Source organism: Hordeum vulgare, chromosome 6H (genome assembly GCF_904849725.1).
Source record: "Hordeum vulgare subsp. vulgare chromosome 6H, MorexV3_pseudomolecules_assembly, whole genome shotgun sequence".
Taxonomy (NCBI): Eukaryota; Viridiplantae; Streptophyta; class Magnoliopsida; order Poales; family Poaceae; genus Hordeum; species Hordeum vulgare.
The window spans coordinates 264656866-264801044 of record NC_058523.1 but is presented as its reverse complement, the minus strand read 5'-3'; the positions used below and the strand labels follow the sequence as shown (position 1 = coordinate 264801044).

The following is a 144179-nucleotide window of genomic DNA, read 5'->3' as shown; positions in this document are numbered from 1 at the left end:
ATGGACTGGTGCAAGCATCTCGGAGTTGGAATAAACGCTTTGATGAGGTGATCAAAGCATTTGGGTTTATACAAGTGGTTGGAGAATCTTGTATTTACAAGAAAGTGAGTGGGAGCTGTGTGGCGTTTCTAATATTATATGTGGACGACATATTGCTGATTGGAAACAACATTGAGTTTTTGGAGAGCATAAAGGATTACTTGAATAAAAGTTTCTCTTTGAAGGACCTAGGAGAAGTTGCTTACATTCTAGGCATTAAGATCTATAGGGATAGATCGAAACGCCTAATAGGACTTTCACAAAGTACATACCTTGATAAAGTTTTGAAAAGGTTCAAAATGGAACAGTCTAAGAAGGGGTTCTTGCCAGTTTTACAAGGTACGAGATTGAGTAAGACTCAGTGTCTAGCAACTGATAAAGATAGAGAGCATATGAGCACCGTCCCCTATGCTTCAGCCATAGGTTTTATCATGTATGCAATGTTGTGCACTATACCGGGCGTTAGCCTGGCCATATGTATGGCAGGTAGGTTCCAGAGTAATCCAGGAGTGGATCGCTGGACTGCGGTCAAGAATATCCTGAAGTACCTGAAAAGGACTAAGGAGATGTTTCTCGTGTATGGAGGTGACGAAGAGCTCGTCGTAAAAGGTTACGTCGATGCAAGCTTTGACATAGACCCGGACGACTCTAAGTCGCGGGCCGGATACATATTTATTCTTAATGGGGGTGCGGTAAGCTGGTGCAGTTCCAAGCAAAGCGTCCTAGCTGATTCTACATGTGAAGCGGAGTACATGGTTGCCTCGGAGGCGGCTCAGGAGGGTGTCTGGATGAAGCAGTTCATGACGGATCTTGGAGTGGTGCCAAGCGCACTGAATACAATAACCTTGTTCTGTGACAACACGGGTGCCATTGCCTTAGCAAAGGAACCACGGTTTCATAAGAAGACCAGACACATCAAACGACGCTTCAACCTCATCCGCGACTACGTCAAAGGGGAGGACGTAAATATATGCAAAGTGCACACGGATCTGAATATAGCAGACCCGCTGACTAAACCTCTTCCACGGGCAAAGCATGATCAACACCAGAACTGTATGAGTGTTAGATTTATTACAATGTAATTCGCATGGTGATGTGAGGGCTAGATTATTGACTCTAGTGCAAGTGGGAGACTGTTGGAATTATGCCCTAGAGACAATGATAAATAAGTTATTATTATAATTCCTGTGTCAAGATAATCGTTTATTGTCCATGCTATAATTGTGTTGAATGAAGACTTAGATACATGTGTGGATACATAGACAAAACACTGTCCCTAGCAAGCCTCTAGTTGGCTAGCCAGTTGATCAAGGATAATCAGGGTCTTCTGACTATGTACAAGGTGTTGTTGCTTGATAACTAGATCACATCATTGGGAGAATCATGTGATGGACTAGACCCAAACTAATAGATGTAGCATGTTGATCGTGTCATTTTGTTGCTACTGTTTTCTGCATGTCAAGTATTTATTCCTATGACCATGAGATCATATAACTCACTGACACCGGAGGAATACTTTGTGTGTATCAAACATCACAACGTAACTGGGTGGCTATAAAGATGCTCTATAGGTATCTCCAAAGGTGTCCGTTGAGTTAGTATGGATCAAGACTGGGATTTGTCACTCCGTGTGACGGAGAGGTATCTCGGGGCCACTCGGTAATACAACATCACACACAAGCCTTGCAAGCAATGTGACTTAGTGTAAGTTGCGGGATCTTGTATTACGGAACGAGAAAAGAGACTTGCCAGTAAACGAGATTGAAATAGGTATGCAGATACTCACGATCGAATCTCGGGCAAGGAACATACCGAAGGACAAAGGGAATGACATGCGGGATTATATGAATCCTTGGCACTGAGGTTCAAGCGATAATATCTTCGTAGAATATGTAGGATCCAATATGGGCATCCAGGTCTCGCTATTGGATATTGACCGAGCAGTCCCTTGGGTCATGTCTACATAGTTCTCGAACCTGCAGGGTCTGCACACTTAAGGTTCGACGTTGTTTTATGTGTATTTGAGTTATATGGTTGGTTACCGAATGTTGTTCGGAGTCCCAGATGAGATCATGGATGTCACGAGGGTTTCCAGAATGGTCCGGAGACGAAGATTGATATATAGGATGACCACATTTGATTACCGGAAGGTTTTCGGAATTACCGGGAATGTACCAGGAATGACGAATGGGTTATGGGTGTTCACCGGGGGGGGCAGCCCACCCCGGGGAAGCCCATAGGCCTTAGGGGTGCCGCACCAGCCCTTAGTGGGCTAGTGGGCAAGCCCAGAGAGGCCCCTGCGCAGGGAGATAGAAAATCAAAGGAGAAAAAGAAGGGGAAGTGGGAAGGAAGGGAAGGACTCCACCTTCCAATCCTAGTTGGACTAGGATTGGAGGAGGACTCCTCCTCCCCCCCATCGTCCGAACCCCTTGGGGCTCCTTGAGCTCCAAGGCAAGGCCCCTCCCCTCCCCCTATATAAACGGAGGTTTTAGGGCTGATTTGAGACAACTTTTCCACGGCAGCCCGACCACATACCTCCATGGTTTTTCCTCTAGGTTGCGTTTTTGCGGAGCTCGGGCGGAGCCCTGCTGAGATTAGATCACCACAAACCTCCGGAGCGCCGTCACGCTGCCGGAGAACTCATCTACCTCTCCGTCTATCTTGCTGGATCAAGAAGGCCGAGATCATCATTGAGCTGTACGTGTGCTGAACGCGGAGGTGTCGTCCGTTCGGCACTAGATCGGAGCGGATCGTGGAACGGATCACGGGACGGTTCGTGGGACGGTTCGCGGGGCGGATCGAGGGACGTGAGGACGTTCCACTACATCAACCGCGTTTATTAACGCTTCTAGTGTGCCATCTACAAGGGTACGTAGATCTGAAATCCCCCTCGTAGATGAACATCACCATGATAGGTTTTCGTGCACGTAGGAAATTTTTTGTTTCCCATGCGACGTTCCCCAACAAACTGTGTCCCTAGTGAGTCTCTAGTTGACTAGCCTGTTGATCAAGGATGGTTAAGGTTTCCTAGCCATAGACAAGTGTCGTCACTTGATGACGGGATCACATCATTAGGAGAATGATGTGATAGACAAGACCCAAACTATGAACGTCGCACATGATCGTGTCATTTTGTTGCTATTGTTTTCTTCATGTCAAGTATTCATTCCTATGACCATGAGATCATGTAACTAACTGACACCGAAGGAATTCCTTGTGTGTTTCAAACGTCGCAACGTTAGTGGGTGACTATAAAGGTACTGTACAGGCATCTCCGAATGTGGCCGTTGAGTTAGCATGGATCAAGACTGGGATTTGTCACTCCGTGTGACGGAGAGATATCTCGGGGCCCACTCGGTAATACAACATCACATACAAGCCTTGCAAGCAATGTGACTAAAGAGTTAGTCACGGGATCTTGTATTACGGAACGAGTAAAGAGACTTGTCGGTAACGAGATTGAAATAGGTATGGAGACACTGACGATCGAATCTCGGGCAAGTAACATACCGAAGGACAAAGGGAATGGTATACGGGATTATATGAATCCTTGGCATAGAGGTTCAACCGATAAGATCTTTGTTGAATATGTAGGATCCAACATGGACATCCAGGTCCCGCTATTGGATATTGACCAGAGAGTGTCTCAGGTCATGTCTGCATAGTTCTCGAACCCGCAGGGTGTGCACACTTAAGGTGCGGTGACGTTTCGGTATAGTTGAATTATAGGTGTTAGTGACCAAAGTTTTTTCGGGGCCGGATGAGATCCCGAGCATCACGAGGAGTTCCGGAATGGTCCGAAAACAAAGATTCATATATAGGAAGTTGGTATTTGGATTCCGGAAGGATTTCGGGCATTACCAGCAGTGTACCGGGAGTGACGAATGGGTACCGGGGTCCCACTGGGTGGGCCCACCACTCCCCAAGAGGGCCACATGGACTTGATGGTGACTCAATAGCTCTTAGTGGGCTGACTAGTCAACCAAACAAATCCCATGAGGTAAAAGTGGAAAAGACCAAAAGAGGTGGACAACTTGGGGAGGAGTCCTCCTCGAAGTAGGATTGGAGGAGGACTCCTCCAATCCTAGTTCGGGCGAGCCCAAGGGGGTTTCCCTTGGTGCTCAAGGCTAGCCCCTCCCTCCTCCTATATATACTAGAGGTTTTAGGGTTTTTGAGACACAATTTCAGCCACGTGCAACCCTCTCCTCTAGTTTGTAGTTCCTCCTCTAGATCGGATTTCTGCGGTGCTTAGGCAAAGCCGTGCAGGAATAGATCACCACCATCACCGGCACGCCGTCACGCTTCCGGAGAACTCATCTACTTCTCCGTCTCTCTTGCTGGATCAAGAAGGCAGAGATTGTCATCGAGTTGTACGTGTGCTGAACGCAGACGTGTTGTCCATTCGGTGCTATATCGGTACGGATCGTGGGACGACGACGATTTGGATTGCGAAGACATTCCACTACATCAACCGCGTTTCTTAATGCTTACCCCATAGCGATCTACAAGGGTATGTAGATCTAATCTCTCTCTCGTAGATGATCATCACCATGATAGGTCTTTGTGTGCATAGGAAATTTTTTGTTTCCCATGCAACGCTCCCCAACAGTGGCATCATGAGCTAGGTACATGCCTAGATGAAATCTCGGGTAGAACACAAATTTTTTTGTGGGCTTTGATGCTCGATTTGCTGCCCTCCTTAGTCTTTTCTCTATTTGGCAGCATTGTTGGATTGAAGTGTCCCGGACCAACCTTACTCATACGCTTACGAGAGACAGGTTTCATCGACTAACATGCAACTTGTTGCATATAGATGACTGGCAAGTGTCTGTTTCTTCAACTTTAGTTGAATCGGATTTGACCGAGGCGGTCCGTGGAAAAGGTTAAATAGCAATTTGGATATCACTGTTGTGGCTTTGCATAAGTAAGATGCGATCGTACTAGATACCCATAGCAGCCACGTAAAACATGCAACAACAAATTAGAGAACGTCTAACTTGTTTTTGCAGGGTATGCATGTGATGTGATATGGCGAAAGACATGATGTGATATATTGGATGTATGAGATGATCATGTTGTAATAGTTAAATATCGACTTGCACGTCGATGCTACAGCAACCGACAGGAGCCATAGGGTTGTCTTTAAACTAACATTTGTGCTTGCAGATGCGTTTACTATATTGCTAGGTAGTAGCTTTAGTAGTAATAGCTTAGATAGCACGACAACCTCGATGGCGGCACCATGATGGAGATCATGGTGTGGCGCCGGTGACGATGAAGATAAAGCCAGTGCTTTGGTGATGGAGATCAAGAAGCACAAGATCATGGCCATATCATGTCACTTATGAATTGCATGTGATGTTAATCCTTTTATGCACCTTATTTTGCTTAGAATGGCGGTAGCATTATAAGGTGATCCGTGATACGTCTCCAACGTATCTATAATTTTTGATGGTTCCATGCTATTATCTTGTCAAACTTTGGATGTTTTGCATGTCTTTTATATATTTTTTGGGACTAACTTATTAACTCAGTGCGAAGTGCCAGTTCCTGTTTTTTCCATGTTTTTGACCCCTTTCAGAGGAGGATTTTGAATGGAGTCCAAACGGAATAGAATCACGGCAGGGGGCCACCAGGGACCCCAAAAGCCCTCACGACAAGGCTAGGGGGGCCCGTGGCCCCTGGCTTGTGGGATCCCTGAGGCTCCTTTGCCCTAGGTTTTGCGCCTATATATTCCCTAAAATTCCATAAAAAATCAGGAGATCATCGAAAGTACTTTTCCGCCGCCGCAAGCTTCTGTCTCCGCAAGATCCCATCTGGGGCACGTTCTGGTGCCCTACCGGAGGGGGGATCCGGATACGGAGGGCTTCTTCATCAACAGCATGACCTCTCCGATGATGCATGAGTAGTTCACCATAGACCTACGGGTCCATAGCTAGTAACTAGATGGCTTCTTCTCTCTCTTGGATCTTCAATACAAAGTTCTCCATGATCTTCATGGAGATCTATCCGATGTAATCTTCTTTTGCGGTGTGTTTGTCGAGATCCGATGAATTGTGGATTTATGATCAGATTATCTATAAATCTTATTTGAGTTTCTACTGATCTCTCTTATGCATGATTTCATATCCTTGTAATTCTCTTCGAGTTGTGGGTTTTGTTTGGCCAACTAGATCTATGATTCTTGCAATGGGAGAAGTGCTTGGTTTTGGGTTCATACCGTGCGGTGACCTAACCCAGTGACAGAAGGGGTAGCAAGGCACGCATCATGTTGTTGCCAACAAGGGTAAAAAGATGGAGTTTTCATCATTGGTTTGAGATTATCCCTCTACATCATGTCATCTTGCTTAAGTCGTTACTCTGTTCGTCATGAACTCAATACACCAGATGCATGCTGGATAGCGGTCGATGTGTGGAGTAATAGTAGTAGATGCATAAAGTATCGGTCTACTTCTCTCGGACGTGATCCCTATATGTATGATCATTGCCTTAGATATCGTCATGACTTTGCGTGGTTCTATCAATTGCTCGACAGTAATTTGTTCACCCACTGTGATATTTGCTATTTTGAGAGAAGCCTCTAGTGAACACTATGGCCCCGGGGTCTACTCCACACCATATTTTCAGCCTTACTCTTTTTACTTCGTTGCACTTTCCGCCTTCAGATCTCACTTTGCAATCAATCTTGAAGGGATTGACAACCCCTTTATAGCGTTGGGTGCAAGCTCTTTTGGTTCTATCAATTGCTTGACAGTAATTTGTTCACCCACCGTGATATTTGTTATTTTGAGAGAAGCCTCTAGTGAACACTAGGGCCCCCGGGTCTACTCCACATCATATTTTCAGCCTTACTCTTTTTACTTTGTTGCACTTTCCGCCTTCAGATCTCACTTTGCAATCAATCTTGAAGGGATTGACAACCCCTTTATAGCATTGGGTGCAAGCTCTTTTGTGTTTGCGCAGGTACTCTGGACTTGACGAGATTCTCCTACTCGATTGATACCTTGGTTCTCAAACTGAGGGAAATACTTACTGCTCCTATGATGCATCACCCTTTCCTCTTCAAGGGAAAAACCGATGCAAACAAGAGAAGTAGCAAGAAGAATTCCTGGCGTTGCCGGGGAAGGACTTTTGTTGTTGTAGCAATCCCTCACTAAAATTTCAGGATAAAATTGTGTTCTCCCCGACTGTGCACCATTGCGACAGTTCATCGTTTCGAGACACCACATGATGATCGGGTGTGATAGACTCAACGTTCACATACAACGGGTGCAAAACAGTTGCACACGCGGAACACTCGGGTTAAACTTGACGAGCCTAGCATGTACAGACATGGCCTCGGAACACAAGAGACTGAAAGGTCGAGCATGAATCATATAGTAGATATGATCAACTTGGAGATGTTCACCACTGAAACTATACTCAACTCACGTGATGATCGGACTTGAGTTAGTGAATTTGAATCATGCGACACTCGAATAACTAGAGGGATGTCTATTTGAGTGGGAGTGTATAAGTAATATGATTAGCTAAACTCAATTATCTTGAACATAGTCTAAGTAATCTTTGCAAAATTTTATGTTGTAGATCAATGTCTCGCGCAGTAGCAACCCTGAATTTCAATACGTTCCTAGAGAAAGCTAAGATGAAAGATGATGGTAGCAACTTTGTAGACTTGGCTCGAAATCTGAGGCTTATCCTTCAAGCTGGGCAAAACAATTATGTCCTTGATGCAGCGCTAGGAGATGAACCACCCGCTACGGCTGACCAAGATGTTTTGAACGCTTGGCAAGCTCTTAAGGATGACTACTCACTAGTTCAATGTGCAGTTTTGTATGACTTAGAACTAGGACTTCAACGACGTTTTGAACGTCATGGAGCATATGAGATGTTCCAGGAGATGAAGTTTATCTTTGAGAAGAATGACCGGATCAATAGGTATGAGACCTCCGATAAATTCTATGCTTGCAAAATGGAGGAGAATTCGTCTGTCAGTGAACATGTGCTCAAAATGTCTGGGTACTCAAACTGTCTAGCTGAGCTGGGGATCACTCTCCCGCAAGAAGCTATCACTGACAGAATTCTTCAATCACTGCCACCTAGCTACAAGAGCTTTGTGTTGAACTATAACATGCAAGGGATGAATAAGTCACCTCGCGAGTTATTTGCGATGCTAAAAGTCGCTGAGTCAGAAATCCAGAAAGAACATCAAGTGTTGATGGTCAATAAGACCACTAGTTTCAAGAACAATGGCAAAGGCAAGAAGGGTAACTCCAAGAAGAGTGGCAAAACTGTTGCCCCTCCGACAAAGAAACCCAAGGTTGGGCCTAAGCCGGAAACTGAGTACTATTATTGCAAGGGGATTGGTCACTGGAAGAGCAACTGCCCCAAGCATCTGGCCGATAAGAAGGCGGCCAACGCCAAACAAGGTATATATGATATACATGTTATTGATGCGTACCTCACCAACTCTCGTAGTAGTGCCTGGGTTTTTTGATACCGGTTCTATTGCTCACATTTGCAACTCAAAACAAGAACTGCGGAATAAAAGAAGGTTGACGAAGGATGAAGTGATGATGCGTGTGGGAAATAATTCCAAGGTTGATGCGATCGCCGTCGGCACGATCTCACTTCAGTTACCATCGGGATTAGTTATGAACTTAAATAATTGTTATTTAGTGCCTCTGTTGAGCATGAACATTATATCTGGATCTTGCTTGTTGTGACACGGTTACTCATTTAAGTCTGAGAATAATGGTTGTTCTATTTATATGAGTAATGTCTTTTATGGTCATCCACCAAATGTGAGGGGGTTATTCATATTAAATCTCGATTGTGATGACACTCACATCCATAACATTGAGACCAAAATATGTAGAGTTAACAATGATAATGCCACTTTCTTGTGGCACTGCCGCTTAGGTCATATTGGTGTTCAGCGCATGAAGAAACTCCATGTTGATGGACTTTTGGAGCCACTTGATTCTGAATCACTTGACACATGCGTACCATGCCTCATGGGCAAGATGACTAAGACTCCGTTCTCTGGAACAATGGAGCGTGCAAGTGACTTGTTGGAGATTATACATACTGATGTGTGTGGACCAATGAGCATAGAGGCGCGTGGCGGATATCGTTATTTTCTCACCTTCACTGACGATTTGAGTAGGTATGGCTATATCTACTTGATGAAGCACAAGTCTGAAACGTTTGAAAAGTTTAAGCAATTTCAGAGTGAAGTTGAAAATCATCGTAGCAAGAAGATCAAGTTCCTACGATCCGATCGAGGAGGAGAGTATCTGAGTTACGAGTTTGGTGCTCACTTAAGATGATGTGGAATTGTTTCACAGTTGACACCGCCTGGAACACCACAACGTAATGGTGTGTCCGAACGTCGTAATCGTACTTTGTTATATATGGTGTGATCTATGATATCTCTTACCGATTTGCCATTATCATTTTGGGGCTATGCATTAGAGACAGCCGCATTCACTTTTAGTAGGGTACCATCAAAATCCGTTGAGACGACACCATATGAGCTATGGTATGGCAAGAAGCCAAAGTTGTTGTTTCTTAAAGTTTGGGGATGCGATGCTTATGTCAAAAAGCTTCAACCTGAAAAGCTGGAACCCAAAGCGGAAAAGTGTGTCTTCATAGGTTACCCAAAAGAGATAGTTGGGTATACCTTCTATCTCAGATCCGAGGGCAAAGTGTTTGTCACTAAGAACGGAGCTTTTCTTGAGAAAGAGTTCCTCTCGAAAGAATTGAGTGGGAGGAATATAGAACTTGATGAGGTTACAGAACCTGTGCTTCAACAAGATGGCGGCACAGGGCAGAAATAAGTTTCTGTCGAGGCAACACTAGTAGAATAGGAAGCTAATCATGATGATCATGAAGCATCGGATCAAGTTACTGTCGGACCTCGCGGGTCGACAAGAACACGTACTGCTCCCGAGTGGTACAGGAATCATGTCTTTTCTATCATGTTGTTAGACAACAATGAGCCTGCGAGTTATGGAGAAGCAATGGTGGGCCCATATTCCAACAAATGTTTAGAAGCCATGAAATCCGAGATAGGATCTATTTATGAAAACAAAGTGTGGACTTTGGAAGTATTACCTGAAGGTCGCAAGGCTATTCAGAACAAATGGATCTTTAAGAAGAAGACGGACGCGGATGGTAATGTGACCGTTTATAACGCTCGACTTGTGGCAAAGGGTTTATCACAAGTTCAAGGACTTGACTACGATGAGACATTCTCACCCGTAGCGATGCTTATGTCCGTTCGAATCATGTTAGCAATAGCTGCATTTTTCGATTATGAAATCTGGCAGATGGATGTCAAAACGGCGTTCCTTAACGGGTTTCTTAAGGAAGAGTTGTATATGATACAACCCAAAGGTTTTGTCGATCCAGAAAATGCTCACAAGGTGTGCAAGCTCCAGCGATCCATTTATGGACTCGTCAAGCATATCGAAGTTGGAATCAACTCTTTGATGAGGTGATCAAGGCGTTTGGGTTTATACAAGTTTTTAGAGAAGCTTGTATTTACAAGAAAGTGAGTGGGAGCTCCTTAGCGTTTCTAATATTATATGTGGATGACATATTGCTTATTGGAAACAATGTGGAGTTTTTGGAAAGCGTAAAAGGTTACTTGAATAAAAGTTTTTCAATGAAAGAACTAGGAGAAGTTGCTTACATATTGGGCATAAAGATCTATAGAGATAGGTCGAGGCGCCTGATAGCTCTTTCACAAAGCACATACCTTGACAAAGTTTTGATGAAGTTCAAAATGGAACAATCCAAGAAGGGGTTCTTGCCTGTGTTACAAGGTATAAAGTTGAGTAAGACTCAATGTCCACTAACTGCAGAAGATAGAGAAAAGATGAGTGTCGTCCCATATGCTTCAACCATAGGGTCTATCATGTATGCAATGGAATATATCAAGTATGGCAGGCGGGTTTCAAAGTGATCCAGGAGTGGAACACTAGGCGGTGGTCAAGAATATTCTAAAGTACCTGAAAAGGACTAAGGAAATGTTTCTCGTTTTTGAGGGTGACGAAGAGATCGTCGTAAAGGGTTACGTCGACGCAAACTTTGACACCGATCCGGATGACTCTAAGTCGTAAACCGGATACGTATTGGTTCTTAACGGGGGTGCGGTAAGCTCGTGCAGTTCCAAGCAAAGCGTAATAGTTGATTCTACATGTGAAGCAGAGTACATAGCTGCCTCAGAGGCGGACAAGGATAGTGTCTGGATGAAGCAGTTCATGTCAGATCTTGGAGTAGTGCCAAGTGCACTGGATCCAATCAATCTGTTTTGTGACAACACTGGTACCATTGCTCTAGCCAAGGAACCAAGGTTTCACAAGAGGACCAGACACATAAAGCGACGCTTCAACGCCATCCGCGATTACATCAAGGAAGAAGACATAAATATTTGCAAAGTGCACACGGATCTGAATGTTGCAGATCCGCTGACTAAACCTCTACCACGAGCGAATCATAACAACACCAGAACTGTATGGTTGTTAGATTCATTACATTGTAAATCACATGAATATGTGAGACAAGATTATTGACACTAGTGCAAGTGGGAGACTATTGGAAATATGCCCTAGTGGCAATAATAAAATAGTTATTATTATATTTCCTGATTCAGGATAGTCGTTTATTATCCATGCTATAACTGTATTGAATGGAAACATTTGTGTCCCTAGTGAGTTTCTAGTTGACTAGCATGTTGATCAAGGATGGATAAGGTTTCCTAGCCATAGACAACTGTTGTCACTTGATGACGGGATCACATAATTAGGAGAATTATGTGATGGACAACACCCAAACTATGAACATAGCATATGATCGTGTCATTTTGTTGCTATTGTTTTTTGCATGTCAAGTATTCATTCCTATGACCATGGGGATCATGTACCTCACTGACACTGGAGGAATGCCTTATGTGTATCAAACGTTGCAACGTTACTGGGTGACTATAAAGGTACTCTACAGGCATCTCCGAAGGTGTCCGTTGAGTTAGCATGGATCAAGACTGGGATTTGTCACTCCGTGTCACGGAGAGATATCTCGGGGCCAACTCGGTAATAGAACATCACATACAAGCCTAGCAAGCTATGTGACTAAAGATTTAGTCACGGGATCTTGTATTACGGAATGACTAAAGAGACTTGTCAGTAACGAGGTTGTAATAGGTATGGAGATATCGATGATCGAATCTCGGGGAAGTAACATACCGAAGGACAAAGGGAATGGTATACGGGATTATATGAATCCTTGGCATAGAGGTTCAACCAATAAGATCTTCGTAGAATATGTAGGATCCAATATGGACATCCATGTCCCGCTATTGGATATTGACCGGAGAGTGTCTCAGGTCATGTCCGCATGGTTCTCGAACCCGTAGGGTCTGCACACTTAAGGTTCGGTGATGTTTCGGTATAGTTGAGTTATAGGTGTTGGTGACCTAAGTTTTGTCCCGGATGAGATCCCAGACGTCACGAGGAGTTCCGGATTAGTCCGAAAATGAAGATTGATATATAGAAAGTTGGTATTTGGATTCCGGAAGGATTTCGGGCATTACTCGCACTGTACCGGCACTGACGAATGGGTACCAGGGGCCCACACGGTGGGCCCACCACTCTCCAAGAGGGCCACATGGACTTGTATGGTGGCACAATAGCTCTTAGTGGGCTGACTAGTCAACCAAACAAATCTCATGAGGTAAAAGTGGAAAAAACCAAAAGAGGTGGACAACTTGGGGAGGAGTCCTACTCCAAGTAGGATTGGAGGAGGACTCCTCCAATCCTACTTCGGTCGAGCCAAAGGGGGTTTCCCTTGGTGCTCAAGGCTAGCCCCTCCCTTCTCCTATATATACTAGAGGTTTTAGTATTTTTGAGACCCAACTTCAGCCACGAGCAACCCTCTACTCTAGTTTGTAGTTCCTCCTCTAGATCTGATTTCTGCGGTGCTTAGGCGAAGCCATGCAGGAATAGATCGCCACCATCACTGGCGCACCGTCACGCTGCCGGAGAACTCATCTACTTCCCCGTCTCTCTTTCTGGATCAAGAAGGCGGAGATCGTCATCGAGCTGTACGTGTGCTGAACGCAGAGGTGCCATCCATTCGGTGCTAGATCGGGACGGATCGTGGGACGGCGGCGATTTGGATCACAAAGACGTTCCACTACATCAACTGTGTTTATTAATGCTTCCCGCTTAGCGATCTACAAGGGTATGTAGATCCGATCTCCCTCTCGTAGATGATCATCACCATGATAGGTCTTCGTGTGCGTAGGAATTTTTTTGTTTCCCATGCAACGTTCCCCAACACATCACTTGGAGTGTTTTTAAATTTAAGCGAAGACGGGTTCACAGCTAAGCCCCCGAGTGAGAAGAATGTTCGTCACTCGAAGTATTTTTAAACTTAGGCGAAGACTGGTTTGTAGCAAAGCCCCCGAGTGAGAAGAATGTTCATCACTCAGAGTATTTTTAAACTTAGGCGAAGACTGATTCATAGCTAAGCCCCCGAGTGAGAAGAATGTTCGTCACTCGCAGTATTTTAAACTTAGGCGAAGACTGGTTTGCACCTTAGCCTCCCGAGTGAGAAGAATGTTCATCACTCGGGGTATTTTAAAATTAGGCGAAGACTCGTTCGCAGCTAAGCCCCCGAGTGAGAAGAATCTTCGTCACTCGGAGTATTTTAAACTTAGGCGAAGACTGGTTCGCAGCTAAGCCCGCAAGTGAGAAGAATGCTCATCACTCGGGTATTTTAAACTTAGGCGAAGACTGGTCCACAACTAAGCCCCCGAGTGAGAAGAATGTTCGTCACTTGGAATATTTTTTAATGTGAGATTGTGCAATCGGAATCGACAAAAGACCACGGGAGTCATAGCTTTGATAAACAACATTGTCTAGAGTACTCTTATTACATCAAATAACTCAGTCTTCACGTATAAAAGCGTCGAAGTAAATCTGCGATCCACGCACGCGGTTCGTCGATATTCTTCTTGGGGTTGAAGAGGTGGTAGGCTCCATTGTTTAGCACTTTGGTGACGATGAAAGGACCTTCCCATGCGGGGCGAGCTTGTGAGGCCGTTGCTGATCCACTCGGAGCGCAAGATCACCTTCGTGAAGTGACCGACATCTGACATGCTTTGCATGGAAGCGATGCAGATCTTGTTGTTACACAGTCAACCTCACCAAAGCCATTTCATTATTCTAGGAGATCCACACCATCTTGTCATGCTTGTTCGTCTTCAGCTTCTGAGTAAAGGTCTATGCGGGGATAATTGTGAAGGATATCACTCGGCAGAAGAGCCTCGGCTCCATACACCATGAAGAAAGGAGTTCGCCCAGTCAACCGGTTAGGAGTCGTCCTCAAACCCCATAGAACAGACGACAATTCAGTAACCCACGCTCCAGCTGCGTGATCAAGATATTGCATGAGTTGAGGCTTCAACCCTTGAAGGTAAGACCATTTTCTCACTCAACTTAACCATTAGTCTGGGGTGCGCAATGGATGTGTAATACACTCAAGTGCCTTGGGCGGAGCAAAAGTATCTCAACTCTTCCGAGTCAAAGTTTGAACCATTATCTGTGATGATACTAAGGGGTACCGCATACCGAAACGTTATCTCTTTTAGGAATTTAATAGCAGTACGCGAATTTGGCTTCTTTATGGGTTTAGCCTCAATCCACTTGGTGAACTTGTCGATTGCTACAAGCAAATGTGTGAATCCACTCTGCCCCGTTCGAAAAGGACCGAACATATCTAAGCCCCAAAGAGCAAACGGCCACACGAGTGGAATAGCCTTCAGGGCAGACGTAGGCTTATGTGACAAGTTTGCATAAAACTGACATCCTTCGCAACGTTCAACAATTTCCTTAGCAATTTCATTAGCGCACGGCCAGAAGAAACTAGCTCGGTATGATTTGGCAACAATTGTCCGAGAGGACGCATGATGACCACGGGTTCCCGAATGGATTTCCCCGAGAATCAATCGACCTTCCTCAGGAGAGATGCACCGCTGAGTTACGCCAATTACACTTTCTCTGTAAAGTTGACCATCCATCACAGTAAAGGCCTTGGACCTGTGGACGATCTGCTGAGGTTCAACCTCATCTTCTCGGAGTTCTTGTCTTAGTATGAACGCAATATAGGGCACCGTCCAATCGGCGTAATCACTAGAATCTCCATGACTAGATCTATGACTGCTGGGACGTCAACCTCAGTCGGATTGGAGGCGCCTATTGCTTGTAGGGGCTCTTCTATGAAGGGATCTTCCTGCATCGAAGGATAATGTAGGTGTTCCAGAAACAAACTACTAGGTACAGGCCTCCGGGTGGATCCGATCTTTGCTAGATCATTGGTTGCTTGATTCTTCACTCGGGGAATACGAAAGAGTTCTAAACCTTCAAATTTCTTCTCAAGTTTCCGTACTGCATGGCAATATCCAGTCATGGCAGGGTTCCTGACGTTCCATTCCTTCATCACCTGATTAACCACCAAATCTGAATCACCGTATACCATCAGGCGTGTGGTGCCGAGTGAGATGGCCATACGTAACCCGTAAAGGAGTGCCTCATATTCGGCTTTGTTATTGGAGGAATCAAAGTGAATCTGGAGAACATAACTGAGTTTGTCACCCTTTGGAGATACCAATACAACGCTAGCACCAGACCCATTCAATATCTTAGAACCATCAAAGAACATGGTCCAGTGTGCTGACTAGACTTCAATTTGTTGTTGTTGTTCGATCCACTCGGCCATGAAGTCAGCAAGCGCTTGAGATTTGATGGCCTTCTTTGCGTCAAACTTAATATAAAAGTACAAAAGTTCAATAGCCCATTTGGCCACTCCACCAGTCGCGTTTCGGTTGTTGAGGATCTCAGACAATGGAGAATCGCTAACGACTGAAACTGAGTGATCTTGGAAGTAATGCACCACCTTCTTTGCCGTCGGATATATACCATAGAGAAGCTTCTGATAACGAGGGTACCTTTTCTTGGAAGGAGTCAATACTTCGGAGATATAGTAAACTAGACGCTGCACTTTATAAGCATTGCCCTCTCCTTCCCGCTCGATAGTGAGAACTGTAATAACGACTTGGTTAGTGGCTGCAATATGTAGGATCAAGGGTTATTTGCTGTGTGGAGCACCAAGCACCGGTTGGGCGAAAAGCAGGGCATTGAGTTCAACAAACACTGCTTCTGCCGACTCGAACGTATCGGACTTCTTCATCAGTTGGTATAAAGGCAAAGCCTTCTCTCCAAGACGAGAAATAAACCTACTTAAGGCCGCCAAGCAGCATGTGAGCTTCTGTACATCATGCACACGCTCAGGTCGTTGCATTCGGACAATGGCGCCGATCTTCTCGGGACTGACGTCAATCCCTCGTTCGGAAATGAGGAAACCGAGTAACTTGCCACTAGGAACTCCAAAAGTGCACTTGGTTGGGTTTAATTTGATATCATATTTCCTCAAGTTGGTGAATGTTTCTGCCAAGTCAGTCAAAAGGTCGGAACCTTTGCAAGACTTGACAACAATATCATCCATATAAGCCTCGACATTCCGACTGATTTGGTCGAGCAGGCATTTCTAAATTATACGCATGAAAGTAACGACAGCATTTTCTGACCAAAAGTCATGGTGATATAACAGAAACACCCGAAAGGGGTGATGAAGGCAATCTTTATTTCATCTGGACCAAACAGACGGATGTGATGGTAACCAGAGTATGCATCAAGAAAAGATAAACACTCGCATCCCGCAGTCGAATCGACAATCTAATCAATGTGAGGGAGCGAAAAGTGATCTTTCTGGCAGGCCCGATTGATATGCTTAAAGTCAATACACATCCGAGTGACTTTTCTTTCTTGGGGACCATGACGATGTTCGCGAGCCACTCGGAGCGGTAAACCTTGCGTATGAACTTAGCCTCCAAGAGTCGAGCCACCTCCTTGTCGATTGCTTTCCGTTTCTCTGCCGCCGACCGACGCAGATATTCTTTGATGGGCTTGGCCTTTGCATCGACTCTCAATCGATGCTCAGTCAGTTCCCTAGGTACACCAGACATGGAAGACGGTTTCCATGCAAAGATGTCCCAGTTCTCATGGAGGAACTGGATGAGCGCGGCTTCCTATTTGTTGTCGAGTGTCGTCGAGATGTTAGTCGGGGCAGCGTTGGGATCTGTCGGGTGAATGTTCACTTTCTTAATGTCACCCACCGACTGAAAAGCGGACTCAGAAGTGGGCTTCTTGGAACGCAACAGATCAGCGGGATCAGTATTCTTTTTGTATTCTTCCAACTCTACCATAGCCATTTGATGGTCAGCAATCTTGGAACCTTGCTAAATGCATTCCTCAGGCCTTTGTCGATTCCGTGTGACTGTGATCACACCCTTGGGTCCGGGCATCTTCAGTTTGCGGTACACGTAACATGGACGGGCCATGAAACGGACATAAGCAGGCTCGGCCAAGGATGGCGTGATACGCTGTGTGGAAGTCTACCACTTCAAACAACAACTTTTATTTGAGAAATTTATTGTCAATGCCAAACACCACATCCAACGCGATCTGACCGAGTGATGTGGCCTTCTTCCCAGGGATGACTCCATGGAATTGCATGTTGCTCTCAGTGAGTCGGTACATCAGAATGCCCATTCCCTTAAGGGTATCTACATACAAGATGTTCAATCCACTCCCTCCGTCCATGAGAACTTCCAGGAGATGAGTGCCTCCCACAAAAGGATCTACCACTAGGGCTTGTCGATCGGGGGTAGAAACATGAGCAGGGTGATCCAACTGGTCAAAGCTTATCGGGGTCTGTGACCACTTGAGGTGTGTCGGGGTGGCAGGGACAGCCATGTTGACTTCTCTCTTTATAACTTTCAGTCGACTTTTGCTTTCTATATCGGTAAAAATCATCAATGTGGCATTGGCCTCACGAAAATCCTCCTTATCTTCATCATCCTCCTTTTCAGAAGTTTTCTCACTCGACTGCTTTTCCTTGAACTGTTGGCTCAACAATCTACACTGTTGAGTGGTGTGCTTTGGCAATATCAAATTGCCTTCATCATCCTTCTTCATGTGGATTACACACGACATATCTAGAACATAGGTTCCTGACTGGTTCTTCAATTTCTTGGGGGTAAATTGTCCTTTGGATTTCCCCTTATTCTTGTATTGTGCCGCCAGAGTGGTTGATTCTGCCTGAGCACAACCGCCAGTTTTGCGCTTTTGTTTCTGATTGGAATTGCTGCCGCCGGCATCATTGCCGAATGATTTTCCTTTGTCACTGCGAAGGCAGTCCTCCTCTTCGCCATTGGCGTACCGGGTGTCAATCTCCAACATATGGCTTAAGGACATATCTCCTGTCCGACCGAACTTCAGGTAAAGCTCCCTGTACCTAACACCAGCCTTGAAGGCGCAGACAGCTTGGTGTTCTGAAACGTTTTCCACCCTGTGATGGAGGGTGGTCCAGCGCTGAATGTAATCTCTCAAAGTTCCATTTTGTTTATGCACACAGTGCTGTAGCTCAGCTAAACCAGCATGACATTTGCATGTGCCCTCGAAAGTTCTGATGAACACTCGGGCAAGGTCCTCCCAACAATAGATGCTAGAATGGGCCAACTGATTAAGCCATGCTCGGGCTGAACCATCGAGCATCAAATGCAAATGCTTCATGGCTACATTATCATTGCCTCCACCGAGTTGCACCGCCACTCGGTAATCATCTAACCATGTTTCTGGCTTTGACTCACTAGTGAATTTGCTTATTTCAGCCGCCAACCTGAAGTTGGGGGGAATCTCAGCACATCGAATAGCTCTGCTGAAACACTCAACTGAGACAATGACACCGCTTCCACTCGGATGATCTCTATCGTAACCATCTCTGTGAGCCCTGCCCATGTCAATCTGCCTCTACGCGAGTACATTCCCCGCATCGAACCCAGGACTCCGCTCATTACTGGGCGGGCGCCTATCGTCCTAATGTCGGGGCATATATGTACCACTCCGCGGGGGAGTAAGCGCTCGGTGGCGGTCATCGTCGTGATAACAAGGAGCAAACCGATCTCGCCCCTGATATTTGTACTGATCCGTGGTAACCTACGCCCCTCCGGCACACAGGTGACGCTAGGCTGTGAGCCGACTAAACCGTGTCTGCCCTGGGTGAATCGCCCTATAACCTGTTGTGCGAGTGAGAAACAGCTGAATTTTGCTCTTGCGCTTCTTGAAGCAATGCTCAGATCTGCTCCAAACCTCTCCCAGCCTCTAAACCTGATGGTTGAATGGAATCTTCATTCCTAGCAGCTACCGTAACATTTAGAACTCGAGTACAGAATACCTAAATGTTGTTCTGAGATCCACTCGGAAATAATTGCCGCTGACGTCAACTCAAAACCGTAGCCGCCGGCGAGTGCACTCGTTGAGAATATCCTCATCTCGGTGCTAACACGCGTTCGATGGTTCCCCAGCCTCGCATCCACCGCAGCCAAAACCAGGCGGGCTTTGATGTGAATCCGCCATGAAAATGTCAGCTGCACGATCACAGCTCTCGCACTCAGAAGGAACGGCGAGCTCATCTCACGCCGAGTCGAATGTGTTGTGAAGTGATTCGGCAGGTTCGATAGCTGCAACCTGCGGAAATGACCCTTGGCGAGCCGCCGCATGACTCACCCAACGCTGGAGCCGCGAGCGATCTGGTCGCTTGCGGTGACGAACAACGGGGAGAGCAAATGACACCGGAGTCGTCGGCTGCTGAAGAAGACCGCCATAAGAGCTTGCACGGAAGTGCATTGCCCCGCGGATCGGGAGTACCTAAACGTCAATAGGCGCTTCCTGAAACCATGTCGAGTCATCACCGACGAAGGTGAGCGCACCAAAACGAATCTCGTCGTCCAAGAACAAACCGCCGCCGGAAGACATGACAAAGGAGAAAATTGCAAACTCCTCGGAAGTCGCTTCGACTCCTGACCCGCGATGGGCGCCAACTGTCGTGGGAACAAGCGTGATAGTAGAAGGTAGGGGTACGTAAGGAGAGGGCAGAGTCCTAGCTACAACGAGTTCGTACACACGAATGTATGAGTTCAGGCCCCTCTCGTGGAGGTAACAACCCTACGTCTCAGTGCTCAAGAGATTCTGTCGTGTGGAAAGTGTGAGTTACACGGGGTGTGAACCCTTGTGCCAGAGGGGAGGGGTGGCTTATATAGAGTGCGCTGCCCCTCATCAATCCCCGGCAACCAAGGGTTCGATCACGATAATAAAGATAAACGTTACTCATAACGTATGCAATAAATGCTACTTATGGCAACCAGTCGACTGCCTGCCTGTTGACCTCCCTGGAGCCGCTTCTGCTCTTCTAAGGTCGACTGGCTTCAAGTTCTTTCAAGTGAAAGGCAACTGTCGAATGGAGGGAGAAACCTCCGAGTGGATGTGGTGCCGAGTGACACAAACGCCATGGTGATTTCAGTCGTAGTTTTCCTTGTAGTTTTTAATGATCCTCCAATGCCATGTCCTTAGGTAGGACATGTAGGCTAGGCCTATGACCCTACACTAGGTACATATCCCCATCAGGAGCCGCGTATCTTGTTCTTAGGACACGACGAATAAGCACGCGCACAGGTGCGTGATAGAAATCACCCAAGTTGCCCTGGGTTGGCCCCGCAAATGCTCTGTTTAGGACTAACGCCATCAACACTGGCCTTCCCTGTATTATGTTGAGTTATTCCTCGGATACACAGCTCACAAGAAGGAGACACTCAAAGTTACGCACACAGTTGGCATATTTTAGTTAAGTTTACTTCAAGTTTGCTATGTCCGAATGTTAAACAAAGTTTCCAAGTTGCCACATAACTGCAAGCACGGCTTTCCGAAATATTTAACCCTGCAGGGGTGCTCCAACTAGTCCATCACAAACTACCACAAACTGCGTGAGAAACCTCGACCATGGAAAACCTCAACCTCGAGATAGCTCAAAGTATCCCCGGAATCCCTCGCACAAGACGTTCGAGAAAGGTAAAACAAATCCAGCAAGGCTACCCGATGTGCTGACAATCCCAATAGGAGTCGCGTATCTTGTTCTCAGGGCACACTGGATGAGCTACGGTTACCACGCCAAAACATTGAGTTGCCCCGGGTGGCGTTGATAAGATGGTGTGGTTTGGACCAACACTCATGAGGAGCACTGTCCCGAGGGTTGATTAATTATCCGCGGGTGCTGGCGCGTCTCTATGCTTTTTATTAGTTATTAGGCAAATGTAGTACCAATGTTGGGCCTTTCTAGAAGAGTTTTATCCCAAAACGAAAATCTAGGGGGTCCCCATAACAACCCCAAGCTTGTTAGGAGCGCTCAGTTATGAAACATAACACCGGTACACAAGTAACTAGGGCGGCAAAGATGGAACAAAACATTGAGCTAGAAGGCCAAGCAATAATATGATGATATATCAAGGAACCCATGTTGTCACATGGAAAGCCACTTCACATGTAGCTAGCAATGTTATAAGAAGGTCGAGCAAGCAGTAAAATAGCCAAACAAAGGTTTGTTGGGATGTGGAGGGGTAGAGGATTTTCATGACAGTGTTGGAAGGCTTGTCATAATAGGTGGTAGGCAACGAAACATAGCGATAGAAGTGAGACAACTAGCATAGCAATGATAGTAGTGGTATCTAGGGAAATGATCATCTTGCATGTGATCCCGCTTATAAGAAGAACGCATCCATGAAGTAGATGAACCACGTAGTCAAACAATCCTCACACCGTGAAGTGGTTCGGAACTCTACAATCCGGAAACAAACAATCAAAACACGATAAACACCATAACGTATGCATGACATGATGCACATTCAAATATGATGCATGTCTGGTTTAAATATGCAAGGCATGGCAATCACAACAATCAAATACTACACATTAAGTGAAGCCTAATACAAAACGAGTTGCATATTCACGAATCTCCATATTTGAATTACTTAGTTCACTCCTGTTTAGGTACACGACAATATTAAATATTGTTAAACAAGGCAAGAGGTGAAGCATAAATAAACTACACTATCTAGGCATTTTAAATGTGGTCGGAAACAACTTATAATATTTCCGAAATGACCTCATATGTTAATTTGGAAATTGGTCCAGATCTGTACTAAATACATTTTACATTTATTAAACAGCAAAATAAAGTTGATCATGTGATTCTACACGTCATTCTAGTCAATTTACATATATAAATCATATAAATGGAGCTACGGTCTAAACGATATGAGCAACACAAGATAATATGACATGGATGCAAAATGCATGCAAACGAAAAAACAAACATGTTAAAGCAAGGATGCAATAAGATATTATGGAACTACTTGAAATTCTAGGCAAGTTTAAATGAGGTCGGAACAACGAGTAACAATTCTAAAAAGTCCTCATATGCAAATTAAGTCGGTATTGTTCTCCATATAACACAATTTTAGAGTTGTTAAACGGCAAAATAAATGCCATCATGCTATTCTATGCATTTTTCTAGTCAAGTTAAATATGTGGAACATTTTAATCGCAGCTACGGTTAATTAGTTATAAATTAAATTATTTCAAAATGGCATCTTTGCAAATTTAATTAAACAAAAAGTTTAAACATTTTTAATATGATTGAAAATGGCATATTGTGAATCTACACAAAATTCTGAATGTTTTATCAGATATAATTCATTTTAATCCGATGCATGATTCGAAAATTATTGGCATTCCAAGAATGTGCATTTTTTTGTTTGCCTGGATGCTCATGATGGACAGGCTTAATACTCAAGACATGCTTGAACGGCGTCACTGGAATGTTTCTGACTCCAATCTCTGTGTTCTATGTCATGCTCGAGTCAAGGAAGACAGGGATCACTTATTCTTCACCTGTCTTTTCAGTACAAGGGTCTGAAATTACCTGCAGATCACATGGCAGGGTCCATCCATGTGGAGTGCTACTGTTGCTGCTAAAAGGGACTTCCATAACCCCTTCTTTGCTGAGGTTGTCTTCACTGCATGTTGGAACATCTGGACTATCAGAAATGCAAAGGTCTTCAACCAGGAGCAGCCAAAGTTCAGAAAATGGAGATCTGGCTTCATTCATGATATTTCCCTGTTAGCTCATAGAATTAAGGCTAGTTTCAGGGATGATCTCCTTAAATGGGTTTCCTTTTTGCCTCCTTGAGGTTTGTAGTCTTTGCTACTCTTCCCCTTTGTACATTCTAATTTCCTCTTGTACATACTGCTCTCATATATGGGAATAAAGGAAAAAAGGCTGTGGGGGGTTTTCCCTATAGTAGCCGGTCAAAAAAAAAGAATGTGCATTTTTCTAGTCAACTAGTAAATTCGTCTCGAGGTCAACAAAAAACACAACGAGTGTCGGATTACTGCATGCTGGAGTAGCCGAGTGCTGAACTCAGCCACTAGTGTGCTCGTAAGGTAATATTGTGATAATCCTACAATCTCTACCTAATAATAAAGTAAATAATACTTCTGGTCGTACGTCGTCGGTCATTTTACAGAAAACTCCCTATGTTTTCCCAAATTAACCCGCAGTCCGTGTTGGGGAACGTTGCATGGGAAACAAAAAAATCTACGGACACGAAGACCTATCATGGTGATGTCCATCTACGGGAGGAGATTAGATCCACATACCCTTGTAGATCGCTAAGCGGGAAGCGTTAAGAAACACAGTTGATTTAGTGGTACAGCTTCATGATTCAAATCACCATCGTCCCACGATCCGTCCCACGATCCGTTCCGATCTAGCACCGAACGGACGACACCTCCGCGTTCAGCACACGTATAGCTCGATGACGATCTCGGCCTTCTTGATCTAGCAAGAGAGACGGAGAAGTAGATGAGTTCTCCGGCAGCGTGACGACGCTCCGGTTGTGGTGATGATCTACTCGTGCACGGCTCCGCCCGAGCTCCGCAGAAATCCGATCTAGAGGAAAATCTAGGTGACATAGGTTGGAGTTGCATGTGGCAAAACTGTGTCTCAAAAGCCCTAAAACCACTCGTATATATAGGAGGAGGGGAGGGGCTAGCCTTGGGGATCAAGGGATCCCCAAGGGCGCCGGCTGAAGGAGGAGGTGGACTCCCACCCCAATTCAGTTTGGGGGAAGGAGTCCACTCCTTCCTTCCCACCTCCCTCTTTCCCTTTTTTCTTTCCTTTTGGTATTTTCCACTTGTGGTGCCATGGCCCTATTGGGATGGCCTCACTAACCCACTAAGGGATGGTGCGCCACCCTAGGGTCATTGGGCTCACTCCCGCGTGGGTGGGCCCCTCCCGGTGGATACCCGGAACCCATTCGTCACTTTCAGTAATGCCCGAAACTTTTCGGTGACCAAATGAAACCATCATGTATATCAATCTTCGTTTCCGGACCATTCCGAAAACCCTCGTGACGTCCTGATCTCATCCGGGACTCCGAACAACCTTCGGTAACCACACATATAACTCAGCTATACTAAAACATCATCGAACCTTAAGTGTGCAAACCATGCGGGTTCGAGAACTATGTAGACATGACTAGAGACACTCCTCGGTCAATATCCAATAGCGAGACCTCGATGTCCATATTGGGTCCTACATATTCTACAAAGATCTTATTTCATAATCCCGTATGTCATTCAACGGAGTGTCGATGCAATGTAGATGATGCGCATGATGTGATGATGGATGCGACAAACAAAATAAACACACGACGACAATGAAATAAAAGGGGAATCTTCTGGAGCGTCGGTTCCAGGTTGTTACATGATGTGCTTGAGGGTGTTGGTGAGGTCCTCGCACCCAGTGTCATTGTTCTTAGTGCTCCTCTTGGCGCTCGACTTCCTCTTCATGTTCACGTTGGAGTGCTTCTTGTTCTTTTAGTGCTTACCGGTTATGTTCTTGCAAAGCACGTGTTGCTTCATGGAGAGCATGATGTGCTTCATTTGCTTGTTCTTGAGGGCGACGATCGTCTTCATTGAGTAGTTGTAGGCGTTCTTGTTCCAAAACGCCTTGTTCTTGTTGGTGACGTCGATCTTGCAATCCATTGCCATGGAAAGGATTGTCTGATTCTTGGTGATGGCAACGATCATCACGTTGGTCATGTTGAGCTCGATGTGGACTTGCTCCGGAAGAGTACTCGGAGGATTGGCGACTTGAGTGGCGCCTTCTTGACGAAGTAGAGGTTAAGGATGCGTGGGTCACCATCAAGGCGTGGATGTCATCCATTTAGCATGATAGCTTGTCATCGAGGTAGTCCCTCGTTCGCACCTCGGATTCGCGCAAGTCGATGGAGAGTTGCTCAATGTGGCCATTCAGGACATCTTATGCTTCGCACATTCCTTTTTGGGCACCGAAGAATGTAGTTTGGTGACATAGTTTTTCTCGTCATTGTCTTGTTCGAAATTCAAGCAATCCGAATATAAGATTCAAAAATGTTGAAAAATATTTGCAAATTTGCAAGTAAGAAAAGATAGATCAATAGTAGTGAGTATATACGGAAACACACACGCAGATAGAAAAATGGGGTTGTGCAACCAAAGAATGAGCACAAAATATGGTATCCACGAAAAACGCTCTTGCTGCACAGCACTAGCGAGACGCTAGCACGATTGCTCAAATGGGTGTGATACGAACTTGTGCACAACCTATAAGAAACAAAACGTGTTGTCTTCCTTTTCCCGACTTGCTATGTATGTATGAGGCATGATGTCACTCACTCAATTGACCTAAGATGATAAAGTATGACACGATGCTATTGATTCTGCTCTTTCTTAAAATCTTTGCTTCTCTTCCTTTTGGCGGCGATATTTTGTATGGTCACTATGTGGGATGTGCACACCAAGATAGAAATTATGTATGCGGGTATTATTGTAACACAAAGGATGATACTATGATATATGCATGCAATTGAAGCTATGCGGAGTATGAATCACTAAAGTTCACAAATAGCGTAGCCTGGCAACATTCAATGGCTAGTCTTGATAGGCAAGTTATGCAAATAGGCTCGGGGTAACAATGCAATGGGAAGGGTATATGACAAGATTGTCGTCGCGGTTACCGTCCTTGCTTACGGTGAAGTGTCAACGGGGAGTTGGTTGGCGACGATCCAGGGAGATGATGAGCGGCGATGTCGATGTAGAACCACTCCTAATTAACCAAAACACCTTAGGAGGTGGCAAGCTCGTGACCCAAAATCTCAAGTGCAAAAGGTTTGCATAAGAAATGGCGGTGGCAAATGCGGAAGCAAATGGCAGAGAACCAAAAATGTCACTGCTGAGAAAATGTAGTCTCGTTAGACTTGTCCAGATGTGCGGGCTCGCTCGGATGTGCGACAGTGTCCGGACGCCCGGAGGAGTTCGGTCGTCAGGAGCCTACAGATCTCGCGGGTTGACCTCGGGTGGTGGATGAACTCGAGGGAAAAGGTAGGAACACGAAATATTTCTATAAAATTTGTGCGGTTTGGTGGAGAAAATAGATGGAGATGATGGGGAAAAGTAGATCTACTTGTCCACAACAAAATCTAAGGATCCAAATCAACAAAATATCCTCAAATCTAACGAATCCAAAAAAAAATTGGTATGGCTATTTTTGTGATTTTTTTTAAATTACGTAAAATCCAAACAGAAATTGTCTAGAAAGTGAGGGGTAAGACTCCAAAATGTGAATTGACATGGCTCATGATACCAATATGATATGGGGGAAACCCAAGGGTGTCGATTTTTTCACACTTGAAGAGGGGAAAGGGAGAAATCAAAGAGAAAACACAAACTCTCAATAACGATTCCCGATTATACATTCCCGATCATATACCAATACGATACAGGGGAAACCTGAGGGTGTTGATCTTTTCATGTCCATAGAGAGTTGGTTGTGTGGCCATTGTAGACTTCAGCTTGGCTTCTAACTTGGCTAGGCTACAGGGGTCAGACGCGCGTAGGTGTTCGATTGTCCGGAGGCCGAACGTCCATATGATGTAGCCTGCCCGTAGCTCCTCGTTTGTCCTTTCGAACTTGGCATCCTAGTGGTCATTCTTCGTCGTTCCACGATTTTCTTCCGAGTACCCGAGTATGTAAAATGTTTCCGCTTGAGGTAGTGACCATGTCTTGAGTAAATCAAACAATGGTTGAGCAATAAGAGATGTCACTTCGGTTTCAGTGGCACATGCATGGGCTCTTGTCATGGGACCACTTGGAGCTTGAGGTGTTGATGATGGGTCTATGGGATGACCATAGGATGCTCCACATCAACTAACCTATATGCGGACAACCAATCAATGTGCATATGATGATTTAGAGGCTATTTTTCCTCAACCACGCCCATCTTAGAGCATCTCTAGAAGACCCGGTATAATGCCCCAACCTGCAAAATAACCGCCAAAATATGGGTCTGCGCAAAAAAAGTCACCCGATTAGACACTTTAAATGTGTCGGACCCGTAAAATATTTTGAGGGGCGTGGTAAAATCCCATCTCCAACCCATGAAAACACAGGGTTTCCCCTCGACCTGACGGTTCCCAGTGTCCGAGAAAAGCGGTTGGCACGAGGGACATTTCATCCCACGTGCGTTCCCCACCCCCTTCCGCAGCCGCCCGCTATCGGTTCCGCCCGTCCGCCGCCGGCTATTCCAGCCATATCTGCGGACGGAATCACACCGTGGGGCGCCCCTCACTCGGTTCCACCTGGACACTTCATTGTCTCCCCGGATCCGCCGAGCCGAGTCGCCCCGAGTTTCCATCGCCGCCCAGGGATCGACCGCCACAGAGCCACCGCCCCCAAGCCGACGGTGAAAATTGTGCTTGTGCTTTCGGATGCGATATGCATAGTTGGTCCATGCGGTGTTCGTGTTTATGATTTTAGATGAAATTGAACCCTTGCGAGAGGTTTTTGCTCGAGGGTTCATGGTGATGCTCCCGCTTGCAACTACACTATCAATGGACATGAATACATAAAGGGGTACTATCTTGGAGATGGTATCTATCCTTCTTGATGCACATATGTCAAGAGCATAAAAGAGCCCAAAACTAGGAAACAATGTGAATTTGCAAGGGCACAAGAGGCAGCCATAAAGATATTGAAAGAGCATATGGGATTTTGCAATCTAGGTTTACCATTGTTCGTGGTCCTGCTTATTTTTTAGACAAGCGATCCCTGGAAAACATCTGGCATGTTGTGTGATTCTCGAATATGAGAGAGGCATGAACTTGGAGTTCTTATACGACAATGTGGGTAGCCGTGTCAAACCAGCTAGAGACCCTAACCGCATTAGATCATTTCTTCAGATTTACCGGGAGATTGAACACGCAAACACACACTTTCAACTTCACGAGGATCTCATTGAGCACCATTGGCAAAGGGCTCGACAGTAACAAATTCCATTTTTGCACTCATTTCATTTAATTCATGTGTAATTTGTATTCGGGACAAGTTTTGTATTGAATTATTTAGTTTGCTTCGATGATTTCAATAATTATAGTTATTTGGATGATTGTTGTATTGTAATATTAACATTTTTATCTTATATTGAATTAATAATTTTGAATATGTGGCATATGTGTCAAATTCAGATAAAAACCTATCTCATTAACGAGTTGTCGTGGGTTGCGACCTGTAGGATCGATGGAAGAGGTGTCTAGAGGGGGTGAATAGACTACTTGCATAATTAAAATCCTAGCCTTTTCCCAATTTTAGTGGTTGCCAGATTTTAGCATTCTAACAAGTCTAGTGAACCATGCTAGTCAACAAATATGGCAGCAGAAAGTAAAGACTTTGCACATGTAGTAAGGAGTAAAGTTTAGGAAGATCAAATGCAAAGAAGTTGACACGGCAATTTTTCGCATGGTTCCAATAGGTGGCGCTATCGTACGTCCATGTTAGTGGAGACTTCAACCCACGGAGGGTAACGACTACGAGAGTCCATGGAGGGTTCCACCCACAAGGGGTCCATGAAGAAGCGGTCTTGCCTATTCCATCACGGCTTCCGTCCACACAGGACTAGCCTCACTCACGGTAGATCTTCACGAAGTAGGCGATCTCCTTGCCCGTACAAACTTCTTGGTTCAACTCCACAACATGAAGTAGGAGGCTCCCAAGCGACACCTAACCAATCTAGGAGGCACCACCCTCCAAAAGGTAATAGATGCGGTAGAACGATGAACTCCTTGCTCTTGTGCTTCAAAAGATACTCTCCTCAACACTCAATCACTCTCTCACATATTTGGAATGCGTAGGAGAGATTGATATTGTGTAAAGCAACTTGGCAAGGCTAGAAATGAAGGTTCAAATGGTTGGAATGGAATCTCTTGATCTTAACACATGAGTAGGTGGCTCTCTCGCAGAAAAAATGGATGTGGCAAGTGTAAGTGTTTTCTGAGTGCTTCCTCTACGAATGAGAGGTGGGTGGAGGGGTACATATAGGCATCCCCCAAAATCCAACCTTTACAACATTATTGCCCAACTCGGTGGTACCGAGTTGCACTAAATGCAGCAACTTTTGAATTCTTGGTGAGACCAATATATGAATCTCAATGGTACCGATATGATGACCTAAACCAGTTTGCAAACCTCGATGAGACTGATTTCAAACTCGGAAATTCCGATTCTTGAAATCTTCTCAATAGATAGTTGGTCACTCAATCTCGGTGGCACCGATGTGAAATTTGGTGGTACCGATATGGTAGTGTTTGGTATAGGATGTGTCAAGTGTAAAATCGGTTGGGCCGAATGGAAATAGTTGGTGGCACCGATTTTGCTGGTTTAGCTTTGGAGAGAGATATTTTGTGGGAGAATGGCTGGGTATTTTTGGTGGCTACCTCTAAGAACTTGAGCAACCATTCATCAAAATATCTCACCCCCTTTTAATACTACTGGCTTTCCTATGGACTCAAAGTGATTTCTCAAAAATGTAAAATGTAGAGTCTTCTTGCTTGAAGCTTGAGCCAATCCTATCCCTTCCTTGCATCAAGGGGCTTCTCCAAACAATCATATAGCCAATGCTCTTTATGGACTATACCTGAAATATACTAGGTAAAAGTGTTAGTCCAAGATACAATGTATGTTGTCATGAATTAACAAAACCACCAAGGGAGCATATGTGCTTTCAATCTCCCCCTTTTCGGTAATCGATGACAACATAGAAACAAACCTTCAAATAAATATAAGCATTATAATATGACAGCTTTGAAAGATACATGTCTAGTACAAGCTGCCCCTAAATGTGTGTAATCCCTTTTTAAAGGATAGTTGCTTTGGACTACATTGGCACGCACATGGTAGAAGGACAAGACAAGTCATACCAATCTTGGCTATATATGCATCAGACATATGTGAATGAACAGCTTCGATATTTAAGACTCACTCTTGCAAACAATATGTGCAAGAGATAAGAGATCATTATGAACAAGGATATGATGCATATACTTACCTTGAGGTTCGTGAGCGTCTTAGCAGTAGGAGTATACTTGGGAAAACAAATGTTAGATAACACAAGAGTACTATATTGTAAAGATGCAAAGAGCTTCATAAATACCAAGATACTGAAGACATATTGAAAATAGGATTAGATGATTGATATGTCTCCAAGAGAATTTTAGAACTTTCTCCCCTAAGGATGAATATGTAAGAATTTGCTCTCCCCGTGAATCATATCATGTAGATATTGGGAGTAGGTAGGGTGAGACAAGTTCAATTCAAAGATAGTGATAGTATGTAGATATTGTTTTATTGCTATCTTAAACAATTTTATCTCTCTCCCCTTAATTATATTTATGTTGGAAATATGCCCTAGAGGCAATAATAAATTGGTTACTATTATATTTCCTTCTTCATGATAATCGTTTATTATCCATGCTAGAATTGTATTGATTGGAAATTCAAATACATGTGTGGATACATAAACAACACACTGTCCCTAGTGAGCCTCTAGTTGACTAGCTCGTTGATCAAAGATGGTCAAGGTTTCCTCGCCATAGACAAGTGTTTTCACTTGATAACGGGATCACATCATTAGGAGAATGATGTGATGAACAAGACCCAAACTATGAACGTAGCATATGATCGTGTTAGTTTATTGTTATTGTTTTCTGCATGTCAATGTATCTGTTCCTATGACCATGAGATCATGCAACTCCCAGACACCGAAGGAATACCTTGTGTGTATCAAACGTCGCAACATAACTAGATGACTATAAAGGTGCTCTAAAGGTATCTCCAAAGGTGTCTTTTGAGTTGGCATGGATCAAGACTGGGATTTGTCACTCCGTGTGACGGAGAGGTATCTCGGGGCCCACTCGGTAATATAACATCACAATAAGCCTTGCAAGCATTGTGACTAAGGGGTTAGTCAAGGGATCTTGTTTTACGGATGAGTAAAGGGACTTGTCGGTAACGAGATTGAACTAGGTATAGAGATACCAACGATCGAATATCGGGCAAGTAACATACCGAAGGACAAAGGGAACAGAATACGGGATTAACTGAATCCTTGAGATAGAGGTTCAACCGATAAATATCTTCGTAGAATGTGTAGGATCCAATAAGGGCATCCAGGACCCACTATTGGATATTGACCGGAGAGTGTCTCGGGTCATGTCTACATAGTTCTTGAACCCGCACGGTCTGCACACTTAAGGTTCAGTGACATTTCGGTAGTATTGAGTTATGTATGTTGGTGAACGAAGGTTGTTTGGAGTCCCGGATGAGATCATGTATGTCACGAGGAGCTCCGAAATGGTCCGTAGGTAAAGATTGATATATATGAAGTCCTGTTTTGGTCACCGGAAAAGTTCACGTACTTCGGTAGTGTACCGGGAGTGCCGGGAGGGTACCAGGGCCATCGGGAGGGGTGTCTCGACCCAAAGGAACTCATGGGATATGGGAGGAGTCAAACAAGCCCCTAGTGGGCTGGCCAAACCACCCACTAAGGCCCACGCATCTAGGGGTGGGAAAACCCCAAAGGTGGAAAAGGTGGAAAGGGTTTCCAAGTGGAGAGGAGGAATCCTACTCCTAGTAGGATTCGAGTAGGACCCCTCCACCTCCAATTTCGGCCAAACCTTGAGGGTTTGAGGCTGACTCGTCCCCTCCCTCCCTCCTATATATACTAGAGGAATTAGAGGCAACCCTAACCCTAATAAGCCACGGCTGCCCTCTCTCTCTATATCGTTATCTCCTCTAGATGAGTTCTGCAATGCTTGGCGAAGCCCTGCTGGATTAGTTCACCACCACCACCAGCACGACGTCGTGCTGGAGAAATCATCTACCTCTCCGCCCCTCTTGCTGGATCAAGAAGGTAGTGATCGTCATCGAGCTGTATGTGTGCTGAACGCGGAGGTGCCATCCGTTCGGCACTAGATCGGGATGGATCATTATGGGATCGCGGGACGGATCATGATGAGATCACGGGACGAGCTGCGATTCGGATCACGAAGATGTTACACTACACAAATTGCATTATATACGCTTCCGCTTAGCAATCTACAAGGGTATGTAGATACCCTCTCCCCTCTCGTAGATGATCATCGCCATGGATAGGTATTGCGTGTGCATAGGAATTTTTTTGTTTCCCATGCAACGTTCCCGAACAATTTATCCCCTTGAATATGTAAGGTTTGATATATATCCCCTTTGGCAGATCTCCCCTTAGGGAGACCTTCCCTTAGGAACATATATTTCCCCCTTTTGTGTAATATTATTGGAAGCTTTGATATTTCTCCCCCTTTGGCATTAATTTCCAAAAAAGGTCAGAGGGTAAGGGCTCATTGAGAAAAAAGGATCCATGATTCTTCTATCTTTGATAAGGGTTCCTTGAATTTGGCTTTCCCCCCTTAAGAATTTGTTAAGAGTTCCTTGAAGTATCTCCCCCTATGTTAGGGACCCTGGATGTTTCTCCCTCTTATATTGTGGGATCACTGAGGATTTCTCCTCCTCGAGAAGTTATCTCCACCTAATATTTTTTGGGAAACAAGATTATAACCTCTTTTGGCCAAAATGGAAATGTTCAATAAGAGCTTAGGAGGTAAAGAAAATTTGGGATCATTGATAATCTTTCTCCCCCTTAGGCAAAAATCCAGAAACATCAAAAAATCATAAGCAGTGATAATTGTCGGAGTCACCGAGGCAATATGATTCGGTAGAACCGAGAATGATAGCAAGCCTCTCGGAGAAATCGGTTGGACCGAGTTTTCGAGATCGGTGAAACCGAGTTGCATTGAAAATCAACTCCTTCACTAAAATAGACAGAAAATTTCTACAGATTTTGAAAAAGGAAATAACTAACGATTTCAAGGAGAAAAGAGAAAACAACATTTGTTTTTGTTTTTTTAGAAAATATATACATACATATAGATTAGAGTCGAATGGTTCCAAGAAAACATGCAATGAAAAATGTGAACCATACAATAATCTCCATCTAGATGTGGGGCAAGGACTAGGTCACCTATATAAGAGTATAGTGACTTGTGGAGTCAAGCAAGGATGCTTGATCATTGGTCATACTCATTGTTAAGTGCAAAATGGGGTTACCATTTTTTGATTAAGCTTTTTAATGTCTTCATATCACTTGAGTTGCTTTACCTCATGACTTGGTGCAAATCTTTATCATGGATATGAGTACATACCTTCGAATGATGTTGATGACATGGCATGTAGGTGAACTTGTTGTGCATGCTCAAAGTTGATGAAGATCATCTTGAGTTGGGAGTTATCCTTGTCGTTTCGGTTCACTTTTCACCTACAATGGTTAGTCATGCAAGGAAGAACATAATATATCTGAATGACATGAGTGAATTCATTATCATATACTTGTCAAGGATATGATTTTGTTGTCTTCTTCCTCCATCTCCAAAGAAGGGGTTGTTGATACTTGACCATGACAAGATTGATTTTGATGTGAGTTGATGGCAATCTTGTGGAGTGTAGTTCTTCCAATTACCTCCAAAAGGTTAGATGCAATACAAGGGATCATAGTTTTCCAAGATATAAGATACACAATCAAGCTCATGCCCTTACATGCATCTGAGTGAGTCTAGCTCAAGTTTGAAGCATCAATGATGTTCAAATCACTCCTCAAATGACAAAATACTTTCCCATCAAGTGGTTTGGTAAAGATATCAACTAATTGTTTCTCAGTACAAACATGCTTAAGATCTATATATCCTTTACCAACATGATCACGAACAAAATGATGTCGCACTTGAATATGTTTTGTTCGAGAATGTTGCACATGATTATAGGCAATTTTAATAGCACTTTCATTGTCACACAATAATGGAACATGTCTCACATGAATGCCATAATCCTTAATATTTTGAGTTGTCCATAGTAATTGCGCACAACATGATCCGGCGGCTATATATTCCGCTTCTGTAGTGGATAAAGATAGCGAGTTTTGTTTCTTGGATGAACAAGACGCAAGAGATCTCCCAAGAAATTGACATGTACCCGAGGTGGATTTCCTATCAACCTTGTCTCCAACATAGTTTGAGTCAAAATAGCCAACATGATTAAAAGAAGATCCCTTGGGATACCATATGCCAAAATTTGGTGTATGTATCAAGTATCTCACAATTCTTTTCACAGCCAATAGATGACACTCTTTAGGTGCCGCTTGTTATCGGGCACACATGCAAACACTCAACATGATGTTAGGACGGAAGTCACATAGATATAGCAATTAACCGATCATTGATCGATAAATTCCTTGATCAATCGGTTTGTCCTCCTTAGTAAGGTCAATATGTCCACTAGTAGGCATGTGGGTTCTCATACCTTTGCACTCTTGCATGTTGAAATTCTTGATTAAGTCCTTAGTGTACTTGGTTTGAGAGATAAACATACCTTCTCTCGACTATTTGGTTTGCAATCCAAAGGAAGAATTTTAGCTCACACATCATAGACATCTCATACTTCTCTGACATCAACCTTCCAAACTTCTCACTAAAATGTGGGTTAGTAGAACCAAAGATAATATCATCCACATATATTTAGCACACAAAATAGTTCTCCATTAACTCTTTTAGTGAATAAGGTTGCGTAAATTTGTCCAATATCAAAACCCTTTTCTATAAGAAACTTCATTAGGCAAAACTCTATTAGAGTGAGTGATTCTCTCCGTTTGTATGTCGCCGAAGATTAGATTCAGCGGATGATCTTTGTCCACTCTTGCTCGAACTCGTGACAGCTTCTTCTTGTTGGATGGTGGAGCTTCTTCATCATCATCTTCTTGCATGTCGTCTGTGACGATGTCATCTCCTTGATGTGGTGGTGAGGATGGCTGATGTGGATCATCACGATGTACTTCTTCCTCTTCGTCATCATGTCGTGTACCACTTGTGGGTGCCTCCATGTCGTTTGGTGGTTCGCCTTGACGCGAAGTAGGATCTTCCACTTGAGTTGATGAAGTACTTTCCTTCACCTCCATGGGATGAATCTTGCCGATAGGTAGATCTTGGATGGCTTCCCAAGGTTCCTTATCTCCTACATCATTTAGCAATTGTTCGACTTGCGAACCATTAGATTCATCAAACTTCACATCTACCGTCTCTTCAACTTTTCGAGTGAAGCTGTTGTAGACATGGTAAGTGTGGCAGTTTGATACGTAACCAAGTAGGAAACCTTCATGTGATTTAGGAGCAAATTTAGTGCGACAATGCTTATCAATAATGTAGCACTTTGAGTCGAATACTCGAAAGTACCCAACTTGGGGTTTGTTAGTGGTGAGTAGCTCGTATGCCGTTTTACCGAGAAGCTTGTGTAAGTAGAGTCGGTTTATGGCATGACAAGATGTTTCCATGGCTTCTGTCCAAAAGTATCATGGTGTCTTGTATTCATCAAGCATCGTTCTGGCTATCTCTATGAGAGTCCGATTCTTCCTCCCAACAGTCCATTTTTTTGAGGTGTGTACATCGCCGAGAACTCATGTGAGATACCTTCTTAGTCAAGAAAAGTATCCACATTTGTGTTCTTGAACTCCATTCCGTTATCGCTCCGAACTTTCTTGATCTTTACTTCAAACTGATTTTGGTACGTGCAACTTATCATCAAGAAAGAATACCCAAGTAAATCTGGAAAAATCATCAACAATGACTAGACATAAGAATTTCCACCGAGGCTCTTGTAAGCATTGGGACCAAAAAGATCCATGTGAAGCAGCTCGAGTGGCCTTCATGTAGTCATAACGTTCTTCACGGGATGACTTCCACCGACTTGCTTTCCTGCTTGACAAGCACTACAAAGTCTATCTTTGTCAAAGGTAACATCTTTAATGCCAAGAATATGATCACCTTTGATAAGCCTGTCAAGGTTAGGCATACCTACATGTCCTAACCTTCTATGCCATAACCAACCTTTAGAAGATTTTGCAATAAGACATGTACGAGGTTTGGATTTTTTATTGAAATTGACAATGTATAGATCACCCTTGAAAAAGCTAGTAAAGACCATGTTATAGTTATCACGGCAAAACACTTGGCAGTCAACTTCCACAAATAGCACATTGAAACCAAAATCAGCTAATATATATATGGAAAGAAGATTGTAGCCAAGGAATTCAACAAGCATGACATTTTGAATGGAACTATCATGAGATATGGCCACCTTACCAACAGCAAGTACCTTACCTTTGGAGTTGTCTCCAAAGGTCACATACCTTCGAGGTCCATGGTTTGGTGTGATCTCATGGAACATGTCTTTATCTCCGGTCATGTGATTGGTGCATCCACTGTCAAGTATCCACTCTTTTCCTTTGGCCATGTAGTCTCTAAGGTTCGACATAAGACTAAGGTTCCTCATGGCCTTCTCATACTCGATGTCAAACTCTTCATCTTCATCGTAGTAGCCATGCTCCACATTGTCATCGTCGGATGAAATATCCTCGTCATAAGAAATAAGAATTTCATCAGAATTTTGACTATGACAATGTTCATGTTTATGCATGCGAATGGCTTCAACAATGACATTGTTAATGGTAATGACATCTCCTTTGGCACGCATGAGGTCACGAAGCTAAAATAGTCATTTATCAAAATTAATATTAGTTGGCTTCATTTTGGGGAAAGCAATGCATTTGTGGAATATGATCTCAATATTTTTTAGTGAATAGTTGGGATATCCGTTCTCTAAGTTTTTCCACAAAGTGTGAGCACACTCAAAATTCTGCAATTGATTAAGCACATTTCTTGGCAGTCCTCTAATGATTAGATTTACAGTTTTAAGATTACCAAGCATATAACGTTCTTCATCATGAGAAGGATATAAGAGATCAATGGGAGGCTCATAGGGATATTGAACATATTTGCGCAAATGGAATTCATCAAATATATCAAGCATTTCATCTTTCCATTGTCTAAAATATTCCCCATGAATAATAGGCACTCTACAACTAATATTCCCCAAACTAGGCATATCCATCTTCCTCAAATGGTGTTTAAACCAAGGTTATGGAGACCTTGCTCTGATGCCAATTGTAGGATCGATAGAATAGGTGTATAGATGGGTGGGTGAATAGACTACTTGCATAAATTAAAATTCTAGCCTTTTCCCAATTTTAGTGGTTGGCAGATTTTAGCATTCTAACAAGTCTAGTGCACCCTACACTTGCTAGTAAACAAATATGGCAGTAGAAAGTAAAGACTTTGCACATGTAGTAAGGAGTAGAGTTTAGGAAGATCAAACGAAAAGAAGTTGACACGGCAATTTTTGGCATGGTTCCGATAGGTGGCACTATCGTATGTTCATGTTAGTGGAGACTTCAACCCACAAAGGGTAACGGATGCGGGAGTCCATGGAGGGTTCCACCCACAAGGGGTCCACGAAGAAGCGGCCTTGTCTATTCCACTACGGCTTCCGTCTACACGGGACTAGCCTCACTCAAGGTAGAATTTCACGAAGTAGGCGATCTCCTTGCCAATACAAACTTCTTGGTTCAACTCCACAACATGAAGTAGAAGGCTCCCAAGTGACACCTAACCAATCTAGGAGGCACCACCCTCCCAACGGTAATAGATGGAGTAGAACGATGAACTCCTTGCTCTTGTGCTTCAAAAGATAGTCTCCTCAACACTCAATCACTCTATCACATATTTGGGATGGGTAGGAGTGATTGATCTTGTGGAAAGTAACTTGGAGAGGCTAAAAAATCAAGGTTCAAATGGTTGGAATGGAATCTCTTGATCTCAACACATGAATAGGTGGCTCTGTGTGAGAAAAATGGATCTGGCAAGTGTAAGTGTGTTCTAAGTGCTTCCTCTATGAATGAGAGGTAGGTGGAGGGGTATATATAGGCATCCCCCAAAATCCAACCGTTACAACATTATTACCCAACTGGGTGACACCGAAATGAATCTCGGTGGTACCGAGTTGCACTAAATGTGGCAACTTTTGAATTCTCGGTGAGACCGATATAGGAATCTCGGTGGTACCGACATGATGACCTAGACCAGTTTCCAAATCCCGGTGAGAACAATTTCACACTCAGAAATTCTGATTCTTGAAATCTTCTCAACAAAAAGTTGGTCACTGAATCTTGGTGGCATCGATGTGAAAGTTGGTGGTACCGAGATGGTAGGGTTTGGTATAGGATATGTCAAGTATAAAATGAGTAGGTTCGAATGGAAATAGTTGGTGGCACCAATTTTGCTGGTTTAGCTTTCGAGAGAGATATTTTGTGGGAGAATGGATGAGTATTTTTGGTGGCTACCTCTAAGCACTTGAGCAACCAATTCATCATGATACCTCACCCCCCTTCTAATACTATTGGCTTTCCTATGGACTCAAAGTGATTTCTCACAAATGTAAAATTTAGAGTCTTCTTGATTGAAGCTTGAGCGAATCCTATCCCTTCCTTGCATCAAGGGGCTTGTCCTCACAATCCTATATCCAATACTCTGTGTGGATTATACCTGAAATATACTAGGTAAAAGTGTTAGTCTAAGAGACAATGTATGTTGTCATGAATATCAAAACCACCAAGGGAGCATATGTGCTTTCACGACTGAGCAGACCCCGTATAGCGGAACTGTAAGGAGCTTTAGGCCCGTTATACGAGGTCTGTTTGGCCGTAGCGTGTGCCAACACGCAAAGCCGTTTTTCCGCGAACCGTGAACAAATTTTGCGGGTCGGTGATATGGGGTGTGTTAGAGATGCTATTAGAGAATCGCTAGCACACCCCATAAAAACGCAAACTGTAAAACTGAGATACAGATCGAAAAAAGGCATTTTAAGGGTCCATTTTAGTTATGACCGAACAGAAACTGTAAAACAAACTGTAAAATTGGGATAAACAAACTATAAAACAAACCGCCGCCCCTTCCTCCAGCCGGCCGTGCCGGCACACCGGCCGCGTCCAACCCCGTCGGCCACCCCCATTGCCCGTCGGCCATGTCCCGTCGCTCGTCGGGCATGCCTCGTCCCCGTCGGTCGCGCCCCATCACCATGTCGTCCGTGCCCAGCCTCGTCGGCCACGCCTTGTCACCCTTCGTCCATGCCCTGCCGCCCGCCGATAGTGTCCTGCAATGTTGCTAGCAACCCCGATCGAGTGTTCCCCTTTGGCGGCCTCGCTGGGAGGATTCTGGCGGCCAGGCTGAGGTCATGTGTGACAGCCCGATGTCGACGCCCCAGAAGATTCCCCTTTTATTCCATTTTCGTCGTGTGGTACGTATGTCTGTCGCATTCATCATCGCATCATGCGCATCATCCGCATTGCATCGGCACCCCGTTGCCGCCAGTTTTCAAAACTTACATCGTTGTTAGTTGCCGGTTCTCGTCGTCGTTCGTTCTGAGCCTGTTCACACACGCACGCGCCCGCGACATCGTCAATACCTTGTTTTAAAAGTGTGCGTAAAACTTTCTCTGATTGGGGTGAGATTTGACGTGCGGTGTTATTTTAATATAGGTAGGCCGCCTGTCAAGTTTCGTCGCGATCGGAGTTCGTCTGGTACCCGAACGGTCGACCGTAGCGGCGCCGTATTCGGTCTACCGTCGGACGGTTATCGGTGTTTTAAATCGCGTTGTTGCGCCGCCCGTTTTCCCTCTCGTCTCCGGTAAACCACTCTTCACGGCCACGTACCCATTCCCGCATGTGGAATTGTTCGAATCCGACCCCACGGTTGGATCCGGAATGAAATTCTGGTTAACCTAGCCCCCTTTTCTCTATAAATAGGCCCTCCTCCTATTATTTAGACAGCCTACCATCCTCTGCCTCGTTTTACGCGCCCCACCTACCCCAGCAACCTCTCTCTCTCCCGTGTCTCCCACCTCCAGCCGCCGGGCCCGCCCGAGCCCGGGTCAGGCCTGCCGAAGCCCATCGGGGCCCGAGGCAAACCCTAGCCGAGCTCCCAGGCTCCCACGTGCCCGCGCCGCTCGCCACACCACCTCCTGCAAGCCGACGGCCGCCGCAGTTCGCCCCGCCGCCTGATCTCGCGTCGCCGCCTTCTGTTCTGTCGGCCGAAGCCTGCATGCCGGAGCCGCCATGGGTCCGGTGTCCCTTGCGTGCTCCGCCGCCCTTAGCCGGCCGGATCCAGGCCGATCCGGTCCGGGCTGGGGTCTCTTCGCCTCCCATGCCGGTGCCTCCCCCCTGCCCACCTCCTGCTCGACGGAGGAGCCGCCATGGCTTCGTGCCGTGCTCGGACTCGGGAGCGACGAGGGCAGCGCCTCGTGTTCGCCCGTGGGTTGCGCTTCCCGAGCCGGCCCAGCTCCACCAGGCCGCCACCGCTGGTTCCCGTGGCCCAGGAGTCTCCCTCGCCGCAGTCCACATCCAGTCCGACCCAAGCGGCCCTAAGGTGAGTCTATTTCCCGCCCCCTGCGCTGGTTAGCATCTTGCGCCCCCTGCGCGGCCCACTAGATATTTAGGATTTTTCGAATTAGTGGTATTTCAGGAATTAGCTAAATATTTAAACGTTCGTATCTTTTTATCCGTAAGTCGGATCGCGGTGTGTAGCATATGGATTTCGTGTAGTTTCTCGCGTGGAATACGATTTTACAGCTTGCATAATTGTTTGACGTAGTTTGAGCCACCATATGCCTAGGTTTACGTGTTGTATCAATAGGATAGTGCCCGCATTTATTTTCCGCGCGTGTTCGAATAGCTCGTATGCCGTAGTAGAAATGTCCATGTTTTAGGAACCCCTTTGCCGTGTATTTTAGAGCGGTCATTGGTATTTTTGCGTGTAGGGATTTGATGCTAGTTTATTTCCCGTGTTTAGGATTTTATCTCGCATTTACGTGTGGTGAAATTATTGTTGTGCAACCCCACATGTTTTATATGTTTTCGGGGTAGATAGGATTTTTCTGTGCAATTAGTTTTAGCTTTTGAGCAAGTTAGTTTGCACGATATTTTGCCATGTTGCCCTCTTGTCTATTTTGTAGGATTTATTACGTGCTTCATTTGAAGGAGTTGTCAACTAGAGATATGATCTTTGATGTTTAGTCTAGTCCCGGGTATTTTTGGTTGCAATAGAAATGCATGTTTAGGTGTGGTTTGATTGCTATCAAGTTGCTAGAAATAGTGATGTTTTAGAGATGCTGAAATATTTCTAAGTCTGAGATCTGTTATATTTTGTTGTTGTATTGTCTTGCTTCTATCTTGTGATCTGTAGCTCTTTTGAGGTTGGTTGTAGACCTTGTGTTTCTCTAGCATGCTGTGAATTTTCATGCCATTTGGAGTCTTGTAGCTTATGGTTTTGGTGCTGTCAATATGGCTTCAGATCGAAAACTGCACTTTCATGAAGTGTTATTTTCACTAAGTCTGAAACTGTGTGTGAGAAGCCATTTTGTGACTTCTTTTCCTAGTGATCCATGCTTCCATTCTAGTTGTTGTTAGTTGTTTGTTGTAGTGCTTCTTGCCCTCTCTCGTCTCATGCCTTGGTCGAGCATGTTGGGATTTTGTAGCTCGTAGTTGTGGGGTGTAGAAAATGCTATGTGGCTGTTTTGCCAGATTGTAGTGAAATCTTGTTTTGCTCGTAGTTGTTGAACCGTAGCTCCGATTTGATCGTGTCCTACATGAAACTTGCTTAGAATCTCGTGTACTTTCATTTTCTCCTGCTGGTTGTATGTTTTGAAGTGCTCGTGACCGTCATTGCACACATATTGCATTCATGCCATCATATCTTGCGGTGCTTGTATCTTTTGAACCGTAGCTCTGTTGGAGATTATCTCTATGTGTAAATTGATTGTAACGACGCGTAGAATCATGTCAACCTATTTGTTTTGCTGTTTAACAACCAGTTAAATGTGTTAGTTCAGATCTGGACAGAATTATAAATCAACATGTGAGGTCCTCTCGGAGGTGCTATATGTCATTTCCGACCTCATTTAAAATGCCTAGATAGGTAGATTAATTGCGCTTCACCTCTTGCCATGTTTAATCACATTTAATATTGCCGTGTACCTATTCGGGATAGAACTAAATAAATAAATGTGGAGTTTTGTCAATATGCAACTCGTTGCATATTGAACTTCACTTAATGTGTAGTGTTGAGTGTTGTGAATTGCCATGCCATGTCTTGCACGTGTTCAGCTGTTCATGCATCATATGTGTTATGCATCGTGTGGTGAATATCGTGTGTTGATTTGTGTTTCCGGTTTGCTTCGTCTCGATAGAGTTTCGCAAACGTGTCGGATTGTGAGGACCCGTTCGACTACATCGGTTCGTCTGCATCACGGAGTCGTTCTTCTTCCAAGCGGGATCTCAGGCAAGATGACCATTTCCCTAGATACCATTACTATCATTGCCATGCTAGTTTTATCGCTTCTGTCGATTATGTCTCGTTGCCTACCACATGTTAAATATCAGCCTCTCAACAATGCCATGAAAACCTTCAACTTGTTCAACCTAGCAAACCACTGATTGGCTATGTTACCGCTTGCTTAACCCTGTGTTAGCGTTGCTAGTTACAGGTGCATTGCTTCCATGTGAAAACATGGGTCCCTTGTTATATCACCCTATTAAATGCTATTTAATTTAATGCACCTATATACTTGGTAAAAGGTGGGAGGCTCGGCCTTTCTAGCCTGGTGTTTTGTTCCACCTTTGCCCCCTTAGTTTCGGCTACCGGTGTTATGTTCCATAATTGAGCGCTCCTAACACGATCGGGGTTGTTGTGGGGACCCCCTTGATAATTCGTTTTAGATTAGAGCTGGTCTGGCAAGGCCCAACATTGGTACTAATTTGCCCAACATAATAATTTTGTTAACACTGAAATGCATAGGGAGTTAACGCTACCCGAGAAGTAATTCTACATAATACAGGGGGGCCAGTGCTGATGGTGCTGGTCCAAAACAGAGCACTGTGCGGGGCCAACCCAGGGAAACTTGGGTGATTTCTATCAGGCCTCCGTACGCATAGCTTATCCATCGTGTCCTGAGAACGAGATACGCGGCTCCTATCGGGATCGTCGACACGTCGGGCGGCCTTGCTAGATTAGTTTTACCTTTGACGAGATATCTTGTGCATCGGGATTCCGGTGAAGCTTTGGGTAATCTCAGAGTTGAGGTTTTCCACTAAGGAATGCGACGAGATCGCGAGCTTCGTGATCGAGGATTTCTATGCGGCTTGTGGTAATTTGTGATGGACTAGCTGGAGCACCCCTGCAGGGTTAAATATTTCGGAAAGCCGTGACCGCGGTTATGTGGCAACGTGAAAACTTTGTTTAACACTGGTTCTAGATAACTTGAAGTTAATGTAATTAAAACTTGCCAACTGTGTGTGTAACCGTGACTGTCTCTTTCGTGAGTTCCTTCTCCGATCGAGGACACAGTGGGGTTATGTCTGACGTAGGTAGGTGTTCATGATCATTCATTTGATCATCAGTAGTCACGTCCGTTGTGTGTAGATCTTCCCCCTCTTATTTCTTGTACTCGTAAGTTTAGCCACCAAATATATGCTTAGCCGCTGCTGCAACCTCACCACTTAACCATACCTCACCCATTAAGTTGTGCTAGTTTTGATACCTTTGGAAATGAGATTGTTAAGTCCCGTGTGGCTCACAGATTACTACAACACCAGTTGCAGGTACAGGTAAAGGTTACTTGACGCGAGCGCGTTGATTGTTCATTTGGAGTTGCTTCTTCTTCTTCTTCCTCATCGATCTAGGATGGGTTCCAGGCCGGCAGTCTAGGATAGCAAGGATGGACGTCGTTCTTCTTTTCTCGTTTGTTTTCGTCCGTAGTCGGACCCTGCCCTTCTTCATGATGATTATGTATTGTACTGATGTGACTCTGATGTAGCTTGTGGAAAGTGTAAGCCAATTCTATTGATATATCTCTTCTTTTCAGTACATGTACTTGTAACGATATCCATTCTTGCGACACGACGAGATGCACTTCTATCCCTGACGAGGCCTTCGTGCCAAATTGAGGATAGGGTCGCATCTTGGGCGTGACATCATGGGAGGCCACGACAAGGTCGAGCTCGTCCAATTTGAACCGGCGACGAGTGATTGCGGCGTCTAGCGGCTTTTTTCGGTGTGCCGTGATGAATTCCGGCGAGTTTAGGGCGGATTATGCAAACTCCGCAGCGACGTGTTTGTTCCGACGAGGTTTGACCGGTATATGGGACCCCCTCGGTTCGGCCTTCCAATCTTCAAATATAAGGGTTTCGGGTGTGCATTTTTGGTGGCCCTTGAAAAAATTACGGGTTGGACCACTTTTACGGTTTCTGTTTTGGACACTTTTTTCGACCAAAACTGTAAAAAACATTTTTTACGAGTTTGACCATTTATACGGGGTATGCTAGAGATGCTCTAAGAGCATCTCCAGTCGCGCCCCCAACAGGCCTCCAGACCATTTTTTGTCGCCGGCAAGGAAAAAACGGCCCACTCGCGCCCTGAGGAGCCATTTTTTGCCGATTAGGGTCAAAATTGGCCCCGGCGGTCCCATGACAAACACAACACGCTTGAGGGCGCCCAGGGGCACCGCTGGAAGGAAAAATGGCACGTCGCCCCCCCTCTCAGGCGAAAAAAGGTTTTTCCTCATCCATATTCGCCCCTAGCACACTACACCTTTCACCACCATGCCGATCCCAACGTCGCCCACCTACCTACCACCGCTACAAAGGCCATCTCCCCGTCGACGAAGGGAGGGTTTACCGCTGCTTCACCCCCTACTTCCTGGCGAGTTTTTCCGATGCTCCGGGCACGCACGCGACTGCACGTTCGCCACGGCCACCAGGTGTTCGGTGATTTGCCTAGGCGATGGACTCTGACGACCAGGAGGTGTTTGCGGTGTTAATGAAGGAGGAAGCCGATGGCGACACCCAGGATGAAGAGCACCGCATGGTCCTCGCCGCTCTGGCCGGACTGTTCGCGAGCAATGCAAAGTCGAGGCGAGGTGGCTCGGCACCGGGCCGGCTGAAGGCAAAGTAGAGTCATTGACTGGAAGGCTATTGCTTGCTCTACACCGACTACTTCGCCGACGCTCTTGTGCACGGCGACAAAGTATTTGAGTGCCTTATCAGATGAGCCGGAAGCTCTTCCCGAGGATTTTGAATTTCATTAGGGAGTTCGATAACTACTTCAAGTACAAAAAAGGATTGCACCGGCACACTTAGATTCACCTCACTACAGAAGTGCACGACAGCTATGAGGATGCTTGCATACGGAGCTCTCCATGATATTCTGGAAGACTATGGACGCATGGCCGAGTCCACCACCATTGAGTACTTGTACAAGTTCCAGTAGGGCAGTGGTGGCAGTATTTGGACCTCAATACTTGCGATCACCCAATGCTGAAGACGCTGCTCGGATCCTAGAATAGAATCTAGCAAGAGGATTTCCTGGGATGCTTGGAAGTATCGAATTCATGCATTGGAAATTAAAAAAATAGTCCATTTGCTTGGCAGGGGATGTACAAAGGCACCAAAGCAGGTTGCAGTGTGGTACTTGAGGCAGTGGCCACACATGACATGTGGATTGGGCACTCCTTCTTTGGTATGTGAGAAACTCACAATGACATCAACATAGTGAAGTGCTTGAATGTCTTTACAAAGGTTGTTGAAGGTCATGCTCCTCTGATTAACTACGAGGCCAATAAGCACCACTACAACAAGGGATACTACCTAGCCGATGGCTTCTATCTGAGATGGTCCACATTTGTGAAGACTATCTCAAACCCTACACCAGGAGGCAAGAACTCGTACTTTGCCAAGCGCCAAGAAGCTTGTAGGAAGGATGTCGAGCGGGCATTTGGTGTGCTTCAATCTTGTTTTACTATTGTCAGGTACCCCACTCAGAACTGGTCGAAAGATCAAATGTGGGAAGTCATGACTTGCTGTGTCATCTTGCACAACATGATCACTGAGAGCGAGCAGGAAGAGCCAATGTTTGACACTGAACCATATTACACGCAGGATCCTATTGGCCAAGTTGATCACTAGCTACTGGCAACCTGGACTGCCTTCCTCAACATGCATCAGGAGATCCGAGAACCACATGTGCATCAACAACTGCAGCACAATTTGGTGGAGCACCTATGGAGGCTCAAGGGCAACACCTAGCTCGATGTGTGGTGAATTATGAGTTTTTATTTGTTGAACTATTTTGATTTGTATTGATTTGTTGAACTATTTTTGATTTGTATTGATTTCTATGATGAACTATGTGATAAAAAATAAAGGATTTGTTCAAGTTGTGCCAAAGCATGCCGAATATGGGCCAATTTGCGCCGAAAATGGGTCGAAATTGGCAGCTCGGGGGCGACCTTGGGGGGGGCTCGAAACCTGAGCCCCTCGCGCTGATTTTTCTGCTAAGAGCTTCTCTAGCAGACCCCATAAAAATCGACCCTTAAAACGTGTATAAGGGGTACCGTGAACCATTTTCACGGTGTGAAATTGCCCCGTATAGAACAAAGCCCGTAAATCAAACTGTATTCCACTATAGCTCATTTTTTTTTAATTTTTCCTCCCGTCCCGGCAAGCCGTCTCCGGCCCCGGCTCACCCCGGTGTTACCCGCCTCGCCTGTTCCTGGCCATGCATGCAATGGAGGGCCCCTGCGCCGCCCGCCTCCGATTGAGCATGGCACTGCCCGTCCCCCGATTGAGCTCGACACTACTCGCCGCCGCGCGTACGTTTCCCGTTGTGGACACGCGAGCTCCCCCACCCTGCCCTACTTTTCTCCGGTGCCGCCCCGCCCTGATTCAGGTCGTCGATGCCCTGCTCCATCCTGCCGGTGGACGGCCTCGTCTCGGCAGTGGAGGTCGAGCTGACTACAATTCGGACCAGCGGCGAAAATTCCGTCATGCGACAGCTTCTTCCGACATGCGGCGACGGATTCCGGTCAGTTCCACATAGATTCTGACCAGTCCTGCGGCGGCCCGTTTGCTCCGACGAGGTTCGACCAGTTTACGGGTTGAACTGTATACTGCCTTCAAAACTGCATATATAAAGTTTTCGTGGATGGATTTACCATGCCCCTTAAAAAGCATCTCTAGCAAACCCCGTAAATTGGTCAAACCCATAAAAAACAAGGTGTTTATAGTTTTGGTCGAAAAAACGACGCGGAGGAGACCCCCTAAAACTTGTTCGATCCGTAAACTTTTTAAGGGGAACGATAAATCCATCCGTGAAAACCTTATATATGAAGTTTTGGAGGCAGTATACAGTTCAACCCGTAAACTGGTCAAATCTCATCGGAGCAAACGTGCCACCGCGGAACTAGCCGGAATCTATGTGGAACTCACCGGAATCCGTCGCCGCATGTCTAAAGAAGCCGCCGCATGCCGGAATTTGTCGTTGCCGGTCCAAATTGCGGCCAACTTGGCCTCCACTCCCGAGACGAGGCTGTCCATGGGCAGGATGGAGCAGGCCACCGGCGACATCAATCAGGGCGGGGCGGCACCGGACAAGAGCGGGGTAGGGTGGGGATCTCGCGCGGCCACGGTAGGAAATGTACGCGCGGCGGTGGGCAGTGTCGAGCTCAATCGGGGACGGGCACTACCGTGCTCAATCGGGGGTGGGCGGCGTAGGGCTCCTCCACTTCATGCATGGCCGGGAACGGGCGACGCTAGGATGAGGCGGGGAGCCGGGGCGAGGCTTGCCAGGATTGGAGGAAAAAAGAAAAAAAAGACCTATAGTGAAATACAGTTTCATTCACGGGGTCTGTTCTGTCCGGGATAATTTTGCACCGTAAAAACAATTTACAGTGTTCCTTATACACGTATTGGTTCTTACAGGGTGTGCTCTAAGAGCATCTCTAGAAAGTCAACCCTTAGAAACGCGTATAAGGGGCACTTTAACCGTTTTTACGGTGCGAAATTGCCCCGGACAAAGCAGTCCCCGTAAATGAAATTGTATCGCACTGTAGCTCATTTTTTTTCTTTTCTCCTCCCATCCCGACGAGCCGTCTTCGGCCACGACGTGCCTCGTCCTGGCACCCCGGCTCGCCCCGGCGCCGCCCACCTCGTCCGAGTGTCGCCTGTTCCGAGTCACGCATGCAGTGGAGGAGCCCTGCGCCGCCCGCCCCGACCACACGTTCCCTGGCGCGCCCGCCCATCCCCGATTTGAGCCCGACATTGCCCGCCGCCGCACGCGCGTTCCCTGACGTGGCCACCCGAGCTCCCCCACCCCTGCCTCGCTCTTCTCCGGTGCTGCCCTGCCGTGATTCGGGCCGCTGGTGGTCTGCTCCGCCATGCGCGTGTATGGCCTCGCCTCGGTAGCGGAGGTCAAGCTGGCTGCAATTTGGACCGACGACGACAAATTCCAGCGTGCGGCGACTTCTTCTGACATGCAATGATGGATTCCGGTGAGTTTCACGTAGATTCCGGCGAGTTTCGCAACGCGTTTGCTCCCACGAGGTTTGACCAGTTTACAGATTAAACTGTATACTACTTCAAAACTGCACGTATAAGGTTTTAGCGCATGGATTTACCGCGCCACTTAAAAAATTTACGAGTCGAACAAGTTTTACGGGGTCTGCTCCGCATCGTTTTTCCGACCAAAACTATAAACACGTCGTTTTTCGGATATGATCATTATAGATCATTATACGGGGTGTGTAATGCTCTAAGAGCATGTCTAGTAGAGCCCTTAAACCCTAAAAAACAGAAATAACCGTTTTTTACGGGTTGGGCGAAAAAAACGCGTAGACTAAAACCCCTTAACTCTTAAACCCTTAAAAAAAATTTAAGGATCAGACCTGCAAACCCTCTCCCAACCTGTAGAAGTGAGGATTGGGGGGCAAAATCTACCCCAACCCTCACTTCGATCCGGCCACGCGCGGGAGGGAAATTTCCCGTCCCCAACCTCCTCCCGTGCCTCCCCCGAGCCGTCGCCCGTCCCGCCCCCGCGCCGACCCGAGCCGCCTCCGACCGCATCTCGGGCCGCCGCCGCCGTCCCGCCCTGAGCACCTCCACCGCCGCTGGCCGCATCTTGGGCCACCGCCCCCGTCCCGCCCCGAGCTCCTCCATCGCCGCCCCGAGCTCCTCCACCGCCCCAAGCTCCTCCATCGCCGCCCCGAGCTCCTCCACCGCCGCCCCCGAGCTCCTCCACCACCCCGAGCTCGTCCACACAGCCGACCTCCTCCACCACGGGCCGTCCAAGGTGAGCTCCCCTGCTCCTCCTCCCTTTGTCTCCACATCGCCGGCATCCACACTACCGACCTCCTCCACAGAGAGCTCCGGCCGGCCCTGTTTCCTGTATTTTTGTTACACAACAACACTACATTTTTTGTTTTGTGTTGTGTAGATGGATGCGTTGTTTCATGATTCTGGTTGGTCGTCATCGGATGATTCGGACATTGAGGACTTGCTTCAAGACGATGACATCGAGATGATGGGCCTCCTCCTCGACGTGCAAGAGTTTGAAGACCGCGTGAAGCTGATGGATCAGAGGAGAGGGTCGCAGATGGGGCGAGTCACCATCTACCGGAACCGCTGTCTCGGACACAAACATTTGATGCGAGACTACTTCGTGGAGGTACCGACATACCTACCTCGCCTCTTTCGGAGAAGGTACCGAATGCGCCGTAGTTTGTTTGTGAAAATTGTCACCGATTGTGAGGCCGCCTCAGATTACTTCAAGCGTCGTAGATCCGCCGCCGGTATCATGTGGTTTAGTGCGTACCAAAAGATATCGGCTGTAATGCGGGTGCTCGCCTATGGCATACCCGCGGAAAGAAACCCTTGTCGCGTGCAACCAGAAAGAAACCCTTGTCGCGTACAAGCTTTTCTTGAAGCACATCGTGAGATTGAGGATGCAAACACTCATGGTCAGCTCGAGGATGATCTAGTAGAGCACGAGTGGCAGTTGGCTAGGCGGCGCCAAGGCCCATGATCTACCTTTGTTTACTTTTCTATGTCCTATTTGATTCGAACAATTATTATAATTTGCTTTAAAACATTGTTGTAATAAATTGAATGATTATTATGTGTTTGAAAGTACTATTCGGTGTTACTAAGATGATGAAAATTGTGATATGTCAAATGACAGTTTTAAGGGTTGGGGTTGGGGCAAAGACTAGAACCTTAAAAATTGGGTTTAAGGGTTCTAGTCTTTGCCCCTGTTTTTTAATCCTTAAATTTTTTAAAACTGATCAGTTCTCAATCCTTAAAATTAGTTTTAGATTTAAGGGTTTGAGGGTTTACTAGACATGCTCTAAGAGCATCTCTAGTAGAACCCTCAAACCCTTAAAACAAAAACCAGTTTTAAGGGTTGAGAATTGCACATTTTTGACACTTTTAAGGGTTGAAAAACAGGGGCAAAGACTAGAACCCTCAAACCCAACCCTTAGAACGGAATATTCCATTATAAGGGTTGGGTTTGAGGGTTCTAGTCTTTGCCCCAACCCCAAACCTTAAAATTGTCATTCATATATCACACATTTCATCATATGACATATCACGCACTGTTAGTTAGAATCATACTTGATGAACAGCTCACTTATGAGAAAAGTAATGCTAGTACAAAGCAACACAAATTACTACAATGTACATCAAAATTAACTTTCATAAAAAAACATACATACTCTTTTAAGGCACTCTACGTGTATTCAAATTTTCCAATGCAAAAGTATGCATCCAAAAAAACATACATACTCTTATCAATTAAGTATACCATGAAACTATGCAAAGTAAGAACAATATGTAAAGTAGAGTTAATTCTTTAGGAGTTAAGAAAGAATATGTCAGCAATACTCTGGTGATACGGCTGTTGACCTGAACAAGAAAACCAACTGCTGAGACGGTTTCTTCAATGGTAGCTATTGGAATTCACATCTCAGAGAAAAAATGTATATACAGAAAAAGGTCAACAAGAGGAAGAAAATGGACAAAACTACAGCCAAACCAACCAAACATGAACAAAAAATGGACGTCTCCGTCGCCACCGCCCTCATCATCGGCAGCGGCTGGGGTGGGAGGAGGCGGTGCGAGGCTGGCGGGGCCGGCGCGGCGGCGGCGGCCGGTGGATCCATGGCGCGGCGGCTGGGACGGGCGGTTTCCCTCCCGCGCTCGAGATGAAAAGGAGTGCGGGTTGGGATTGGGTTTGCCCTCCCAACCCTCACTTCTATAGGCTGCGAGGGCGTTTACAGGTTCGACCTCTAAATTTTTTTACGAGTTTAAGGGTTTAAGGGTTCTAGTCTACGTCGTTTTTTCAACGAAAACTGTAAAAAAACGGTTATTTTTTCCAGAATTTAAGGGTTTGAGGGTTCTAGTAGAGTTGGTCTAAACACCCCAAAATGGGTGTGGACAGCCTAAAGCTGCTTTTCGCTTCCCCTTTCTTTCTCCCTGCTCTAACCCGAGGTTCACCAGAAGCGGCAGCGCCACCAAAAATTCTCGCCATGAGGTTGGGATCCATGCCGGTGCTCTCCCTCCTCGTCATCGCGCTCCTCCTCTGCGTCGTCCTCCAGTCTGACGCGAATGCGTTCGCCACCCCCACAGGTCAATCCATCCAGCATTTATTGCCCATTTCTTCAAAATGCAGGACTCGATCTTGCTTTATCCGCTCCGCTTTACTCACTTCATAGCGATATTGATTGCAGATAACATCGTGAGGCAGCTATCGTCGGTGGTGAAGTGGCCACGGGGTTCTCCCCCCCACTCGCCCAAGCAGTCCTCACACCCCCAGTATGGTGAGTGGGCGCTAGCTAGTTGCTGATTCTGCCCCCGTTTCGAGGGTTTGCTTAGTTTGTTTATTGAAGATTAGCGAGTATGGCGAATTCGGCAGAGCGGGGGAGAGATGCGATTCTATTTGGCTTCGAAGTTTGTTGTGCTTCTTGGTGTAAGATGCGCAGATGCAATTTAGTGACCGATTTCCATCTAATCCTCTACTCCCTCCGTCCCGTAATATAAAAGCGTTTTTGACACTAGGGAGTAATTACTGATAGTACAATGAATGAAAGTACGAAATAACTGTGGTAGAACAAGTGGGGGAGGCTCGACAGGAAGCTAATTATTTCTCTAGATCTCATCTCCTTTTTCTATACTATACAAGCAAGGCCCTGTTTGGAACCACAATAGATTATAATAATCTGGATTATGAAGATAGATTATATAATCTGGTTTATAAAAATAATCTAGGTGGACATGTTTGGAGGTCAGATTATATAAACTGTAATTCAGGTTTTACATTGCATAATGACCCGTCTGCCCTTTGTTTTTTGAAGAAAAAGGAGGGTGGCGGTGACAGGAATGTAATTATCTCCAACTTTACAAGGGTAATGGGTCATTAGCAATCCATAATCTGATTTTAGCTGGGGTAGAGTAGATTGTGAGTTTTTAATAATCTGTCCATCTAGTTTTTATAATCTACACCATAATCTGTCTTGTTTCGAGACATAATAGATTATAAAAACTGGATTATATAATCTGAGTGGTTCCAAACAGGGCAGATAGCATGTTTTAGTCTTGTCATTTTACTCCCATCTCTGGCATGGCTCGTTTTTTTTTTCAACAAACCAGTACGGTGACCTAATATTTCCTCTTTGATTGTAGGGTCACTCAGTTTGAAAGCTGTGCAAAATGAATTTGTTTGTATCTTTGTGTTGTAGTAAACCTCTTTTCATTCTTGGCACACATATATTGAATTTTTCTCATCAATGAAAAGAAAGATAGGGAATAAAACAGCAGCAGCTGTACTAACCATAATACCGTCATATGGGTCAAACATTTTGAACATTTCCTAATTTTGTTTGTCTCGATGACATGTGAAACTCTTAAGCCCAGATTTATGCTGATGTCTAGTCCTCATTTCAAAATGGCCTGACCTGAATTATCTAGCAAGAGTTAAATCGATTCAGGTTTAACTCGTTTGCAGTCACAGCTGGTGAATGTGGGTTATAGTGGCTGATGATATTTTGTGTTCTGGCTTGAGCTTAATCTCATGGTTATGGTATTTATCTGATTTGCAGATGGGAATGTAGCAGTGCAATTTGAGAGTGGCTACTTTGTTGAGACGCTTGTTGAAGGAGACAAGCTCGGTGTCACGCCCCACACCATTAGGGTGTCCCAAGTTGAGGGCGGAGAGCTTCTTGCAGTAGACTCAACACATAGCAACATTGTGCGAATAACCCCACCATTATCTGAATGTATGTTATTCTCTTGCTGCCCACAGTTCAATTCTTATATGGTTCTCTTTAAGTACTTCTGTGCACATTTTGCGGGGCTTCTGTATGGTATGAAATCAGTTGGTCTTTCTGAAGAATGACCATGATTATCCTCATTGTGGACCATGACATCTTTTTTAAAGAAAAACACAAACTACCAGATGCAACTTTTGGACCAATTTCTTGAACATACCAGAGGATTATCCAAAGTAACCAAGAAGTATGCAAATTGTGATGATGTCAAGAATCTGTGGAAACGTATCTAACCACGCGGGGCCACATTTTTGTTGGCAAATCTCGATCCTCCCTGATCCTACTTCTCTCTGATCTCACTCGACGGGAGGGAGGAAGAAGAACAGGAGGGTTTTGCGCTGCCGAAAACTTGCAGCTTTTCTGTTGTTGTTATTGCCCTTGTTATACTCGGTCTTACAAGGGAAACGGGCTTAAGGCCCCCTACTTAGTCGCCACCACCGATCGTGGTGCTCGTGCCATCCCACGAGCGATCGGGGGGGGGGGGGGGGGGACGGACTCGCTCCTGACGCAACCGATCGCGAGCTATTCTCGTCGACAGTTTCTATTTGAATCTACTGACGGAAAACGGAAAACAAGACACTGACGAAACTGACACTGATGAAACTGAAACTAGCATATGCACACAGGGTTTATGCAACAATCACTCCCTAAAACCTAGTCTGCCTACTTTATTTTCTTCATTCCGATCTTCTCACGTAGCTGGTGAAAGCTGATGCCCCCCAAGGGCTTTGTCAGAATGTCAGCCAGTTGATCTTCAGTCCTGATGAAGTCGACAGTCATTTTTCCTTCTTCCACACACTCTCTTATGAAGTGGTAGCGCACGTCAATGTGCTTGCTCCTGTCATGAAACACCGGGTTCTTGCAGAGAGCTATGGCGGATTTGTTATCCACCAGAAGCAGCGGCACCTGAAGCTTGTCTCCCGTGATCTCAGCGAGCAAACGCGCCACCCATACTGCCTGGCAGGCCGCCGTTGTGGCTGCAATGAACTCAGCTTCACACGACGACAGGGCGACCACCTTTTGTTTCTGTGACAGCCAGCTGACAGGACTATCGCCGAGGAAGAAGATCCCTCCTGATGTGCTCTTGCTGTCATCAATGTCGCCCGCCATGTCACTGTCACTGTATCCGACGAGCCTGGCTTCTCTTTCTCGCCGACGGGGAAAGTGACACCCCAGATCACGGGTGCCAGCCACATACCTGATGATGTGCTGAACTGCACTAAGATGCTCGACAGTAGGTGCTTCCATGAACGACTCACGTACCCCACGGCAAAGGTGATGTCGGGCCGGGAGTGAGTGAGGTAGCGGAGCGTCCCCACGAGGCTCCTGTACTCCTCGCGTCAGTGGGAGCCGCTGTGCTTGTCTTCCTCAGCTTCAGACGAGCTTCCATGGGTGTCTCCCGTGGGTTGCAACCTGCAAGCCCCGCCTTCTCGATGATCTTCTGGGCATATGCGCTCTGCGCAATGGTCACGCCGTCAGAGTCCTGACGTACCTCAATGCCTAGGTAGTAGGAGAGCAACCCAAGATCGCTCATCCGAAAAGTGGCTTGCATCGCTGCCTTGAAGTTGTTGATCTCTGCAGCGTCAGCCCCGGTGATCACCAGGTCATCCACATACACCCCCAGAAGAATGAGTTCGTGGCCTGATCCGCGTGCATAGACAGCATGCTCGGAGTTGCATCGGCGGAACCCCATGTCGACGAATGTGGCGTCGAGCTTGGCCTTCCAGGCGTTGGGTGCTTGGTGAAGGCCATACAGAGCTTTGCTTAACCTGAGTACCTGGTGCTCGCGATCGACGGCGACGAAACCCGGGGGCTGTTCGACGTAGACTTCTTCTTTCAGCTCGCCATTGAGGAAAGCCGATTTAACATCCATGTGATGTATCGGTCATCCCTTGTGTGTTGCGAGAGCCAGCAACACGTGCACTGACTCCAAGCGAGCCACTGACGCGAACACCTCGTCGAAGTCGATTCCAGGTTTCTGCACAAAGCCCTTCGCAACGAGACGAGCTTTGTACTTCAAGATCTCTCCGGCCGAGTCCCGTTTCACGCGTAACACCCATTTTACTCCAATGGCCTTGTGTCCCGGGGGGGGGGAGGGAGATCAGTAAGCTTCCAGGTGTTATTGTCCTCAATCGAGTTCACTTCTTCGATCATTGCTTTGCGCCAGCTTGGGTTGAGCTCTGCTTCTCTGAAAGTGCCTGGTTCTTCAGCAGAGGCGATCAACAGCTTTTCATCTGGTTGCACGGCGCCGTAGTGTAGCCCAAGTGTGTCAGATATACGGCGGAAGCGATGGGTCACTTGAGAGTCGTCGGCAGCATCCAGCTCTGGAGTCCCGGAAGGCGGTGTGGCGAACTCCACCCTCACTGGAGTAGCAGCCGCTACAGGGGTCTGTGGCGCATCGCCTGCCGGCGTCGTGCTGGTGGCGGAGACAACTCCTACCGCGACTGTATCCGGGGCGCTGATGGGCATGGGTGTGCTCGTTCCCGCCCCAGCTCCTACTGCGGCTGGCGTCCGCGGCGTCACCGGCGTCTGTGGACCTGAATCTTCACCGTTGCTGCGAGTGATCTGCAGCTTGTAGGTTGGCTCGTCCACCGTGAAGGAGTCTCCCATGGTCGCCGGTGTAGCATGGGCTGTTTCGGCCCAGTTCCACCTTGCAGATTCGTCGAAGACGACATCTTTGGTGACGTGAATGCGCTTGGTCGCTTGATTGTAGGCGCGGTACGCCTTGCCGCCTTCCTCGTACCCGACGAACACCATTGGAGTGGAGCGATCATCTAGCTTGCTTTGGTGAGGCTTCACCGTCTTGACGTGGGCCACGCACCCGAACGTGCGTAGGAAGTGCACTGGTGGTCGATCACCGTGCCATGCCTCGTACGGGGTCATGCCAACCACGGAGCGCGTCGGTGATCTGTTCAGGATGAAGACGGCGGTGGTCACCGCCTCCCCCCAAAACTCTCCTGGCATGGAGGTGGCCGTCATCATGCTCCTGGCCATGGCAACTACTGTCTGGTTGCGACGCTCCACGACGCCGTTCTGTTGCGGTGAGTATGGCGCCGTGAGCTGTCGCTGCACGCCGCGATCGACACAATAGTCTGTGAAGTCGATGGACGTGAACTCGCCGCCACGGTCCTTCCGCAGCGCACGCAGCTTGCGCCCTGTCTCTGTCTCCACGCGTGCCTGGAACCGAGCGATCGCCCCGGCAGCCTCGTCCTTGGATCGCAGCACCGACAGCCACATGTATCTGGACATGTCGTCGACGAGGAGAAGGAAATAGTGCCTCCCACCTGCTGTGGGGGGCGTGATCGGCCCGCAGATGTCGCCGTGCACCAGCTCGAGGATCTGCTCCGCTCTGAAGTTGGCCTTTGCCGGGAACGCAGTGCGCCTCTGCTTCCCGGCGAGACACCCGTCGCACACTTGGTCGACGTGGTCGATGGAGGGTAGCCCGCGCACTCGCCCTTGCTGGGCGAGCTTGCAGAGCGCCTGGAAGTTGAGGTGGCCGTACCGTGCATGCCACATCCACGCCTCGTCCACGGCGCATCGTGTGGCCACACAGACTGGGCGCGCGAGCTGGAGCGCGTACGGGTACAGCCGGTTGCGGGCTCTCTGCACCTTTGCCACGATGCGATGCTGCTGATCATAGAGGGTGAAGACGGCGCGCTCGATCTTCGATCGGCACCCGATTTGGTCGAGTTGCCCGATGCTGATGATGTTGCTCTTCAGCCGAGGGATGAAGTAGACTCCGCTTAGCACGCGGTGGCCTCCGGCGTGGTCGGTGAAGAGCACGGAGCCGCGACCCTTGATGTCCACCACCGATCCATCGCCGAACTTGACGCTGCCGGTGACGTGATGGTCAAGCTCGCTAAACGAGGCCTCCTCCCCGGACATGTGGTTGCTGGCTCCCGTGTCTAGGAACCAGACGCCGGCGTGCGCGTCCGTGGCCAGACCGAGGGGTGCCCCGACCCGTTCCTCAACCAGTTCGACGTGCCTGTCGCAAACTTCAGGATCTGCGGATAGATCGCATACCTGCGCCATGGGGAGATGCGTGGGGTCCACGTCGTCCCCGGCGTTGCCCTGGGCGAGGAGCGCCTTCGCATCGTCGTCGCGTTTCTTCTTTCTGCAGTCGCGGACCCAGTGCCCACTGATGTTGCAAGAGCGGCACCTGTCGCGATCTTCATCGTTGCCAGCCCCAGAGTTGTTGGCATTGCCCCTGCCAGCACCTCCGTTCTAACCGCGTCCACCGCCGCCGCGGCGTCCGCGACCCCTTCCGCGACGGCCCCGCGTTGATCCACCCCCAGAGCCGCCTGAATGATGATCGCCGGTCTTGAGACGGGCATTCCACTCCTCTTCTGTGAGGAGTAGCTGCCCCATGCCGTCGGTGGCCTGATGCAGCTCGTGGCGTTCTTCCGCCGCCTTCAACCTCCCAGTCAGTTCCTCGACGGAGAGTGCGTCGAGATCCACCAGGGTCTCGATCGACAGGGCGATCTGTGAGAACTGCTTGGGAACAACGGAAAGAAACTTCCTAACGACAGTTTGTCAGGAATTGTCTCACCGAGCTGCGCCATCTGAGCCACCATCGCCGTGAGCCTCATGGCGAAGTCGTCCACCGACTCGCCGTCGGCGAACTTGATGTCGCCGTACTGCTTGGTGAGAGTCGCGAGTTTTGCCTCGCGCACTCGTGCAACCCCAAGTCTCATCGTCTTCAGGGAGTCCCAGGCCTCCTTCGCCGTTTCCTTGGCGGCAAGGGTCGGCCCCATCTCCGGCGGCACCCCCCGAAGAATTGCCTCGAGCCCCAGGCGATCCTCGCTGCGCTCGGCGTGCCTGTCTGGACAGCGTCCCAGAGATGGCGTCCCTCCATCATGACCTGCATGAGGACAACCCAGTCGGTGTAGTTGCTCCGCGTCAGCTGCGCCCATGCCGCACTGTCGGTGTCGCGCGCCATCCGCGTCAGAGACCTGTCCGACACGACAATCTCGTTGCCGCCGGAGGTCCGCGGGGTCGCCGGCGACTTGCTACCACCGGACTCGCCTGTTCCAGCCATGTCCCAAGCTCACAACTCAGCTCTGATGCCAATTGTTGGCAATTCTCGATCCTCCTTGATCATACTTCTCTCTGATCTCACTCGACGGGAGGGAGGAAGAAGAACAAGAGGGTTTTGCGCTACCGAAAACTTGCAGCTTTTCTGTTGTTGTTATTGCCCTTGTTATACTCGGTCTTACAAGGGAAACGGGCTTAAGGCCCCCTACTTAGTCGCCACCACCGATCGTGGTGCTCGTGCCATCCCACGAGCGATCGGGGGGGGGGGGGGGGCGACGGACTCGCTCCTGACGCAACCAATCGCGAGCTATTCTCGTCGGCAGTTTCTATCTGAATCTATTGACGGAAAAAGGAAAACAAGACACTGACGAAACTTGACACTGCTGAAACTGAAACTAGCCTATGCAGACAGGGTTTATGCAACAATTTTATTTATATTGGTTACAAATCTTAATTACAAGGAAATATGTTTAAAGTCCTGACCTTTATAGATTTGGCCGGTAGTAGGTAACAAACGTGAGATCCTATAACTAGCACATTTTTTTTCTAATATTTCCTCTTAAGTAGCGATGCTTGAATTACTGTCACCAAAGAGTACCTTATTGCAACTTAATTTAGGGCATCCTTCATCTTGTCCGTTAAAATAGTATAAGGCGCACTTTGATGTGCAAATTAACTAAGAGCATGCACATTGTCACACCTGCATCCCACTGATGCGGTGGACAACTGTGTGTGTAAGCCATGTGAGTGGGGGCCACTTGTCAGGTGTGTGCCTATAAGTGCGGGTGTAGACAGAGGAGAGGCATGTGTGTTGTATTAGACTCTGAATCCTCACCTACCCCTCTCCGCTCCTCACCTACCCTTCTCTGTACCTCATCTCCTTCCTTCAATAAAGCAGACTCCAATCTCATCCCCTTGTATCGATCCTGTGGATCAGCGGGTCGTTACAAACTGGTAATCAGAGCCTTGTTTGATCCCGCTACCCAATTTCGTTTCCGGCTCGTCGATCTCATATCCTCTCGATTGGATCGTAACATCCACCGCTGCAGGTGCGGGCTCACTTCGGTGGCTGGTGCAAAATTGTTAGATAAAACGAGATAAACGAGACACGAGAGACACATATTTTTACGTGGAAACCCTTGCGGGAGAAAACCACGGACGCATGAAGGCGCAATCACTATGAGGGTAGAGAATTACAAGCACGAGACGACAGGCCATCTTTAGGTGCGACTACATGGAGTATATATGAGGGGCAATACATGAGAGTCCTTGGAGGACAAGTAAACGAGTTGTACTCGTACGCGTCGGTACCAACGCAAAGGCCCACACCGTTTGTACTACGTCTAATCCAATACGGTAGAATTTGGATCACAATTTAACAATCTCCACCTTGAGCCAAATTCCCTCCAGTAGTCGAAGAAAGTAAATAACTCCATCCAAATCAGCATAAACACCTTGTGCGTCAAAGTCCATAGGACTAGTGAGAAATACCAACTAAGCCTGAGCAAAGCTCAAACTTATTGGTAGGAACTGGCTTTGTCATCATATCAGCAGGGTTATCATGAGTACTTATCTTGCATACCTTCAAATCACCTTTAGCAACATCTCGATCATAGTGAAATCTGACATCAACGTGCTTTGTTCTCTCATGATACATTGGATTCTTTGTAAGATATATAGCACTTTGACTGTCAGAAAATATGGTAGGGCAAGATGAATCTCCACAAAGCTCAGTGTACTAACCTCTCAACCAGATAGCTTCTTTGCATGCCTCAGAAATAGTCATATACTCGGCATCAGTAGTGGAGCAAGCCACAATAGACTGCAACGTTGCTCTCCAACTCACAGCACAACCACCAATGGTGAAAACATAACCTGTGAGCGATCTTCTCTTATCCAAATCACCAGCAAAATCAGAATCAACAAAACCAACAAGTCCATCTCCAGTATTCCCAAACTGTAAATAAGCATTAGAAGTACCTTGCAAGTATCTGAAAATAATCCATTGAACTGCTTTCCAATGCTCTTTTCCAGGATTAGCCATGTATCTACTAACAAGACTCGGTGCATAAGATAAATCCGGACGAGAACAAACCATGGCATACATAAGTGAATCAACTTTACTCGAATAGGGAACTCTAGACATGTACTCAATATCTGCATCTGACTCAGGACATAAGGCTGATGATAATTTGAAGTGTGCAGCTAACGGAGTACTTACCGGCTTAGCATTATGCATATTAAAACGACGAAGAACTTTATCAATATATCCCTTCTGACTGAGATATAATTTTCCAGACGGTCTATCTCTGGATATTTCCATGCCAAGTATTTTCTTTGCGGCACCCAAATCCTTCATCTCAAATTCATTATTCAATTGCTTCTGTAGTTCATCAATCTCTAACATGCTCTTTGCAGCAATTAACATATCATCAACATAAAGGAGCAAATAAATAGCTGAACCATTGACATTTTTCAAATAAACACAACTATCATAATTAGACCGATTGAAACCTTGAGAGAGCATAAAGGTGTCAAATCTCTTGTACCACTGTCGAGGGGATTGCTTCAATCCATAAAGAGATTTCTTTAATTTACAGACAAGCTTTTCTTTTCCAGGAATAACAAAACCTTCAGGTTGTTCCATACAAATATCCTCTTCTAATTCTCCATGTAAGAATGCAGTTTTATCATCCAATTGTTCAAGCTCAAAATCATTCATGACAACAATACTAAGTAAAGTGCGAATAGAGCTATGCTTCACAACAGGAGAAAAGACTTCGTTATAGTCAATACCTGGAATTTGGCTATAACCTTTAGCAACCAACCTTGCTTTATATCTTGTCTCATCATTAGGAGAAACACCTTCCTTTATTTTGAACGGTTAATGAGATAACAAGCAGTGGAAGCGGCCTCAGCCCAAAACCGCCTATGCAAACCTGCATTGGACAACATGCAACGGGCTCTGGAAATAATGGTCCTGTTTATACGCTCAGCAACACCGTTTTGTTGAGGAGTATAAGGAACGGTGTGGTGTCTGACAATGCCTTCAGACTTGCAATAATTCCCAAATTGCTTAGAACAGAATTCCATACCATTATCAGTGCGAAGTATTTTTACCTTCTTTTCAGTTTGTCTCTCAATCATAATCTTCACTCCTTAAAAGCCGAGAAAGCTTGCCATTTATGCTTTAAGAAATAAGGCCCAACCTTTCTCGAATAATCATCAATAATAGTCAACATGTAACTAGCACCACCTAGTGACTTTTTGCGAGATGGTCCCCATAAATCAGAATGCGCATAATCAAGAATACCTTCAGTTATATGAGTGGAAGTGTTGAACTTCACCCTCCTGTGCTTGCCGAAGATACCATGCTCACAAAATTTCAGTTTACCAGTTTGATATCTTTTAAGAAGACCTCTCTTATTTAACTCTGCCAAACCAAGTTCACTCATATGTCCAAGACGCATATGCCAAAGGTTAGAAGCATCACAATCAGAATTTCTTTGAAATAACCGGAGTAGCGTTACCTGCAACGGTAGAACCTCGAAGGTAATAAAGACCATTGGTCGAACTTAAGTCACCTTTCATCACAATGAGAGAACCTTTGGTGACCTTCAAAACACTATCTCCACCTGAATACTTGTACCCCTTTGCATCAAGGGCACTCACAGAGATAAGATTTCTCTTCATCTTCGGAATATACCGAACATCTGTCAAAGTTTTGATTGTGCCATCAAACATCTTGATTCGAATGGAACCTATGCCTTCAATCTTGCATGGTGAATTATTAAAACCCAAAACGGGACCACCAGCAGTAGTAGAATCAAAAGTAGTAAACCAATCTCTATGAGGGCACACATATGAAAAGTACACGCACTGTCAAGTACCCACTCATCATTGGTCTCAGCACATCCAGCAATAACAACAAGAGCATCATCGGAACTTCCATCACGAGCAACATTAGCAGAATTTTCACCTTGTTTGTTACCTTTCGGTTTATAGGTGCCGTTCCTCTTTTCCTTGTTCTGCAACTTGAAACATTCTGAGATGTCATGTCCGTCTCTCTTGCAATACCTGCAAGACTGCTTCTTGTCTCTGGATTGCGACCAACCCCTCTGTCCGTTCTTACTTTTGCCACGGTTTCCACTATGTGAGTTCTTCTCCTTTGTCCTGCCACGAACAGATAATCCCTCGGCTTGGGATGAACTTGAACCATCATGAGGCACCATTAATTTCATCTTCTCCTTAGAGTTCAAAGCTTCATAAACTACATTAAGCGTGAGAGTGTCACGGCTATATAATATGGTGTCTCGAAAATTGGTATAAGAACTTGGCAGTGAACAAAGTAACATTAAAGCAGTATCTTCCTCATCATACTTAACCTCCATTGCAGCTATATCGGATATGATCTCTTTAAATTCTGAAATGTGATTCAAAACATTACCTCCCTCGGGTAACCTGTGCATGAATAGTTTTTGCTTCAGATGCATCTTGCTGGTGAGATCTTTTGTCATGCAAATCCCTTCCAGCTTTAACCATAGAGTGGCGACAGTTTTCTCGCTCAAAACTTCCTGCAAAATATTATTATGCAAATGGAGTTGAATTTGTGACAAAGCCTTACGGTCCCTTCTTTTCTCCCCGTCTGTCCAATCCTCAATTCTATTCTTTCCAAAACTATCCAGTGCATCATCATAGTCGGCCTGCGCCAACAACGCCCGCATCTTGACTTGCATAGGGTAAACCTTGTGTCACGGTCCAGCAGCGGAATATCGTACTTCATGGATGCCATGAGTAGATAAATCTGTGTACACAAAGTAGTACAAGCCGGTAGAAAAAAATCTTGACAGAATTAATATGCGGATCAAAGAATTAGTGGAAAAATAGCACCTGGTAGTATTGGGCAGTGGATGTAGCAATTGGAGAAAAAAGAAACAAATCTGAAATAGTAGCCTTCACGTGAGAGAGAGAGATCAGATCTCAGATTCCTGTGCACAAGTAGTACCATCGATGGATTTGCTCTTCACGTGGTCAAATTTGATGGATGAGACGCGGTGGCTTCACGTGAGTAGCAGTGGCTTCACGTGGTCTGGACGAGGCGGCGATGGAACCGAGCCCTCGAGGCGCGAGGCGCTCCTGGCGAGCGAAAACCCGGATCGGGTCGAGGAACAACGGCTCGGCGACGTAGGAACAACGGCTGCAGATATCTGCAGCGATGCGCAACGATTTATTAATCCCTGTCGTACTCGGCTTCTCGCAGCAACGACGCAGCAACAGAGGAAAAAACGATTTGGCTTCGGATCAGATTGCCAGATTGCGTCGGCGGCGGCGCACAACACGCCGAACCCTAGCTCTCGTCTCGGACGAATCTCGTATCTGTAGAACCTCAACTCTGTATACCACTTGTTAGATAAAACGAGATAAACGAGACACGAGAGACACAAGGGGCAATACATGAGAGTCCTTGGAGGACAAGTAAACGAGTTGTACTCGTACGCGTCGGTACCAACGCAAAGGCCCACACCGTTTGTACTACGTCTAGTCCAATATGGTAGAATTTGGATCACAATTTAACAAAAATCCCCAACGGGGTTGATCCGATTTGGAGCGAGGCGACGGTGCCCCCTCCAAACCATCAGCCCAGACCCGCCACATACTCACCACCATGTCCGAAACCTCAGGGGAAATCAAGTCGCTGCTCGAATCGCTGCTCAAGCGGGTGGAGGCAGGTCAGCTCGCCGCCGACAAGCACGTGGAGGCCCAACTCGCCTTCAACGAGCAGGTCTCCAGCGATCTGTCCCATCTGCGGAAGCAGGTGGATCTCAAGCAGTCCGACGTCGACGAGGCGTGCTAGCACCGCGACCAGTCCAAATCGACCGCCCTGTCGTCTCCGCACCACCAGCCGCAGGCATCCACCGCTCCTCCACCAGAGCAGCTGTTCGTGCGCCTAGCCAACGCTGGGCCACTCCTCATCGGGATGCGCCCGACTGCGTCACTCTTCGGGGCGGTGAAGCCGCGTGCCCAGTAAGGAGCCTACCAGGAGGAGCACCGGGGCACGTAGACGGTCATGTCGCCCAAGCACGACTTCCCCAAGTTCGACGCCTTACCTATGGATCGATCGGTGCGAGACCTACTTCGAGCCGTACCGCGTGCCGCCGCACAACCGGGTGACCACGTCGTCATTCTACATCGAGGTCCACGTGACGCATTGGCTGCAGGCATTTTGTCAAGCACATCGCGCGCTCAACTGGCCGGAGTTCTGCACCGCAATCAAGGAGGAGTTTGGCCCGGACGAGTTTGAGCTGGAGATGCACAAGCAGCCGCAGCTGCGCCAGACCGGCACAGTGGCTGATTATTGCGTGGAATTCGAGGGCGACATGTACCACCTACTAGCGCTGGATGCTTCGTTGAGCCTAATTTTTTTGTCACCCAGTTTTTGCTCGGCCTTCGCAATGATCTGCGCGCGGCGGTGCGCTTAAAGGCGCCGTCCAGCATCACGCGCGCCTCGGTGCTCGCCAGGGTTCAAGAGGAGGAGATGGACATACCTCGACCGCGCCCAAGACCACACCCTACCGGCCGGCCACCTCCACCGCCAGCACCCCTTCCAGCGCGCATGCAGGGCGCCCTCGCCCAACTGCGGCGAACGAGGAGTACAGTCGCGAGCGGCAACTACGCGATCATCGGCGTGCGCATGGCCTTTGTTTCAAGTGCGGCGACCGGTACTCTCGGGAGCACCGTTGCAAGCAACCTACACAACTGCTTACCATCCATGTGCGGGACCACGGCGAGGTCCTCACCGACGACGCGATACATGCCTTGGAACCGTTGGATGAACCTCCTCCAGCCGCATCGGACCAAGAATGCTGCGTGCTCTCAACGCACACAGTGTCCGGGGGTGACGCGCCGCGCACAATCCGTCTTTGCGCGTTTGTCGGCAACCAAGTCATGCTGCTGCTAGTGGATTCAGGCAGCACACAGCTTCACCTCGGCGTCCTTCGCGCAACGGATTGCAGACAAACCAACTCAGATGCCGCCGGTCGAGGTCCGGGTGGCAAACGGTGAACGCCTTGTCTGCCACAAGCTCGTTCCCGACGTCCAATCGTGGTTACAAGGGCACACATTCACCACCAACATGCGCCTGCTCGAGCTCGGCGCCTACACGGAGTTCTAAGCATGGACTGGCTGGAACAATTCAGCCCCATGATCTGCCACTGGCTCAACAAGACCCTAACGTTCGACCACCTGGGCGAAACAGTGACACTGCAAGGAGTTCAATAAAAGGAAGTGAACGCGCTCGAGCTGTTGGAGCCTGACCAATTCAACAAATGGCATGCGGGGAATGAAATTTGATACATGGCATTGATTGACAGACAACCACGCCAAGCGGAGCCACCTGACAAGCTTCCAACAACCATCAAACGAGTCCTCGAGGAGTACAACGATGTGTTCAAAGAACCCAAGACACTTCCCCCGCACCGGCAGTATGATCACGCGATCACCCTGGTCGAGGGCGCACAACCAGCAAACACAAGGCCGTATCACTACTCACTGTTGCAGAAAGACGAAATCAAGTGCCAAGTGCAAGAGATGCTCGAATCATGAGTGATTGAGCATAGTATGAGTCCCTTCGTGGCTCCGGTCCTCTTGGTAAAGAAGAAAGATGGCTCATGGCGATTCTGCGTCGACTATTGCCGCCTCAATGACCTCACCATGAAGAACCGCTTCCCCCTGCCCATCGTGGACGAGTTACTCGACGAGCTAGCCGGCTCGAAGTACTTCTCCAAGCTTGACTTACGCGTCGGCTACCATCAGTTTCGTATACGCGCAGACGACGAAGAAAAACAGCCTTCAAGAGGCACCACAGACACTTCCAATTCCGTGTCATGCCATTCGGCCTAACAAATGCGCCGGCCACATTCCAGTGCTTGATGAATCAGATTTTCTACAAGCACGTCCGTCACTTCGTCATCATCTTCCTCGGCGACATTTTGGTCTTCAGCGAGACATTGGAAGAACAAGAAGAGCACCTGCGTGCAGTCTTCGAGCTGCTCAGTCAGCATCAGCTTTACGCCAAGCTCTCCAAGTGCTCCTTCGCCACAGAAAGTATTGACTACCTGGGGCATGTCATCCCCTCCATTGCAACCGAGCTGCGCGGCTTCCTTGGCCTCATAGGCTATTATCGCAAATTCATGGTGCGATACAGCATCATCGCCAAACCATTAACCGCGCTCGTGGCAAAAAAGGGGTTCGAGTGGAATGATCAAGCACAAGCCGCCTTCGAGCTCCTCAAGCACGCCATGGACAGCGCACCAGTCCTCTCGCTGCATGACTTTGACAAGCCCTTCAACATCGAGACCGACGCTTACGACACGGGCATTGGAGCCGGGCTCGTGCAAGATGGCCATCAAGTGGCCTACTTCAGCAAGGCACTCGGGGTTCGCAACCAGAAGCTGTCCGCTTATGAGAAGGAATTCCTCGGAGTGATGATGGCCGTAGACAAATGGCGTGCTTATCTGCAGCGTGGACAGTTCACCATTGTCACGGATCACAAAAGTTTGTGCAACCTGGGGGATCAGCAATTGGAGACAGATCTACAGCGTAAGGCCATGTCAAAGCTGGTGGGACTCCAGTTCAAGTTCCAGTATCGCCGCGGCGTCGACAATGGGGAAGCCGATGCTCTGTTGCGCGTGGACGCGGTGTTGGACCTGAGTGCTCTTTCCCTGTGCCAACCTGCCTGGGTGCAGGAGGTGGCCAATTATTATGCCATGGATGCCGATGCACAGGAGTTGCTGTCTCGCCTCGCCATCCACAGCCCCGACGACGTTGGATTCGAGCTACACAAGGGCCTCATCCGCAAGCAGAACCGGCTTTGGATTGGAAACAATGCAACTCTTCGTACTAAGCTCATCATCACCCTCCATGACAACGCCGTCGGCGGACATTCAGGTACCACGGCAACTTACCAACGCCTCAAAAAGCTATTTCTGTGGACAGGTATGAAAGGGGACGTCGACGCCTACGTCAAGCAATGCGCCATCTGCCAACACGCCAAACACGAGCTTCGTCGACCAGCGGGCTTGCTCACGCCCCTGCCAGTGCCAGCAGCACCCTGGCAAGACAGCACCCTGGCAAGACCTGACGATGGACTTCGTGGAGGGCTTGCCCAAGTCCGAAGGATACGACTCTATCATGGTCGTCGTCGACTGCCTCACCAAGTTCGCGCATTTCATCCCCTGCGACACCCATTCAATGCCGCAGGTGGCGCGCGCATTTTGGGATAATATTGTGAAGCTCCATGGCATTCCCAAGTCCATTGTCTCCGACCGCGATCGCGTCTTCACGACCGCGCTCTGGCGCGAGCTGTTCACCAAGGCCGGCACCAAGCTCCTCTACTCGACAACCTACCATCTGCAGACGGACGGGCAGAGTGAGCGCGTCAATCAATGTCTGGAGATGTACCTACGCTGCTCCATCCACGACACACCTCAACGCTGGCGTCATTGGCTCCCAACGGCGGAATTCTGGTACAATTCGTCCTTCCATTCCGCCATCAACTGTACTCCATTCAAGGCCCTCTACGCCGTCGAGCCAAACCTCGGGGCCATGGCTCTCTGGGACGACACGACGGCGCCAACCCTCGACACCGAGCACTGGGATTGGGGCGCGAACACTATGCGCCTACGGGAGCAGAATTCAACGCGCCTAGGGCCGTTTCAAGAAGCAGGCGGATCGCCATCGCACAGAGCGCAGCTTCCAGGTGGGCGACTCCGTGCTCCTCAAGCTGCAGCCCTACGCGCAGTCCTCCGTCGTCAACCGGCCGTGCGCCAAGCTCGCCTACAAGTTCTATGGACTATTCAAGATTCAAGACAAGATCGACGCCCTCGCCTACAAGCTCGAGCTACCTTCGGACAGCCGCATCCACAACGTCTTCCATGTCTCTCTAGTAAAGCCGTTCACGCCCAACTACGCTCTTGTCTTTGCCGAGCTACCGCACCCTCCGGATTTGGCGACTGGCGACATCGAGCCCATGGAGATCCTGGAGCGACGCATGGTCAAGCGGGGCAACAACGCCATCGTGCAACTACGGATCCGCTGGTCTTCATCCTCAAGCACCACCTGGGAGGACTATGACACACTTCGACGTCGCTTTCCTTCGGCAATCATCTGGCAGGACCAAGACACGGACGAACAAGGGGATCCTGCAGCAATTGTCGAGCTTGAAGAACCTGGAAAGGAGGCTTTCTCTGAAGAAGAGGGGAGTGTCACACCTGCATCCCATTGACGCGGTGGACAGCTCCGTGTGTGTAAGCCATGTGAGTGGGGGCCACTTGTCAGGTGTGTGTCTATAAGTGTGGGTGTAGACAGAGGAGAGGCATGTGTGTTGTATTAGACTCTGAATCCTCACCTACCCCTCTCTGCTCCTCACCTACCTTTCTCCGTACCTCATCTCCTTCCTTCAATAAAGCGGACTCCGATCTCATCCCCTTTCCCCCTTGTATCTGATCCTCTGGACCAGCGGGTCGTTACACACATGTGCCTGAATTTATATAATTTATATGTTGTAAGCATACGTCCAATAGTTTGGCTAATGGGAATGATATTAAAATCTCTGCAGATAGCAGGGGGAGGCTAGTTGCTGGTTCTTTCCAGGGGCATGCAGGTCATATCGATGGTAAACCTATTGATGCAAGATTCAAGCGCCCCACTGGTGTTGCTGTGGATGATACAGGAAATGTTTACATTGCTGATACAGCAAATTTGGCAATTCGGAAGATTGGCGAGTCAGGTAAGCTAATAGTTTAATAGTACAAGGTCATCCATTTGTTTTGCTTTAACAGTTGGTGGTTGAAATTTCCTTGTAGGAGTGACCACTATTGCTGGTGGAAAATCCAATATCCCAGGGTATACGGATGGTCCCAGTGAAGATGCAAAGTTCTCTACTGATTTTGATGTTGTATATGTGAAGAAAATGTGCTCTTTGTTGGTCATTGACCGTGGGAATGCTGCCCTTCGGAAAATCGTCCTTCCACAAGAGGACTGTACTTACCAGGATGCCACACTCCTATCTTCAGGTTCATTATCTTGTTTGCTCGTTTCTGTCTGTTATTCTGGTGTACACAGATGTTTTTCCTAGGAGAAGTTTCAATCCCATTTTGCAAGGTTATTGAGATTCTTCAAACCCTTTGTTGGAAAGATGGTTTCCTGGACTGGGACTGGACATGTGAATATAACTGGAACATTTTTAATAGGAAAGGGATGCCCCTTGTTTTAAGGACAGGATTTGATCATGTGAATCTTTTGTTATGTTGAGTGTTGCATTGATACTGTTTGGAGGGCCTGTGCTAGAATTTGGTTTGATCATATAGTTCCCAAGTATCAATACTGTTGAGTATATTAACAATTTTTTGATTAATTTAATCCACGAATATGTTATGAGCATGACATTAACAGAATTAACAACGTACTGATTACTATTAAGATAAGTACATACTACGCAAACAGTAGACAGATCTACACATAATGCCAGTACGGCTAACACAGAAACAGACAGGAGCGGGATAAACGTGGTATACCCTCCAGTCAGCCAGTTGGCCGTAGTAGTGGTGGCGGGAGCCTCCTCGGCGGCCTTCTTATCAGCTTCGAGCTTCTCGACGGAGAGACAGTCGGCTTCAGATGGCCGAGACATGATGACGAAGGCGACGTGGACGTAGTGGAAGCAGACGAACGGAAGAGAGCAGTCGCGTATGACCGCTCCCTAAAAACCTAATCACCCCTCTCCCGTACAGGTTCTGGAGAGACGGGGTTTTGAAGGCTTGCTCTTTCGTCAACCGTGCGGATGATCAACAACAACAACAACAACAACCAAGCCTTTCAGCCCCAAACAAGTTGGGGTAGGCTAGAGTTGAAACCCATAAGATCTCGAAACCAAGTCATGGCTCTGGAACGTGGATAGCTAACTTCCACGCACCCCTGTCCATGGCTAAGTCTTTGTCGATATTCCAAACCTTCAGGTCTCTCTTAACGGACTCCTCCCATGTCAAGTTTGGTCTACCACGACCCCTCTTAACATTCTCAGCACGCTTTATCCGTCCGCTATGCACCGGCGCTTTCGATGGCCTCCGTTGAATATGTCCAAACCATCTGAGACGATGCTGGACCAACTTCTCTTCAATCGGTGCTACCCCAAGTCTCTCTCGTATATCGTCATTCCGTACCCGATCCTTCCTTGTGTGGCCACATATCCATCTCAACATGCGCATCTCTGCTACACCTAACTGTTGGATATGTCGTCTCTTGGTTGGCCAACACTCCGCGCCATACAACATCGCAGGTCGGATAGCCGTCCTATAAAACCTGCCTTTTAGCTTTTGTGGCACTCTCTTGTCACAGAGTACGCCAGAAGCTTGGCGCCACTTCATCCACCCAGCCTTGATTCGGTGGCCCACGTCTTCATCGATATCTCCATCCTTCTGCAACATGGACCCCAAATATCGAAACGTGTCTCTCTCCGGTACCACCTGCCCACCAAGGCTAACCTCTCCATCCTCGTGCCTAGTAGCACTAAAACTGCACCTCATGTATTCAGTTTTAGTTCTACTAAGCCTAAAACCTTTCGATTCTAGAGTCCGCCTCCATAACTCTAACTTTCTATTAACCCCCGTTCGGCTATCATCGACTAGCACCACATCATCCGCAAAGAGCATACACATCCGCAAAGAGCATACACCATGGGATATCTCCTTGTATATCTCTTGTGACCTCATCCATCACCAAATCAAAAAGATAAGGGCTCAAAGCTGACCCTTGGTGTAGCCCTATTCTAATCGGAAAGTCATCGGTGTCACCATCACTTGTTCGAACACTTGTCACAACATTATCATACATATCCTTGATGAGGGTAATGTACTTTATTGGGACTTTGTGTTTCTCCAAGGCCCACCACATGACATTCCGAGGTATCTTATCATAGGCCTTCTCCAAATCAATGAACACCATATGAAGGTCCTTATTTTGCTCCCTGTATCTCTCCATCAGCTGTCGTACCAAGAAGATGGCTTCCATGGTAGACCTCCCAGGCATGAAACCAAATTGGTTTTTGGTCACGCTTGTTAACCTTCTTAAGCGGTGTTCAATGACTCTCTCCCATAGCTTCATAGTATGGCTCATCAACTTGATTCCGCGGTAATTAGTACAACTTTGAACATCCCCCTTGTTCTTAAAGATTGGTACTAAAATACTCCGCCTCCATTCTTCGGGCATCTTGTTTGACCGAAAAATGAGGTTGAAAAGCTTAGTTAGCCATACTATCGCTATGTCTCCAAGGCCTCTCCACACCTCGATGGGGATACCATCAGGACCCATCGCTTTGCCTACTTTCATCCTTTTTAACGCCTCCTTAACCTCACACTCCTGGATACGTCGCACAAAGCACACGTTGGTATCATCAAAGGAGTCGTCTAGCTCAATGGTAGAGCTATCAACCTCTCCATTGTAAAGGTTGTCAAAGTACTCCCGCCATCTACGCTTGATCGCCGCATCCTTCACAAGAAGCTGATCATCTCCGTCCTTGATGCATTTGACTTCGCCGACATCCCTCGTCTTCCTCTCCCTAATCTTGGCCATCTTATAGATGTCCTTTTCGCCTTCCTTAGTGTTTAAACGTTGGTAGAGGTCCTCATACGCCCGACCTCTCGCTTCACTCACCGCCCGCTTTGCTGCCTTCTTCGCCACCTTATACTTCTCCATGTTAGCTGCACTCCTGTCCAGATATAGGCATCTGAAACAGTCCTTCTTCTCCCTAATAACCTTCTGGACCTCATCGTTCCACCACCAGGTGTCCTTAGCTTCCCTTCTACTTCCCTTGGTCACCCCAAACTCCTCTACAGCGACCTTCCGCAAGAAGGTCGCCATACTCGTCCACATCAAGTTTGCATCGCCTCCTTCCTCCCAAGGGCCCTCCTTAATGACCCTCTCCCTGAAAGCCTGGGATGCCTCCCCCTTGAGCTTCCACCACTTCGTTCTAGCGACTTTGGCGCGCTTATCCCGTTGGACACGAATCCTAAAGCGGAAGTCAGCAACCACAAGCTTATGTTGAGGGACAACACTCTCTCCAGGTATCGCTTTACAATCAATGCAAGCGCGTCTGTCTTCTCTTCTAGAGAGGACAAAATCAATCTGGCTAGAGCGTAGACCACTACTGAACGTCACTAGATGGGATTCTCTCTTCCTAAAGAGGGTGTTAGCTACAACCATGTCGTAGGCTAGAGCGAAGCTCAGGACTTCTTCTCCTTCTTGGTTCCTGATGCCATAGCCAAAGCCCCCATGCACCCTTTCAAAACATGTGTTAGATGTACCCACATGGCCATTGAGGTCTCCTCCTATGAAGAGCTTCTCACCAATAGGTACCCTCCTAACCAAGTCCTCCAGGCCTTCCCAGAACTCCCTCTTGGTGCTCTCATCGTGGCCTACTTGCGGGGCATACGCGCTGATAACATTGAGGACTAAGTCCCCAACTACCAGCTTGACAAGGATCATCCGGTCCCCTTGCCTCTTAACGTCCACAACTCCATCCCTAAGGCTCTTGTTGACCAAGATGCCTACTCCATTCTTGTTTGAAGTTGTCCCCGTGTACCACAACTTGAAGCCGGTATCCTCCACCTCCTTCGCCTTTTGTCCCTTCCATTTGGTCTCTTGGACACATTGGACATCAACACGCCTCCTCACCGCCGTATCAACTAGCTCTCGTAACTTACCCGTCAGGGACCCTACGTTCCAGCTACCTAAGCGTATCCTCCTAGGCTCGGCTAACTTCCTTACCCTCCGCACTCGTCGAGTCAAATGTGAAGATCCTTGCTCATTTTTCACTACACCGGGGCGTCGGTGCAGCGCGCCACTAAGGATGCGGCGACCCGACCCTTGCTCACTTATCACCGTATCCAGATCAAGATACGGCGCGCCACCAAGGGGGTGACGGCCCGGCCCTTGCCCATTTGACACCACACCCGGGTTTCGATGTGGCGCGTCGCTAAGAGGGTTACGCCCCAACGAGTTTCCTTTGGGTTTCATCTCCATAAGAGTGGCTGGGTTTTTCACGTTGGCTCGCCACGCCTATCACAACCCTCCTCCTTTACCCGGGCTTGGGACCGGCTATGCTGAGACAACATAGGCAGAGTTAACCGTGCGGATGATCGCTCCCCAAAAACCTAACCGCCCCTCTCCCGTACAGGTTCTGGAGAGAGGGGGTTTGAAGGCCTGTTCTTCCGTCAACCGTGTACGCGGTGGACGGGATGGAGCAGATGTGATCTGTTCTCCTTGTTAGGAATAAGCAACTTGTATTCTCATGAGGCCATAGGCCGGTATATATACATGTACAGGTGGTGGACTATATGCAGGAAACCCCTTATATATTGGGATAAATACAAAAGGGTACATGACTTATATTATAACTCTAACACCCCCCCTCAAACTCATGGTGGATGAACAACACTGAGTTTGGAGAGATAAAAGCCATGTTGTGCTCTAGTCAGGGCCTTCGTCAGGAAATCCGTCAACTGTAACTCATAAGGCACATACTGAAGAGCAATAACCTGATCCTGCACACCAGCGCACACATAGAAAGTATCAACACCAATATGCTTGGTGAGCTCATGCTTCACAGGATCACGCGCAATGCTAATAGCACCTGTACTGTCAGATAAGAGCAGAGTCGGTGTAGTAACAGAAACACCAAAATCCTGAAGTAACCACCGTAACCAAGTCACCTCTGCCGTCAAAAGAGCCATCGCTCGCAACTCAGCCTTTGCACTCGAGCGGGAAACTGCAATCTGTTTCTTCGTCTTCCAGGCAATGAGAGAACCACTAAGAAAAACACAGTAAGCAGAAAGTGAACGGCGATCTGAAGGATCACTAGCCCACGTAGCATCCGAATAGGCCTGAAGCTGTAAAGAATTGGAACGAGGAAAGAATAGACGATGAGAGATCGTGCCCCGAAGATATCGGAGAACATGGAGGAGATGACTATAGTGAACCGATGTGGGGGCAGAAACAAACTGACTCAGAATATGAACCGGATAAGAGATATCCGGACGAGTGACAACTAGATAAACTAGACTGCTAAAAAGATGACGATAACGCGTCGGGTCAGGCAGGGGATCACCATCAGTAGCAGAGAGGTGAACATTGAGCTCCATAGGAGTCTCAACAATGCGCTCATCAGTAAGAGCAGCACGAGCAAGAAGATCCTGGATATACTTTTCCTGGGATATAAAAAAGCCATGAGAGGTAGAAGAGACTTCAATCCCAAAAAGTAGCGAAGAGGTCCAAGATCAGACATAAGGAACTGCTCATTAAGGCGGGCCTTGACAAAGGCAATATACTCGGGGTCATCCCCAGTGATGACAATGCCATCAACATAGAGAAGAGGAAGAGTCCGACCACGAGGAGAAAGGTGAATAAACAATGCTGGATCATGAACACTGGCTGAAAAACCAGCGGCAGTCACCACAGAGGCAAAACGCTCAAACCAGGCGCGGGGGGCTTGCTTAAGGCCATAGATAGAGTGACGAAGATGACATACCATGCCATCAGGAACAGAATACCCAGGTGGTGGCTGCATGTATACCTCCTCACGCAGCTCACCATTAAGAAAAGCATTCTTAACATCAAGCTGAGAGATAGACCAGTGGCGTGTAGAGGCCACAACAAGAAGTGTACGAACAGTGGTCATATGAGCCACAGGAGCAAAAGTCTCGTCATAATCACGACCATGCTCCTGCTGAAAACCATGAGCCACAAGACGAGCTTTGTGACGCTCAAGAGAACCATCGGAGCGAGTCTTAACTTTGTAGACCCACTTACAAGTGATGGGACGGACTCCGGGAGGAAGGGAAACAAGATCCCACGTACCAGTGCGTTCAAGAGCAACAATCTCCTGTGCCATCACAAACTGCCATTCAGGATGAACAACAGCCTGATGATAGGTAGTCGGCTCAAGAACAGCAGCACCAGCGGTGAAAAATCCAAAGCGATCAACAGGCGGACGAGGACGAGAACGCAAGCCATAAGTAGGCTGAGACGAGGATAACGACACATCCACAGAGGCATCCATAGAACGTGAACGACGAGAGTAACACTGAGGACAAGATGGAACAATGGAAGGAGGAAACGTCAAGGTAGAATCGGGGAGTGGCGACGAAGAAGTCACCGGAGATGAAGGTGTAGAATCTGGTGACATGCTAGGCGAGGAGACCGTGGAAGATGGTGGCGACAAATCGATTGGAGGTGGAGAAGCAGAGGGAGCGGAATGAATAGGCAAAGGCTCGACGGGTGTGATAGCTGTGTCAGGAAAAGTGAGGAAAGAGATATCCTCCATTGAAAAGGTCGAGGAAGATGGGCGTGGGTAGAAGGGACGAGACTCATCAAAAGTCACATCCCGAGAGATATGCATCTGATGACCGATAGGATCCCAACAACGATAGCCCTTATGCTCATCACTATAGCCTAAGAAGACACACTCAACAGACTGAGCGGTCAGTTTGGTGCGTTCGCGGGGGGCAAGAACATAGCAAACACAACCAAACAAGCGAAGCATCGAATAATCGGGAGAACGATCAAAAAGACGCTCGAAAGGAACACCACCCTGTAGAGCAGCGGAAGGCTGGAGATTGATGAGATAGGTGGAGGTGGAGACGGCCTCGGCCCAAAAATGAGGCGGGAGAGAGGCAGCAATCATCAATGCACGAGTCGTCTCAAGAAGATGATGATGCTTGCGCTTAGCCACGCCATTCCGAGCGTGAGCACCAGGACAAGAGAATTGAGAGAGAGTCCCTTGCTCAGCAAGAACACCACACAACATCTTAGAGATATACTCGCCAGTGGAGTCATCACGAAACACACGAATGGGAGAAGAGAACTGAGTATGAACCATGGCAGCAAAACGCTTATAAATGGACAACACCTCACTACGATAAGTCATGAAATAAAGCCATGTGTAACGAGAGAAGTCATCTATGAAAATAATATAGTATTTATGCCCCCCTTTCGAAGCGAAGGGAGCCGGACCGCATACATCGGAATGAACTAAATCAAAAAGACGCTTAGACACTGACTCACTATGTGGATATGGCAACTGAATCTGCTTGCCAAGACGACAACCCTGACACTCTAAAGAGGCATCTCCTGAGACAGACCCCAGAAGACCTCGACGAACTAACGACGACAAACGAGAACCACACAGATGACCAAGTCGATGATGCCACTGCTGGAAGGAACCAGTAGCCGAGGCGACCAAAGCGGAAGAACTGGCGATAGAGTGGGCAGCGGAAGGAACATGAAGCCAGTCCAACTCCCAAAGACCCTCAGAATCACGGCGGCGAGGACCAGCCCCAACCAGTGTGTGCATGCGACGGTCCTGGACAGAACAAGAGTCAAGGTCAAGGATGACACGACAACCAGAATCAGCAAGTTGACCAGCGGAAAACAGATTCATGGTAAGTCGAGGACATGAGCAACATCTGGAACAGAATAAGGAGTGGTAAGATTGCCTCTAATAACGACATAAAGGGGAGTAGCATCAGCGGTGAGGACATGAACAGGAGAATCAAGCGATCAAAGAGAGGACAGAGTGGAAGAATTAGAAGACATATGAAAAGAAGCTCCAGAGTCCAGAACCCATGGGGATGTACCTGCCTGTGTAGAAGGTGGTTGCTCAGTGCGGGAAGCCTCAGTCACAGAACCAGCAGTACCCGTCGAGGAAGAACCCGCATTGTTGGACTTAATATGACCATCATTGTTGCAGTAGCCACAATGTGGACGGGGGCGACCTGAGCCTCCAGAAGGTGTGGGCAAGAGCGGCGGAGCACTCGAGCGGGAAGGGGTCGGTGCAGCAAGTGTCTTAGAAGTAGCCCGAGCAGCGAGCACCGAGGGAACCTCCAACAAACCAGCACTACGTAAGCGAGTCTCCTCATCACAATCTCAGAAAGCGCCTCCATGAGAGAGATACGGCCACGAGCAAACAACTGAGCACGCCGGGGCTCAAACTCCTTCGGAGCCGAGACAGGAACTCGTAGACGCGATGAAACTCCAAATCGGCCTCGACAGCCTGGCAACAGGGGCAAGTACGACAACCAGCATTGCGGAGAGAATCAAGCTGGCGCCAGATAGCAGAACTCTGTGCATAGAAGTCATCAACAGTAGAGTCACCCTGCTGAAGAGCATGCTCCTGACGGACCATAGAGAGGTATAAGGCATCACCTGAGGGCTCATAGCGCTGACGAAGGCGAGTCCACATCTCAAACACAGTAGGAAGGCCCAGAAACTCAGAGGCAAACTGAGGCAGAACGCTAGCAGTGAGAACAGCTACAGCACGAGCATCATCATCAAGCCACTGGGTGTAAGCAGACAGAGCACCATGATACGTCTGAAGAGCCTCCTCATAAGCCAAAACCTTCTCATCATAAGCACGGATAGCGGCCTCATCAACAAGCTTAGCCGCATCCGCAGGAAGAGCCGGTGGGGTCGGCGGAGTGGGAGCCACGGGAGGAACCGGACATGGCGGACAACAGACCTCGCCAGAAAGAAAACCCCATAGGCGGATGCCACGCATGTGAACACGCATGAAGCCAATGAACTCGGTGTAGTTAGTGCCATCAAAGATCACCGGACAACGAGGAACAACAACGTAGCCGGATGCAGCAGACATTTTTTTAGCAGAGAACCAGCTGTAGCAAGCCGAGCCGGATCCAATCGAGATCAGGACGGGATCGGGGCGGCTGCTGGCGGGCGCTGCAACTGGAGGACGAGAGCAGCGCTTTCGGGCGCTGCAACTGGATCGGGATCGGGACGGGATTGGGGCGGCGGCTGGCGGGCGCTGCAATTGGCGGATCCGAGCCGGATCGCGATCGGGACGAGATCGCCTCGATCCGGCGGCCGGGGCAGGGCCCTGTCGATCTGCGATGAGAGAGCAAGAGCACATCCTGTCAGGTGCCGTGAAATCGATTCTGGAGCGACGCGGCGACCTTGAACCCTGTTGAACTCGATCTGGCGAAACCGGGAGAAGCAGAACCGGGCGAAGCCTCCAGGTGAACTCGATCTGTCGAGAGTGGAGCGACGCGGCTGGAACTCTTGCACGAGCGAGACAAGGCGAGCGGGACGAGGGCCGGTACCAGAGGTGGGGAAGATTAGATCCGGAAGAGCACGAGTTGCGCGTGCAAAAAGAACCTAGGCTCTAATACCATGTTAGGAATAAGCAACTTGTATTCCCTTGAGCCATAGGCCGGTATATATACATGTACAAGTGGTGGACTATATGCAGGAAACCCCTTATATATTGGGATAAATACAAAAGGGTACATGACTTATATTATAACTCTAACACTCGTGACGGCTAGGGTTGGTTGACGCCTCACATATATATGCGCGCCCGGGTGAAGAGACGTGGGTTGGACCCACGCCCGAGTCGGCAACAACCCTTGATTTGTCGTCTCAGATCGTGGCTCTTCTGTTCGGGACTCCTCGTTCCTGACCGGCAAAAATAAGTGCATAGGTATGAGCTCGGTTCAGGTCATTCCCACGGTGCGTCGTGACGAGGCGTGGCATGGCGGGGCGGGCGGCGATGGGGGAGTGCGCGAGGACCACTTCTCTTCTCAAGCTCCAATAGCATGTGGAAGAGAACCTCTTATAACGAGGTCCAACTCCTCCACTAGCGGGGTGGGACTAAACTTCCCACCATCCCCTTGTCATGACACCTACATCGACCCTTAGAGATTTTTCTGAAATTGTTGGATGGGCCTAAAGCCCACCCCATATTTCAAAAATCCCCCACCAGACCTCAAGGGCCCATCATGTGCTTTGTTCCAATCGTTGTTTCGATATACCAACATTTCAATGAAGACCTGGTAAGGTTGAACTTCACCTAGAGCAAGTAGCTACACCTTCACAACTGAACAATGGACTATGCCTTGAATTATCAATTTGGCGTAAAGAAGTTTCACCACATGTCTTACTAATACTAGGCTACCGAAGGCAGACCCCTCGGGTGGAGCATATTAGTCACTCGTGGCCTGTTCATGAGCTTGCTAGAAATCACCCCAATCTCATAGACTGTGGCCAGCAGTCGGGCTCATATAGGTGTGTTCGTATGTAGGATAGCATCTTGCTTATATAAGTGTTGTAACACATTAAGACAATAGTCATCCTACCATACAACATCCGGGAGTATTGCATCTCCAATGGAGTGGGTTCGTAAAGTTACTCTCCTTAGTTCACCATTGGCTTGTTTTTCCTAGGTCCTACTTCACGGGATCTTCGATATGTTTTTCCCGGGTCCTACTTCACGGGATCTTCGATATTGCTTATATAAGCTTTGGAACACATTAAGACAGTAGTCATCCTACCATACAACATGCGGGAGTATTGCATCTCCCAACGGAGTGGGTTAGTGAAGTTACTCTCTTTAGTTCACCACTGGCTTGTTTTTACCCGGTCCTACTTCATGGGATCTCCGATATGTTTTTCCGAGGTCCTACTTCACGGGATCTCCGATATCTTATATAAGCTTTGGAACACATTCATACAATAGTCATCCTACCGTACAACATTCGGGAGTATTGCATCTCCAACGGAGTGGGTTAGTAAAGTTACTCTCCTTAGTTCACCACTGGCTTGTTTTTCGCAGGTCCTACTTCACGGGATCTCCGATCACATAGGTTGGGTTACCACCATGGCAACTCATGTGGGTCTCATACCCATCTCCCTCGATGCATTATCTATCACAACACGTGATAGCCCTTTAGTAAGGGATCTGCCAGATTCTAAACCGTTTGGATATAATCCACCGCTATCACTTCGGAGTTTTTTAAACGTCTGACAAATTTCAATCTCATTCTTATATGTTGTTGGACTTCATGTTGTCCTTTGAACTCTTTACTTTGACAATAGTTGTCTAATTATCACAATTCATGAGGATAGCCGGAACCGGCTTTTCGACCACTGGCAAGTCCATCAAAAGATCTCGAGGCCATTCTACTTCGACACCAGACGTGTCTAATGCTGTTAATTTTGCTTTCATTGTCGATCTTGTTAAGATCGTTTTCTTGAAAGACTTTCAGGCAACACCACCACCTCCAAGAGTAAAAATATACCAACTTGTGGCCTTCATCTCATCAACATCAAAGATCCAATTAGCATCACTATACCTTTCAAGTACCGACGGTTATCCGATATAGTGAAGTCCATAGTTCGTAGTACCTTTCGGATAGCGCATAATTCTTTGAACAACATGCCAATGTACATCATCCAGATTGGCACCGACTCAGTTTGCTCAGAACAAACGCGATATCAGGCCTCGTTGCGCAAGCTAGATACATGAGTGAACCAATAATTTGAGAGTATCCTAGTTGATCTTTAGCCATGCCTTTGAACTTCTGAATCAACACACTAGGATCATATAGTGTTTGAGAAATTTTGTAGTCCGAATATCCAAAACGACCCAAAATCTTCTCAACATAATGGGATTGCAGAAGTGGAATCCCACCCTCATGATCTCTCAATAGCTTGATGTTCAAGATAACATCTGTCACCCCAAGGCCCTTCATCTCAAAGTTCCGAGATAAAAATGACTTCACCTCCTCAATCACTTTGAGGTTGGTTCCAAATATCATTATGTTATCAACATAGAAGCACAATATAACTCCTTCGCCCCTACCATGACGATAGTATACACATTTGTCAGCTTCATTAACAACGAAGTCAACATATGTCAAGGTTGTATTAAACTTCTCATGCCATTGCTTAGGTGCTTGTATCAGGCCATATAAAGATTTCAATAACTTACACACCTTTCCTTCCTGACCATCTATTACAAAGTCATCTGACTGTTGCATATAGATTTCCTCGTCTATTTCTCCGTTCAGGAAAACAGTCTTAACATCATGCGAGGCTGTCAACGAGAGTAATACTCGAATGGTGGCCAGTTTCGCCACTGGTGAATAAGTATCAAAGAAATCTTCTTCTTTCTAGGCATAACCCTTGGCCACAAGCCTAGCCTTGTATTTTTCAATTGTAACCAGCAAGAGCCTCAAGTATGGAGTGGTAGACGTCAAGAAACGTGGGGACCAGATTATCCTGGTCAAGCTGGTAGTTGGGGACTTAGTTCTCAATGTTATCAGTGCGTATGCCCCGCAAGTAGGCCACAATGAGAACACCAAGAGGGAGTTCTGGGAAGGCTTGGAGGACATGGTTAGGAGTGTACCGATTGGCGAGAGGCTCTTCATAGGAGGAGACCTCAATGGCCACGTGGGCACATCTAACACAAGTTTTGAAGGGGGTGCATGGGGGATTTGGCTATGACATCAGGAATCAAGAAGGAGAAGACGTCTTAGGCTTTGCGCTAGCCTACAACATGATCATAGCTAACACCCTCTTTAAGAAGAGAGAATCACATCTAGTGACTTACAGTAGTGGGCAACACTCTAGCCAAATTGATTTCATCCTCTCGGGAAGAGAAGACAAGCGTGCATGCCTAGACTGTAAGGTGATACCTGGAGAGAGTGTTGTCCCTCAGCATAAGCTTGTGGTTGCTGACTTCCGCTTTCGGATTCGTGTCCAGCGGGACAAGCATGCCAAAGTCGCTAGAACGAAGTGGTGGAAGCTCAAGGAGGAGGTAGCTCAGACGTTTAAGGAGAGGGTCATTAAGGAGGGCCCTTGGGAGGAAGGAGGTGATGCAGACAACATGTGGATGAAGATGGGGACTTGCATTCGTAAGGTGGACTCAAAGGAGTTTGGAGTATCCAAGGGAAGTAGAAGAGAAGCTAAAGATACCTGGTGGTGGAACGATGATGTCCAAAAGGCAATTAAGGAGAAGAAAGATTGTTTCAGACGTCTATATCTGGATAGGAGTGTAGACAACGTAGAGAAGTACAAGATGGCAAAGAAGGCCGCAAAGCGAGCTGTGAGTGAAGCAAGGGGTCGGGCGTATGAGGACCTCTACCAACGGTCAGACACGAAGGAAGGCGAAAGGGACATCTATAAGATGGCCAAGATCCGAGAGAGGAAGACTATGGATGTTGACCAAATCAGGTGCATCAAGGACGGAGCAAAGCAACTCCTGGTGAAGAACGGGGATATTAAGCATAGATGGCAGGAGTACTTTGACAAGCTGTTCAATGGGAAGAGTGAGAGCTCTACCATTGATCTGGATGACTCCTTTGATGATACTAGCAGGCGTTTTGTGCGGCGAATCTAGGAGTCAGAGGTCAATGAGGCTTTAAAGAGGATGAAAGGAGGCAAGGCGATGGGCCCTGGTTATATCCCCATTGAGGTGTGGAGAGGCCTCGGGGACATAGTGATAGTATGGCTAACCAAACTTTTCAACCTCATTTTTCGGGCAAACAAGATGCCAGAAGAATGGAGACGGAGTATATTAGTACCAATCTTCAAGAACAAGGGGGATGTTCAGAGTTGTACTAATTACCGTGGAATTAAATTGATGAGCCATACAATGAAGCTATGGGAGAGTCATTGAGCACCGCTTAAGAAGAATGACAAGCTTGACCAAAAATCAGTTTGGTTTCATGCCTGGGAGGTGGACCATGGAAGCCATTTTCTTGGTACGACAACAAATGGAGAGATATAGGGGCAAAAGAAGGACTTGCATATGGTGTTCATTGACTTGGAGAAGGCCTATGATAAGATACCACGAAATGTTATGTGGTGGGCCTTGGAGAAACACAAAGTCCCAGCAAAGTACAGTACCCTCATCAAGGACATGTACGATAATGTTGTGACAAGTGTTCGAACAAGTGATGGCGACACTGATGACTTCCCGATTAAGATAGGACTTCATCAGGGGTCAGATTTGAGCCCTTATCTTTTTGCCTTGGTGATGGATGAGGTCACAAGGGATATACAAGGAGATATCCCATGGTGTATGCTCTTTGCGGACGATGTGGTGCTAGTCGATGATAGTAAGACGGGGGTCAACAGGAAGTTTGAGTTATGGAGGCAAACCTTGGAATCGAAAGGTTTTAGACTTAGTAGGACTAAGACCGAGTACATGAGGTGCGCTTTCAGTACTACTAAGCACGAGGAGGAGGGGGATGTTAGCCTTGATGGGCAGGTAGTACCTTAGAAGGACACCTTCCTTTATTTGGGGTCGATGTTGCAGAAGGATGGGGATATCGATGAAGATGTGAACCATCGAATTAAAGCCAGATGGATGAAGTGGTGCCAAGCTTCTGGCATTCTTTGTGACAAGAGGGTGCCACAAAAGCTAAAAGGCAAGTTCTATAGGACGACGGTTTGACCCGCAATGTTGTATGGCGTTGAGTGTTGGCCGACTAAAAGGCGACATGTGCAACAGCTAGGTGTGGCGGAGATGCGCGTGTTGAGATGGATGTGTGGCCACACAAGGAAGGACCGAATCCGGAATGATGATATACGAGATAGTGTTGGGGTAGCGCCAATTGAAGAGAAGCTTGTCCAACATCGTCTGAGATGGTTTGGGATTATTCAGCGCAGGCCTCCAGAAGCCCCGGTGCATAGCGGACGGCTAAAGCATGCTGATAATGTCAAGAGAGGTTGGGGCAGACCGAACTTGACATGAGAAGAGTCCATAAAGAGAGATCTAAAGGATTGGAGCATCACCAAAGAACTAGCCATGGATAGGGGTGTGTGGAAGCTTTCTATCCATGTGCCAGAACCATGAGTTGGTCGCGAGATCTTATGGGTTTCACCTCTAGCCTACCCCAACTTGTTTGGGACTAAAGGCTTTGTTGTCGTTGTACCATCGGGCCTAAGCTTCTTTTTGAACACCCACTTACATCCCAATGGTTTGCAACCATAGGAACGTTCAGTAATTTTCCATGTCCCGTTAGCCATGATGGAATCCATCTCGCTACGAACCGCATCTTTCCAGTCGTCAGCATCTGGAGATGCATACGCTTCTGAAATAGTGGTGGGATTATCATCAATGAGGTACACGAGGAAATAATCACAAAAGGTCTTTGCAGTCCTTTGTCTCTTGCTCCTTCCAAGTGTTTCCTCGTCATCCTCCTCAAGATTTTCATCACGTGTTTGTTCATAATATTCCATAGGAATGGCAGGCTCAGGAGTCTCCTTAAATTTCTGTCTAGAAGTGCTTTGCATATCCTTATGGGAAAAATGTTCTCAAAGAATGTTGCATCCTTAGACTCTATGATTGTACCTGTTGGGGAACGTTGCATGGGAAACAAAAAATTTCGTACGCACATACAAGATCTATCCATGGCGATGTGCATCTACGAGAGGGGAGATTGACTCCACATACCCTTGTAGATCGCTAAGCGGGAAGCGTTAAGAGACGCGGTTGATGTAGTCGAACGTCTTTGCGATCCAAATCGCAAGCCGTCCCACGATCCAATCATGATCTAGTGCCGAACGGACGACACCTCCGCGTTCAGCACACGTACAACTCGATAACGATCTCCGCCTCCTTGATCCAACAAGCAAGGGCAGAGAGGTAGATGAGTTCTCCGGCAGCACAACGGCGTGGTGGCGGTGGTGGTGAACTAATCCGACAGGGCTTCGCCGAGCTCTACCGAACTAATCCAGAGGAGGAAGACGATCTACAAAGGAGATGACAACACATGGCTTTTCAGGTGGTGGCTGCCCTCAAAACCTCCACTATGTATAGGAGGAAGGGGTGGAGGAGGCGCCCTAGATTTCCCCCAGGGCTTTTGGCCGCTGGCCAAGGAGGTGGGCGTGGGGAGGAGTCCTACTTGTCGGCGTTCTGGGAATGGGGGTACCCAGACCTGCGGCCTAGGGCTGACCCACTTCTTCGACCAAAAACCAACGGGCCCGACACCGCTCAAGGCAAGGCCCTCGCGGGGGGCCAAGCCTCGTGAGGAGGGGTAGCTTCAAGACCCGCAGGGGGCCTCCTCAGGGCCCCTTCGGAGCGACGGAGATTCCGAAGCAAGACCCGGCCTCAGGGGTCAAGGATGACGTGTAGGAAGGATAGGCGAGCAGCGGACTGCCGGACGGTGCAGTTTCCCCTTTCGGGCAAAGGAGGGGAGGACGTACGCGGGTTTCCAAGGCATCTCCCAAAGTTTTCCATTCTGGTGCAATGAAGCCATCGCCGCCCGCCAGCAGGACAGACATCACCCCTAGACCCGTCCCTACAGCGCTGGCAGCCACTTTGCAGGCGAAGACCACCTTTGGGCAGGGGAGCATGTTCCCCTGTTCCCCTTCAAAATTGGCCATTGTGGGATCCCTTTCCGCCAAAACGATAATGGAAAAGGACGTGAGCCGCCACTATATATAAAGGATATATTACTTCGTAGAGGGGATTTGATTCATTCATTTGCCCACTGGCACCACACATAGGCCACCTAGCCTCCGGAGGCCCTCGAACACTGTACTAGTTCATCCACCAACCTCCACAAGAGGCAATGCATCAAAGCAGGAGTAGGGTATTACGCTTCCTAGCGGCCCGAACCTGGGTAAACTGCCGTGTTCTGTGTCTTTCTCGCCATCGAGTGAATTCTTTGCCATCCCCAACGAGTAGCGAGTTAGGTGAGGCGAGCCCAAGAGAGATCTTCGTACACGCTCCTGAGTTCAAATCTTTAGGGTTTTGCGGAGCCCGAAATCCGACACTACTCCAACAAGGACCACCCTCCACCTTTTTCCTCTTGGGCACATGGGCCCCTTATGGGGTCGGCTGCCCAGCCCACTAGGGGCTGGTGCGCCACCTCTTGGGCCCATGTGCCCCCCGGGGTGGGTGGGCCCCTCCCGGTGGACCTTCGGAACCGATTCGTCACTCTCGGTACACTACCGGAAATGCCCGAAACCTTTCCGGAACCCAAATACCACTTTCCTATATATTAATCTTTACCTCCGGACTATTCCGGAGCTCCTCGTGATGCCCAGGATCTCATTCGGGACTCCGAACAACCTTCGGTCATCAACACACATAACTCAATAATACCGAAACGTCACCGAACCTTAAGTGTGCAGACCCCGCGGGTTCGGAACTATGCAGACATGACCGAGACACTCTCCGGTCAATAACCAATAGCGGGACCTGGATGCCCATAGTGGTTCCTACATATTCTATGAAGATCTTTATCGGTTGAACCTTTATGTCAAGGATTCAATTAATCCCATCGTTATGTTATTTGCCCAAGATTCGATCGTCGGTATCTACATACCTAGTTCAATCTCGTTACCGACAAGTCTTTACTCGTTTCGTAATACAAGATCCCGTGACTAACTTCTTAGTCACATTGCTTGCAAGCTTCTTGTGATGTTGTATTACCGAGTGGGCCCTAGAGATACATCTCCGTCATACGGAGTGACAAATCCCAGTCTCGATTCAGTCCAACTGAACGGACACCCTCGGAGATACCTGTAGAGCACCTTTATAGTCACCCAGTTACGTTGTGACGTTTGATACACACAAGGCATTCCTCTACTGTTCGGGAGTTGAATGATCTCATGGTGATAGGAACAGATACTTGACATGCAGAAAACAATAGTAATAAACTGACACGATCATATGCTACGTTCATAGTTTGGGTCTTGTCCATCATATCATTCTCCTAATGATGTGATCCCGTTATCAAATGACAACTCATGTCTATGGTCAGTAAACCTTGACCATCTTTGAGCAACGATCTAGTCCTTTAGAGGCTCACAAGGGACAGTGTGTTGTCTATGTATCCACACATGTATTTGAGTTTCCAACCAATACAATTCAAGCATGGATAATAAACGATTACCATGAACAAGGAAATATAATAATAACCACTTTATTATTGCCTCTAGGGCATATTCTAACAGTACCGACCTTCCCGTCAGGTACCGCCGACACTATTCTTAGCATAGCCCAAATTAACGTAGTCCGCGGTCTTTGGTCCAAGCTTACTCTTTTTGGGGATCGACACATTGACTTTCGCCAAAACAGCCCAAGTACGTAAGTAGGAGAGTGTCCCCCTTCTCTTGACCACTGCTCATAGGGAGTGATCTCATTATATTTTACCGAAATCTTATTCAGGTCAGGACGTGAAGTCAATATAGCCTCCCCCAACATGCCTTGGATAAACCCGATGTATCTAACATGGCGTTAACCAAATCCGTTAGAGTATGGTTTTCTCATTCGGCAACCCAGTTTGACTGGGGTCAATAGGAAGGCGTCCTTTCATGAATAATTTCATATTCCGCATAGAAAGAATCAAACTCATTAGAGAAGTACTCTCCACCAGGGTCTGACCAGACTCGTTTAATTATCTTTTCAAGTTGGTTCTAAACTTCTGTCTTATGGATTTTAAAGTAGTGTAGAGCCTCATCTTTAGTATTTAACAGATACACATAACAATATCTAGTGAAATCATCTACCAATGTCATAAAATATTTCTTTTCACCTTTGGTCAACACACCATTCATCTCACATAAATGAGAATTTATGAGTTCTAATGGCGCCACATATCTCCCCTCCGCAGCCTTGTGAGGCTTGCGAGGTTGCTTTGCTTGCACACACGAATGACACTTAGAACCTTTGGCTAACGTGACACGGGATTAAATTCAGTTTTGTTAGCCGCGTCATAACACTAAAACAAACGCGACAAAGACGTGAATGCCAAACTTGAGATTCATTAACTCGAATGAATATTGTTCACGACTTTATTACAAAATCTGCGAGGAAAAGGCAGAACAAACCTCCGCATTCATAACCTTTTCCAATAAAAAGTCCATATTTCGTAACAACTACTTTATTAGACTCGAAGACCAACTTAAACCCTTCTCTACATAGAAGAGAGCCATTAATGAGATTCTTCTTGATGGCGGGGACATGATGCACGTTCTTCAGCTGCACGATCCTCTCCAAAGAAAACTTCAGATCGACCATGCTAACACCAAGAACAGAAGCACTCGCCCCATTTCCCATCAATACGGACCCGTGGTCTATGACTGATAAGAAGAAAACAATTAAACGTCAGCACACATGAATATTTGCACCTGTGTCCACCCACCAATCGGTGGACCGACAAACTGAAAATACAGTAAATAAATTACCGTACCCAGATGCACCACTCTCATTGTTTCTCACAATCATATTGACAGACTTGGAGTCCTATCCTGGCTTCTTGTACTTGTTTGGGCACTTGTTGGCCCAATGTTCCTTCAAACCACAAGTGAAACATCCATCTCCCTTCTTGTTCTTCTTGAAGGTCTTCTTACCCTTTTACTTCAGTTTTTTGTCAAAAGGATCACCCGACGAGTGAAATTACGAGAAATGACCATCTCTGAATCAAAAATGTCACAAAAGACTAGCTGAGCTGTGGCGGCAGATGCGCTAGCCGACACGTGACACCTGCCGGCATGTGGAGAGGCTGTCGGCCCTGCCGCCACACGGTACAGCGGCATCCTTTGCTGCACAGGATTTCAGGCGCTGATTTTATGCTTCGAACAGGACGGGCCCGGTACGGTGGCCCCTGCCGCCACGCTCTGTTGCGGCAGCCTTTGCTGCTCCTTCAACCAGCCTGTGATCCGTTCATTGTCTATGACCAGTCCTCGTATGCTTAGTTTTACTCGATCTTCGTGCATGCAACAGATATGCATGTGCATGCAAGTGTGAGCAGCAACAATCAGTGAGTCGTCGTTTTCACGTGTGCACATGGTACAAAGAGCCCGACCCACTCTGATTTTTATACGGGTTGTCGCCAGGGAGCGTGGCGGCACGTGACATGTTGCCCATTCGTTCCGTTTCTGTGAATGAAATCCTGTGTAGCAAAGGCAGCCGTCGTTGCGCGTGGCGGCAGGCCCTGCCGTCGTACCTCATGGCGGCAGGTGCCACATGTCGACTGGCACACCTGCCGCCATAGATCAGCTGGTCTTTTTTGCCATTTTAATTCAGAGATGTCTTTTCGAGCAATTCTACTCTTCAGGTGGTTTGTTTTGACAACAATTCTTTTTCTTAAAGTCGGTATTCTGGTGGATAGAATTCTTTTCCTTGGGCTTGTGGGAATTGAAGTTCCTCTGATGTACAATATTGGCGACAAAAGTTCCTTCGGCCCCTTTTCCGTGCGAGTCCTTTGCTCCCGAATTCTGCTCAACACTCAGATGGCCAATGACATCCTCTATCGAGAATTCACACCTTTGAGTTTCAGAGCAGTAGCAAAATTTCTCCAGAAATTAGGGAGCTTAGCGATGATGCACCCCGCGAGAAGTTTGCATGGTAAATCGCACTTAAGAAGCTCAAGCTCCTTAGCGATGTGCTGTAGCTCATGAGCCTGTTCCTACACATAATGGTTCTCGACCATTTTGTAATCGTGGGACTGCTTGATGACATACATCTCGCTCCCAGCATCAGTGGCACCGAATTTAGATTCGAGCGCCTCCTACAAGTCCTTGGCAACCCGCATATCCCGCATATGTAAATATGCGTCAACCAACTTATCTCCAATCATGCTCAAAACTGCTCCGACAAAGACCACGGTGGCCTCCCTGAGCGCCTTCTCCTTTTCAGGAGCAATTGTTTCTACGGGAGTCACACCAGCGATTCAGAACGTTCTTAGCCGTGAGCCACACCGCCACCGCCCGCGAGTGCACGCTAAACCTGGAGCACCTGATCGACCCCTGCCGATGATCTCCAGGACCTCGACGCTCCATTCACGGAGGAGGAGATATGGGACACCATCAAGCGCTTGCCCGCGCGCAAAGCATCGGGGCCCGACGGCTTCACAGCGGAATTTCTCCGCGCCTGCTGGGGCTGCATCAAGCACGACATCGTCGCCGTCTTCCATCAGCTCTTCCAGCTACGGAGCAGAGGATTCCATCGCCTCAACCAGGCCATGCTCGCGCTCTTGCCAAAGCGCCCAGATGCCCAGGCCATTGGCGACTATAGACCCATCAGCCTCATCCACCTGGTCGCCAAGATATTCGCCGAAACGCTGTCCCTTCGCTTGGCACCAAAGCTGGACAGGTTGGTCAGCAGGAATCAGAACGCCTTCATCGCCGGCCGCTCCCTTCACGACAACTTTGTCCTCGTCCGGCAGTCGACGCGTCTCCTACACCGATTGCGCGTGCCCCGGGTCTTGCTCAAGCTCGACCTCGCGCGCGCCTTCGACACCGTCTCGTGGCCCTTCCTTTTCGAGGTACTCCGTCAGTACGGCTTTGGAGACCGATTCCTCGACTGGCTGGCCCTCCTGCTGTCGTCTGCGCGCACGCGAGTACTGATCAACGGCGAGCCAGGCCCCCCTATTTGGCATCGCCAAGGGCTGCGGCAGGGTGACCCGCTGTCACCTCAACTGTTCGTCCTCGTCGTGGACACACTGGGACGTCTCATTAAGCGGGCCGTGTCGCTGGGCATCTTGGAACAGCTGCACCCGCACCGCCCCGTCCTGGAGATCTCGCTCTACGCTGACGACGTGGTACTCTTCTGCCACCCATCCCGGAGTGACATTGCTGCGATCAAGGCGATCCTGGAGCTGTTCGGTCGAGCCTCGGGGCTGCGCGTCAACTACAACAAAAGCTTTGCCACCATGCTCAACTGCGATCCGGGAGATACAGACCTGACCACGGAGCTCCTTGGGTGCAAGATCGCGACCCTACCGCTCACATATCTCGGGATCCCCCTCACCATCAGGCGACCCTCTAGCGCCCAGCTGTAGCCATTGGTCGACAAGGTGGGGGGCATGCTCCCCGGCTGGAAATCTCGGCTCATGAACAAATCGGGCCGCCTCGCCCTCGTCAAGTCAGTTCTCTGCGCTATCCCCATCCACCAGCTCCTCGTCTTCGCCCCTTCGAAGAAGACCACCAAGCTCATTGAAAAAATTGAGAGAGGATTCCTCTGGGAGGGCCGCGCCGCCGTAAACGGTGGCAGCTGCCACGTCAACTGGCGACGCATCTGCCGGCCGCTTTCCCTCGGCGGCCTAGGCGTCCAGGACATGGAGCGCGCCCTACGACTGCGGTGGCTCTGGTTCAGCCGTATCGATGAGGGCCGGGCTTGGCGCGGCCTCGATCTCCAATTCTCCAAGGACGAGCAGGCCCTGTTCTTCGCCTCCACCACACTGGCCGTGGGGGATGGCAGAACGGGGAGATTCTGGGAGGACCGCTGGATCGGTGGCTGCTCCGTCAGCGAGGTCGCGCCAAGGCTATACGCTTGCATCCCCAAGCGACGGCGCAAGCAGCGCACGATTGCAGAAGGCCTCCTCAACCACACCTGGGCTAGAGACATCCACGGCCACCTAGGCATCCATGAAATAGGCCAATACTTGCTGCTGTGGCGCGAAACCGAAGGCTTTGTTCTCACCGAGGGACCGGACCAACTAATCTGGAGGTGGACTTCAAATGGCTGCTACTCTGCGCGCAGTGCGTACCTCGTCACCTTCCAGGGCTCCACTAGCTGCGATGCATGGAAGCTGACCTGGAAAAGCTGAGCGCCACCCCGCGTCAAGTTCTTCCAATGGCTTGCCAATCTAGACAGGTGCTGGACAGCGGACCGTCTGCGCCGCCGCGGCCTTCAACACCATCCACGCTGTGTCCTTTGCGACCAAGAGCATGAAACGATGCGCCACTTGCTAGTCACCTGCCCCTTCTCGCGGCAGGTGTGGCATGACACGCTCTCCTGGCTGCGTTTGACATGCCAGCCGCCAGACCAAGAGGCCTCCCTAAACAACTGGTGGATGCAAACCAAGCTGGACACGCCTAAAGCTATGCGCAAGGGCCTCGCCACGGCAACCCTCCTCACAGCATGGATGCTTTGGAAGCACCGCAACTCATGTGTGTTCGACGGCGAACGGCCCTCCACTGCCGTGCTTTCGGCAAAGATCAGAGAGGAAGCCTCCCTTTGGGTTCGGGCTGGGGCCACCGGCCTTGGGACGATTGTGCCGCCTACCTGGGATGTGCACTAGTCTTGTGCAGGCCTTTCTTTTCTTTCCTTTTCCTTTTCTTTTCTTTCTTTTGAGCCCCTGTAGCCTCCTTCTCGAAGGCATGTACTGTACATATTCTCTCCCTTTTCAATGAAAAGAAACGCAAGCCTTTGCGTTTTCCCGAAAAAAAGCCATAAGGTGGTTTTGGTCAACCAACGCTTAAAGTAAGTCCCTGTAAACGTTGAATCAAAAATTGCCTACATAAATTAGGTTTTTGGATTGTTCAGTATATTAACAATTTTTTGATTAATTTAATCCATGAATATTTTATGAGCATGGCATTGACAGAATTAACAACGTACTGATTACTATTCAGATAAGCACATACTACGCAAACAGTAGATAGATCTACACATAATGCTAGTATGGCTAACACAGAAAGGAGCGGGATAAACGTGGTATACCCTCCAGTTGGCCGTAGTAGTGGCGGTGGCAGCTTCCTCGACGGCTTTCTTATCGGCTTCGAGCTTCTCAGGGCGAGACGGTCGGCTTCGGATGGCTGAGACATGATGACAAAGGCTACGTGGACAAGGAGACGAACGGAAGCGAGCAGTCGCGTATGATCGCTCCCCAAAAACCTAATTGCCCCTCTCCCGTACAATTCAGGAGATGCGGGATTTCGGAGGCCTGCTCTTCCGTCAACCGTGTACGTGGTGAACGAGATGGAGTCGTCGGCGGCAGCAACAACAAAAGGGATGACAGGGGATAAAGCAGATGTGATCTGTTCTCGTGGCGGCTAGGGTTGGCCGACGCCTCACATATATATGCGCGTCCGAGTGGAGAGACATGGGCTGGACCCACGTCCGAGTCGGCAACAACCCATGATCCGATGTCTCAGATCGTGGCTCTTTTGTCCGAGTCGGCAACAACCCACGATCTGATGTCTCAGATCGTGGCTCTTTTGTTCGGGACTCTCCGTTCTTGACCGGCAAAAATAAACGCATTGGTATGAGCTTGCCTCGGCTCATTCCCGCAACCCGCGGCCCGTCGTACCGAGGCGGGCGAGAAAGGAGGAGTGCGCGAGGACCACATCTCTTCTCAAGCTCCAATAGCATGTGGAAGAGAATCAAGGAGGTCCAACTCCTCCACTAGCGGGGTGGGACTAAACTTCTCACCATCCCCTTGTCATGACACCTACATGGACCTTTAAAGATTTTTCTGAAATTGTTGGATGTGCCTAAAGCCCACCCCATATTTCAACAAATACAGGAGAATAATAGAGATTGACGCTAGAATGGAGAATTGAGTTGGGGGGATTAGAAGAACAGAGAGGGTACTGTGTATATATAGAGCTTGGGGAGGAGAAAGCCAAGGCCATTCTGTGCTGCTTGCTGCCTTCCTGTGCTACTACTTCACCTTTTTCCAATCATCGGTTCACGCCATAAGCCTATGATTGTCTGGCCCACAGTTCAAGTCTACCAAGCCCGATTCTTCTCTAGGATGCATATTTGACATTCCCTCCCTTAAAATGTGGCACGAATGATGCATTGGGAGATGACACCAGCCGACCTGGAAAAGCCCGATCACCCCCGCATCGTCCTATGGCAACACTAGCGGAATCTTGCAGCTGGTAGTGACTCAGTACTATCTTGCAGCTGGATCTCCCCTTTCTACAATGGTGGTTTCGCATGTGGCGTGCCACACAGAAAGGGCAAGTGCTTGTGGATCAACGGGGTTTTGCATGAGGGGCAGGGTGGTGGTGGCGTGGGAAGTCGTCTGGCAAGGGCTGGTTCTCTTGGCTGTCAGGTCACCTTTAAGGGGAAGTTCTGCGATGGCCGGATTCAGGGGCTGAGCGTCTTTTTGTCGGGCCTGACACACCACCTGGGCGGCGTAGTGGCGCCATGGGATGGCACCAAGAGCCATGCCAACGGTGACTACTACGGGGGGCAGTGGTGTTGTAACCTGCAGGATTGCCGCGACCACTACGTTTGTGATGCCGGCAACCGGTACGTCAAGGAGTAGCAAGGCAGGCTAACCACAGGGCATGCCTTTGCCAGCTTGCCGGAGGCGACCACTACGTTTGTGATGCCGGCAACCGGTACGTCAAGGAGTAGCAAGGCAGGCTAACCACAGGGCATGCCTTTGCCAGCTTGCCGGAGGCGACCACTACGTTTGTGATGCCGGCAACCGGTACGTCAAGGAGTAGCAAGGCTGGCTAACCACAGGGCATGCCTTTGCCAGCTTGCCGGAGGCGCGCATGGAGCCGCCGCCTAATGTCGTCCTCAAGGGCTTGACTGTGCTCCAGGCATGCGAGGTAATGTATTAAACAACAAGAATGTGTGTACTCCGGATGAAAACCCACGATCTTCCCTTTCAAGCTGGATCAGGCAATGTCGGTGTGCGAGCGTTGTGTCCTTGATTCCTTGTTGAAGGTGTTGGCTTGAAGGCTTGAAAATTGTCTTGGGGGAAGACAATCCCATGTTCGACCTTTGGTAGGACTGGTCAACTTTGGCGCACGTACGGCAATCCTTTCTTCAAGGCTTTGTCTAGGGAGCTCTTTTACGGTACCCCGTAATGAATAGGGGCCGTTTATTCACGAAATTTAAGAGCAGGGATTGCTGTATACTGCTCAATTGGGCTAACAACATCGCCAACAGTATCGCTTGCACAGGCGGCTCCGCGTGCAGCAATATACACGATCTGAGGGCATTTTAGGGAGCAGTCGCGTCGTCCTGACTCTTGAGTCCCAGCCAACCCGACCCGTTCTGTACCCATATCCTGCAGGGCCATCGGCTATGATTCCGGCGGCCGCATGGGCGCCTCACCTTCGACCGGCACCCTAAGCCAAGCACGCCGGGAGACACGGACGTGGCGGCGAGTTCTACGAGACGACGACAGCTGCGTCAGCAGGACCAAAGAAATAGTTTGTTTACTGCTAGTACAAAACGAACAGAGGAATCACTGATGGGCTGAAAACTTGGCCCACGAGTGATGCAAACTAAGCTGAAAAATGACTATACTACCCAAACGAAATCAACGGTGGATGGCTGTATACTGCTCCCTCACCTCTGTAGCAGTATAGGGTAGCATAAAAAAGCACTTGTCTAGGAATAGCATATTTCCATTTAATTTGGTCACATACCATAGATTTTGTGGTAGGTTTGTGGAGATCCTGTAGCAAGTCAGATCCATTTTGGCTGGGTTCGTCTTTTTATTGTAAGCCGATTCGTTCGGCATTGGCTTCGGTTGCCATCCTTAAATAATAAATAATGTATGACTGTGTATCAGTCGAAGAGGCTAAGGGTGCTATCATCCTTTTTGAAGAAAAAAAAATACTTATCCCAATCAGCTTGAGCTTTTGGGTGAGCTGGCCGATGCATGCAATTCTACATGCTATTAGAGCCAAGAGGTCTTGAGTTCAAGGCCCGTCTGGCACAATTCAAACAAAAAAGATTGCAGACCACTTTTAGTCTATGTGTAGGCCCGAGGAAGCCACATTTGAGGGGGAGTGTTGGCGTATTGCACACTTCTTCCCATTAGCTGCAGGTCCTTGCTGTCCAATGTTAATCAACCACCAGTTGAAAATCAGATTATCATGCCTCTCCCAGTGTACTTCCCAAAAATAGCTTAGCCTGAGCCCTGAAGTGCTCCAGATCTGAACTGAATTAGGACTGCCTCCAGTCCTCAGTTGAATTCATTCTAGAAACAGCATGTACGATATCAAACTTTTTGTGTGCTTCCTGCTCAGGGTAGGAAATTCGTTCAATCTTAGACAGCTTTCATGCTGCCACTGCACATATTGTGCTAAAACCATGCCTTGGCATCAAAATTCCAAGGATGACCTAGCAGTCTAACACGTGTTTGACTGATCAGCAGCAAGACCCCAAATATACACCCTTTAGGGAGCAGTGTTCTTGGAGGCTCTGGCTGTACATGTCTCACACTTCAAAAGGGCCCTCTCTTGAAAAGTGACACGCAATAATGGCACCCCATCACAGCAATAGTCCGTATTCACAACATATAGTCATACCAATTTCAAATCTTATAGCAGTAGCATAACAACTGATGAATCATATGGTTGATGGAATCGTTGACCTTTTATACTACCTTAACTATGATATATTGATAATAAGAATGGTCGGATTTATTGTTAGTTTTGTTAAGCTTTATGCACTAGCCAACACAACCAAAAGTTCGAACTAATGAAAAGGGCTAGGCAATCCACATATACACTTCAACACCCCCTCTCACGTGTGACGCGGAAAGTCAACACGTGGACAAACTCAGAGGTATGGCTCAAGAGACCTATACGTGGACACATAGGGGGCGACTGTTAGGAAAGCAACTTATCTATATTGAAGGCCCAAGGGGCATATTTATATTACATATGTCTTGAGGTGCAAGGAAAGTAAACATAGACTAATAAGGACTCCTAGACTAATACTAATAGACTAATAAGGACTCCTAGACTAATACTAATACTTTCTAACACCCCCCTCAAGTGCAAAGCGCATGCAATAGCATTGCATTTGAAGAAGTGTAATACTAAAAAAAATGATAATCCAAATCCGCGTCTTGAGAGTGTCGTCGTAGCATGAAGAGTCTTCAAAACTTGTCGAGTCGCCGAAGGAGAGAACGAAGAGATGGCACATCGGAGGTAGACACCGCATCACTTGAAGATACAAGATAAGTATCAAGAGAAGATGGGTTGTCAAAAGAAGATGGCACATCAAGAGGAAGACACCGAAGAGATGGCACATCAGAGGAAGACACCGCATCACTTGAAGATACAACATAAGTATCAAGAGAAGATGGGTTCTCAAAAGAAGATGCCACATCAAGAGAATAAAGCATTGCGCGGAAAATTATAGTTCACGACAACCGTCGGTGAAAGAAGCTCGGCCGATAAGGCACGATGGACGTAGATCGACAATGCAAAAAGAAGTCCAGACAATCCTATAGAAAACAACAAGGGCAAGTAGGCCACAAAAGTTGCATAGAAAGGATCAGGACCGGAGAAAGGCCGACGGACTAAGATATGGTGGACTCGCATGGCATGAGAAAACACAAAATATCAACGGATTTGGTGGACGCAGCGGAAAACAAAGAAAACTAGAAAACATACACTAGATTAGGGATGATGGCAGCGGAAGAGAAAAAAATAATAATATCATGGCGGCGAAGGCCAATTCCAACCAGAGTATGCGTGAGACGGTCCTGACTGTGTAGAAGGTGGTTGCTCAGTGCGGGAAGCCTGAGTCACAATACCAGCAGTACCCGTCGTGGAAGAACCTGAAGCAGCGAGCAAACGCTGAAGTCTCAGAATATCGTGCTCAGTCAAAGCGATGGGTGAAGCTGTCGAGGTAGATGACGAAGTCTCTGTAGATGATGATTGCGCCTGGCGCAAGTGTTTCTTCTTCGTGTAGCAGTGGAACTCAATATGACCATCATTGTTGTAGTAGCCACAATGTGGACGGGGGCGACCTGAGCCTCCAGAAGGAGTGGGCAAGAGCGGCGGAGCACTCGAGTGAGAAGGGGTCGGTGCAGCAGGTGGCGTAGAAGTAGCCCGAGCAGCGAGCACCGAGGGAACCTCCAGCAAACCAGCACCGCGTAAGCGAGTCTCCTCAGCACGAATCTCAGAAAGCGCCTCCATGAGAGAAATACGGCCACGAGCAAACTACTGAGCACGCCGGGGCTCAAACTCCTTACGGAGCCGAGACAGGAACTCGTAGACACGATGAAACTCCAAGTTGGCCTGGACAGCCTGGCAACAGGGGCAAGTACGACAACCAGCAGTGCGGAGAGAATCGAGCTGGCGCCAGATAGCAGAACTCTGTGCATAGAAGTCATCAACAGTAGAGTCACCCTACTGAAGAGCATGCTCCTGAGAAACCACGGAGAGGTATAAGGCATCACCAGAGGGCGCATAGCGCTGACGAAGGCGAGTCCACATCTCGAAGGCAGTAGGAAGGCCCAAAAACTCAGAGGCAAACTGAGGTAGAACACTAGCAGTGAGAACAGCTGCAACACGAGCATCATCATCAAGCCACTGGGTGTAAGTGGACAGAGCACCGTGATACACCTGAAGAGCCTCCTCATAAGCCAAGACCTTCTCATCATAAGCACTCACAGCGGCCTCATCAGCAAGCTTAGCCGCATCCTTTGTGGCCTGAGGAGCATCCGCAGGAAGAGCCGGTGGGGTCGGCGGAGTAGGAGCCATGGGAGGAACCGAACATGGCGGACAACAGACCTCGCCAGAAAGAAAACCCCATAGAGGGATGCCATGCATGTGAATGCGCATGAAGCCAATGAACTCGGTGTAGTTAGTGCCATCAAAGATCACCGGACAACGAGGAACAACAACGTAGCCGAATGCAGCAGACATTATTTTTTTCCAGAGATCAGAGAGAGGGCCGGCCCGATCTGACGATCGGGAGCAGAGCCGCCCCCTGCCTCGAGCGGGACCGGCGGGAGCCGAGCAGGAGGGACGCAGTCACGATCGGGAGCAGAGCGGGACCGGCGGGAGCCGAGCAGGCGGGACCGGCGGGACGCAGCAGACTGGGGCGGGCGGGCAAGAGAAAATCGGCAGCGGTTCCCGTCTTGGATCGATTCCGTCCTGGAGCGACGAGGCAGACGCTGAGCCGGATCGATCTGTTAGCAGGACGCGAGCGGGAGCCTCCTGAGCCTCCTTGAGCGATCTAGTAGCAGGACGCGAGCGGAAGCAGGTGCTGGAGCCGGTTCCAATTCGAGGTGGAGAAGCGACGAGGCAGGAACTCCTCCACGAGCGGGACGAGGGGAGCGGGGTGGGCTGGAGACGCGGCTGCAGCACGAGCACGACGCGGGAGGAAGCGTCGGCGAGAGAGGCTGCAGCGAGAGCGTCGGGAAGGAGGAAAAAGCACGAGTTGCGCGTGCGGAAAAAAAACACCTAGGGCTCTAATACCATGTTAGGAAAACAACTTATCTATATTGAAGGCCCAAGGGGCATATATATATTACACATGACTTGAGGTGCAAGGAAAGTAAACATAGACTAATACTAATAGACTAATAAGGCCTCCTAGACTAATACTAATACTTCCTAACAGCGACAACAATTTTTAAATAAACTGCGAAAGCCAGGACTTGAACTCAAGACCTTAGGCTCTGATACCATGTTAAGCTTTATGCACTAGCCAATGCAACAAAAGTTCGAACTAATGAAAAGGGCTAGGCAATCCACATATACACTTCAACAAGTTTCACGCAGATTGTCTCTGATAAAGCTGCCGATGCTGATCATTATTTCAGGTCATGCTGTACTTAATGCAACTGTGTCAAAATTAACACTTGAGTAGATTTGATCATTGGCATCACTTTGTTGTTTTTCCACAGATATCATACTGGTTATTGGTGCCGTTGTGGCTGGATATCTCTTTTCTGTGGCACAACACGGATTTGGTTCATCAACTTCTGAAAAGGTATCTTATCTAGTATATTGGGTTTCAGTTGTCCATGAAGTAGAATTTTTCACAGGGATCATGTAGTTTAGTTTCCTTAGAAATTTTCTTTGTTGTATTTCTTTTAATTGTTAAATAACAGAGCAGGCTGAAATAGCAAATCTCTTAATTCATTTTCTCAAATGAAACCGCTGGTTACTAAGGTAAACTTTGATGACAATTCAGATAGAAGCATCTGAAGATGATAAACAAGAGAGCAGCACTGTGGGAAAGCCAACTTTGGTTGTCGAGAGCCTTAAAGAAGAATCAAGTGCTGGATGGCCGTCTTTTGGGACACTTGTTTCTGATCTACTGAAGCTTGCTGTTGAAGGTGTGGGGAATCTTGTGCTCAGCATTGCCCCGTTACGCATGCAACATGTGAAGAGAAAGACAGGCCTCACTCCTCTCAAAGATAGGCTTGTGATCCCGGAGGGCAGGGAGGAGACCCCAGTAGCCCAGAAGCTCAGTAGCACCCCAATGATAACCGAGACGCTCCATGCTCCTAGTGCTGCTAACGAGACTGTGGCAAAGGCTCAGAAGAGCATCAAATCATCGAAATTCAGGGATTCTACTCTCTCAAGCAAGCACAGGACCACCAAGAGACAGGAGTACGCTGAGTTCTACGGTTCAACCGAGACACCTCAAGCAAGCGTAAAGGTTCCAAAAGACCGGCTCCGCCACCGCCATCGGGAGAAGAGTGGGGAGGTTACCTATGGGACTGCACATCCAGAGCCTAGGCCCTCAGAGATGAAAGCGGCAGACTACAGCGATCTGAAGTATGATCACTACAACATGAGAAGCAAATATGGCGCTGACAGCGGCTTCAGGTACTGACTGATGCAAGGGCTCTCGTCATTGTGCCTGCAGCCTTCTTACCGTCGTGCCTAGGGTGTCTTTCGACGTCGTCTCTACTCCCAGTGTACTAAAAGCACAAGGATGCTGCTCATGGGTCACTGTATCGCCCTACTCTCCGCCCGCAAGACGTGGCAGGTCAAATCGTCAAATCATTCTAACAATTTAGGTGGGGGGAGGCGTACGTCGTCAGTAGGGAGCAGGTATCTCCTATGCGATTTCTGCAAGCCGGATGTAATTTTCGCAGAAAGCAACTTGTAGCCTACTAAGTTTGATCTGTTATTTCCTCAGCATATGTCGGTTGGTTGGTTGCTCCAGTCGGCCACTTCCATTTCTCAACAGGTGAGGATATGATGAGATATCAATCCTTGGCTGCAGAACACAAACTTCCTTTTTTTTTTGTTCCTGGTGGATCACAGGAACTGGTTCATCCGGCGTGATTAGGGGAAAACAACAATCCTCGGTCGGTCCTGGTCCTCACCGAGCTGCCACGGTTAAATAGGATGCAGCTGCTCTTGGTTCTGACCGAGCTGCCTCGGTCGGTCCTGGTCCAGCACTGCATAAGCAGTGGTTCATTCTCACCACTGCAGACTTGCAACACAGATCTGGTTGCGGAATCATTTCTTCAACATAGATCTCGTTGCAGATTTTTTTTAGCAATTGTTTTTTTTATATGCTTGGTCAAACGTAATTATTGATTTTTTGACTTAGTTTATACCCATCTATTTGGAGATGGAGGGAGTAACACATTACACACGGGGACGGGGACATTTGTTTGGCGTAAAAAAAACTACTCCCTTCGTCTTAAAATAAGTACCGCAAATTTAATACTAAATCAGTGTTGTAAAAATATTCTGCAATATTTGTTGCAAAACATAGACCCATCATAGACTATTGCAATACTGTATATATTTCAAAAACATAGTCCCTATGACAAAACCGTTATACATGACGTCATTTGGACACATGCCATGCAGAGGAGGTGGCTGACGCGGCCATTACGATTTTTCAGGTAATGGTTAGCCTTTCCCATAATTTAAAGAAAAAGAACACAAAGTGGCTCAATTTCAAAGGAATTAGGAAACTCGAGCTATACTTTTATTATGAGAAAAGGGGAAAGTAGGTTCAGCTTGTCACCGGCGGCTATGAGCTGGCTTTAGCCATTACAACACAATGAAAAGAGAAAGAAAAGGCAACGAGCACATGGCTGTGCTTGAAAGTGAACAACTGTAGTTGACACATTCATCACTGTCAGATCCGACGAGAAAACAGGGGAACTACAACGACTTGTCTAAATGGCCTGACTTTATCCACCCGGTTGAGATTGAGCTTGGCCTTAAGCTTGAAATGCTGGAAAAACCTTTTGAATGAAGGCCGAGTCCTCCCACGTAGCCTCCTCCATTGGCATATTCCATTTCACCAACCAACGAACCACATGAATGCTGATGTTGCCTTGTGGCCTCGGTACCATCAGCTCCAATCAATGATAATTATGAAGAGGGTACTACTGATGGGCCAACGTGTTTCTTGAGTTGGTTGACATGAAACGTACTACGTAGTTTGAGGAAGCAATAATTTGTAAGCATGCTTGCCAATTCGTTGGATCATCTTGAAAGGACCATAAAATTTTGGGTGTAGCTTCAGGTGCCTATGTAGGCTAAGGGATGTGTGCCTATATGACTGTAACTTCAAGTAAACCATATCTCCCATTGAGAATTCTCTCTCCTTTCTCTTTTTGCCAGCATAATGCTTCATTCTAGCTTGTGCTTTGATCAAGTTCTGCTTAATAACTTTCACTACCAATTCCTTGTTCTGTAGCAGTTTCCTCCCAAATAGTATCTAGCAATGCCGACTAAGCTATCATTGGAGGAGGAAGTTCATACAATGCCTGAAATGGTGTTACCCGTAGTGATGTACGAAAACAAGTATTGTACCACCACTCTTCTAAAGCTAGCCACCCATGCCACTTCTTTGGTTGCTGAAAACACATGCACCTCAAATAATTCTCCAAACACTGACTGATTCTTTCAGCCTAGCCATCAGATTAAGGGTGGTAGCTAGTGCTCATATGCAGTTTGACCTTCATAGATTTGAACAATTGTTGCCACAAATGACTGGTAAACATCCTATCCCTGTTTATAACAATTACTAAGGGCATGCCATGCAATTTGAATACATTGTCGCAGAAGGCTCTAGCTACATATTGTACTGAGATGGGATGCTGATACGAGGCAAACCTGAGGGTGTCGATCTTTTCACACAAGGAGGGGAAAGGGAGAAAACCAAAGAGAAACCAACAAACTCTCAAGAACAATCTTCGATTACACATCCACTAGATCCATAGAAATATACCAGGATACATCGATTCAAATTCAACACGTGATACAAGTAACGAGGTAGTCTTCCCACTACAGAGAGATGGGGCCTTGAATCCTTGAAGGATCTTCCCTAAGCTAGGGGCCTTGACATCCACTAGGATCTTCTCACATATAGGTCATCTTCATGGAGAAGGAAGATGTGGAAGGAGAAATACTCAACTAACTAAGAGCCAACCATATGCTAACTCTAAAACGGAGGTAGGAGATAAGTATTTATAGTCTAGGGTGAGATGTGAGGGAAGGAAGGGGTACATGGGCCTCGGGCCCAAGTGGCTGTCACACGCAGGCCGGAAGTTCCCGGAAGGGCCCGACCAGGTTTTGGTGTGAACAGAGAGTTAGCATGTCTGGGAACGCATGAGGCTGGAAGTTCCGGGCCTATGTCCGGGGAGGGTCAGACCTGGATATGGAGTTTGCATGCTCCGGGAAGGGTCGTGGACGCATTGGAGGCCGGAGGTTCCGGGCTGGTCTGGGGGCTTTCCTTGACGCTTTCCTTTTCTTCTTCGTTCGATCCTTCTCCTTGCGCCCCAAGCTCCGGTGGTGGTCGACGTACATGATCATGCATAGTATTTCTGTTTGAGGTAACAATCGTGTCTTGTGCCAAGATATGGGTAGTTCTCATGAGGACATCAATACCATTGTTACACTCACAACCCGTGCTCCTATACATACTGGACCAATTACTAGAGCTCGCGAACGCTAATTGAATTACCAGGTACTTCCGTTTCTTGGAAATCCTTCTAATGTTTCTGAACATATGCTGCTGCCTAAATTAGATATTTTTGTTTTACTTATGAATGGAGGACCTAGCATGGATAAGGATGTCTATTGGAGCGAGATCAAGCATGGAGAAGAAGGTGCGCATGCGGGAAAGAACAATGAAGTTTCCATTGGTGATTTTCGCACTTTGAAGCCACCATAAGGAGAGCATGAAGGCTTGGACGAAATACAAGATGCCACTTCATAAATTTCGTCCATAGGCTATTATAGGTGCCGCGTCACCTTATTTTTGGGCCAGGCCCATGTAATTTCTAAATACCACATTATAGGCTGTTTTTAGAGTGCGTATGTGTGGGGAAACTGAGTTAGGGTTGGTTTCGTACCCCTCCTCCAAGGGTCAAAAAATAGCCCTCTATTCGCCCATATATACAACCTTTAGTGGGGTTTGTTTAGATTACAAGTTCGTTATAGATGCAACTTCGTGTTCTTCATTTGTATTCTTCGACCAGACAAAGATATCACAGAATCCCACTTTCATCAATAAAGCTTTCCTCTTATATTCGCAATATCCAGATTGTAATTTTAGTTTTTTGCTCGTTCTTCGTTTGCGTGCAGGAAACAGACCCTCGAGGTCAGGTTGATCGTGCACTGGCGTGGTCAATAACCTCTCGGAGTTGGTTTAGCGATTGCTAAGGCACGACGTCCTCACATGTTTGTAGTAAGATCGTCAAAGTTTACTCCACCATAAACAATAGTGACATCTCATCGGAAGACATGGACAACTTCGCCTCTATGAAGTGGTATCAGATTTCCACGTTGTTTGGTGAGGCTTTCTATTTTTTTGTAATTTAGATCGCATATGTACTTCATACCTACAGTCCACGAAAAAGCCACAAAAAAAATTAGGGTTAGATCCTCATATCCGAACAAATCTGAGCCTTTGCAATTTTGTGTTCGGTGTTTGCTCTATTAAATTTGTCGTTGCATCGTTGTGTCAAGTTGTTGGTCTTAGCGTCCAGTTCTTTAGAGTTTCGAGTTCTGTCATAAGTTGTTATGCTGCCATACCCATCATAGTCATCGTCGTTGCCATACTCACCATCATCACCAACATCGCTGCCATACTCACCATCATCATCAACACTGTTGTCATACCCACCAATCAGAGTCCATCACATATTAGGTTTGTTTTTGACTGCTCTCTATTTCCAGTTTCGTGTTTCCTTGCCTGAGCAGGTTTTGAAAAAAAGAAGTCCGGTAACCACCCTCCGTTGAGGACCATTTTTTTTAAAAACGCACGATCAATTTTTTTTGGATATCCTATTTTGAGGTATAATTTAGCGTTTTGAGATACTCGGTTTTGTAGATATTTTTTGACTAGTTTCCAGTTTTTTCTCCAGGGCGTCCAGAAAAAAAATAGTCAAAAAGTTCGTGCCTATCTTGTATTTAGACCTTGAGAAGAATTTTGAGACACTCGCCATTATAGTGTTTTTCTCAAGAAGCAAAAAAAAAGGCGCAAAAAAAGAGATTTTTTTTCACAGTGTGTTCTTCCCTTGATTCGTGTCGCGCCGTGATTTTGTTGGTGTTCAAGGCTCGCGTCTCTAACACATTCTAGCCTAGGACCAACACGATACCGTCGTTGAGCGTTTCTTCAGCTTTGCATCTCTGAACCAATTACTACTTACTTTTTTGCTACCATATTATAAGCCACCCCAGCTACACATATTACTACTTCGTGTGTTTGACACCACGTGGGAATCACTTTATCCAAGCTTTAAGAGTTTTGACCAGAACGGTTGCTGATCACCGCCTGCTGCTGGGTAAGAACATGTAAGGAGTTGAGATTTTCTTGACGGATTTGTGACTCATCACCACCACCATATCCTAGTAGTTTGTAGGTTCATATTCTTGTGTGTTACTATTGCTGCTAACCATGCCAGGATAACAAATGAACATGATCGACTGTGAGGGTATGACCAACAAGGAGCTCCATGAGAAATTTTAGCAAATGATGACTCACCAGGTACAAGACTTCGTGACTTACCTTGGAGAGGCCACACAAAAGCTAGATGGTTTGGAGAAGACATTCGACGCCAAGATAGACGTCAAGTTCAATGAGGTGCTTGCACGTCTATCACCAACAGCTATAGCTATCGTCCCTCTCCAACAACAACAACAACAACATCAACAACACGCAAATTTCGTGGGACGAGCTGGCCATAATTCTGGTGCCGTTGCTACTGCTGCTACTGCTACACCTATCGTGCCTCTTGACCAAGGCCATAATTCTGGTGCTGTTGCTACTGCTGCTACTTCTATGACTTTTGTGGCTGCTGCTGCTACTGTCGCTGAGCACAGTGGGGATTATGATAGTGATTACTATGATGAGGGAGAGGTTGCCCCAAATCAACACTAGGGGCAACTACCACCACAAGCACCGGGTCGTCCACATGGATACAATCGCAATGGTAGGGTTACACCACCCCCTCAGGTACGGGATCATGACCATCTCCCTAAACTTAAATTGAATATGGTGGTAGATATGTTTCTGATATAAATCTTGGGAGTTAGAAATAGAACAATATTTTACATGCTTACAATTTCCTGAGGATATATGTGTTGTTGCTGCTGTTTGTGCATTCACTAGTTTTGCTTGTGTTTGGAGGTGTGAACATTGTAGAATATATCATGCTAATACCCCAACTACTTGGGATTCTTTGGAAACTGCTATGCGTACTCGTTGGGTTCTACCATATTATCAACGTGAATTACTTCAAAAATTGCAGCGTTTAAGACAAGGAAAAAAATTCGTAGAAGAATATTATCAGGAATTACAAACTCGCATGATTAGATGTGGTATTGTTAAGAAAAATGAAGCTATGCTTGCATGTTTTATGGGTGGATCAAATAGAGATATTGACACGTCTCCAACGTATCTACTTTTCTAAACACTTTTGCTCTAGCTTTGGACTCTAATTTGTATGATTTGAACGAAACTGACTCGGACTAACGCTATATTCAATAGAACTTCCTTGGTTTTATTTTTGTGCACACATAAAAGTTTACGGAATTAGACGGAACTTTTTGTGAATTATATCTGGAATATATAATGAATTTTGGAGCGAAGATCCACCGGAGGGGGCGACTTGTGGGCCACAAGCCAACAGGGCGCGCCCACTCCCCTGGCGCACCGCGATGGCTTGTAGGCCCCACGTGGCTCCTACGACCCTAATTCTAGTCCTATAAATTCAAATCTTCGGAGAAATAAATCGGAGAGAAGATTTCATCACATTTTACGAGATGAAGCCCCAGTCACCTCATGTCGTTCTTCGGGAGGGTTGATTTGGAGTCCGTTTGGATCTCCCGAGAGGGGGATTTGTCGTCGTCGTCATCACCATCCCTTCTGTATCAAAAATTTCATGATGCTCACCATCGGGAGTGAGTAATTCCTTAGTAGGGTCGCTGGATGGTGGTTTAGATGAGATGATCATGTAGTCGAGTTAAGTTTGATAGGGCTTGATCCCTAGTATCCAATATGTTCTTAGATTGATGTTGCTATGACTTTGCTATGCTTAATGCTTGTCATTAGGGCCCGAGTGCCATGATTTCAGACCTAAACTTATTATGTTCCCTCTGAATATGAAAATTATTTAGATCCTATCTTGCAAGTTGTATGCACCTATTATGTGTGATGCAAGTTCTTATTGCAAGCACGTATGACTATATATGGAATACATGCCTACATTATATTGATGAATTGGAGCTAGTTTTGTGTCTCTATAGTGTGTGTAAGTGTTACATGATTGATGTCATCCATATCTTTTCATCGCTGATCGATGTGCCTATGTTTTACATATACTGAATCTTGCTAAGTTACTGCTGTTGCTGCTGCTGTCACACCTGCTACTCAATTGCTACTGTTACTGCTGTTACCAAAATTGCTGCTATCACTGTTACTGTTACTACCATTGTATTCCGTGCTACTAAACCTTTGCTGCACAGAGATATCCCAGGCGCGGTTGAATTGACAACTCAACTGTTAAGGCCTATAAATATTCGTTGGCTCCTCTTGTGTCGAATCAATAAATTAGGATGAAATACTACCCGTGAAGACTGTCGCGACCCCCTATACTTCTGGGTTATCAAGACCTTTTTCTGGTGCCGTTGCCGGGGAGCATAGCTATATTTATTGTGTTAACTTGAGGATATCCAATTCCTACTATGAATAATATGAGCGATACCCAAACTAAGATCATCCCCTCTCGCATGAGAGGAGGTAAGGAACTACCATCTAGCTCTGCTTTTGATTCACCTAATGTTTTGAATCAGCTTGTTACACCATCGCCTATTGCTCGTCGTGATATGTCACATGAACTTGATGATGCTACTTCTAAAATTAATGATGATACCACTGCTATATTTTATGAAATTGAAACTGTGCCACTGAATGAATTACATGATGCTCATATTGCTAAATCTAGAGAACTTGAAAATGCTGAACTTGATGAACATTTTGAATCCTCTGTTACACCTCGCTCTCCTAATAGATATGAATTGCCTAATGTACCAGAAGGTTATGTTATGGATGGGGAACTAGCTAGGTACTTTGTTGCTTGTGAAGATAGAGATGATTTTAAGAAACTACTATGCAAACTAAAAGAAAAAACTATGATGCAGAAAATGAAACATGATCCTAAATTTCCCACTTATCCTATATTGTCATTGATAAGGACTATGAATTCTCGATAGACCCTGAATTGATTCTTATAGTAGAGTCTGATCCTTTCCATGGTTATGAAAATGAAACTGTTGTGGAACACCTCATGAAGCTGAATGATATTGCTGCTCTGTTTGCTAATGATGAAAAGATACACTACTATTATACCCTCAAGTTTTTTTCCTTTCTCGCTAAAAAGTGAGGTGAAGGAATGGTTCCTTGCTCTTGCTCCTAGTTGTATGCGTAGTCCCAGGATATGCTTTATTACTTTTCTGAAAAATATTTTCCCGCTCATAAGAAACAAGCTCCTTTACACGAAATATTTAACTTTATGGAAATTGAAGAAGAGAATCTCCCTCAAGATTGGGGGATGCTTCTCCATTACTTAGATCTTAGCTTGATCATCCTCTTAAGAAAATTTGAAATTCTTGATATATTTAATATTGGGCTAACCGATGCTTCTAGGGACTTCCTAGATAGTTGTGTCGGTTGTGTTTTCAGGGAAAGAACTGTTGGACAAGCTAAAAAATTATTGAATAACATATTGCAAAATGTCGATGATTGGACACTCCCTCAATCACCTCGGGAACCTATTCAAAAGAAGAGAGGTATTCTATTCCTCAGCCCTGAAGATATGCAAGAAGCAAAACGGTCAATGAAAGAGAAATGCATTAAATTGAAGATGTCAAGAAATTACGATCTATCAGAGAAATACATGGACTTTACACCCTGACACAGGTAATAGAGGTAAATTCTCTTTGTTCCATTAATTAAAGTGATATACCTTATACTAATACTCCTCGTCAATGCATGGATGAATTTGATAATTACATTGCTAAGAAAAAACACTTCAATAACTATGTTAAGGATAAATTAAGACGTAATGCCATGATGATAGACCGCTTAAGCGATTGATGTTTGGAATTGCTAATGATGTGAAAGGTCTAGGTAAACATGCTTCTATGGTTCACACCAAACTAGACCAAGTTGCTAAGTCACAAAATGGTTTGCTTGCTGAAATAAATAATAATATGAATGATCATGCTGTTAGAGTAATGAATAGAGGAGGTAGGATGACTAAGTAACCTCTTTACCCTAAGGGTCATCCTAAAAGAATAAAACATGATTCTCAGAGAACTAATGATACACCTAGTATTTCCAAGAAGAAAAATTAAAATTAAAATTATAGGACTTTGCATGCTCCTAGTGAACCTGTTATTGAAAAACCTATTGAGAATCATAATCATGTTTCTATTTCTGATGCTCAGACACAATCTGGTAGTAAACATGAACATAGTGATAATGATAATGATAATAATGATGTTCATGAAGAATACCCACCATATATTAATAAGGAACCCAATAATGATGTGGAAATAGAACCCGCTGAAAATCTTGATAACCCACACACTAAGAATAAATGCTATGATAAAAGAGACTTTGTTGCTAGAAAGCATGGAAAAGAAAGAAAGCCAAGGGTTCAGAAACCCATGCCCTTCCCTCACAAACCTTCTAAAAGTAAGGACGAGGAAGAATTTGAACGTTGTGCTGAAATGATTAGACCCGTCTTTCTGCGCTCCCGCTTGATTGATATATTGAAAATGCCTCCATATGTTAAGTATATGAAGGATACTATTACCAACAAAAGAAAAATACTTGCAATTGAAATTGCTACTATGCTTGCTAATTATTCTTTTGATGGTGGAGTACCTAAGAAGTTGGGAGATCCTGGAATACCCTCTATACCTTGCACTATTAAAAGAAATTATGTTAAAACTACTTTATATGATTAAGGAGCACGTGTTAGTGTTAAGCCTTTCTCTCTTTATAAAAGATTGGATTTAAATAAGCAGACACCCATTGAGATATCTTTACAAATGGCTGATAAATCCACTGTTTTACCTATTGGAATTTGCGAGGATGTTCTTGTTGTGGTTGCAAATGTTATTATCTTAACAGACTTTGTTATTCTTGATATGCCCGATGACGACAATATGTTGATCATCCTTGGTAGACCATTTCTAAACACTGCAGAGACTGTTATTGATTGCAACAAAATCAAGGTTACTTTTCATGTTAGTGTCAAGCAACATACCATGCATTTTTCGAAAAATCAATATTTGGTTAATAATATTAATGTTGTTCAGCCTAGTGCCACGGTTATCATTGGAGATTTTAAAATCCCTTTATCTTCTGCCAAGAAAAGATATTATATTTTTTTGTTGCGGAGATGCAAATCCCCATTGAGGTAACCTAGTGTTATACGAAAATTCTTTGGTTTCATGTCAATCTGAAACGGTTGTTAATAAGACTTGATCAACCTTATTAATGGATCGTTCTTGAAATACATGTGATTGAGGAATTGAGTATTCACAACTCTTTGTATCACAAGTTTATTTTGTGTTATTCTTAGTTGAAAAATGCCACTATTATCCTGTTTTTTGAGTTTTTCGTGCAATAGAAAAATGACCCAAAAATAAAAAGTCTGAGATAGCCACAAAATTTTAACGTGATTTTTCTGGAATATTTATGAATTTTTGGTGTAAAAATTACAGCAGGGAGGTGCACCTGTGGACCAGAAGCCAACAGGATGCGCTCACCCCCTAGGCACGCCCTGATGGCTTGTGGGCCTCGTAGCCCCCAGCCTTATCCCTTGAGCTCACTTCATCACTTACCTTTAGAAAACAATTCGCTCTATCTCTCTCTGTCGTGTTCTTCCTCTAGAAAGTGGAATTTTTGATATTTTTTCTCGGAACTTCATTTCTGAAACTGTTTTGAGGAATTGCTCCTTGGTATGTGACTCTCCCCTTCGTCCAATTAGTTTTTTGCTTTAGTGGTTTATGTTTTTGATATTTTTTTGCACTTGGTGCTGTTGAAAATGAGATTGGATGTCTAGTTCTTTGAGTTCCAAGTAGTGGTAATGCTTGATATATCCTCTAGGCATCCATATGAGTAGTTGCAATCAATATTGCAACGTTTTATTGACATAATTTAGTTGTCCAAAAATTTCAAAAATTTGTTCATAGGAAAATGAATTTCTTCACGTGAGATTCTTTGAGTTGGATCTCCAAAGGAGTTTTTCCAAGGATCCCGAACCAAGATGTCAACATCGCTCTTAACATGGAGGTTAGGCCATGTGAATGGCCACATACACCTTTCAAGAGTGAGGCGGATTTTCATCAAGAGTTCATGCAATTCAATGCAAATGCCGGGTTAACCAACTTCCTAGCAGATGAATGTGACAAATACTATCTCCTTACTAGTTCCTTTGTACAAAATTTCTACTTCATTAATACACCTAATGCTCCCATGGTTCCTTTTTATTTATATGCTCAACATTATGAGTTACCACTCGCTGAATTTTGTGAAATATGCTTGCTTCCCTCTCATGGGGGAATGCATGACCCTAAGCCCGACGAATTCGAGGATTTCCTTGTCACCTTAACTATGGGAGAAACTAGGGGCATATCAAACTCTAGGTGTCGTGGTTTCGACACGACAAATGTCCTCGTGAACATACATAATGGTGAGGTCATCGTCGCGGTGTGGTGACTCGAAGGGGTTGATTGTGAAATGAGAGAGGGATTTACCCAGGTTCGGTCCCTCCGATGGAGGTAAAAGCCTACGTCCTACTTTGTATCTGTATTGATGGAAATCTCGATTACAAGGGTGCGGAATCGCTAACCTAGCTCTCGAGGGTTTTCTTACTTGATCTTGCTGACTTGAGGGCTATCCTTTCTATAGGTAGAGGCACCAAGTTTACAACGGAGTACGGGTCGAATAAACACCCGTGACTTACTACAAATCTACCTTATGTTTCTTCGCAAGTCAGGAAAGCTTCCGATGTCTCTTGCCTTGTACGTCTTTGAGGAGCCGCCTTCTAGCGATGGGCCGCTTGGTGGCTCGTTGACTAAGTCCTCCGACCCTCATGTTGTCCTTGCGGCTTGACCCACCCCCATAGGACGGGTTAAATCCTCGGGTTATATCCCTGACATTAGGCCCCGGATTGACTTGAACTTGTTCACGCCAAGCTATCTTGATAGATAAATGAGCTGGCAAACAATGTCGGGTCATTGTCCATTCTTTGAGACTTCACATCCCTTTAGTCTTTCATTGAAATGACATCATCAAATCTACGGCTGTCGTCTTAGGTCATTATGGTAAATCTTTTTGAAAACAACATTGAATCCGATCTCGCACAAAAATCTAGGCGCAAACTCAGCCGCTTATTTCCTACGACCGTTCTGTTTTGGTCCCCCTTTTCCTTATAAATAGGCAGGCAACCCCCCATGCTATTGTTTCCACCTTCTTCTTCCTCGCGTCTTCCTCCGTGACCACGCGTATGAGATCTTGACTGCGGCGAACAAAATTCTCTGAGCAACTCGCCGGCCCACGAACCTTTGCTCTCCTCATTGAACTACCCAAAGTCGTCAATCTTATGTTACGGTAACATGAGGTATGCATAATTCTTGCCAAGGGTTTGTGGATTTCCTAACGGGTTCATGTCGTGCTCTCCCGACCATCGTAGAAGAAATGCTTCTTAGATCCATAACCTGACGCATCTATATTGCGGTTGCGGTCTCATCCGACTTGCTCGGTGCATAAATTTGGACAAAACCCTTTTTAGAACAACTTTGTTCGAAAGCACCACTGTCGACCTCTCCTCCACCTATAGAACATATATTTTTCATATTTTCTGTTCGCATTTAGATCCGTCATGATAAGAGCCACTTGTTTGTAACTTGTTTGTGAGGAAGTTTTTCTGTCAAGTCTTTCATGGACCTTTCTCTTCGAGCTCTTCTCTTTCTTTTACCAGCTTAAAACCTAGTTATAGCATTGACCATCTTATAATATCCTTGGTGGTAATTTTGGCGACTCCAAAAATCAATAAGCCTCTCAATATCCGTGCCTCATCTTACTCCCACTTGTTTTCTTTTGTAGCCATCTCGAGTCACAGATGGCCCCCAAAAATTCGAAGGCTTGCAACTGGGCCAGATCTCAAGAATCCAAGCTTACTTTAGATAATCTTGTAAGTCAAGGACTTTTGCCACCCAAGAAATAGATAAATTGGCGAGCTCCCATAGAAGAGCCTTATCCTCAGCCTTGGGAAGGGGAAGTCGTTATCTTTACTGATCATTTGCAAAGAGGTTTGCGCCCTCCCAGCTCAAAATTCTTCATTTATCTTCTACACCGTTTCAACGTGAGGCCCCAAGACATTGCCCCCAATTCAATGACCAATATATGCCAGTTCCAGGTTTTATGCGAAGTCTATCTCCAAATTGAGCCAACAACGGCCATATTCACGGAATTCTTCTATGCCAACCGCCATACCGAGGTAAAAAGTGGTCCATCTTGTGAACTTGGCGGAATTTCTATCCAGAGAAGGAAAACAACTTGTTTCCTGAATAAAAAATGGCGAGTCATCCCAAAGGGTGGTACAAAACTTGGTTTTACTACAAGAATACCACCCCCGCAAATGAATATCCATTGCCGGGTTATAGGCTAGAGAGGATTGATAAAAACGTGGTGCTACCTGGATGGCCAACAGAAAAAGAGAGAGATGCAATAGGTCCCATCTACACAAAGTTATGGGTCTTAGTTGCCCATGGCCTGACCGGGATTGATTTGATCCGCTCCTGGTTACAGTATAACTAATGATGTGCGATTATGTGAGACCCGACTTGATGTGCGATTATTCAGGATCGTCATCCGACCCTCAACGCTTCTCCTCCAACAATATAACTAATGATGTTCTCGTCAAAGAGACGAAGAATTTCTTTTCTGATTCGAAGGAGCGGTGCGTTACTGCTTGTCGTGGTTTTGTCACGACAGATGTCCTCATACAAGGACTTAGGTGTGAGGCCATCACAACCATGTGGCGGCTTGAGAGGGGTTGGTCGGAATCGGGAGACGGAAGTTTACCCAGGTTCGCCCCCTTCGATGGAGGTAACATCCTACGTCCTGCCTGTGTTTCATTGATGAAGATGATGATCTCGATTAGAAGGGTGCAGACTCGGCACCTCTAATATCATGGGTGTCTAATCTGTCTATTTCATTATTTGTCTTGTCTAGACCTAAGTTGTGAACCTGTCCCTCTTGGGGCGCCTTACCCCTCCTTATATAAGTGGAAGGGGTAGGTTTACATGTAGAGTTCTACTAGGAGTAGGAATATGACTAGTCTCTCTTGAATCCTAATTCGGGTCTTGTTTCCTTTGTGAGGGAGTCTCTCCTCTTCTTGGGCCTTCTCTTGTGAGCCGGCCCTCCTGGCCTCTCTATGAGCCGCCTTATGCCAGGGTGTACGCCGAGCCTTGGGCCTTCATCATTTATCTAAGTCGCCTCTGGGGTCAAGTATGATTCGCCCGCCAGGTCACTGCTGAGTCGCCGGTGAGTCGCCAAGTCCTTGGCGGGTCATACTTCAAGCCGGGTTACGCTGCGGGGTATATCCCCGACATTAGCCCCCAGGTTAGCTTGAGTTTATTCATGGTAAGCTCCTAAAATAAGAATAATAAATATGTTAAGGGACCGACTTGCTCCTCTGGCTGACTTGATTTACTGAAGTGGCTCCTTGAAAAATCCGGGTTTCTTCTTCATAATAACGAGCCGTCTTCACAATCATCTTGTTGGTACGTGTCCTTTGCAATAAAATACATATGCCATTGAGTCGGCCACCAATGCTTTGGCTTGATGAAAATTTGGGGAATAAGAAATCCACACAATGTTGAACCAACTTCTCTTGCTTCGGCGGGTTATGATTGACAATGGCGGGTCATGATTGCTAATGGCGGTTCATGATTATTGGTAATGCCCCGTCAAACAATTGAACTCCAATTGACTATATCGAATTATTGGGGATAAAGAAATCCGTGTGATGTTGAGCCGGTCTTTCAATGTTTCAACTAGATAAAAATATGCTGAACCGGTATCCCAATACTTCACCTCCATGACGAAATGAAATGTGCTCTTCAATTTTTTTTGATATATCCATATTACCTGTAGCCCCCAAGGGCCGGTTCATCAGTTTGTGATGGACCGGGTCTTCAATTTGAACCTCATGATCTGTAAAACAACTTAGTGCTGTAGCCCCCATGTGCCAGGTTGTCTTGCCTACGGCAACGTGGGACTTTAGAAATTATGATCTGAATAGTGTAGCCCCCAAGTTACGGGTCGATTGCTTGCAGCAACTCGGGACTTCCACGTTCTTCTCCTTTGAAAATAAAACATCATAGGATGTAGCCCCAAAGGGCCGGGTCATTATGCAATATTGAGCAGGGACTTTGTAGATCTGACTATGTAAACTTGAGCGGCAATGTGTAGCCCCCAAGGGCCGGGTCATTATAAAAATGATGAGCCGATTCTTCCTTGAATCCATACTTGAATAAAGAGCGACTTGTAGCCCCCAGGGCCGGCTTATCTCCTTGAAATAGCCGGGTCTATTGATGATGTGATGATTTGAAAGAGCAGTTTGCATTAGCCCCCAAGTGTCATGGTGCATGCTTGCAGCAACATGGGACTTTCATACTTTGATGCAATCTTGATTTGAATAATGTAGCCCCCAAGTGCCGGGTCGTGTGCGTGTAGCGACTTGGGACTATTCCTTCCATTGTAGAATCATATCCACTCTTGTGATACCTTTGTGATGAAAGAAATCCTTGGCCGTGGTTGCAATGTAACCCGACAAATATATGGTTGAGAAATCCATAAGTGTTGTAGTTTACTACAGAGCACAAGTTGAAGAAATCCAAGAGCCGGTCAATTAGATGACCCGACATTATATGTGATAGGGTGGATCTTCGACAATATTCAATTCTTCCGAGCTGGCTTAAAAACCCCGATCATTTAACACTAGTTATGATAAACTATGATGAAAATCCAACCATATTGGCTATCAAAGATTTATTTGCTCTTGCAAAAATTTATGCTTTGACCCAGTTTGAAGACCGGCATGATATGTATGCATGATGCATGATGCAATGCAATATGATTCATGTATGTGATAGAATAATGCTGGCAAACATAGTATGGCATCAAGTTATTTTAAATAAGCCGACTCAGTGAGTCATGGCAGCCGGTGATGGGGTTATAGCCCTAGGGTAGGGTCATAAGCCTGACCTATAAGTCCTACCCAAGGACAACTCATTATTAGCTTAAGGATCACAAGATACTTACCGACTGGATTAAGACAACCTCTCGTCCACTAGGTAAGAACCACTCGGAAGATTACCTGATACTCGAGGACTGGATTCCACTCGGTGAAGACCAGAAGCCAGTTGACATAGAAGACCAGAAGCCATTCCAGCGAGGCTAACAGTCAGACGTTAGACTAATGTAGTTAATGTCATTTATGGCATATGTTATGCATTCAGTCTCTCTTATTGCAACCTTGAAGGCTGGACACTTATGAGGGGCAACACACTCTATATAAGCCACCCCTCCCTTCTGGCACAAGGGTTCGCATTCTGTAACATTCATATTCCACTCGACACTAAAGCTCCAGAGCACTGAGACGTAGGGATGTTACCTCCATCGCAGAGGGGCCTGAACTCATACAACTTTACCGTAGCTAGGACTCTGCCCTCTACTTTCGTACCTGTCGTGGGTATAAGTCTGACAGTAGAAGTATGGGGTACGAAAGTATATGGGCAGAAACTTAGCTACGGCGAGGATGTATGAGTTCAGGCCCCTCTTCGGTGGAGGTAAAAGCCCTACGTCTCAGTGCTCTTGGGAGCTTTGTGTCTAGTGTATTGTAGATTACAGCAAGTGCCAACCCCTGCACCAATGGGGAAGGGCGGCTTATATAGAGTGCGCTGCCCTTCATAATGGCCCGGTGGACAGGGGTGGAATAGTGGCGAGTAAACGCTTATGTTACAAGTATCGTAAGCTTTAAATGCTAATAATGGTGTATGAAAACGTATGACCGTTGTCCTCCTGGGAGGTTACGATGTACAGAGTGGATTCCAGTCGGTACGTTAGATATGCTCCGAGTGGATCGTCGCCGACTGGATGATGGGGGCGCCCTTACTTCAGTCGGAACTGTCTTAGGGCCTTGTCTTCTATGAAGGGTAGTCCTTGGGTAGGACCTATAGGGCAGACCTATGACGCTACCCTGGGACTATAACCCCATCATTAGTCCCCGAATGGATCGGGGTTGGAACGATGAAGTGATGTATGGAGTTTGGAACCGACTAGTATTGAGGTGACTTTAGCGTTGTTTGCCTCGATCCATTTGATCCTTTCAGCTAGTGATCCGAGTGAATATGCCAGTGAAACGGACCGTGAGGGACAGAATGCTTCCGCGGAATCTTTCGACGTGACTGGTCATACTGACAGCGCCGGATTTTCCGGGATCCTCAAATTTCGGTTGCCGCGCGCTCAGCGGGGATGAAGACATCGCCATCGAGTAGGTTTCGCCTCCTCGATTACCACGCCGTTATCTTCTCCACTAATCTTGCAGCAGCCGGTTGGGGGGATAAGATCCTGGGTCCACCTGTAGGTGACTCAGTCGGAAGCCTTTTAAAGCTTCCCCGGCGGACCTTCCTGTTGCGCTGCTCATCCTCCTCCCGTTAATCTCGCCCTCTCCCTCAACTCCTTGCGCACCTCTAGCCACCTCCTTCCTCTCTTCCTCTGCGGATCCGTCGCCCTCGCCATGCCGAAGGGACAGACCAGAAAGCTCGAGGCGAAAAAGAAGAAGGGGGCGGCCTCCACTCAGCGGCGGCAGCGGGTGTTGCTGGCGGGCTGGATCCGGGGGACTTCCTCCCCTCCTCAGCGACGGAGAACGACGTGCTAGAGGTGGTGGAGCAAGGCATGGTCGTCAACAAGACCTGGAGGCTGCCGGAAGGTGAGCCGGAGCCGGCGCCGAAGGAGGGGGAGTGCGTTCTGCTGCTCAGCCATGTGGCTAGAGGTTTCTCCTTGCCTCCCCATCCTTTCTTCTGAGGTATCATGAATTACTTCGGGGCGCAGCTCCATCACTTCCCTCCGAATGCGATAGCTCATCTTTCCGCATTCATCACCGTCTGCGAGTGCTTCATAGGATGTCCTCCCCACTGGGGGCTCTTCAAGTATGTTTTCTCCGCTAGATCTCAGACTGTTAAGAAGCTTAGCCAGTCTGATGATAAGACACACATCCTCCAGCTCTGCGGGGGTTTAGGATTTCAAAAGAAAACGAAGAGTAGCTATCCCTCGCTTCAGCTATCCGAGTCGGTTAGGAACTGGCAATCGTCTTGGTTCTATTGCGAGGACATTGCCTGCCCGAATGCTTCGAGTGGGTTGCCACCCTTCAGTTTAGACCGTCCGGGCCCTCCCAGGAAGCTTGCGCTCTCTAAGAGAGAAAGGACCCAGATCCAGCCTTTGGTCGACGCGCTGATAGCCGTCGTCCGGAGGGGAGTCACTGGCATGGACCTGCTGGAGACTTTTCTGGGTCGAGGCATCCAGCCGCTGCAGGCCAGAGACCACGCTATGTGGCATTACACGGGGCCTTCAGATACCACTCGGTCCCACCCCGAAGACGTGAACGAGGAGACTGTGAGTGCATGGGTCCACAGCATCACGGGCACATGTGATAAGCCCGTCGGAGCTCGGCGGGTGAAGGCCTTCCGCGCCAAAAATCCTCCTCCGAATGAGGTGAGTACATGTTGTCGAGTGCTTTTAACCTTCTCATTTTTATTGCTTTCCTTGTCTCGCTGACTGACGTTGCCGACTGTGTTTTGTGCAGGAGTGGACGAACTTGCATTCTGCAGTCTCGAATGGGAATCCAGTCGAGGAAGAGGAAGGCAGCATGGAGGGCAGCGCGGATAGCGCCGAGTACGTCTCTGACAGTGGGGAGACGGAGGAGGAGACGGAAGAGGAGGAGGAGGAGAGTGGAGAGGAGAGCTCCTCACCCTCACCACCAGAACACCGAACCAAGCGCCGTCATGACCCCGCTGCTCCGCCGGCTCCTCCCGTGGCTCCGAGTGCTCGGAGTGTGAAGAGAACCAGGGGCGCTTCTGCCAAGCCCGTGAATCAGCCGTCCAAGGTGGCTAAACCCAGCGGGTCTAAGCCTCGGAAAGCTTTGCGTCGGATGAGGATCGCTGTTCCGGTCGCCTCAGCGTAAGTGTCTTTGCTCTTCCATCTTCCTTCAGTATCCGATTGGACTCTTCTTTTTGGGAATTCATGTTTACCCATCGAGTGGAATTCACTCAACAGAGTTGCTACCTCCGCCACCTCTCTGCCGCGTCAGGATGATGATCCCATGGACACTGATAACGCCGCCACGTCCCAGCAAGGTACGTTGTCATGACTCCGAGAGCTGTACTACCGTTTCGCGAGTGCTGTCTTTGGTCTTGACCTTTTTTCTGTATTCTTATTTTGTTCAGTCAGGCTTCCTTCGGAGGTGATCCATTTGGATGAGGACGACCAAAGGAGGTCGGAACTAGCTGTGGTGCCTGCTTCTGGGGTTATCCAACCTGCTGCCAATCCCGCCATGAGCGTTCCGCCGACTGAGACGGTGGCCCTCATGGCGGAACCGACTGGAGCAGAGCTCGGGATGCCCAGGGAGCCTTCTGCCACGCCGGGTCCGTCGGCTGTTTAATATGATGCCCGACGCCTCCCGGAGGATCAGGTAGGAGCCGCCAAGGACGCCATGGTGCAAGTGGAGCTGATGGTGGGCGACGCCAAGGGAGCATATGACTCCATCACGTCTCTGTACCAGAAGAGCTTGGAGCTTCGGGATGATACCCGAGTAAGTGCGCCAGTAAGTGTTTACATTCCTCTTGCTACCCACTGGGGTTTCAGCGAGATACTCGGATACAGTAGGTTGATTTTTCAGTGGGTTCCCTCCGAGTGAACCCAGTGGGTGTAGTCCCCGAGACTTCTATGGAGTGCTTGCACCGATAGTTGTCTTTATATGTATTTTCCATAATCTCTACAGATCAGAGTTGATCCGCCCGAATGGTACCAGTGGGGGCACGCCGAGTGCACCCGCTGGGTGTAGTCTCCGAGAGTAGTGTTACTCATAGTGTTGTTGGTTTGCTATGGAGCTCAATGGGACCGACCTGTTCGAGCTTCGTACCAGTGGGGTCACTCTCAGTGAACCCACTGGGTGTAGTCCCCGAGACCGTTGTCGATTGCTTGCATCGGCAGGGGTCTGAAGAATTTTGAGTTTTGATTGTTTTGTCATATCTTTCGAGACTTTTTCCTTGTTGAATGTGGCTGATCCTCCCTTTGTGTCTCTTTGACAGAAGACTTGTGAAATGGGATCGGCCTATAATGCTCTGAAGGCCGAGAAGACTCAACTTGCTGCGGACTTGGAGGTGGCTGTGAATGATCTGACTGGCATGAAGAAGGCTCTCGCTGAACGAGAGAAATCTTTGGAGGAATCTCGGGAGACTAACAAGGCACTGGTGGCCGAGGTAGAAAAAATGAAGAAGGAGAGATCTGACTGGATGGCCCAGCTGAAGTTAATGAACAATCGGTGCAGAGCGCAGGAGAACTACGTCGGCGACTGGGCGAAGAAGATGGTCGCACTGCTTGGTGGTAAGTTGCTTGCCGAGTGCTCTTTGACTTTGGAGTTCACTCTGCGCTTATTTTTTCCCTTTATTTTCTTTGCAGATTTCTGTCGGGACGTTGAAGCCGAAACTGCTGAAATCGAACGGTCGCTTGGGCAACCCAATGTTCCACTCGGTGATGAAGTTAACCGGGACATGTTCCGAGTGAATTCCCGCCTTAACAAGGTGGGTCCTTTCATTGGTCGCCTGAGAGGAGTTGTCGACCGAATTGACAAGGAGCTGTGGCCTAAAGATGACTCCCGGAACGAGATAGAGGGGTTGATGACCCGACTGGAGGACGTCCCAAGTAGAGTGCATGCATGGAAGAAATCTGCCGCTCGGTGTGGCGCGGACGTGGCGCTGTCTCTGGTCCGAGTGCACTGCAAGGAAGACCGTGAAGACAAGCTGAAGATGTTGTAGGTCGCCAACACCAAGAAGCTTCGATTTGAAGTTTCATGGAGACCTTCCTTGACACGCTACTCGGATTGCAGATGGAATCGACCTCGACACCTTTGTGGAGCCTGCCAGCCCCGGCGACGCTTGATAAACTTTATGCGAATGCGCATTTACCTCGGTATGCCGAGTGTAGTCTGTATTAAACTTTGGCCACTGCTGTTGGCCGGTACCTTCTTGGCTCGGTGTGGATAAACTTGATTCACACCGAGCCGACTGATCGTATAACCAATTTGAATTCGAACGAAATCTTTTGCTCTTCTTTCGCTGAGTTTTTTTTTGACACGATTTTGACTCGTGGTTTTTGTTTGGGTGTCTCCTGGTGAAGCCAATGGCAAACATGCGGAGCATGTAGTTGTCAGTTGTCTTCACATCCACATGAGCCTCAGTGAGGGTTTGCTAAGCCTCCGAGTGTATCTCGAGTGCCCACTCGGAGGAAGCATTTTTACTTAGGCGACACTGGTTCGTTGCTAAGTCTCCGACTGTGACTTGAAATGCACACTCGGAGCGAGTTGTTTACTTAGGCGACTCTGAGTCGCAGCTAAGTCTCCGAGTGTGACTTTTTGTGCAGACTCGGAGCGAGTTGTTTACTTAGGCGACTCTGGGTCGCAGCTAAGTCCTCGAGTGTGACTTTTAATGCACACTCGGAGTGAGTTTTTACTTAGGCGACTCTGGGTCGTAGCTAAGTCTCCGAGTGTGACTTTTCGTGCACACTCGGAGCGAGTTGTTTACTTGGGCTACTCTGGGTCGCAGCTAAGTCCTCGAGTGTGACTTTTGGCGCACACTCGGAGTTAGTTTTTTGCTTAGGCGACTCTGGGTCGCAGCTAAGTCCCCGAGTGTGAGTTTTAGTGCGTACTCGGAGCGAGTTTTTACTTAGGCGACTCTGGGTCACAGCTAAGTCCCCGAGTGTGACTTTTTGTGCACACTCGGCTCGAGTTGTTTACTTACGCGACTCTGGGTCGCTGCTAAGTCCCTGAGTGTGACTTTTAGTGCACACTCGGAGTTAGTTTTTTACTTAGGCGACTCTGGGTCGCAGCTAAGTCTCCGAGTGTGACTTTCCGTGCACACTCGGAGCGAGTTGTTTACTTAGGCGACTCTGGGTCACAGCTAAGTCCCCGAGTGTGACTTTTAGTGCACACTCGTAGTTAGTTTTTTACTTAGGCGACTATGGGTCGCAGCTAAGTCTCCGAGTGTGACTTTTCGTGCACACTCGGAGCGAGTTGTTTACTTAGGCGACTCTGGGTCGCAGCTAAGTCCCCGAGTGTGACTTTTAGTGCACACTCGGAGTTAGTTTTTTAGACCGGAGTCGGCAAACACGGAAGAATTTTGAATCGGCAAGAAATTAATCCGCTTTGTATTACTCTTATGATACTTGTTCTTTACATTGTCTCTGTCGGCGGTTATGTGTAGAAGCGCTTCAGCAGATCTCCATTCCATGCTCGCGGCTCGTCCGTTTCCCTGTCGAGGTTGTAGAGTCGATATGCTCCGTTGTTCAGCACCTTAGAAATGATGAACGGTCCTTCCCAGGCGGGAGCCAACTTGTGTGGTCTCTGTTGATCCACTCGGAGCACCAGGTCACCTGCTTGGAACGTGCGGCTCCTGACGTGCCGCGCATGAAATCACCGCAGGTCTTGTTGATAAATTGTTGAACGGATCAGTGCCATCTCGCGCTCCTCCTCTAAAAGGTCCACTCCGTCTTGCCTGGCTTGCTCTGCTTCGGCTTCGGAGAAGAGTTCGACTCGTGGAGAGTTGTGAAGCAAGTCACTCGGAAGGACTGCCTCTGCTCCATAAACGAAGAAAAACGGGGACAGCCGTGTCGATCTGTTCGGAGTTGTTCGGAGGCCCCACAGCACCGAAGGCAGCTCGGTGACCCATGCGCCGGCTGCATGTCCAACTTCCCGCAGGAGTCGAGGTTTCAACCCTTGAAGAATGAGTCCATTCGCCCGCTCCGCTTGTCCATTTGTTTGGGGGTGCGCGACGGAAGCAAATCCCACTCGGATACCTTGGCTTGCGCAAAAACCTTTGAACCTGTCCGAGTCAAAGTTTGTGCCATTGTCGGTGATTATGCTGTGCGGAACCCCGTATCTGGCGATGATGTCTCTGATAAATTTGATGGCTGTAAGGTCATCAAACTTCTTGATAGGCTTGGCTTCAATCCACTTGGTAAACTTGTCGACTGCTACCAGCAGATGGGTGAATCCTCCTTGGCCTGTTCTGAATGGCCCGACTGTATCTAATCCCCACACGGCAAATAGCCAAGCGAGAGGAATTGTCTTCAGCGCAGGCGTTGGCTTGTGGGACTTGTTTGAATAGAACTGACAACCTTCGCAATGGTCGACTATATCTTTTGCCATTTCATTCGCCTGCAACCAGAAGAAACCAGCTCTGAATGCTTTGGCGACGATTGCCCTTGAGGAGGCATGATGGCCGCAAGTTCCCTAGTGAATTTCTTCCAAGATTAACTGCCCCTCTTCACGAGAGATACACCGCTAAAGGACGCCTGAAACACTTTCCCTGCATAACTGGTCATCTATGACGGTGAAGGACTTCAACCTGCGAACGATCTGCCTAGCTTGGACTTCGTCTTCTGGTAATTCTTGCCTCATGATGTACGCAATGAACGGCACAGTCCATTCGGGAATGACAGCTAGAATCTCCATGATCAAATCAACCACAACGAGAACCTCGACTTCAGTCTGATCTGTTGAGCTCTTCGGTTGTACAGGTTCCTCTGTAAAAGGATCTTCTTTTACCGAGGGGAGGTGTAGGTGCTCGAGGCAGACATCACTCGGGACCGGTCTCCGTGTGGATCCAAGTTTTGCCAATTCATCTGCTGCTTGGTTTTTCAGTCGGGGAACATGGTGAAGTTCCAGACCTTCGAACTTCTTCTCGAGCTTCCTTATTGCGTTGCAGTATGCAGTCATGGTGGGGTTCCTTAAATCTCACTCCTTCATTACTTGATTAACCACTAGATCTGAGTCGCCATAGACCATCAGGCGACGGACGCCGAGTGTGATGGCCATGCGGAACCCGTAAAGGAGAGCTTCGTACTCTGCTTCATTGTTGGAAGAATCAAAATGGATCTGCAACACATACTTGAGTTTATCACCTTTCGGGGATACGAGTACTACGCCGGCGCCGGAGCCATTCAACATCTTGGACCCATCGAAGAACATGGTCCAATGAGCCGAGTAGATGTGAGTCAGTTGCTGTTGTTCTACCCATTCTGCTATGAAGTCAGCAAGAGCTTGAGATTTTATAGCTTTCTTGGCTTCGAACTTGATGTCGCAGTATAGCATCTCCATTGCCCACTTTGCCACTCGGCCTGATGCGTCCCGGTTGTGGAGAATTTCCGACAACGGAGCATCAGATATGACAGATACCGAGTGGTCTTGGAAATAATGAGCCACCTTCTTTGCAGTCATGTAGATCCCATAAATAAGCTTGTGATAATGGGGATACCTCTGCTTGGAAGGAGTCAGGACTTCGGAAACATAATATACTGTCCGCTGAACCTTGTACGCTTTGCCTTTTTCTTCGCGTTCGACTGTCAGAACGGTGCTGATGACTTGATTTGTAGCCGCGATGTACAGAAGAAGGGGTTCTTTACTGAGCGGGGCAGTAAGAACCGGCTGGGTGGAAAGCAGGGCTTTGAGGTCATCGAATGCGATTTGGGCTTCGTCTGTCCACTCGAAGGTATCTGACTTCTTCGTGAGTCCGTACAGAGGTAACGCCTTCTCGCCGAGTCGAGCGATAAACCTGCTCAAAGCCGCTAGGCAACCTGTGAGCTTTTGAACATCATGTACTCTTACCGGCCGCTCCATTCGAACAATGGTCCTGATCTTTTCGGGGTTGACATCGATCCCTCGTTCGGAAACGAAGAAACCGAGTAACTTCCCGCTGGGAACAACGAATGAACACTTGGCTGGGTTGAGCTTGATATCGTACCTACGTAGGTTGGCGAATGTTTCTGCCAAGTCAGTCAGTAGGTCGGAACCTTTGCGTGACTTGACTACGATATCGTCCATATATGCCTCCACATTTCGACCGATCTGGTCTAGGAGACATTTTTGGATTATTCGCATAAAAGTTGCTGCTGCATTCTTCAAACCGAATGCCATAGTGATGTAACAGAAACACCCAAATGGGGTGATGAAGGCTGTTTTTAATTCATATGGACCATACAGACAGATCTGATGATAGCCCGAATAGGCATCAAGAAAGGATAAGCTCTCGCAACTCGCAGTCGAATCGACGATTTGATCAATGCGGGGGAGCGGGAAGTGGTCCTTCGGACAGACCTTATTAAGATGCTTGAAATCAATGCACATACGGAGAGACTTGTCCTTCTTGGACACCATGACAACATTAGCGAGCCACTCGGAGTGGTGTACCTCGCGAATGAAGTTGGCTGCCAAAAGTTTAGCCACCTCCTCTCCGTTTGCTTTCCTCTTGTGCGCGCGGACCGATGCAGGCGTTCTCGGACGGGCCGAGCGGCAGGATCCACATGCAGTCGGTGCTCAGCCAACTCCTTGGGTACACCTGGCATGTGAGCAGGCTTCCATGCAAAAATGTCCCAGTTCTCACGGAGGAATTGGATGAGCTCGGATTCCTATTTTGGATCAAGGGTGGTGGAGATGTTTGTTGGGGCGGCGGTGTCGTCCGTCGGGTGGATGCTGACTTTCTTTGTGTCTCCCGCCGACTGGAATGCGGACTCGGAAGCTGGATTCTTTGAACGCATCAGGTCTGCGGGGTCGGCGGTCTTCTTGTACTCATCCAACTCGAGTACATCCATATGATGATCTGCAATTCTCGACCCCTACTGCAGACACTCCTCGGCCCGCTGCTGATTGCCTGTGACAGTAATCACACCTTTGGGATCGGGCATCTTCAGCTTCAAATAGACGTAACATGGACGGGCCATGAAATGCGCATATGCCGGACGGCCCAGAATCGCATGGTATGCACTCTGGAAGTATACCACCTCGAATGTTAACTTCTTTTTGCGGAAGTTCTTGTCAGAGCCGAAAACGAAATCTAACGCAATCTGGCCGAGTGATTTGGCCTTTCTTCCTGGGACGACTCCGTGGAACTGCATACTGCTCTCGCTAAGTCTGGACGTCGGAATGCCCATTCCCTTGAGAGTATCGGCGTACATGATATTCAAGCCGCTGCCGCCGTCCATGAGGACTTTGCGCAGCCTAACTCCTTCCACCACCGGGTCGACGACCAGAGCTTGCCTCCCTGGGGTGGGTACGTGTGCTGGGTGGTCTGACTGACAAAGGTGATTGCAGTCTGTGACCACTTGAGGAACGTGGGAGTGGATGGGGTTGCCATGTTTACCTCCCTGCTGACCGGCTTCAGTCGACTTTTGCTTTCCACATCAGCAAAAATCTTCAAGGTTGCATGGACTTGGGGGAACGGATCCTCCTTGTCCTCATCATCTTGCTCGGTGTCCTTTTCACTCGGCTGTCCATCACCGAATCCTTGGATCAGGAGGCGACACTGCCGAGTGGTATGCTTTGGCAATATGACATTGCCTTCATCATCCGTGTTCGTGTGGATTGGACACGGTTGATCTAGGATGGAATTTCCTGACTGCTTCTTCTTGGGGGTGTACTGTGCTTTCCCCTTGCCTTTGAACTTAGCATTTGTAACGACTGCTGCCTCTGCGTGCGGAGTGGATTGAGCTTTCTGTTTCTGCTTCCGACTGCTGTTCCCATCTCCATCGGCGACTGACTTATGCTTGCTGCTACGTATGCGGTCCTCCTCTTCGCCATTTGCATAGCGCGCGGCTATCTCCATCATCTTGCTCATGGAGATGTCGCCTGTCCGACCAAACTTCAGGTACAGATCTCTGTACCGAACGCCTGCCTTGAAGGCGCAGACTGCTTGGTGCTTTGTGACGTTCTCCACCGTGTGGTAGAGGGTCGTCGAGCGCTGGATGAAATCGCGCAGGGGCTCGTTTTGCTTCTGGACACAGTGCTGAAGTTCTATGAGACCAGCAGGGCCTTTGCACGTACCCTCGAAGGTCCTGATGAAGACTCGGGACAGATCTGCCCAACTATAGATGCTTGATGGGGCTAACTGGTTTAGCCAAACTCGAGCCGAACCGTCGATCATCAGTGGGAGATGTTTCATGGCGACATGGTCATCTCCGCCACCGATCTCGACCGCTACCCTGTAGTCGTCTAACCAAGTTTCTGGTTTGGACTCTCCCATGAATTTGCTGATTCCCATCGCCAATCGGAAGTTGGGAGGGATGTTAGCCGAGCGGATGGCCCGACTGAAGCACTCGGGACCAGAAACAACGGTCCTGCTTCCACTCGGACGGTCTCTTTCGTGACCATCACGGTGGGCTCGACTTCTATCGACCTTCTTCTGGGTGATGTACCCTCTTGCATCAGGCCTTGGATCATGCACGCCACCGCCCGAACGACAATCATCGTAATGGCGGCGCCCGTAAGGCCCACTCCGCAGAGGAGTACGTGAACGACGACGATCTTCAGGATGAGACCGAATGGGAAGCGGATTCTGACTCGGGTCCCTGGAACGGCTTCCCCCCTCTGCGTCGCTGGTCAGAGTCGGGACTGAAAACTGACCGATGCGTGTTCGCTTGAACAAAACTGTTGTGGATCCTGTTGTGCGACTGGGAGACCGCCGAAATTTGCTGCTGCGCCGTATGCAACAAGGCACGGATCTGCTCGATTCCTCTACCAGCCTCTGATTCAATCGGCTGGAGAGAATCGGCTATCCTGGCGGCTGCAGCCAAGTTGAGGATGGGTGTGCGGAACACCTCTACGTTGCTCTGGCGAGTGCGCCGACTGGAAGAACGATGGTGCTCACGACGAGCGCCGGATGATTCTTCGAACTCACGCTCGTTCTGATCAGTCCCGAGGGGACTTTCGTGGGAATCGGCCATGATAACTTCGGCTGCGGGCCCATGACCCGGATACTCGGAAGGTAGTTCAGTCAGAACTGAATCGAAACACTGGGATGACGGCGGGACCACAACCGATTCGAGCACCGCCACTTGAGAGGACGCGTTTTGTCGCGCTAGGGCGCGTCGCACCCAACGTTGGAGCAGCGAGCGACCGGATCTCTTGTTGCGGCGCGTGACGGGGGTGGAGATCGACACCGGGGTCGATGGCTGGAGAAGAAGAACGCCGCAGGAACTGGCACGGAATTGCGTAGCCCCGTGACTCGGAAGCGCCTTGACGTCGAGGGGCGCATCCCGAAGCCATGCCGAATCGTCGGTGATGAAGGAGAGTGCACCAAAGAGGATCTCATGACCCATGCACAGATCTCTGCCGGATGACATGACGAAAAGATGAAATCGCGCACTCGCCGGAAGTCGCTCAGACGCCTGCCCCACGGTGGGCGCCAACTGTCGTGGGTATAAGTCTGACAGTAGAAGTATGGGGTACGAATGTATATGGGCAGAGCCTTAGCTACGGCGAGGATGTATGAGTTCAGGCCCCTCTTCGGTGGAGGTAAAAGCCCTACGTCTCAGTGCTCTTGGGAGCTTTGTGTCGAGTGTATTGTGGATTACAACAAGTGCCAACCCGTGCACCAGTGGGGAAGGGCGGCTTATATAGAGTGCGCTGCCCTTCATAATGGCCCGGTGGACAGGGGTGGAATAGTGGCGAGTAAACGCTTACGTTACAAGTATCGTAAGCTTTAAATGCTAATAATGGTGTATGAAAACGTATGACCGTTGTCCTCCTGGGAGGTTACGATGTATAGAGTGGATTCCAGTCGGTACGTTAGATATGCTCCGAGTGGATCGTCGCCGACTGGATGATGGGGGCGCCCTTACTTCAGTCGGAACTGTCTAAGGGCCTTGTCTTCTATGAAGGGTAGTCCTTGGGTAGGACCTATAGGGAAGACCTATGACCCTACGCTGGGACTATAACCCCATTACTACCCTACACATCTACTTTCAGGCTTATATCCACAACAGTTGATTTTCCGCAAGTTTGCGTTTTTTCCTCTTCACCATGTCTTCCGGCGGTGATTTGTGCCTGGGCCACGAGATCGTATTCGGCACACTCGTATTCGTCGCTGACGATTCGGCTTGGCATCGGGAGGCGCCTCTCAACATCGATGCGCTTCCAGTTCGCGGGGCGACGTTCTTCCGCGCTAGTTCCTACAGAGTTCTTCTTCGCCAACTATCTACTCCGTCGTCGACTGTGCTCCCCATCGTAGGTCGCAACAAGCGATCTGGTCGCTCACGGCTCCAGCGCTGGGTGCGTCACGCACTTGCGCGTCAAGCGTCTTCACCGCAGGTGGCAACCATTGAACCTGCTACACATCCGTGTGCTGCATCTCACTCGGTGTCAGATCCGTCTGGCTCTTCTTCCGAGTACAAGAACCGCAACCCTGTGGCGGAGGTTTTCTTGGCCGGCTCACACGAGAGTCCACCAAGGACCAATCGGGACAAGCGGGAAACCGAAGAGACTTCGGGTGCGCGTCATCATCCGCGCCCTCCAGCATCCGATCGGCGTTCTCATCACGACAACATCGAGGTATTCCGCACGCCCATCCTCAACTTGGCTGCGGCCGCAAGGATTGCAGACTCCATCCAGCCGTCAAATTCAGAAGCGGGCAGAGGAGTATAGCAGATCTGTGGCCTGTTGCAGGAGGCACAACAACATAATTCCGCTATATCTCAATCTCTCAACAGACTGCACAACAATTCCGTTCGAGCGGGCACAGTTCGGTCGGTTTATAGCCCAGGTTCTCCCCAGCATCATAGAGGAGGAGATCACCGGGAAGATCGGTACAGAGACCAGGGGCGGAAACCGCTTCCCCGTCGGTTCAATCGCGAAGATCGCCATCATTCACGCTCTCCTCCGCGGAGTGGTTCGTATGCGCCCCGGCGCAACGACAAAAGGCGGTCGGTGGGCAACGACCGCGACCAAAGGCGTGATGTAAGGGACTATCTCACTCAGAAGAGAGTTGATAGAGGCCGAGCCCATCGTGACGGATACGATGGTGATCGTCTGAGTGGAAGTGGCTCTGTCATCTCCGGACCCGAGTGTTTCAGCCGAGCAATCCACTCCGCTGATATTCCCCCAACTTCAGGTTGGCGGCCGGACTAAGCAAGTTCACTAGAGAATCCAAGCCAAAGATGTGGCTAGATGATTACCGAGTGGAAGTTCAGATCGGCGGCGGCAACGACAACGTTGCAATGAAGCACTTGCCCCTGATGCTGGATGGTTTGGCCCGTGCCTGACCGAATCAACTAGCTCCATCAAGCATATACTGCTGGGTAGATTTGGCCTGAGTGTTCATCAAGACCTTCGAGGGCACCTGCAAGCGCACTGCTAGTCTCTCCGAGCTACATCATTGTATCCAGAAGCCGAGTGAGTCTTTGCGCGATTTCATCCAGCGTTGGAGCACTCTTAACCACACAGTGGAGAACATCACCGAGCATCAAGCAGTTTGCGCTTTCAAGGCAGGCCTCAGGTACCGCGAGTTGTACTTGAAGTTCGGTTGGACATGAGATATGTCTATGAGCAAGATGATGGAGATAGCGACCCGCTATGCCAATGGAGAAGAAGAAGAGCGCCTCCGCAGCAGCAATGGCAGAGCAGTCGACGGAGATGCCAATTCCAACCGAAATTAGAAGCAGAAGGTAGAACGCACACCGCCGGCAGAAGCAGCCGCTCTGGGAGCGGGAAAGTTCAAGGGAAAGGGCAAGGGTCAATTCCCCCCCCCCCCCAAGAAATTCAAGAAGCAGTCGGGACCAGATGTCCTTGATCAGTCGTGTCCAATCCACATGAAGATAGATGGAGAAGGCAACACCATAGTGCCTAAACATACCACTCGGCAGTGCGGGCTATTGATCGAGAGATTTGGAGAGGATCAGTCGAGTGAGAAAGACCAAGAGAAAGAGGACGAAGAGCAAGAAGACCCCTTCCCAAAGGTCCATGCCACTCTAATGATCTTCGCTGATGTCGAAAGCAAGAGTCATTGAAAGTGGTCAACCGAGAGGTCAACATGGCAGCTCCTTCCGCCCCGAAGTATCTCAAGTGGTCACAGACTGCCATCACCTTCGACCAGTCGGATCACCCGACCCATGTCCCCACTCCGGGACATCAGGCTCTCGTTGTCGACCCAGTGGTAGAAGGAGTTTGACTCCGCAAGGTGTTGATGGATGGAGGGAGTGGTTTGAACATCATGTACGCCGACACTCTCAAAGGGATGGACATTCCGATGTCCAAGCTCAGCGACAGCAATATGCAGTTTCACGGAGTGATTCCAGGGAAGAAGGCCAAGTCACTCAGCCAGATCGCGTTAGATGTCGTCTTCGGCTCTGACAAGAACTTCCGCAAGGAGAAACTCACGTTCGAGGTGGTGGACTTCCAGAGTGCCTACCACGCCATACTTGGTCGACCGGCGTACATACGCTTCATGGCCCGACCATGTTACGTTTATTTAAAGATGAAGATGCCAGGACCGAAGGGAGTCATCACCATCACTGGTGATCGACAGAGAGCAGAAGAATGTTTGTAGCAGGGCTCCAAGATTGCCAACCAGCAGATGGCAATGGCAGAGCTAGATGAGTACCGACAGAGAGCAGATCCCGCCGAACTGATGCGTGCGAAGAAGCCAGCTTCCGAGTCTGCATTCCAGTCGGCATGCAAAATCAAGAAGGTCAACATCCACCTGACGGATCCTATGGCTGCCCCAACCAAAATCTCAACAGCCCTTGACCCTAAATAGGAAGCCGAGGTCATCCAGTTCCTCCGTGAGAACTGGGACATCTTTGCATGGAAGACCGCTGACATGCCTGGTGTACCGAGGGAACTGGCTGAGCACCGACTAAGGGTCGACCCAAAAGCTCGGCCTGTCAAAGAACATTTGCGTCGGTCCGCCACGCAGAAATGTAAAGAAATCGACAAGGAAGTAACTAAGCTCCTAGAGGCCAAGTTCATTCGCGAGGTTTACCACTCCGAGTGGCTCGCGAATATCGTCATGGTGCCTAAGAAGGACAGGTCACTCCGAATGTGCATCGACTACAAGAATATCAATCGGGTCTACCCGAAAGACCACTTCCCACTCCCTCGCATAGATCAGATTGTCGACTCTACTGCGGGATGTGAACGATTGTCTTTTTTAGATGCTTACTCTGGGTACCACCAAATCCGTCTGTATGGCCCAGATGAAATAAAAACAGCCTTCATCACCCTGTTTGGGTGCTTCTGCTACATCACTAAGCCATTCGGTCTCAAAAATGAAGGAGCCACTTTTATGCGCATGATTCAGAAATGCCTCCTCGGTTTTGTGGAGGCATAAATGGATGATATCGTAGTCAAGTCACGCAAAGGTTCCGACCTGTCGACGAACTTGGCTAAAACGTTCGCCAACCTTCCAAGGTACGACATCAAGCTCAACCCAGCCAAGTGCACATTTAGAGTACCCAGCGATAAGTTACTCGGTTTTGTCGTTTCCGAACGAGGAATCGATGTTAACCCCGAAAAGATCGGGGCAATCGTCTGAATGAAAAGCCATGTTCGAGTACACGATGTCCAGAAGCTCACAGGATGTTTGGCAGCATTAAGAAGTTTCATATCTCGACTCGGAAAGAAAGCCTTACCACTGTATCGACTTATGAAGAAGTCCGATACCTTCGAGTGGACTCCTGAAGCAGAAGCTGCATTCGTCGAGTTAAAGACTCTTCTATCCACCCAGCCGGTTCTTGCTGCTCCGTACAGCAAAGAGCCACTCATCTTATACATAGCGGCTACAAATCAAGTTGTCAGGACAGTCCTGACAGTCGAGCGAGAGGAGAAAGGCAAGGCTTACAAGATTCAGTGCCCAGTATATTATGTTTCTGAGGTATTGACTCCTTCCAAGCAGAGGTATCCCCACTATCAGAAGCTCCTTTATGGGATTTATATGACTGCGAAGAAGGTAGCTCATTATTTTCAAGATCACTCGGTGTCTGTGGTTAGTGATGGCCCATTGTCAGAAATCCTTCACAATCTGGATGCATCGTGCCGAGTGGCGAAATTGGCAATGGAGCTATTATATTGTGACATAAAGTTCGAAGCCAAGAAAGCCATCAAATCTCAAGCTCTGGCGGATTTCATGGCTGAATGGGTGGAACAACAACAACCAGTTCCAACTCACTGGGCACATTGGACTATGTTCTTTGATGGCTCGAAGATGCTGAGTGGTTCTGGTGCAGGCGTAGTTCTATATCCCCGAAGGGTGACACACTCAGTTATGTATTGTAGATTCACTTTGATTCCTCTAACAATGAAGCAGAGTATGAAGCTCTCCTTTACGGGTTGCGTATGGCCATTTCACTCGGCGTCCGTCGCTTGATGGTATACGGTAACTCGGATCTAGTGGTTAATCAAGTAATGAAAGAGTGAGATGTGAGAAACCCTGGCATGCCTGGATACTGCAACGCAGTCAGAAAACTTGAGAAAAGGATTGATGGTTTGGAACTTCATCACGTTCCTCGATTGAAGAATCAAGCTGCCGAGGAATTGGCAAAACTCGGATCCACTCGGAAAATTGTGCCCAGTGATGTTTGTTTGGAGCACATACACACCCCTTCAGTCCAAGAAGATCCATTCACTGAAGAACCTCCTCAGCCTACAAGTGCAGTTGGTCCGACTGAAGTTGAAATCCCGGCAGTTGCCGACCTAATCATGGAGATTCGAGAAGTCACGCCCGATTGGACAGTGCCATATATTGCATATATCCTGAGGCAAGAACAACCCGAAGATAAAGACGAAGCTAGACAGATTGTTCGCAGATCAAAAGCTTTCACAGTCATGGGAGATCAGTTCTATAAGGAACGTGTGTCTCGCGTAGCTCAAAGGTGCATTTCCCGTGAAGAAGGCCGACTGATTTTGGAGGAAATTCATTCGATCATACATCCTCCAAAGCCATCATTGCTAAAGCATTCCGAGCTGGATTCTTCTGGCCACATGCAGGTGAAATGGCCAAAGAGCTTGTAGACCGCTGTGAAGGATGTCAATTCTACTCCAACAAATCGCATAAGCCATCATCTTCTCTAGAGACAATCCCCCTCATATGGTCTTTTGCCGTGTGGGGCTTGGACATGGTTGGACCCTTCCGTACAGGGCAATGCGGATTCACTCATTTGCTAGTTGCATTCAACAAGTTCACCAAGTGGATAAAAGCCAAGCCAATCAAAAAGTTAGATGCACGCACTGCAATCAAATTCATGAGATAAATCACTGTCAGATTTGGAGTCCCACATAGCATCATCACTCACAATGGATCAAACTTTGACTCGTATGAATTCAAGAGTTTTTGCCCCAACCAAGGAACCCGAGTGGTTACGCATTCGTTGCTCATCCCCAAACAAATGGCCAGGCTGAACGAGCGAATGGACTCATACTTCAGGGGTTAAAACCTTGTCTCATGAGGCAGATTGGACACGCCGCATGTGATTGGGTCACCGAGTTACCCTATGTGCTCTGGGGGCTCAGAATGACCCCGAACAGGTCGACTGGTGGTCTCCATTCTTTTTCGTGTACGGTGCGGAAGCTGTCCTTCCGAGTGATTTGCTTCACAATTCCCCCAAAGTTGAGCTCTTCTCAGAAGCCGAAGCTGAACAAGCCCGACAGGATGGAGTCGATCTCTTGGAGGAGGAGCGCGAGATGGATTTGATTCGATCAACGATCTACCAACAAGACTTGCGACGATCCCATTCAAGACACGTCAGGAGTCAGACGTTTCAAGCACGCGATTTGGTGCTCCGAGTGCATCAGCAGAGACCACACAAGCTGGCCCCCGCCTGGGAAGGACCCTTCATCGTCTCCAACGTGTTGAACAACGGAGCATACAGACTCTAGAATTTGGGGAAAAGGATCGACGAGTCGCGAGCATGGAACGGAGACTTACTTAAGTGTTTTTATGCTTGATTATGACCCTTTTGATGTAACGAACAAGATTCCCTAAAGCAATTTACTCGCCAGAAGCTTTGATTACTTCAATATGTTTGTTGACTACGGTCTAGAAAATTTCTCCGAGTGAAGAGCTACCCTCTCACTCGGGGGCTTAGCCGCGAACCAGATTCACCTAAGTTAAAAGACTTCTCCGATTGAAGAGCTACCCTCTCACTCGTAGGCTTAGCCGCGAACCAGATTCGCCTAAGTTAAAAGATTTCTCCGAGTGAAGAGCTACCCTCTCACTCGGTCGCTTAGCCGCGAACCAGATTCGCCTAAGTTAGAAAACTGCTCCGAGTGAAGAGCTACCCTCTCACTCGGGGGCTTAGCCGTGAACCAGATTCACCTAAGTTAAAAGACTTCTCCGACTGAAGAGCTACCCTCTCACTCGGGGGCTTAGCTGCAAACCAAATTCGCCTAACTTAAAAGATTTCTCCGAGTGAAGAGCTACCCTCTCACTCGGGGGCTTAGCCGCGAACCAGATTCGCCTAAGTTAGAAAACTTCCCCGAGTGAGCTACCCTCTCACTCGGGGGCTTAGCCGTGAACCAGATTCACATAAGCTAAAATATTTCTCCCCTCTCACTCGGAGGCTTAGGCGCGAATCAGATTCGCCTAAGTTAATTTTTTTTCTCAGTGAAGAGCTACCCTCTCACTTGGGGGCTTAGCCGCGAAGCAGATCCGCCTAAGTTAAAAGATTTCTCCGAGTGATGAGCTACCCTGTCACTCGGGGGCTTAGCCGCGAACCAGATTCGCCTAAGTTAAAAGATTTCTCCGAGTGACGAGCTACCCTCTCACTCGGGGGCTTAGCCGCGAACCAGATTCGCCTAAGTTAAAATATTTCTCCGAGTGACGAGCTACCCTCTCACTCGGGGGCTTAGCCGCGACCCAGATTTGCCTAAGTTCAAAGTTTTCTCCGAGTGACGAGCTACCCTCTCACTCGGGTGCTTAGACACGAACCAGACTCGCCTAAGTTAAAAGATTTCTCCGAGTGATGAGCTACCCTCTCACTCGGGGGCTTAGCCAAGAACGAGATTCGCCTAAGTTAAAATATTTCTCCGAGTGACAAGCTACTCTCTCACTCGGGGGCTTAGCGGCGAACCAGATTCGCCTAAGTTAAAAAACTTCTTCGAGTGAAGAGGTACCCTCTCACTCGGGGGCTTAGCCGCGAACCAGATTCACCTTTGTTAAAAAACTTCTTTGAGTGAAGAGCTACCCTCTCACTCAGGGGCTTAGCCGCGAACCAGATTCGCCTAAGTCAAAGGACTTCTCCGAGTGAAGAGCTTCCCTCTCACTCGGGGGCTTAGCCGCGAACCAGATTCACCTAAGTTAAAAAACTCCTCTGAGTGAAGAGCCACCCTCTCACTCGGAGGCTTAGCCGCGAACCAGATTCGCCTAAGTGACAAAATATCGATCCCTGTCCAACTGCGAATCAAGCTTCGCTTAGATGGGAAGAATTTGTGTCTGCCCAAAGCATCCCCAAAAAGAAAAAGTTCATTCAACAAAGATAAACTCAAATTCAGTCGAAGCGAGCAAATTAATAATACCCGGCGCAGATCAAGGTTATCCGCGCAGGACAAAAGCACTCGGTTTTTTACCCGAACAAAGTTTAAAGTGTTTACATAAACCACTCGGCGTACCGAGGCAAATCAAAGTTGTTCCACACGACTGATCGTCTTCTCACGGCTCACCTGGACTGGCCGGCTCCACGAAGGTGTCGAGGTCGATGATGTCGGCGATGCGTGTTGCAGTATCAATGAAGGTCTCCATGAAGTCTTCAAACTGAAGCTTCTTCGTGTTTGCAACCTACAGTGCCTTCAACTTCTCCTCCCGAGCCTCCTTACAGTGGACCCTGACAAGAGAAAGAGTCACATCAGCCCCACACCGAGCGGCTGATTTCTTCCACGCTTGGACTCTCTCAAGAACACGACCCAGGCGCTCCATCACAGCATCCAGACCAACGAGGAACGTGTCTTCAAGCCATAGCTCTTTGTCGATTCTTCCCACAACAGCTCGCAGACGAGTGAAGTACCCATGGACTTTAACGAGGCGGCAGTTGAGGCGATACATGTTCATGACCAAGTCATCGGGAACAGGAAACTTGATGGGATCCAAGTATGGCTCCACCTCGAATGTCTCTTTTTCGAAATCAGGACAAAACTGTGTAGCAGAAGACCAACGAAATATCAACTGCATGTGAGTCGACGAAAAATGCTAAGATTCACTCGGCAAAGGGAACATACCAATGAGAGAATCAATCATCTTTGCCAGGAAGTCTTTTACAAAACTTTCTAAGGCATTTCCTCTTTTTGAAATGGAGTGGAGTTTCTTCGGCCATTCGTCTCTTTCGTTCTTCATCTGTTCATTGTCTGCCTTCAACTTCTCAAAGTCTGCAAGCTTCAATTCATGAGCTTCAGACTTCTTCTTCAGATCGGCAAGGGCCACATCCTTGTCTTCCAGCAACTTTTTCATCGCATCACACTCCAGCTTCAGTTTGTTCTTCTCTTATTCCACCTGGGTGTAGTGCGACCCAATCTCCCATGCCTTCTACAAAATACATCCGAGTGGAAAAATCACTTTCATTCAGAACAAGTATTTTTCTACTTCCGAGTGGATAAATACAAGTCATTTGACAGATGTGCAAGCATTCAAATCCAGACTCCTGATAATGCAAGCATTCAACAGTAGTCTCGGGGACTACACCCAGTGGGTTCACTCGACGTGACCCCACTGGTTTATCACTCGACAAGTCTGCCCTGCCGAGTCAAATATACTATACACTCAAGTACTTCAGACTATTATCACTCACTTCCGACTACTAATAGTCTTGGGGACTACACCCAGTGAGTGCACTTACTGTGCCCCCACTGGATTCAGAACTCAACTAGATCAGCTCTGGTTGATTTTGATCAGCAAAAAGAAAAAGTCTCTACTGATTAAGACCACTGCCAGTGCAAGCACTCGACAACGGTCTCGGGGATTACACCAAGTGAGTTCACTCAGAGTGACCCCACTAGAACGAAAATGAAACAAAGACAATTCTACAAAAAAAGAAAGATCGAGTGGGTGTGAGTCGGAACATAATTCGAACTTACGGTCGAACTTACTCGGACGTTTTCTTGAAGCACCACACTGTTGTTGTAAACCAAGACGATGGCGTCATAGGATCCTTCTGCTTGTTGCGTCATCAGTCCTGCCTGGATCATAGCCTCCTTGGCAGCACCAGTCTGATCTTCAGGGACACAACACGTGGCGTACATGGTCATGGGAGACATAAATCCTGAGGCCACATCAAAAACAACCGGAGCGCTCGACTGCAATCCAGTCGAAGTTGTGGTGACAACGACTAAACTAACAGGCGGAGCACTCACTACAGCCATTGCCGCCACATGCATCTTGGACACAACGGGTTCCACCGCAGCAGCTGGTTGCCTTTAATCGTCGTCGTCCAGCTGGATGACCTCTCTCACAGCAGGCACGGCTGGCAGACAGAAACATCAGAAGTTACAGTCAGGAAAACATACACGCAGAAGAATGACACGGAATGGGAAATCAGTTATTCCTAGTTGTGAGGTGGCTGCGTTTGGGTGTCAACCTCCATGAGATCTTCATCTCCTCGTGGCGGCGATGTGACAGAAGTAGCAGCTCTGTCAAGACAATATTAGTCGGTCGTCAGCAACCGAAATGTTCACTCGAATAAGAGTACAAGATAAAGCACTTATACGGAGGCGACTGGAACGACGATCCTCATCCTAGGCAGAGCCTTCCAAGGCTTGGGTCCGCTGGGCTTAGGCACCTTTGCAGGTTGTTCCACTGGTTCTCCAGACGATCCCTTGATGCGCTTGGCAATCCTGCCACTCGGTGCCAAAGGTTTACTTGGAGTACCAGCGGTGTCATGACGCTGCTTGGTCCGAGGCTCAGGGCGAGAAGGAAGATGCCTCTTCGTTGTCGTCGACATAGTCCTCGCTCTCCGCACTGTCCTCCATGCTCCCCTTGTCAAGATCGAGTTGTTGCAATTCGGGACCGGAGAATGCAAGTTTGTCCACTCCTACAATATACAACCCACAAACTCAGTCGACAAGGAAATTACAAGCACTCGGTTCGAACGCCACAATGTTCAACAGACCAGAACTAACCTTGTTTGTCGGTGGATTGTCAGCTGAGAAGGGCCGAACAATTTTCTGCCCCATCGGATTATCGCAAGGACCAGTTATTTCGCGGATCCACTTTGCTACTATGTCTTCACTCAGTTACTCGGGATGAGACCGAGTCGAGTCTTCAGAACCGGTGTAATGCCACATGGTGTGGTCCCGAGCCTGGAGAGGGTTGATGTGTCTGCCGAGAAAGGTCTCTAATAGATCCATTCCTGTCACTCTGTTGCAGACTAGACCAATCAGCGCTTTGACCAAGAGATCAACCGGAGTTTTCTCCTCCTTCGTCAACGCTAACGTCATCGGAGCACTCAGTCGCTCTAGAGTAAAGGGAGGGAGTCCACTCGACATGTTTGGGCGAGCTATATCATTACAGTAGAACCAACTAGCTTGCCAGTTACGAACTGATTCAGGAAAGGTCATGGCAGGATAGCTACTTTTGGCTCTCTTCTGAAGCCCTAAACCTCCACACAACTGGATGACATTAGTCTTGTCGTCAGTCAGATTAACTTTTTTCAACGACAGGGATCGCACGGTGAAGATAGATTTGAAGAGTCCCCAGTGAGGAGGACACCCCAAGAAACACTCGCACAAGGTGATGAAGCAAGAAAGATGCGCAATGGCGTTCGGAGGAAAATGATGCAATTGCGCCCCAAAGAAGTTCAAGAATCCCCGAATAAAAGGATGGGGCGGCAGAGAGAAACCTCTTTTGACGTGAGTCAGGAGGAGAACCCGTTCTCCCTCCCGCGGCTCGGGCTCGATCTCGTCTCTAGGGAGCCTCCAGGACTTGTCTGCCAACATGCCATGCTCGACGAGGTCGAGGAGATCCTCCTCCCGCATAGTGGATCAGAGGAAATCCTCGTGGATCCAGCCCGACGACAGGGTTTGCTTCTTCGACTTGACGACGCCCTTCTTCTTCGCCTTCTCCAACTTGCCGGTTTGTCCCTTCGTCATGGTGGACGCGATGAGATTGATTGTTTCGGTCTGTGTTGGTGGCTAAAAATAAGGAAGGACATGCGAGAGGAAGAAGATGATGTTGTTCCAAACCCTAGCGCTCGATGCTTTTATAACCAGCCGACTGGGCCGTTGGCAAGCGGGCCCTTGACTTATCCTTTTGAAGGACACCACGAGATACGTGGCAGAGATAGAGGCACAGGAATCGAGGCGACATGACCCACTTGATGTCGATGACGTCATCACCGCGTAACGCGCGACAACCAAAATTTTCGAATCCGAGAAAATCCGGAACAGACAGGGTTATTGATCACATCAAAAGATCTTGTCAGACACGCCATTTCGTTTGCTCACTCGGATCTTCAAACCCACTCAGAGATTTTGTACCAAGCAAAATCGATCAATGTGAATGATAAAGATTGCAGTCGACATCCAATTCGGTGAAATTTGAAGAACATTCAAATTCAGTCTGCTATACCAATATTTGAAGTTACACCTTCACCACTCCAACCTCGATCCATTCGGGGGCTAATGATGGGGTTATATCCCTAGGGTAGGGTCATAGGCTTGACCTATAAGTCCTACCCAAGGACACCTCATTATTAGCTTAAGGATCACAAGATACTTACCGACTGGATAAAGACTACCTCTGGTCCACTCGGTAAAGAACCACTCGGAAGATTACCTGATACTCGACGACTGAATTCCACTCGGTGAAGACCAGAAGCCAGTCGACATAGAAGACCATAAGCCATTCCAGCGAGGCTAACAGTCAGACGTTAGACTACTGTAGTTAGTGTCATTTATGGCATACGTTACCTGTAACGTATGCATTCAATCTCACTTATTGCACCCTTGAAGCCTGGACACTTATGAGGGGCAACACACTCTATATAAGCCACCCCTCCCCTCTGGCACAAGGGTTCGCATTCTGTAATATTCATATTCCACTCGACACTAAAGCTCGAGAGCACTGAGATGTAGGGCTGTTACCTCCACCGCAGAGGGGCCCGAACTCATACAACCTTGCCGTAGCTAGGACTCTGCCCTCTACTTTCATACCCTACACATCTACTGTCAGGCTTATATCCACAATAGCCGGCTTAGCGAGTCACGACGGGTAGGACGAGCTCTCAAGGATCTAGTGGTACCCAAAAAGGTTAAGCCGGCTTAGTGAGTCACGGCGGCCGAGTCAGTGAGTCACGGTAGGGTAGGACGAGCTTGCAAGGCTCTAGTGCTACCCTAAAGAGGCTTTTGCAACAACCTTAGTTGTTTAGACCGGCTGATCAGGCGCGAGTCAAGCTTCGGTGAAGCAGGTTCAGTGAAGCCCTGGTTTGTCTATTTTTCATATGCCGGCTCCCGGAAGCACCCTTCATGTTTTAACCAAGGCGAGTTTAGGGTCCAAACTAGATTAACTCGCCAAGAGTACAGGGGACCATAGGGCGAGTCGCCAAACACACAATCCAGTATAAGCATTGTAATGTGTTAATTTTTCGCTAGCCAATATGGTATTCAGGCTGAACTCAGTGAGTAGAAGCCCCCAAGTGACCTATGATTAGGGAAAAGTCAGACAAAGGATTGCATAAGCTTATGCTCTTACTGCAAAACGACTTGGGAACTAGTAGCCCCCAAGTAAGCTGGCTTAATTCTCAAAATCATATAAGGCGCCCATGTTTGAACCGTGCAACGTGACAACTTTGGTCCTCTTTGGCTTACCAGTATCCAGTTTTGAAATAAGTGCAGCATGGCGACTTATGCTCTTTGATACTGATAGCGTCCATGCTTGGACGACTTATGAAACAATAAAGACTCATGCTTTCAAGAAGCTGAAATGACAGAGACCCCGAATTTCGTGGGCGCCAACTTTATTGCTATAACGACCCGGGGTTCTTGAATTATTCATCCTAGTTGAGTCTGCCGAGCCATGTCCATGTAGCCCCCGAGTCTTAAGTCGACTCAAAGAGGCAGCTTGAGAATCTCCATACTTGATTGGGACATAAGCCGACATAGGGTTGATGGTGAATAATGGACTTTTGACCCGTGCTTAATTCTCAGGTAGTGTGGCTCTCGTGGTTCCTTCAGGGCCACTTTCCTTTTCTTTCGCTGCTTGCTTTGAATTGTCGTCTCGACGATGGCCATCTCAAATTGTAGTTTCACCAGGGATGTTTCCATCATGACAAACTCTCATGTTTCTTTTGATATGCTGATGGAAAATAGACCATGGGGATGGAGGCTTGCACGCGTCTGTTAGGCGGCTCGTACATGAAAGCACTGCACCGGTGTGTTGGTATAAACCGGGCCATGGGGTCGGCGACTTGCGTTCGTCTGTTGGGCGGCTCGTATAGACAATTACTGCACCGGCATATTGAGTTTAATGTGAGAGCTGTCTTGCGATTTGGCCCTTACTCAGGAATTGGCCGCGGCATTGTAAGCCGGCTTGGTCGCGCGATCGTGAGAGTTGGCTGCGTCATTGCACGCCATCTTGGTTTTTGCGGACATGAGAGTTGGCTGCGGTGTTGTAAGCCGGCGTAGTCCAATATGGACGAACGCCGGTCCAAACTGATGTTGGCACGTCTTCATCTTAGCGGTATCATGACTCTTTAATAATGAATAATTGCCTTGCGTAAAAATACCAAAGACCAAAGTAATGCTCTCAAAGAAATTATCATGTGATAATAAAATAAGTGGAACACACAACACCTGATATTTTTACGCGGATACGTTTGTAGTCTCATGATGCAGATGTACATCCTCGATCCGTATATATCGTGCTACTGGTATCATGAGCTTGGTTGGCTTGGACGTGGTTTGCCGTGTCGAAGGCGTGCCGGCGATGTCGGCGTTCGTTGGTGGTTGTGCGAAGCTCCGGGCCGTGTGTCGGTCTATGGAGGTGTGCGGCGCGGCGGCTGTCATGTCTGATGTGGAGTCCATCGACGTCAAGCGACGCAACAACGGCGGTTCGGGCGCGGCAAGCAGACAACATGTGGCAGCGGGCACGGAGGCGCTGGACGGAGACAGGCATGACGACGACATACATGAGTTGGGGCTCCTGTCGGCAGATCGTGCAGCGAGATCATGGCTTAGGGGGAGATTGTTAGGCATAAGCAACGTGTGTGCGTGCGTCGAGCTAGACGCCGGTATGTAGCTGCGTTGAGTGTGTCCATGCATGCATTAGTTTGTTAGCTAGCTATACGCATGGGAGAGTGGGCTCGGTCATTAGAGGATAAGCATCACGATGTAGTAGTGGCCGGGAGTTCAGGCTAGTTAGTGCGTGCGTGGAGTTGTGGCCGAGTCGTGCGTCTTTGCGCATGGGTATAAATACCTCCCATGTGTATTGGTTGGCTGAGCCGGTGTGTGTAGCCGTGCTCCGGTGTGTTGCCGAGCAACGGGGTGTGCCGAGCCAAGTGTGAGGGGCCTAGAAGATGTAGCCTCCGTTGGTACCGTGATGTGTGTCCGGTCGACGTGAGAGTTCTTCCGGGTTGTGCCGCGTGCGTGCATGTGTACCTCATGTATGTGTTCGAGTCGTTGTGAGAAATAAAGC

At 47.7% G+C, this 144179-nt stretch overlaps 1 protein-coding gene across 1 annotated transcript; it reads left to right on the top strand.

Annotated features, from left to right (window-relative positions):
• Positions 1-51701: 51701 nt before the first annotated feature.
• Positions 51702-101132, top strand: LOC123406157. Its single transcript, XM_045099634.1, has 7 exons — positions 51702-51915; positions 52017-52106; positions 53385-53561; positions 69262-69432; positions 69509-69718; positions 99860-99945; positions 100150-101132. The coding sequence occupies exons 1-7, from the start codon at positions 51714-51716 to the stop codon at positions 100795-100797; spliced, it is 1584 nt and encodes a 527-aa protein (XP_044955569.1). The 5' UTR covers positions 51702-51713; the 3' UTR covers positions 100798-101132.
• The last annotated feature ends 43047 nt before the right edge of the window (positions 101133-144179 follow it).

Coding starts and splice junctions, on each gene's coding strand:
- LOC123406157 (XM_045099634.1), top strand. CDS start 51,714: ATGGGTGTGGACAGCCTAAAGCTGCTTTTCGCTTCCCCTTTCTTTCTC. Junction 51,916..52,016: donor TGCGTTCGCCACCCCCACAG/GTCAATCCATCC, acceptor TATTGATTGCAG/ATAACATCGTGAGGCAGCTA. Junction 69,433..69,508: donor TCGGAAGATTGGCGAGTCAG/GTAAGCTAATAG, acceptor ATTTCCTTGTAG/GAGTGACCACTATTGCTGGT.